The sequence below is a fragment of the Nyctereutes procyonoides genome, unplaced genomic scaffold, assembly GCF_905146905.1.
Source record: "Nyctereutes procyonoides isolate TBG_1078 unplaced genomic scaffold, NYPRO_anot_genome, whole genome shotgun sequence".
In the NCBI taxonomy this organism is placed as follows: domain Eukaryota; kingdom Metazoa; phylum Chordata; class Mammalia; order Carnivora; family Canidae; genus Nyctereutes; species Nyctereutes procyonoides.
Window position 1 is genome coordinate 22,000,509 of NW_026575043.1, and position 144,179 is coordinate 22,144,687.

At 40.6% G+C, this 144,179-nt stretch overlaps 5 protein-coding genes and 1 long non-coding RNA gene across 16 annotated transcripts; 4 read left to right on the top strand and 2 right to left on the bottom strand.

Moving 5' to 3' along the window:
* Nucleotides 1-5,164: 5,164 nt before the first annotated feature.
* On the top strand, nt 5,165-25,759 carry ECI2 (enoyl-CoA delta isomerase 2). Of its 2 annotated transcripts, none has more exons than XM_055322675.1 (10): nt 5,165-5,297; nt 8,477-8,630; nt 11,378-11,476; nt 11,710-11,895; nt 13,710-13,779; nt 18,765-18,867; nt 19,569-19,689; nt 23,717-23,806; nt 24,592-24,735; nt 25,425-25,759. In XM_055322675.1, exons 1-10 carry the CDS (start codon nt 5,248-5,250, stop codon nt 25,578-25,580), a joined length of 1,173 nt encoding a protein of 390 aa, XP_055178650.1. In that variant the 5' UTR covers nt 5,165-5,247; the 3' UTR covers nt 25,581-25,759. The 2 variants fall into 2 exon arrangements, with proteins under 2 accessions (XP_055178650.1, XP_055178651.1); XM_055322676.1 differs by lacking the exon at nt 5,165-5,297 and adding an exon at nt 6,684-6,751.
* On the top strand, nt 5,490-6,739 carry LOC129507896 (protein tfg-1-like). Its single transcript, XM_055322677.1, has 3 exons — nt 5,490-5,759; nt 6,032-6,090; nt 6,609-6,739. Exons 1-3 carry the CDS (start codon nt 5,505-5,507, stop codon nt 6,661-6,663), a joined length of 369 nt encoding a protein of 122 aa, XP_055178652.1. The 5' UTR covers nt 5,490-5,504; the 3' UTR covers nt 6,664-6,739.
* Nucleotides 25,749-42,675, bottom strand: LOC129508227 (testis expressed protein 56-like). The gene is made up of 3 exons (XM_055323241.1): nt 42,444-42,675; nt 33,592-33,790; nt 25,749-26,034 (listed from the first exon to the last, which is right to left on the bottom strand). Exons 1-3 carry the CDS (start codon nt 42,673-42,675, stop codon nt 25,749-25,751), a joined length of 717 nt encoding a protein of 238 aa, XP_055179216.1.
* An 8,701-nt stretch (nt 42,676-51,376) lies between these two features.
* On the top strand, nt 51,377-58,809 carry FAM217A (family with sequence similarity 217 member A). Its single transcript, XM_055323242.1, has 6 exons — nt 51,377-51,439; nt 53,599-53,683; nt 53,845-53,858; nt 54,486-54,560; nt 54,648-54,715; nt 57,594-58,809. Exons 1-6 carry the CDS (start codon nt 51,377-51,379, stop codon nt 58,807-58,809), a joined length of 1,521 nt encoding a protein of 506 aa, XP_055179217.1.
* A 3,986-nt stretch (nt 58,810-62,795) lies between these two features.
* On the bottom strand, nt 62,796-100,727 carry PRPF4B (pre-mRNA processing factor 4B). 8 transcript variants are annotated; one of them, XR_008664091.1, is made up of 18 exons: nt 100,530-100,727; nt 91,411-92,613; nt 88,684-88,860; nt 84,450-84,605; nt 82,980-83,061; nt 81,417-81,627; nt 78,027-78,100; nt 76,376-76,466; nt 75,575-75,722; nt 74,337-74,474; nt 73,600-73,753; nt 70,970-71,084; nt 70,231-70,382; nt 68,742-68,828; nt 66,698-67,440; nt 66,145-66,190; nt 64,705-65,622; nt 62,796-62,970 (listed from the first exon to the last, which is right to left on the bottom strand). XR_008664091.1 is itself a non-coding variant. In XM_055322619.1 (15 exons), exons 1-15 carry the CDS (start codon nt 100,664-100,666, stop codon nt 67,237-67,239), a joined length of 3,129 nt encoding a protein of 1,042 aa, XP_055178594.1. In that variant the 5' UTR covers nt 100,667-100,727; the 3' UTR covers nt 65,940-67,236. The 8 variants fall into 8 exon arrangements, 1 of the variants encoding a protein (XP_055178594.1); XR_008664089.1 differs by having other exon boundaries at nt 64,705-64,750; nt 65,537-65,622; nt 66,145-67,440; XR_008664087.1 differs by having other exon boundaries at nt 64,705-65,278; nt 65,537-65,622; nt 66,145-67,440.
* A 3,298-nt stretch (nt 100,728-104,025) lies between these two features.
* LOC129507991 (uncharacterized) lies at nt 104,026-116,854 on the top strand. 3 transcript variants are annotated; one of them, XR_008664113.1, is made up of 4 exons: nt 104,026-104,227; nt 106,876-106,963; nt 111,590-111,758; nt 114,974-116,854. It is a non-coding gene; the product is annotated as an uncharacterized LOC129507991 (long non-coding RNA). The 3 variants fall into 3 exon arrangements; XR_008664115.1 differs by lacking the exon at nt 104,026-104,227 and adding an exon at nt 104,807-106,407; XR_008664114.1 differs by lacking the exon at nt 104,026-104,227 and having other exon boundaries at nt 106,656-106,963.
* The last annotated feature ends 27,325 nt before the right edge of the window (nt 116,855-144,179 follow it).

Here is a 144,179-nt window from a genome sequence, read left to right on the forward strand (position 1 = left end):
TAACAACAAGGCGTGAAACAAAAACTGATGGGACAAGTTCACAAATACACTTTGTTGCATCAACATTCCTCTCTTAGTAATCTACAGAACAAGTAGACAAAAAATCAGTGTCATTTAAAGAATATCTGCCAGACAACAATAGAAGAAGACACGTGGAACATTCACCAAGATAGAGCATTGGCTGAGCCATAAAATAAACTTATTTAAAATGAATTTAAAAGAATTGAATTCATAATGGAATTTTAAACTCCACGGCACGTGTTCTTCATTGGTGCTCAGAGTTGCCCAAGTTGTATTTCAGTTGCCCTCAGAAGTAATTTGTTTGATTAACTCACCCTTTATTGGCTGCTTTTGCATTCCTGTCTCACTTCCCTAATCCCACACCAATGTTTCCTAGGATCATTTCCAAAGAAACTCCTTTCTTGAGGTCTGCTTCTGGAAGTCCAAGCTAACACAGCTGCTTATACTGTCAGTTCTCATTATTTGAGGAAGTGAGATTTTCTAAAGTCACTGCAACACTGAATTAGCGAATCCTAAACCACCTTGCTGCAAGGGAAAATACAGTTGGGTTCCCAGGATCCTCTGGTCATGACATTTTCATCAACTAATCAATACATAACCTTGTTTTATGCATGTTTCTGTTTAAAGACGACTTATTTAATATACATTGAAAACTTCATTAACATGGAACTCATGCCAACAGCACTGTAACTCACGTCTACGTGAAGCTTATCTAGCACACATATGTTCTCCATTAGACACATCAGAGCCTTCTTGCAGTTAGATTCACTAGACAGCACTTCACCACGATACTTGGGGGCCATTTGGAAGAGCAGATCAACACCACACACAAATCTGGAAAACATGATACTAAATAGACCACGAAAAGGACACTTGTTTACAGTATGAGAGCTGGAACAAGTCAGAATATTACCTTGTTTACCCTCAGCTGGGAACACACATGTAGGGAAATGCTAACCTTTGGATGCTCTGCACATGTCTGTGAGTAACTGTGAAAGACCCAGGTGTATTTATTTTTTTAAAAAAAGATTATTTATTTATTCGTGAGAGACACAGACCGAGAGAGGCAGAGACACAGGCAGAGGGAGAAGCAGGCTCCATGCAGGGCCTCTGCCTTTGGCTCAGGTTGTGATCCCAGGGGACGGAATCTCATATCAGGCTCCCCGCAGGGAGCCTACTTCTCCCTCTGCCTATGTCTCTGCCTCTGTGTGTCTCTCATGAATAAATAAATAAAATCTTTATTAAAAAAATAGTTCAAAGCACAAAAGCATTGATAATAACTCCTTAATAAAAATATAGAAATTACTCACAACTTACTACCAAATGTGGAAAAACATGGCCTAGACAGACACTTTCAATAGCTCATCCATCGTTCAATACACATGCAAAGACACATGTCCAGCAGTATGTCAGAAGATGGGACCTGGGGTTTACTGTATGTGGAATTCTCAGTGCAAGCTCTCAGGTGAGAAGTGAGATAAATTACTAACCAGACACGCACAGTAAAATGGGTGCTACGAGAAAGAGAAGTCGGGGGGTTACAGGAGCTCAGGAGAACATATACCCAATGGACGCTCAGAGGCAACTTCGTGGGTAAGACGGTAACATGAAGATTCAGAGAAACAGAGCATCCCAAGTTCACAAAGTTTCAAGTGTCGGGATGGTGAGAATAAACTCGACTGGTAGGCAAAGGCCAAATCTTGAGGGCCTTTAGGTCAGGCTAACAAGTCTGATTTTTTTCAGAAGACAAGGGGGACCCACCATAAGATATTCAATCATGGGGGGCGGGAAATTGGGGAGAATTGTGAGTATAACATCAGGTTTACAATTTAGGGAGACCAGTTAGGAAATAGATCAGTGATGGGCTGCAGAGTCTGCAAAACTGGTAAGTGGCTGTTCCGGTAAGCTTAGTAATGAGAATTCGAGTCACAGTAATCCAAACACCAAGAAGGCGTGAATTAAGACACTGATAGAGGGGAAAGGGAAAGAAGTGAAGACATATTTGTAAGTCAGAGTCACTAGGGCTTGGCAACTAATAGAAGTGAAGTGTCAGTGGGGCAGAGGGATCCCAGGATGCTTCCAGGTTCCTAGTGAGCCGTTAATCAGACAATGGTACCAAAAGAGTTCCTCATGACTGAAGGTGACACTTCTTGTATGCCATAGCACTATCTGATGGCTTAAAACTCAGAAATAAAAATAATCGTTATGACTGAGAAGATTCACAAATGGCAGATTTTAGTCTGTGATCTTAAAAAATAAACATGTTTAAGATTAAAAAGTGCCCCACCACCCACAACCGCCCGGCACGACACTGCAAAGTGGACATCCTGGCTCCTAAGATTCATTTTAGCAGGAGAGAGCTCCTCCTGGGCAGCTGGGGCCTCCAGGGGAGTTGGGGATCCTCTGTACACAGAACAGCATCAAATTCCCTTCCCAGCCAACCCCTCCCCTGCAGTCAATACTCTAAAATAGGATCTAATCAGAGAGGACATTCCCCTTCCAAGGCCTTCATAAGCAACAGGAGAACCTGATCGTATAACAGAGAGGAGATTCGACCTCCGGATGAGGTCTTCTGCATTTCTTGTTCTTATCGAGGAGCACTGCAGCCTGAGGATATAGTGGAAGGTATTACTGCACTAAGAGCTGGATGACCACACATACCACTTTCATCTTCAGCGGCTCTCCCCTGTTCTCAACACAAAATCCAAACAACTTGTGTGTATCCGGTGATCTTCATGCCATGGAAAGCATCCAACCAATGCTTCCCTTTAGCGGAGAACTGGTTTCTTTGATTATTGGCCACAGGGCCATCATAATCATGTTTAAGTGGCATGGCCTGAACTTCTGGCAACAATTTCATAGAACAAGGGTGGGCCCAAGATGAACTGTCAGGAGCTGTCCACCTTCTCAATCATCTCCCCTCACTCATTCACTGGCATTTAATGGTCTTTTTTTTTTTAAATAAATTTATTCTTTATTGGTGTTCAATTTACCAACATACAGAATAACACCCAGTGCTCATCCTGTCAAGTGCCCCCCTCAGTGCCCGTCACCCATTCACCCCCCCCACCCTCCTCCCCTTCCACCACCCCTAGTTCGTTTCCCAGAGTTAGGAGTCTTTCATGTTCTGTCTCCCTTTCTGATATTTCCCACACATTCTTCTCCCTTCCCTTATATTCCCTTTCACTATTATTTATATTCCCCAAATAAATGAGAACATATAATGTTTGTCCTTCTCTGATTGACTTACTTCACTCAGCATCATACCCTCCAGTTCCATCCACGTCGAAGCAAATGGTGGGTATTTGTTGTTTCTAATGGCTGAGGAATATTCCATTGTATACATAGACCACATCTTCTTTATCCATTCATCTTTCGATGGACACCGAGGCTCCTTCCACTGTTTGGCTATTGTCATTTAATGGTCTTTAGTGAAATACAACTAGCAGGGATGCAAATGATTTGTCCAACAGGAAAAAAAAAAATCACCCCAGAGTCTATGGTTTTATTACTCTGTAAGACATTTTTTTATACTAACTATATAAATGAGCATTTCAAATTGTTGTTTTGTTTTTTGTTTTTACCATCCTTTGATTCCCTAATTAACGAGTTAAGTAAAACCTTTGACAAATGCTCCTTCTAAATTTTTCAAATTCTACTTTGGCAAATATAGCTAATTTCCCACATCTCAGTTTTCTGTGTGAAATGTAGTAGGCACAAGCATGAGAAAAGTTCTCTTGTATTATGGAAGGTTTCACAATCCAAATATGCTCACCATTAAGGGACTTCTTAAAAATACTAACATGTCCTCAAGAGGTGTTCCATCTTCTGGAATACGGAGAATTTCCCAGTATTTCTGCCACTTAGGACTAGTATATTTCCGTTGCCTTTGAGGGTCACCTAACTCAGCGGACCAGAGGACTGGGCCTTGGAGAGACATCTCAGCTTCCCAACCACCACCTTGTACCATCTGAAGTTTTATTTTATTTTTTTTATTTTATTTTTTCCATCTGAAGTTTTAGAATAATTCCAAAATGCTGTAGCTGACCTTGGGTCTTGCCCCTACCTGCACCATTACCCAGATCTACTACCCAGAGGCATAAATACTAATGAGCCATTAGCATGAAATCATTAAAATTACTGGGGATTTCAACTGTGAGCTGTTGAGTTGAAACAGGATTCTGACCACCTCCAAGTCTCAGATCTTTGGGCAAGACACCTCATTAATCTTTCTTGATCTCCATTTCCACAGCGGCACAATGAGGCAACACCGTTCTTCCCACAGGATTACAAAACGCGAGCAGCCTGGGTCCCTGTGTATAGGGAATCCAGTGTCAGCCTCGAAATCCGGCTGGCCCCAGGCCTACTCAGAAGCTCCACCTTGAGCACAGTAAATCACACACACTTAGACACCTAAGTGACTTTATTACAGGACTCAGGAGCCCGGCAGCACGCCGCCCTCTAATACCTAGAAAGGAGTGGTGCTGAGCTGCAGGAAAGGAGAAGTTTTTAAAGGCCGAAGGGAGCAGAGAAAAGAAAATCTTTAGCAGAGAATGCATTGTGTTTGGCAAGGTCACCCTCCTAAAAAGAACCAGGAGGGTCAGTCTAGTAGGGATCAGCGGATCCCCTGTTGACCCTTAAAGGTCACAGGGGGGAGGGGGTGGCCAGGAAGCCGCAGGTGGGGTGGGGGCCGGGTCTCCCTTTGCTGCCCCAGGGCCCGACCAGAGGGGTCTGTATCTGGGGCCTGTGGTTTTCGTTTTGCCCCAGTTTAAAGCAGCGATCTTTGCGGCTCCCCTTCCCCTGGAACCCGGGGAGGCAATGGCCCGAGGCCCTTCCAAGGCTCAACAATTCTTTCCCGAAGAAAGCACGTGGTCAGATGCGTGGGCAGAGCCCCACGGAGCCCGAGGGTTACCGACCGCGGGAGGGGATGTCGAGACGCCGAGCGGCCGGGTCTGCCCCCAGGTGCGCTCCCAGGTGCGCTTCCGGGCCCGGAAACCCTCCGCCCTCGGGGCCCCTTAGGGCACAGCTCCCCCCCCAACCCCGAGGCTGCGGGCGGGGGCGGGGCGGGGGCGGGGCGGCCTCGGGCCGTTGCTCCTCCTCCTCCTCCTCCTCCTCTTCCTCCTCCTCCTCCCCTCCCCCCGCCCCTCCTCCGGGTCGCGCGTCACCCCGGGCGCTGTCCCGCCCCCGCCCCGCCCCCCGCTGTCCCGGCCTGCAGCGGCGTCAGTCATGGCCTTGGCGGGCGCAGTCCGGTGCTGGCGGCCGGGAGCAGGCCCGAGGTGAGCGCCGGGGCGGGGGCCGGGCCTGGGGGGCCGGGAGTGGGGAGCCGGGGGGCGGGGGCGGGGGCCGGGGCTCCGTCCGCGGGGAGCGGCCCCTCCCTTACCTCGTCCGGGCAGCGGCAGGGCCCCGGGCAGGGCGACGGCGGGCGTCCGGCTCCTCGGGGCGGAGGCGGCCCCCCGCGGCGGGTGCGAGGGCCCCGGGGACCCATGGGATCCCCCCGCGGCGGGTGCAAGGGCCCGGGGGCTCGTGGGGTCCCCCCGCGGCGCGTGCGAGGGCCCCAGGGCTCGTGGGGTCCCCCCGCGGCGGGTGCGAGGGCCCGGGGCTCGTGGGGTCCCTCCGCGGCGAGCCCAAGGGCCCGGGGGCTCGTGGGGTCCCCTCGCGGCGGGTGCGAGGGCCCCGGGGCTCGTGGGGTCCCCCCGCGGCGAGCCCAAGGGCCCGGGGGCTCGTGGGGTCCCCTCGCGGTGAGTCCAAGGGCCCGGGGGCTGGTGGGGTCCCCCCGCGGCGGGTGCGAGAGCCCCGGGGGTTCGTGGGGGTCCCCCCACGGCGGGTGCGAGGGCCCTCGGGGCTGGGGGGTCCCCCCGCAGCGGGTGCGAGAGCCCCAGGGCGGCGGGTGCGAGGCTTCGGGTGCTCGTGAGGTCCCCCCGCGGCGGGTGTGAGGCCCCGGGGGCTCGTGGGCCCGGACGCAAGTGGCCAAAGGAGCTCAGCCCCCCCCCCGCCCGGCTCTCCCACCCAGGGCAGAGGCCGCGCGGTCGAGGTGCCGCCCCCGGGGTGCCGCTCGGAGGACGCGCCCCTGTGAGTCGGGCCCCTGTGAGTCGACACGCCACCCCCACCCCCACCCCCCGTGTGAATGAGCCTCGGAAAGCGGCTCTGCGCGCGGAGCCAGAAAACCTGGGCGCGCGGTCGTTGGGACGCGGTGGGCTTAGGAATGACTTTCTTGATTTTATGAATTAGATGGTCGTGTTTTGTCATTTTTTTAACTCCCTCTAAAAGAAGCTGTATGTCGTGAGAACTTGCGCACTTGGGCTCTCTTATGGACATTTTGTTCTCCTTTCGTCTTGGGAACTTAACATGCATCATGTGGGATGCAGAGTTCTCCCGTTTTGGGGAAGAACCTGATCTAGTTATTTGATATAGAAATTATTGACGATTTTATCGAGTTGCTGGTATTTCAGAGTTTGATCCTAGGGTTCATTATACTCTGTGAAAAAGTTATATTATTGCAGAGGAAGCATCCATTAGGTGTGAGCGTTCCGGAGGACTGTATCATTTTAAACCTCATTGATCCCATTAACTCTAACTTTATATCCCAGGGTCATTGTGGGGAGCATCTGTTTTTTTGTTTGTGGCCTCAATACCATGCACTGAAATTTTCTCCTCTGCCAACTAAAAAACTGTACCAGGTTGTGCTTGCTGTTTCTGCTCTGCTCCTAGCTGGCTGGTTAAACTTCCCAGGGTGAGTATGTAGTTACGGGGGTTCAGGGCAGCGTCACACACTAGCATCCACAGCAGTTAGACTCCCCCCCTAGGTAGTTCCCCCACCTACCGAGAAGGGGCTCTTTGTCTGGAATGCCAAAAACAGCTCATCTGCTTTTTGAACATTTCTCGTATGTTAACCCATCCTCCCCTCCTTCCGATGTGGGAGAGAAGGCAAAAAAAAAATTAAATTTCCTCACTGCTCACAGCCCACTGACACGTCCTGGCAACGGGCAGATGCCCTTCCTGTAGGAGCCCCACTGCCTCCGGGCTCAGGCTTTGCTGAGGGCAGCAGGGATCTGAGCCCGAGCCCGACCCCAGGACCTGGGAGTCTCCTCTGACATAGAAAAGCCCTTTGGAAACATCCTCTAGCTCCACCCCCAAGATGCAGGTTGGCGACCCCCGCCCAAGCATGGGACCCGCCCATATCCACCTGAAGGGTCTCCTGCATCAGGGTTTATTAGGAATAAGTGACCTTTTCCCAGCAACAGCTGATCCCCTCAAGGTCCTGGAGACCTTGCTTCCAAAATTTCCTTAGAGACCTGCGCTCTCCCTCACCCCCTCCTAACTTGAAACTGTATAATGGGCCACTCCTCGTGACCCCAGGGCAGCTCTTTCTGCCCATGGGTCCTGTCCCTTCTAATAAAACCACATTTTTGCACCCAGGATGTCTCAAGAACTCTTTCTTGGCCTTTGGCTCTGAATTCCAAGTTCTCTCCTACATCGCTTCCATCTGTATGTTGGGACACACATTTTACTGGACAGAATTGACCTGATAATGGTTTATACTTTGTTCATCAGTGAGAGCAGACAGGGTTTCTGGTCCTTGGAACACAAAGGGCCAGTTTCTGTGCACTTAACCTCTTCAGGCCCAGCGTCCTGCTCACTTCCATCTTGCATGCCTTTCATTTAATCCTTCTTACCTGTGTCAAAATTTACATGGCCATTCAGGTTCTGGCTTCTTTGGTCAGTAATTTGAATTGCTACAAATACTATGCTGGCTTATAGCTTCCTTTATTTTAAGATTACTACAGTTAGCCTCTGTATTGATTTTGTCTTCTAGGGATCATTTTGGAAACCACTGTTGGGGAGGAAGAAGCTGATTCCCCCCTCACAGTCCTTCCAGCTGGATAACAATCAAATTGGCATGCGACAGATTAACAGGAGAAAATCAAATTTAGTTTCATACTATGGGGAATCCACATAGACGTGAAATTCCAAAGACCGGCAACCTGAGGCCGACAGGATTTCTATTTTAAAGCCTCTGTTCAGAGCTAAGGAGAAGAGTAGGGCCCTGAGGATACAAAGCAGAGGCGGGAGACCATTAGCAGAAAGGGGAGAGGAGGTCATGGGAAAACAAAGGTTCTTCCATTATGCAAAAAAAAAAGTTTATTAAATAAGAGGAATCTCTATTCATGGCCCTCTTCCAGGTACAAGCTCCTCTTTCCAACCTAAACGTAGGCAGTTGGTGGGGAGGCAGAGCTTTTCCTGAATCTTCTGGGCTTTGCTCACTTTTAGCTCAAACTACTCGTCATGCCTAAGTGTCCCATGTTGGGACTGCCTGCCCGTGGCTTCTGCACCACTAACCGTTGGCCGCCAGCTTGTAAAGGGGCGGGTATAGGGAAGGGAACGTGTTCCAGGAGAAATAGAACATTTGGGTATGCAAGGATTGGGAGCAATTAGAAATCAGTCTGCTTATTTGCAGTTCCCTGCAGATGCAAGCACTTTCACTGCACATGAGCAAAACAGCAATGGGAGCGAGTCAGAAGGATTTTGAGAGTGCGATGAATCAGGTGAAACTGTTGAAGAAGGACCCAGGAAATGAAGTGAAGCTAAAACTCTATGCACTGTATAAGCAGGTAAACATCTGAGTTCTGATGTGATTGAGAGACGTTTTGGGCAGATGGACCCTCAAATAGATCTGCTGCGTGTTTTACTGAAATGCAGTTCTCATAGTTTAGGGATTGTGCTGCTGCTTTTCCCCTGAACAGTGTATACGTGACAGTTTTCGTATATTGGGCTTTGCAGTATTGTTAAGGCAGGAAGTAACCCGTCAGGATCACTCCGGAGTCCAAGAGACTTAAAAGAGGTAACCACCAAATGTGTAGACCGATGAGGGAACAGAGGACTAGCTGAGGACAAAGCACATTGACAAGTCCTTGAAACAGGCAGAGGGACCTTCCTCTACGGACTCAACTGCCTCGAGGTTCATACTTCGCTAAGGACAGAAGGCAATCTTAGTCTGACCCCCAGGATCCTGTAAGTCTACTTTAACATATGGAAATGTTTCTAATTCCTTTAGAAAGTTCCTTTATCTCTACCCCCCAAGATACATGCTGGCGATCATCCCCCAAGCACATGGCCCACAGATACACATCTGAAGGGTCTCATGACTCAGGTTTTATTAGACGCTAATAAGTGACCTTTCCCAACAGTAGCAGCCCCCTCAGGGTCCTGGAAACCTTGCTTCCAAAATTCCTTAGAGAGGACGCTATCCTCACACCCCTCCCAACTCACAGGTATACAGTCAGCCCCGCTCACAGGCCCGGGGCAGCCGCTCTTCCTGCCCACGGGTCCTGTCCCCAAGCTTTAATAAAAATCACCATCTTGCACCAAAGATGTCTCAAGAATTCTTTCTTGGTCGTCAGCTCCAGACCTCACCTGTATTCCAAAACTTCATCACCTGGGAGTTATTATTAATGGCACCATGATCATATAAGAAAACGTTGACGTTCTTTAGGAATGCACACTACATACGTAGGGGTAAAATAGTATGGTGTTTGGGATTCACTAAAATGAGCAAAAAAGGAAAGAGAAGGATGGACAAAGGCCCAAAAGTAATAGTTACTGAGTTGGGCTGAGTATTGGGAATTCATTATAATATTCTACTTTTATGTACGTTTGAAAATGTTTGTAACAAAACAATTTTTTTTTTATATTTTATTTACTTACTCATGAGAGAGGCAATGACACAGGCAGAGGGAGAAGCAGGCTCCCCATGGGGAACCTAATGCAGGGCTCGATTCCAGGACCTTGGGATCACCCCCGGAGCGGGAGGCAGACGCTCAACCACTGGGCTACCCTGGTAGCCCTATAACAAAAATTTATAACTGAAGTTTTTAAGTTGTAACGTCTGTAAAGACCGCATTGGGACGTCAGCTGGTCTGGGCACCTGCGTGTGATGGGCACGAGCCTCCCTTCTTGTTCTCTGGGTGTGTGTTGTGAAGATTTTGACTTTGCTTAGGCCTGGCCTTTGGCCCTGACTTCTAGGAGGTAATCCCTAAGCTGTCAAAATATCATGCCTGATACGGAGTGTCTGTCTGCCCTGAGAGTCTAACAGCGTGAGTTAGAGCTGGGGGGGGGTGCGGGGGGGGTGCGGGGGGGGGGGGTCTGACTGTTTAGCAGGCCCTGCACATGTGATAGAGCTCCAGATGAGACCCTTGGACTCAGGCAAGACTCCAGCGAGCTTCCCTGGCAGGAGTACTCCCGGGGTGTTGACACCCATCCATTCTGGGAGGAGTATTGCCGACCCGACTCCATGGTGGGTGCGGGAAGGACAAGGCCAGGGGCACCATGTTGCCTCCACTTCTCCAGGGCCTGCCTCTTGCGGGGTGACTCTTGTCTCTTTGTCTTTGGAAAGTCTAAGCCACCTCTACTGCTCTTGTTTCTCAAAGCCTCTTTCTTCTTTCCCCCTTTAGCTAATTAGGGAATTCAGAGTCTTTAAATGTGCCTATTTGGGGCAGCCCGGGTGGCTCAGCGGTTTAGCACCTGCCTTCGGCCCAGGGCCTGACCCTGAAGACCGGGAATCGAGTCCCACGTCGGGCTCCCTGCATGGAGCCTGCTTCTCCCTCTGCCTGTGTCTCTGCCTCTCGCTCTCTCGCTCTCTCTGTCTTTCATTCATGAATAAATAAAAATAAAATTCTTAAAAAATAAATAAATGTGCCTTTTTAAATGGAAAGCAGTTAGATGGGATATTCATCTCAAAACCCTCATTCCACCTACTCTCAAACAAGTAAAATTTCATTGTTTTTACATCCTACTTGCATAGTCTTCAGTTACGTTTGCAGAGGGCCAGTGGCTCTGGCCCCTGCCCGTCCCTACTACCCCAGTACGCCTCTGTTCACTTAGCAGAAAGCCCACCGCTGAAACAGTGGTATTTTTCTGTACCTCTGAGTGGGCTTTCAGAATATACGGTAGGTTTCCACATGTTTGTTGGCTGGTTACTTTTGAAGATAGTTTGCTTGGATATTTTGATTGTGAAAAATGGGATCATCAATATAGCACTAATGAACTATTAGAACTTTTTATAAAATACTTTGCCCAAACCCTTGTCTTGCATTGTTTTCGTATGCAGGCATTTTAACTTACTTTAGGGACTGGTAGCTGATGGCGCATTTGGTCTCTCCAGTCTTTTTTCTGTTGTGGATTTTTAGCAGCAGCATCAAAGAGACGGGAAAGGGAAAGTTAAGTTGAATTCAAGTATTTTCTGAAAGTGTTTGCGAGGCGAAGGCGCATTCACACCAGTTGTGCACTTTATGGATCTTAAATATTTGACACTCTAATTTGCATGGATGTTTGACTGATAGTCACCCTCTCGTTTTCACAGACCACTGAGGGGCCTTGTAATACACCCAGACCAGGTGTGTTTGACTTGATCAATAAGGCCAAATGGGATGCATGGAATGCTCTTGGCAATCTGCCCAAGGTAAAAAATTTACTTGCTACTTTGCTTTTTATTTTACTTGCTCTACTCCTGAAGGAGGCTAGGTGCTTCTCACTATTAAACCATTGAAGATGGAACCTGTGAGGCCTGGACAGATTCTGTTGAATCAGACCTGTTCTTTCTTCATCACAAGGTGCTGTTTCTGAGCATTGTAAGTTGCTCAAAATGCTTATTTGTTGACCATGGGCTGGAGCTCCTTGTCCTCTTCTCTTCAGGAAACTGCCAGACAAAACTATGTGGATTTGGTGTCTGATCTGAGTTCGTCTGACTCCTCTAGCCAAGTGAAGCCTGAAACAGACAGGAAACAACCTGGATATGAAACCCTGGTGGTGACCTCTGAAGACAGCATCACAAAGATCATGATGAACCGGCCCGCCAAAAAGAATGCATTGACCATTCAGGTAACGTGACCTGCCCTGGGAGTTTGTCCTGCTTTTCCTGGTTCCTTCGGTCTATTTTACTCAAAAACTAGTTCCTTCGGTGTATTTTACTCAAAAACTCATTGCTTTTTTTTTCTGATCTCTTGTTTGATTTGTGCAGGAAGATTCGTAACAGTGGCTACTTCTTCATATAACAGAGTTGGGCATTTGTTATTTAGAATTTGTTGACTTCGGGTAGGTTCTATGTGTCCAAAAAGCACTGCAACTTTCCTAGTGACAGAAGCATAAATAAATTAATATAAATGAAACATATATCTACATAAGAGAATATGTGTAGAGGTTGATATAGACCGTCTCCGGACTTTGCTCATGTCACTTAGACTTGAGAGTGAGCACTGCTCAAGTTGCATGCACCTTTGTTTTGTACAAGGAGAGGGAGAAAGGAAAGAAGACCTTCATCTTAAATATAACATAACGCAGCTCTGCTTCAAATGAGCTGCTTCACAAGAGCACCTTTGGTCTCTGAATCTTTCATTGAACTAGAATGATAATAAAAATAACCACTTCCACCCCTTCCATTTGAAAAATTATAGGGAATTAATTGGACACTTGGTGCTCATCTACAAGTAAAATTTGAGAGGGCTATAACCCTTCTCGTTGGGTTTATCATCTACATTGTACCAGAAAGAGCATGCTCACTTAAAATAGTGTTAAATAAGAATTTCCTGAAGTTGGCTATGTGCCATTGACTTATAGAACATTCGATTCTCAAAACTTCATTTCCCTTGCCCTTGCCTCATTTCTGTGTAATCATGGTGTTGATGATGATGATGATGATGATGATAATGATAATGATAGTAATAGCCACTACTCTTTACAGAGTGCTCAGTATATGTCAGCACTTTCCACACAGAGGTTTCTTTAATTCCCACAAGGAGCCTACTTTTAATACTATTTAACAATAAAATATTTAGGCTAAGTAGTAACTTGCTCCAATTCACATAACTAATAAGCCAGGAAACCTAAATTGAAACCCTCATATATCATATATCCATCTCCTAATCCCCACTCTTGCCAATTACCCTGTCATGCTGCGTCATCATAACCATAATAATAATGGAGTTATTTTGTCTTTCCCTCCCTCAGTGAATACGATTTCATCTTTACTTGTATATTATGTCAAGTCCAAATTTTTTTTTCAGTGTCTGCATATCCATAAATATCAAGCCTCTTCATCATTCCCTCCACACTGATGTCTTATCTGAGGTAGAAACGCACCAGTGCATTAAAAGCTATAACAGTGACACATCCAAGATTTTCAGAGATGCTGCTGATTTAAAATATTGAGCCCCTTGTCTTTGGCTACCATTACAGTGTCTTGAAATCCCAGCCTTTAACACTTTCCGGACTGCCTGGGACACATGTTCTTTTTCTGAGGTCCCAGCTGAAAAACTGCTTCATGGAAATCTTTTTCTGGCCTCCTCCCATCCTACCCATGCTAGACGCATCAGTGCTTCCTCCAAGCGATCTGCATGTTAGAGCTCCCCCTCTCTATTAATTCCAAAAGCTCAAGGACTGTGTCTTGTTCACCTTGGGGAGAGGTGAATATATCCCCCAGTGTCCACGAGAGCAGATGGTACATAATACACAGCAAGTAACTGTAAAAGGAATGAAAAGCCTTTTGAGTGTATTGGGCCACCGTTTAGTTTATGTAAATACAACCAGTACAACAGTTGGCACTTGGCAGAGGCCAGGCTGACTGAGTGAGTGAATCCCATGTGATGATTGTCATTTTCAGAGTTCCTTTCTTTTTCTCGTCTCCCCCATTCACATAGATGTATCGGGAAATCATGCTTGCACTTGAAGCTGCAAGCAAGGATGACTCGACCATAATTGTTTTAACGGGTAAGACATTCTCTTGGATTTTTAAAAATAATTAAATTTCTATTTAGGGGGATTTCCTACCAGATAAGAAATGGAGTAAATAGCCCCAAGGTCTTTTCCAGTACTGAGATACCGTATTCTTTTTAAACTTTTCTTTTTATTTTTTAAAATTTTCCAAGCTTTCTTACAACAAATTCAATGAAGTTAGGCTCTATAATTACTCTTATTTTATAGGTGAGAACACTGAAAGTTTTGATAAATAGTGCTTTTACCATAGTTAACTTTTTATATATTCTTCACTTTTGGTTTCCATTTCCTCTTTCATCCAAGCTTTATGTAATAATGATAGTTCCTTAAATTTCCAGAAAGTTTTTGTTTGTTGGTTGGTTGGTTGGTTTTTGGTTTTCCATTTCTGTTATTGATTCTTGGCTTCACTGAATTATAATCAGAAATTATCAGTTCTATTAGATTTACTAATTAGATTTACTATTTATTTATTTTGGGTTGGGGATGGGGGTTGGGGAGGAAAGAGAGAGAGAGTCTTAAGCAGGCTCCATACCCAGTGCAGGGCTCAATGTGGGGCTCGATCTCACAATCCTGAGATCATTACCTGAGCTGGACATTTCAAGAGTCGGACGGATGCCTAACTGACTGAGCCACCCAGGCACCTCATTAGATTTATTTTTAAAAAATCTATTAAGTTTCCTGTAGTTTGCTCTAAATTGAACTCTCTACCGTGAAGATAAAGAACTGGAAAATGGCCAATTTTAAATATCATCCAGGAACTACTCCAAAATAAGTTCATTCTTTTAAAGTATATAATTAAAAATATACTGATTAGACTTACCTTTCTAATTTATGTTAGGTTCCCTCACTTCTGTTTTTTTCTTCTAATTAATCACTCTTAGACTGAAAAAAGTAAATTAAAGGCAATTATTGCTATTGTGTTTCTTTCAGTTTCTCCTTCATGTCAAAAAGTTATTTTTGCTTTAAAGCAAGTTTTTATTTTTTTTTGACACTAAAAGACTTGTGAATGGTTATCCATCATTATAAAATGATTATCTCTTGTCTCGTGTAATGCTTTTTGGCTTGAAGTCAACCTTGTCAAGTATTAATGCCATAACACCTGCCTCAGTACTCTTTGAACTTGACTGGCAAACCTTTACCCATCCTTTTGGCTTTTTATCTTTTTTAATTACTTTTTATAGTCTATGTCTCATAGAACACATTGTTAGATTTTCCCCCCTTTGATCCGATCTGATTGATTGATTGATTTAGTAAAGGACCATTTACCTGTTTAGATTTATGTGTATGACACATCTGTTACATTTCAGTTCTGGGATCTTACATGCTTACTACCTATAATGCTTCTTTTCACTGTTATTTTTTATTTCATTGTCTGTTTTTATCTTTGTATGTGTTTTATTTCTCATGGTTTGAAAGGTTTTTCTTTTGCTTCTGCTCATTGCTTTTATAGCTTTATATGGTACCCATCAATGTGTCTATCTTGTATTATTTCCCTTGGACAGTGTCTGTTGGTTGCTCCTATAGAAGGTGAGGAAGGTAGCATGCATTTCTCGACACCCCACAGACCTCACTTGCAAGTGTATAGGTCTGTAAAGTACTGTTCCTTTGTCTTCTAGCATAGAATGCTGCCCCAGAGAAGTTTGGGGCTATTATTTTGTTTTTAGCCCTTTTATAAGATCCCCACCACCCCCAGAAGACTAGGGGATACTTTCCCATTCTTTTTTTTTTTTTTTAGATTTATTTGTTTATTCATGATAGACATAGAGGGAGAGAGAGAGGCAGAGACACAGACAGAGGGAGAAGCAGGCTCCATGCAGGGAGCCCGACGTGGGACTCGATCCCGGGACTCCAGGATCGCGCCATGGGCCAAAGGCAGGCGCCAAACCGCTGAGCCACCCAGGGATCCCCAACTTTCCCATTCTTTATCACTTTTTCATAGGACACGTATCCTGCTAAAACTGATTATCAAGGGCTTGTTTTAAGTTTTCTTTGATAATATCTCTGAATTTTTTTGTTTTAAATGGTCTGTTCTTTTTGAAAGAAATCCTAGTTATAGAAAAGAATTGTCTGGTCTGCTGGACCTATTATCTTCTAGTTTCTCTGAATTCTTAACTCTTGTCTTCTGTTATTTTGCTCACTAGCCTTGATCCTGTACTCCAGTTCCCTGGTTGCATTTTTAGCTTCTAATGCTCCATTTTACAGCTTCTAATGGCATCACTTCTTTGTGGTTGTGGTTTTCTCTTTAGCTCTTTTCCTGAACACTTCCAGGCACTTTTCTTCTCTGTCCCTTGTCCATCACTCAACTTGTGTTGAGTCCATGGGAAAGCCCAGGTGTTAACTTTTTAAATGTACGTTAAGGACCAGCATCAAAGTGTCAAAATATTCATAAAATTATTAAAAATAGTATTTATGATAGTATTTGCTCCTGAAAGAAATGTAGGGAAAAAAATTAAAGAAAAATTTATATGTAAAAATACTGTGGATAGCAAATATAGCTGTTTCTCAGCTCCCCAGAAGGAACTGTCTAACGTCTGACTACAAAATAAATATGTCTTCTGAATTTTTCCTTTGAAACTTGCCCTTAAGCACATTTCAGTGTGGTCTCTACCTTTTGATTAGATTCCCCACTCTGACCTTTGTATCATTAAATCCAGGGACATTTTTCAGGCTTCATCTGACTTTCCCTCCTTCTTAAACTTGGTCTTCCCAAGGTTTCTTTGGCACAGCCTGCCCCTTGATATGTTGTCTCTGATTCCTTTGTAGGTTCATCCTCTGTGTGGCCATCAAAAGCCTGAAGGCTCAGTCCTTAGCATGGTTTTCTTCTCGCTTCTTGCCCTCCCTGGACCCTGCATCCGTGTCCACTCTCCCAACAAAAGTCTACATGCCGGTGCTTCCCCCCTTGGTATCTTTGGTCAGGATGGTCCCCAGGGCTCCCAACCTGTGTACCCACGTGACACTTTTTCACAGGTGTCACCTCCCACATCTTTCTCTCTGGAGCTTTTTCAGTGTTCCAGATCACACTGGGTGCCACATCTACCCTGTTCTTGTAGACCAGAATCCTAACATTCATTATTGACCTTGTCCCTCTCTCACTTCCCATGTCCAGTCTAATCCCATTTCACTTCATGAGTATCTCTGAAGTTAGCCCTTTTTTCCATCTCCTCCGCAGTAGTCCAAGCTACCATGGACTCTTGTATGAACTGAAATAAGCCCTAACATATTCCCCCCCCCCCATTTAAAACTTCTTTAGGGGCACCAAGACAATTCAGTGGAAAAAAGAAAAATCTTTTGATAAGTGTTGCCAGAGCAACTAAATATCCATATAGGGGAAAATGAACTTCATCCCCATCTTACACCCTCTACAAAAATTAATTAAAAGTTAATTTAAAAGTTATGTAAGCATAAAACCCAGAAATATAAAGCTTCTAGAAGAAAACAATGTGACCTCTGTGACCTTGAGGTGGGCAGAGATTTCTTGGACAGGACACAAAAAGCACTAACCATAAAAGTAACTTTACAACTTAGACTTCATCAGAATTTAAAACATCTGCTTATCAAAGACAATAGTAAGAAAATGAATATACAAGTACTACAGGCTAGGGCAGGGGGAATATTTGCTATATGTAAATCTGATTAAGGATTGATATACAGAATATATAAAGAACTCCTTAGAAAGCAACAAGAACAACAATCAGATGTAAAAGCTAGATAAAGGACTTAGACACTTCATAAAAGGAGACACACAGATTGCCAATAAACACATGAAAAGATGCTCACTATCATTGGCCATCAAAAAACAAATGCACAATGAGATATTTCACCCAGTAGAGTGACTAAAATCTAAAAGATAATACAAAATATTGGTAATGATGTGGAGCAACTGGAACCTCTACACGTATCTAATAGGAGATCACTTCTGAAAACTGTTGGCAACATTTTATGGAGTGAAACACAGTGGTGTATCAATCCGCCCCTGAGCAATTACTTCAGATAAATTAAGTGTGTATCCACAGAATGCTTTGTAACCCAATTCACAGTAGCTAAAAACAATTCAGATGTCCATAAAGAAAGTGTTGACTCGTCATACAGTGGAATACTACTCAGCAATATAAAAGAATGAAGAACTGATATGAGAATATAGGTGAATCTTTAAGACCTGGTTCAGCAAAGAGCACACAGACACAACAGCACATATTAGAGGATTCGGTTTATAGAATTTCTAAAATAGACAAAAGTATTCTGTGGTGACTGAAGTCAGAAGGTAGTTGCACTAGGGCAGGGTGGGGGTGGGATGGTTGGAAAGGAGCTGCAGGGAATTTTCTGGGATGGTAGAAATGGTCTACATCTTGTTTCAGTTGGTGATCACATAGGTATTTGCAGCCATCAAAAATCACTGAACCAAGCGTTTAAAACTGGTGTTCTTATATGTAAATTATGTTTTAACACAAAACACCTTCAGTGGCTCTTAGAATAAAAGTCAAAACTTCATGGATCAGCAAAACCCCACACAGTCCATCCTGCTTGTCCTCATCCTCCACCGGCTTCCCCTCTGGCTTTTTCTGCTGTGGCACACTGGCCAGAGTCCCCACTTTCACAGGACCTTTGCACATGCTGTTCCCTCTGCATGAATTCTTTCTAACCCTCTTCTTCTAGCTAACATTGCCCGTCCTTCAGCTCTCAGTTCAGTTGTTCCCTCCTTAGGAACGTCCCTCCCTAAACTGCCTGATGAGAACAAATCCCCTGTTACATACCCTCGTGCCATCATCAAATACTTCTCCTTTGTATCAGGGTTGCATTCTCCACATTTGCGTGTATGCTTTTAAATCAATGTCTAGCCTACTCACTAGTCTATAAGTTAGGGCAGGAGCCCTAGCTGGCTCACCAGTGTACTCCCAGTGCGTGCCATAGAGCCTGGCACATAGTACATACTCAGTCATTACAGAAGGAATGAATTGTGAATCTGTTGATTCTATTTACAGGAAATGGTGACTATTACTCTAGTGGGAATGATCTGATGAATTTCATGAATACTCCCCCTGGTGAAATGGAGAAGGAAGCTAAAAATGGTGCCATCCTACTGAGGTAAGAGTGACATTTGTCTGATGCCAGAGAGCTCATTCTTACTCATCAAAGTGTGATTTAGTCCAGAAGAAGTAAGATAAATGCTTCTGTGTATTAGTGTAATTAATGTGTCTTTGGACAAGCATATTTCTCCAGACTGCCCCTGTCAATATGTGGGCATTTATTCTATCGCTTTAACTTCTGTTACCCGTTCAGCCTGCTGCTCCACAGGAGATTCGATTGGAAAGCACAAAAGTAAACTACAGTTATTAAAAAAAAAAATTCTCTCATAATGAAGTAAGCAGAGCGATTTAGCAAATTCTCATTTGACCAGAGGAATGCATGATTTCCGTGACTGCTGGTAACGGGACAGGTGAAATAGTCTCAGCACGGAGGCCACGAAGGCCTCTCTCTTCCTAATTCATTTTGCCCTACCAGGTTTCTAATTCCCACTGAGCTATAATATTGTGGCATATGCTCAGCCAGCCATCCTAATCTTGAAGTCTGGGACTGACAGACAGCCCTGATCAGGCTGCCCAGAATGCGCGACTGAGCCACGGTCAAGCTTATAGGACCCACTGTGTAAGCTTCCATCAAATGCCATTCAGATGGGTGTCCAGCCTGGCCAGAGTTTATTTCAGACTCATGCTGTCTTGCTTATTGTGCTTCAGTCATACTGCTTTGGGACATTTAAATGCGGTTTTGTATTTCCATTTCTGTAGGGATTTTGTAGGCTGTTTTATAGATTTTCCTAAGCCTCTGGTTGCAGTGATAAACGGTCCAGCCGTGGGAATCTCTGTCACCATTCTCGGGCTATTTGATCTTGTGTATGCTTCCGACAGGGTAAGTCAGCCCCCAGAAACTTACTGAGTCACGAAGTAAAAATGAGGTCCTCTGAATTCTCTTTTGTTGTTGCTAGTAGTAAATGGATTATATAATTTATAGTAGAATGGACTAAATTTTGATTTTTCCCAAAGAATTACTCTAATTTAATTCAACTTGTCTTATTTGTCCTTCATTATTAACTTGGGTTTTCCTAAACACCAATATGGTTGTGAACATTGTCGCAACTATTTTGGTTCTATATTCTAATCAGATTATGTAACAGTAACTCAACTTTTGATTTTCCAATTAATCTGAAATGGGAGATCTGGAAAGCTTGTTATGGTGGGGAAACAGCATTTTTGCATGTTCTACAAGTGGATAATGTGATACTTTATTCCAAGTAAACAAATTGTGGACTTTAAAATTTTAGAGTATTTGAATTTTTTTAATAAAAAAATTTTTTAATTTTTTAAACTGGGAGAACCTCACTCCCTTCTATGCAAATAAGTAAACTGAAGTTCAAGTTACTTCCCTGAACCTTGGGCTCACCACTGAATTGCATTGATTTTAGTTTCTGTTCTTCTGATAGTATTAATGTATGTCATAGTAGAAAATAAAATGTTGAAAAATCTGGAAAAGCATACAGAAAAGGGTAAAGTTGAAAATCCCTTTTTATCTTACCACTCAGAGATAATCAGTCCCTTGACTCCTGGAACCCTAGGCTCTCTGCAGTTCTGTCGTTATGATCAAAGATGAGATGACCATTTGTCTTAGAATTTTTAGCCTACGTTTTTTACTATGGAACTAATAACCACTTGTAGGGTTATCAGATTCTTAGAGTACCTTTGCTTATGCAGTGGTAAAATTTCCTGCTCTACAACCTTATGGGAAACATTCGGTTTTTGCCACTGAAGAGATTCCTGGTTTCATTTGGAGATGTTTTCCCCACTGATAGACATAACCATATTTTAAGATTCTTATCTCTTGGGTTCGTTTTTTTGTTTGCTTGTTTGTTTTTGTTTTCTGTTCTTTTGCTGTTTTCAGTTTGATTGAATTGGGCATGTTGTCAGACCTAATTGTTTTTAATAATTGTCCCATGAAAACATCAACTAAGATTCTAGGTGCCAGGCTGCATAACCTTCATAGATGGAAGTTTCTGCTCATGTGAGAGGACTGATTGATCAACCAGTCTTGACCAGGGTGGGGGTGGGATTGGGAGTTCCAGACTTAAACGTGGGGGTCTCATTCTCCAGTACTTAGAGAGCAAACATAGCATCCTATCTGAATATTGTCCTGATTCTCCCTCAGAATTAAAAATGACTGTCACATGTGTCCTCTTTTTCAAGGTTCCTAGGACTTCTGTCCTATGATACAAATTGGAATTGAAATTGAAAGAGAACACACATAGATCATTTAAACGCTGAAAGATTTGGCCCAGAGTAAAATATTTGACAAACAGTGACCACTTATAAGAGTTCACCCAAATGAATTAAACCAAGGTTCAATTTAAAATCAGAAAAAGACACAGAAGAAAGAACCTGTGAAGAAGAATGCATTTGTTTTTTATCATTGACTTCATAGGATTTATCATTGACTTCATGAACAGATACCATATTGAATGTGGATTAACACTCATATAATTGAATCCTTCTTTATTATGGGCGGTAGTTAACAATGCCTATTAGTTTCCTTGTCGGCAAATTGTGCATTTTCCCTACGAGGTAATAAAAGGGTGGACATCTTAAAAATTATAAATATTTGAGAACTCACCACATACAGGGCACTCTGTTGATGCACATTATGCATATTCACTTAATATACCAGCAGCCCCATAAGATAGCTACTTTTGTCTCCATCTTATAGAGTTTGCTATGGCAGAAAGAAGTTAAAAAGCTCCCAGAGTCACCAAGCAGTCTGATGCCACAGCCTAACACTTAATTACATCTACTGTTTCTGAAAATAAAAGCTAAATGCTTACTTATAAGGATGATTATAAATAAGTTAAATGCAGTTTACTACCAGTTTTTCACATACCTGTTTGAGGCCCTTAGCCATGGCTGGTGTTTCCTTTCAATTTCCCACTTACAAGCCTTAGGCTGTGACTTCTCAGTATGTCCTGACTTCTCAGTATATCTTCTTGAATAAACTTTCTTTGAGGAGGGAATGATAGGTGACATTAGTAATTTTTTATTTTACATTTTGTTTTCATTTATATACTACATACATTATATATTTATGTCTTCTAACAATATTCATTAAGAAATAGCACCACATCTGATTATGGGAAGTGAAGTCTGAATGTTCTGTGTACATATTATCAATTACCAATCAATTTCCTCTCATAAGGACTTGTCATTCGTCAAGAAATACACAAAAATATTTGTTAAAAAAATTCGGGGGGACACTCCTGGGTGGCACAGTCAGTTGAGCTTCTAACTTGGCTTCCAGTTTAGGTCATGATCTAGGGGTCATGAGTCCGAGGCTCCATACTCAGCAGGGAGTCTGCTTAGAGTTTCTCTCTCCCTCTGCCCTTCCCCCTTCCCTTCCCTCCCTCTCTCTCAAATAAGTGAATAAATCTTTTTTAAAAAGCAAAACAAAACGAAGGACACCTGAGTAGCTCAGTTGGTTCAGCATCCAGCTCTTGATCTCAGCTCAAGTCTTGATCTCAGGGTTACGAGTTCAAGCCTAGTGGTGGGCTCCATTCTAGGCACTGAGTCTACTTAAAAACAAACCCAAAATCTAAAGATGGCTCTATAGTCTAAATAACCAATATTGAAATAGATTCTACTGTTTAAAGCCAATTTAACAACCTCTCTGAGGTAAAATCAAGACAGATGACAGACCGAGGAAACAATTTTCCAATTGGTATAATAAAGGCTAATCTCTCTAATATATTTTTTAAAATACAATTATAAAGCGATAGATCAACAACTTAGTGTAAAAATGGGCAATGGGAGGAATATATAGCCCACAGAAAATAAAGTATAAATGGCCCTTTACAACATAGGAGAAAGGCCCTATTAAGAAAATTGCTTGCAACCAGAATATGTAAAGAACCACAACTCAATAATAAAAAGACAACCAATCTAACTAAAATAGCGGGCAAAGTATTATAATGGTTACTTCACCAAAGAAGTTAAAAAAAAAAAAAGAGCTAAAAAAGCACATGAAAGGATGCTCAATGTCATTAGTCATTACGGAAATGTAAATTAAAACCACAGGATACTACTAACACCTCCTGGGATGGTTCAAGTTAAACAACTGACAGTAACAAGGTTCCGTGAGGATGTGGAGCAACCGGGACTCATCCGCTGCTGGGAGGAGTGGTCAAAGATGCATCACGTTGGAAATTGTTTTGGCTGCCTCTTCTAAAGTTTTAAACCACATTTTGCCACACAACCCAGCAATTCCACCCCTCAGTATTTACCCAAGAGAATTGAAAGCACAATCATGCAGAGACCTGTATACAGATTTTCATTAGCGGTCTTAGTCATCCTAGCCAACCTACTGGAAATAACACCAGTGGCTTCAACTGGTGAGTGGATACACGAATTGTGATGTCCGTGCGATGGAATTCTACTCAGAAATGACAAGGAACAAGCTACTAATACAACAGCATGGTGATTCTCAGAAAGTCTTATGCCAAAGACCAAAAGCTACAGAATGTATGATTCTGTTTATACTACATTCTAGAGAAGGCAAAAAGAGGGACAGAAAACAGATCAGTGGTGGTTTGGGGGTGACAGGAGTGGGTGGACTGCAGAGGGCACGAGGAGCCCTTTGGGGTGATCGAGATACTCTACATCTTGACGAGGTGCTGGTTACATAAGTAAGTGTGTACATTTGTTAAAACCCACCAAGCTGCGTATCTAAGAGTGAATGGTGTGTATATATCATACCACAACACTCCTACTTTTTTAAAAAAAAAAGTTCCAAAAAAAAAAAAAGCTCCTCACTTAAGCATTGTGAGGATATATACAAATAATGATTTTTAAAAATCACATACAGAAAGTAATTTTCTTTTCTTTCCTTTTTCTCCAAATAGGCAACATTTCACACTCCTTTTACTCACCTGGGCCAAAGTCCAGAAGGATGTTCCTCTTATACTTTTCCCAAGATAATGGGCCAAGCCAAGGTAGCTTTTGGAAACCTTAAGAATAAGTTGTAATAAGTAACTTCTGGGGGCGCCTGGGTGGCTCAGTCGGTTAAGCATCTGGGGATTCTTGATTTCGACTCGGGTCATGATCTCAGGGTCCTGGGATCCAGCCCCATGTCGCGCACCATGCTCAGTGGGAGTTTGCTTGAGGATTTTCTCTCCCTCTCCCCCTCCCCACTTGCACTCTTTCAAGTAAATAAATAAATCTTTTTTAAAAAATAAGTAACCTCTGTGCCAAAAGCAATTCTGTATTCTCTTCTTTTCCTTGACAATACAGACAGAAGAAGAGTGAGTTATTTGCTCCTCAACTCTAAAAATGTCAAGTATAGAAGAGCTAGGCTATGGGAAATATCTAATATGAGGAAAATTAGAAACTCTCCACAACTCCTCAAACAAAGATCTCTTGCAGCTGGGTGCCTGGTGCCTCATCCCCCACTGCTGTGTGGTATTAGTCATTAAAGGACCAGGGCTGGGGCACCTGGGTGGCTCAGTGTTTGGGCATCTGCCTTTGGCTCGGGTCGTCATCCCAGGGTCCTGGGATCAAGCCCCATGCCTGGCTCTGTGCTCAGCAGGGAGCCTGCTTCTCCCTCTCCCTCTGCTTCTCACCGTGCTTGTGTTCTCTTTCTTTATCAAATAAATAAAATCTTTAAAAAAAAAAAAAGGCCATGAGGAAACTTCCCTCTGTTTCCTAAAAGCCCCTAGTTCTGAGGTTAACTGACTTGTGTATCATTAAGTTAGTGTCTTAATCTTGCTTTTCTTTGCAGGCAGCAGAGATGCTCATGTTTGGAAAGAAGTTAACAGCTAGAGAAGCCTGTGCTCAAGGACTTGTTACTGAAGTTTTTCCCGATAGCACTTTTCAGAAAGAAGTTTGGACCAGGCTGAAAGCATATTCAAAACTCCCCCGAAATGTTAGTGTTGGTTTTTGGTTTTTGGTTTTGGTTTTGTTTTTTCCTAGTAGAAATGGAAATAATTTCTTTGCCTTAAGAAAATAAGCATTTTAAAAAACAAGGTATACCTTGGTGGGCTTTAAGCACATCTCAATTTGAGATTAAAAATAACTGTTACAGAAAAAAAAATAACTGTTACAATGTTAGAAGTACTGATTTTCATTAAAGTTCTCAAATAAGCAGTTCATTTTTCTGATATGTATGAAGGCAGAGGGGCGGTCCTTTCTGGAGGTAGCTTTGAGGAGAATGATAAGCCGTGTGTGCCGAGCACTTTCATTCTTGAATCCAGATGAGAAGCCAGATAGGTTGACTTTTAGGAGATTCTTACCATGTATCACTTTCATTTTTACATGTGATAAACTCGTGACTAACTGCTCTGGTATTATTTCTGCTCAAAATGTGGTCCAGGAACCAGCAGCTTTAGCATCTGTCTGGGGCTTTTTAGAAATGTCTTACCCCAGGCCCTATCCCGCATCTCCCGAGGAGGTCTGTATGCACATTAAAGTTTGAGAAGCACTGCCCAACGTTACACGTACATCTGAAGGCACAACAGAATTACATGATCAATGAGAAACAAAAATCAGAACTATCGAATAATCCCACTCCCGTTAGAATGCCTCTTGACCTCACTGTTGGTTTTGTGTTTTCAGGCCTTGCATATTTCAAAACAGAGCATCAGAAATCTTGAGAAAGAAAAGCTACATGCTGTTAACGCAGAAGAAAACAGCGTCCTCCAGGAAAGGTGGCTGTCAGACGAATGCATGAATGCAGTCATGAGCTTCTTTTCCCGGAAGGCCAAACTGTGAAGCCAATTCTAGAAGAGTTAAGCATTTCAAAGAATGGGATATGCTATCATTTCTGATTTCTAATTCTTGAACCGTGCCTTTCTTCAGTGCTAAAATACCACTTATGATTATCATATACCACTAGCACAAATTATGTACACCAAAAAAAATAAAAAATAAAAAATAAATTTAAAAAATTATGTCAACGAGCTTTAAGAATTTACATAGGATTTCAGTCATAGGGAGTCTTACATCTTTCGACATGAATCGCTGTTGCCAGGAACACTGAAACATTGTGCCAGGGGCCCTGCTTTGAAAAGCGTTCACAGCATTACAGGCTGAAATCATGTCTTCAAACACCACGATGGCACTTTGCCGTCCACAGAGGGTGACTGACTTAATTGGCCCAAACACGGACAGCCTCTGGATTACTGACTGAAGGTCTTCGGTGGGTTGCATGTTTTTTTTCAACCATCTAGCAAAGGACCAAATGGAGCAGTAGTAGTATTAGAAAACAAACACACACAAAAAAAGGATAAAGAATCTTTGTTTCATTTCCCCCGTAATTTAATAAAAGGGCTTGAAGGGAAAATTGGGTTATTTCCCTGGAAATAAAAGCAGTGTTCTGGATCAGTTATTATATACTTATTTATCACATAGTCTTTATTCCTTTTTAAAAAAAATAGACTTTATTTATTTATTTGAGAGAGAGCGCGAGCAGGAGGCAGGGGCAGAGGGAGAGGGAGAGGAAGAAGCAGGCTCCCCACTGAACGAGGAGCCTGACTCAAAACTTGATCCCAGGACTCTGAGATCATGACCTGAGCTGAAGGCAGACACTTAATTGAGCCACCCCGGCGCCCCTACACCTACATAATCATTCTTGTTTAATGTGGTATGTTCTAAAAGGCATGCCTGCAAGCTGCCTTAACTGTCTTCGCAATTTTCTGTTTTGATGAGTGCCATATATGTTAATTGACAAAGACAAGGGCGTAATTCCAGTGGCTACCAAACTGGCATGGAATAATTTGCTCTTCTAGATACCCTCCTTCCTTTTCAATCTTTTCCTTCAAGCATCAGCATCCAGGTAGCCAACCCACTGAACCTATTACTTTTTAGGACTTCATTTTTTCACTCCTAGTAACTGTAATCCAAATTTTTAGTCTTACAGAAAATATATGAATAGTAGTAGCCATGAATGTTTATTGAGCACTTACTGTTCATTACTAGCATTCAATGGCCATCATCCCATTTTATCCTCAAAAAGCAATGCCAGAAATTGAAAATGAGGTAGGTACTGTCGCTACTACCTTTGTACAAGTAGGGATGTAGGGGCACAGGGATTTAAGTAGCTTTGGCAGAGTCCAACTCCCAGCAAGTTTTGGCAGAGTTCCAGTTCCTGTATGTTACCCTGAGCCAGCCATTGCCTACCCTCCCATTCATTTCAGCTAAAAGCTCTGGGCACTACTTGCAAATGCCGAAATTGAAAGCAGATAGATTGTGCTAGGGCATCAAAACACAGAGAAGCAACTGCACAGGGAGTGTCTCAGATTGTGGGAAATGCAGAAACAGTTGCTGGGCTCTCCTGAAAGTGTGACTTCCACCTCAAAGGGAGACCCCCATTAAGCAGGGCTGTGGTGGCCACAGTGCAGAGGGCCAAATAAAACTTGAGATAAAAACATCTTTCTAACCAGGAAAAGGGGGATAGAGAATAAGGACAACCCCAGAGCAGAGAGAGAGAGAGATGTTCCCTAACCCTGAACGAACACACGCGGGTCTCGGGTTCATGAGACCAACATACCAACAGAGTAAAATCTTTGAAAACTGAACTGGTATTTTTTTAAAGATTTTATTTATTTATTCATGAGACACACACACAGAGGCAGAGACACAGGCAGAGGGAGAAGCAGGCTCCATGCAGGGAGCCCGACGTGGGACTCGATCCCAGATCTCCAGGATCACGACCTGGGCCGAAGGCAGCACCAAACCGCTGAGCCACCCGGGCTGCCCTGAACTGATATTTTAACCACCACCCAAACAAGCTCCAGATGGTGTCTGTAGTCTGAACCTTTAGCAGGTTGATTACTTGATAAAAACAGAAACAGCAACATTCTCCAGACAACTGTAACAGGGCCCACAAAAACAATATTCTCCAGATAATGTCAGCAGGACCCTGGATCCATGCAACCCAATGTTCACATTGTCCGTGGTACAATCTGAAATGACTTGACATGCAAAACCCGCGAAAATGTGAACACTGGGGTGAAATAAAAACACAGGCCAATCCTGAGATGATCTGGATGGGATTGTCATATGAGGACTTTAAAAGTATATTTTCATGAGTGTTCCACACAGTAAAGCACACTTGAAATGATTAAAATGATATGGTTCTTCACAGAAACACAAACTACAAAAGAAGTACCAAATACAAAATGTAGAACAGAAAATCTGAAATTAAAAATGATTCTCTGCAGGGTCTCAATAGCAGACTTGATGACAAAGGAAGGAGTCAATAAACTTGGAAGATAAATCTACAAAAATTAATGTGAAAAACAAGAAAATACTAGGCAAAGATGAATATACCATGACATCCACAAGATACTGAACTAGGAAGTCCTAGGGCCTCATTTCTCCACAGAAACATCAAATACACAACTACAGAAACTAAACAGCTATGGCAAACAAGTGAATGTCCAACAAAGAAAAATCACGTTGAAAATTAGAGGAAATCATGTGATGTTCTTACTTGCCCTTGTACCACTCACTACCCTACATGGTGTGGTTGGAAGAAATTTGCCTAATTCCTGGCTCCCTCCCATGGGATAGAAGGAGCAGAGTGGAACTTGCTTGCAGCCTTCTGGCCTGTCTGTGGGCTGCCTGAGGAACTGTTTGCTGTGTCGCCTGACTCACAGCTCAGAAGGGAAATGTTGATATAATTTGGATGTGAGACAAGAAACCATGAGAGGCAGTGGCACACAATGAAACACATGAAAAGTATGAGCTGACTGCAGACCTATGGATGCAGGGAAGGAGATCATCAAACAGGAATCCAGGGGCACCTGGGTGGCTCAGCCTGTTAAGAGGCTGACTTAGCTCAGGTTATGATACCAGAATCCCAGGATCAAACCCCACATCAGGCTTCCCACTAAGAGGGAAGTCTGCTGCTCCCTATGACCCAATCCCCCCTTATGCACTGTCTTTCTCACACTCTCAAATAAATATAAAACCTTTCAACAAACAAACAAACAAACACAGGAATCCAATAGAACACTTAAGGCACTGAGAAGAAGCCAGAGACTCTTCAGGAAATTAAGACATTTAAGAGGAGCCGAGGGAAAATTAAAAAAGAAAAACAAACAAACAAACACATAGACCTAGACAGAAAGCATGACCAGAAAAGACATGAGAGGGCCCAGGCTGATCTGAAGAGTCACAGGCCCACTCATTATCTTAGGGGCTTGTTTTTGCAAAAATGCTCAATTTTCAACAAAGGGTCATAAGGTATGCAAGGGAACAAAAACATGGCCCATTCAAAGGAGGAAAAAGTTAAGAAACAATTTTTTTAAAAAGGCATCTGATCTACTAGACAAGAACTTTAAAACAAATGTCAAATACCTCAAAAGAGCTAAAGATAAACATGAACAAAGAGCTAAAGGACATCAGGGAAACAGTATGTGAAGAAAATAAGAGTGTCAACAAAGAGATGCAATTTTTATTTTTCTTAAACCAAACAAATTTTGGAGCTGAAAATGACAACTAAATGGAGACATTTGCTAGAGCATTCAATAGCAGCTTCAAGCAAGTGGAAGAAAAATCAGCAAACTTAAAAAGAGGTCATTTGAAATGATCAAGTTTGAAGAGCAAAAAGAAGAAAAAATGAAGAAAAGTGAATAGAGCCTAAAAGACTTACGGGACAGACTCCATCAAGCCGACCAATGTAATCACAAGGGGAGTTCCCAGCAGAGAAAGAGTAGTGAGGTGGGAGGAGGAGAGAAAGGGACCGGGTGATTATTTGGAAAAAAAAAAAGAATGGCTAAAATTGAGGAAAGATGTGGATATACAAATCCAAGAAGTTCAATGAACCATCAGTAGGATAAACACAAAGAGACCTACAGTGAGACACATAAACAGATCTGGCAAAGACAAAAAGTGAATCTTGAAAGCAGCAAGAGAAAAGCAATTCATCACATAAAGTGATCTCCAGTACGATTATTAGCAGATTTCTCACCAAAAACCTTGCAGTCCAGAAGGCAGTTAGGATGATATATTAAAATACTGGAAAACCAAACCAAACCAACAATTATCAAATGATAGCTCTACATCTGGCAAAACTACCTGTCAAAGATGAGGGCAAAATTTAAGACATTCCTATATGAAAACTGGGGGTGTTCATTACCAGTATCTGCCCCCCAAAAGAAATACTAAATAGTGTCCAAGTTGAAATGAAAGGATACTAGTAACCCAAAGCCACTTGAAAATATAAAGTTCTCCAGTGAAGGTAAATACATACACATATATAAAAGCAGTATTTTTGTAATTTTGGTTTGCAGCTCCACTTTTTATTTTATCTAGGATTTAGAAGACAAATACCTGAGATGTAATTATAAATCTATGTTAATGGGTGTGTAATATATCAAAGTAATTTGTGACATCAATAACTAAGTGGAGGGTTGGAGCAGCCATTACAATTAAGTTGGTAATAATTTAAGATACTTGTTATAGATTATAGATACAGATATAATAAATATATAGGGGTGCCTGGGTGGCTCAGTCAGTTAAGTGTCTGCCTTTGGCTCAGGTATGATCCTGGGTCCTTGGATCGAGCCCCATGTTGGGCTCCCTGCTCAATGGGGAGTCTGCTTCTTCTCCTGCCTGCTCCTGCACACTCCCTCTCTCTCTCAAATAGATAAAATATTTTTTTGAAAATAATAACATATATAGTTAATAATCTGTGATATAATCTGTAATCTAGATTTTTATAACTATAGGATGTTATATGTAATCCCCATGGTAACCACACACACACACAACACACACACACACACACACACACACACAAACCAGTAGAAGATACACAAAAAGAAATGAAAAGAGAACCAAAATGTGTTGGTACAAGAATCAACTAAGCACAAAAACAAAAAACAAACAAAAAAACAAACAAACAAACAAAAAAAACCAAAAAGAAATCAACTAAGCACAAAGTGAAGCAGTAATGGAGGAAATGAGGGACAACAAAAATATGTAAAACATAAAACAACATGGCCAAATAAGTACTTCCCTACTAGTAATTACTTCAAATGTAAATGGATTAAACTCCAAAAACCATAGACTGAAAGAACGGATGATAAAACCAGTCAGGATTCAATTACATAATGCCCAGAAGAGTCTCACTTTAGATTTAGGGACATACGTGGCTTAGAAATGAAAGGATGAAAAAAATAATCCTTGCAAATAGCAAAAAAGAACAAGGGTGCCTATGCTAATATCAGACAAAGGAGACTAAAAAACTCCTACAAGAGATAAAGACATAATGGTAAAAGGGTCAATACAGCAAGAAGATAGAACAGTTATAAGCATTTATATGCCAAATATTAGGCCTCCAATAAATAGCAATGCCATATGATATATAATAATAATATTTATATGTATATATATCTACACGATGTGCCGTATGGCATAGGGCAGACCTATAAACAATGGAATAGAGAATTCAGAATAAAAGTTTGCGTACACGATCAAACGTTGTTGTTGCTAATGGTGAAATGATTTGACAAGGGTACCAAGACCATTCAATAGGGAAAGGATGATCTTTCCAGTAAATGGAGTTTTTTGTTTGGGTGAAACAAAATGTGTTATAGACACACAGGGAACAGCATGCAGCCTTTAGAAGGAAGGAACTTTTGTCACAGGCTACGATGTGGGTGAACCTTGAAAACACGCTCACTGAAATAAGCCAGACACGAAAGGACAAGTACCGTACGGTTTTACTCATTTTAGGTGTCTAGATTAGGCAAAGCCGTAGAGACAGAAAGTAAAATAGTGTTTGCCAGGGGCCAGAGGGATGAGGGAACAGGGGGTTAGTGTTCAATGGAGACAGAGTTTCAGTCTGGGAAGATGGAAAATTCTGGAGATGGATGGTGGTGATGGTTTACACAACAACGTGCGTGTACTTAACGCCACTGAACTGCACACTAAAAAACATGGGAAAAATAGAAAATTTTGTGTTAGGTACATTCTACCTAAATGTAGGTAGAATTGATATTGATAAAAATATTTTTAAAACAACAATATTTTAAAAATATTTTTAAAAACAACACAATTCACCATATTAGTGGAAAAAATAAATTTGATCAACTTGATGGATATAGAGAAATCATTTGACAAAACTCAGTGTCCATTATGAGAAAACTAAGCAAACCAGCAATGGTTATGGACTTCTTCAAACTGATAAAAGTAACCTGCAAAAGCCAATAGCCAACAGAATACTGAATTATTTTCCCCTGACAGTAAGAACAAGTAAAGGACGCCTGCTTTTACCAGTCTTAGCTCTAAAGGATACCAAATGAATGTTTGTGGAAGAAAATGTGAATAAATATGTCATGTTTTATGTTTTAACAATCTCTGGCTATCTTTTCGGAAGCCAAACAAAGTAGGTTGTAAATTAAAATATGTTAGTTCATGTCAAGACATTTATGGCCTGAAACTGAGGTGTATACACTTTCCATGATTGTGAAATTGCTTTTTCTTCTTTTGTTTTTTTATAGCCCTCCAAAGTGTGGTCAAATAATCTTAACTCAAGTAATCAGGAATCATCACTTAAAATAATTTATACCCGTAATCTGGGTACAAATGTCATGCCTTGCATTGTCCAAGAAGAAAATACCACAGTGCGAATTATTTTATAACGTATCTTTGGCTTCTTTGAATATGGATTTTAAGCCAAATTGCCAAGGTATGCCACTGAGGATACAGGGGGTGGGGGTGGGGGCAAGTAAACAAGGAAATTATTTCCATAGAACAATGACCCCAGTGGGAGTTTCCAGTACAGGCAAAGTCATGAGCTGGAAATCTCTCCCTGTGTCTGTTACCTCGTAAGTGCTAAGTAGAAATTCTTTATTAGATAAGGTACAGCAACACATGCAGGGATACTAAAGAAACAAATATGGAAACATCATCTGTCTGGCATAATTAGGGAAAGAAGCAGACCAGCAGAGATAATTTGCCAAGGAACTGAAGCTTGTAACTTGTTGGGGGTTTTGTTTGTTTAAGAGGGAGCATGTGCACATGAAGGGGGAGGGACAGAGAGAAAGAGAGAGAGAGAGAATCCTAAGCAGGTTCCACAGCCAGTGCAGTGCACAGCCCAATACGGGGCTTGATCTCAGGACCCCGAGATCATGACTCCAGTCAAAATCAGTAGCCAGATGCTTAACCAACTGAGCCACCCAGCTGCTCCCAAAGCTTATAATTTTTAGTGTCAGAACCCAAGCAATTCCATGATCCCACTGTTACCACCTGGTCTGAGGCCCACCATTCCTCTTCTGCTTCCACTCTTGCTCCCCTACGGGCCAGGGAGGTTTCAGATCTGATTGCATCACCCCTCTTTCCAAGACCATGAAACGGCTCCCATTTCTATCAGTCGACTACACATAAAGCCAAGTTTCTATTATTTATGCTACTCTGTCCTAGGCCCCAGGTCGTGCTGGGGTGAGCTGGTGCTTCCTGACTCATGCAGCATGAAAGTGCCACAGCTCCATGAGTGGGTCCCTCCAAGAATCCCATTCCAGCCTTGTTAGATCTCTGCTCACACCTGCCCCTGTCTCCCTGAGTTTTCTCTCACTGAGGGCTCCTCCTGACACCTGGGTGTGTGAAGATGGGGCTTATGTGCTCTTATATATAGCAAGACTTGTCTTCATGCTTACCATATACCTCAAAAAGGACACGAAGTCATTTTTTTAGCTAAGGCGTAAAAAGAGGGTGTCTGGACACCCTGTATATTTCTCAATATGTTGGTGGCAGACAAAAATTAGACACATACCTGACAACTATGGTTGACATTGGAGGCTCCTCCATTTTTTTTTTCCATAAATGGCATTTCTTCCACCCACGATTTGCATTGTTGATGGATTTTCTTCTCCACAGGGGTATGCTACTTGGCTTTGGGGTCGCATTAATCTCTTTTGGAAGTTGATGTCTTGCTAAGAGCCTTTCTAAGCCAGAGAATTCAGGATTCTGACCTGGTAAGGGAATAAACATTCGTGCGATTTGGTGTGCCTTTCCATCTTTGCATAGCAAGAGTCACATGGCCCTGATTTGAGAAAGAATATCTATGCTGCCTCGTAATTGCTATTGAGCTCTATGATTCCTTCACCACAAAAATATTGCCGAGCAACACTTAGGCCCTAGCCTGGTCCTGGACACCTAACAGACGCACAGCAAATGAATGAGTGAATGAACAAACAACCAATGTGCTGCCGCCGCCATAAATACTGAAAGCTATTTAAGCAATTTGTGCCTGATTCTCAAATTAATGGCGATTTGCTCTACAATTACTTTTATCTTCAGAGATATTAACCAGACTCTGCATTGACATCACATCCACTGCTTCACATGGGCCTCATTTGGCCTCTGACCAAATCGCTCATCTCAACGGCACAGAGAGCTTGTGCCAGAATGTAATTCAATAGACTGCTTCCTCCATCAAAATAGTCCTGGTACCAGACGGAAGGAAGAGAGGGAAGGAGGGAGGGAAAGAAAGGGAGTCAGTAGAACTACATGGTGGATTTGGTGACGTAGCTGATTTACACTGAAGTGTAAGCTTCTCTCTCTGCCAGCTGGTAACGGTTTGAGAACCAAAAGCCAGTGTGCAGGCTACACTACGCATGGCTCTGAAATCCATCTGGGAGCAGTAGAAACTAAGAGCACGGTCATTGACCTAATACAGGATGAGGGCTGAGCCCCAGTGATTCAGGGGGACCCTGCGTAGAACTTAGATCAGAACCCATCCAGCCTCCCTTGTTTCTCAGACTGAAACACTGATGGTCCCTCCCACGCAGGCTAATTGGCACGGACCACAAAGAACCAAAAAGTGACCCAAGAGGCCATAGCTCGGCTATCTCACTAGATGATGTAATGACTAATAGATTGATCCTTAGAGGCCTGAAAATCCTTCCAAGTGACCAGGGCTGGAATCTGGGGCTGCTGCCCAGGGGTCTCAGGCCTGGCGCAGCCAGCTTCCTCGTACTGCTCTTAGAAGCAGTGTATTAGCTCAGGATCCCACAGCTGGGCCCCCAGAAGCTCTCACAGGCACTGGCATGATAGGGGTAGCATATGGTTTGCTTTGATTGTCAGAATTGCAAAGTCAATATTAAACTGAATTAATTAACCCAATTCAGTATTTGATGACATCCAGCTAAAAATATTTTTTTTCATCTTGAATGAATTGTTCTTTATTGTCTTGTATACACATATTTTGGTATTGTAAACTGCCTCAAATCCTTTCTGTAAGCAAACAGGGATAAACCAGAAAGAGAGAAGAACATTTTAAAAATACCACAAATTCTCATATTCTCCAGGATTTAGTACTGGGCACCAAAATGAGATAAAAACTCAGAATTCACTTTGAATATTTAACTAGGTCTTACTGATGGCTTCCTTTGAAAATAAAAGCAAGTTCCCAGTTTCGAAAGAAAGCACAAAAACTACAGGGATCCCTCAATAAATTATTAGAAGTAGGGGCTCCTGGGTGACTCAGTCAGAAGAAGAGCATGTGACTCTTGATCTCAGGGTTGTAAGTCTGAGCCCCATGTTGGGTGTAGCGATTAGATGACTTAAATAAAACTTTTTTAAAAAAGAAATTATTGGAAGTATAATAATATTGATTATAAATTCATAAGTGAAATTTTACCTAAAATTACCTAAAATTTACCTAAATTTTGGACTGTGGGCTGCTTGGATGGTTTTTGTATTTCTTATTTTTATTTTTTTTAAGATTTTATTTATTAGAGAGAGAGAGAATAAGTGAAAGAGAGAGAGCATGAGTCTGCAGAGGGAGAGGCAGGCTCTCTACTGAGCCAGATGTAGGATTCGATCCTGGGACCCTGGGATCATGACCTGAGCCAAAGGTCAACGCTTAACCAACTGAGCCACCCAGGTGATCCTGTATTTCATATTTTAATGTATAGAATGCAATACATGTTAGATGGGTGGATGGATGGACAGAAGAATTGGCGGATGAATTAGTAATCACGTTACAAATCAGCATAGATCAAGTACACAAGTACCTGAGCCAAGTTCACAAGCCAGTGTGTGTGTGTGTGTGTGTGTGTGTGTTTGTGTGTGTGTGTGTGTGTTTACCAGAGGCAGTAAAAATAGGTAACTGACAACTTCAAATTTTAAAATGATTTGTTGCTTTTGCACCATCTAATGGTCTTCTTTAATGTGCACATGGGAAGTCATGGATTTGGTGGCCATCAGTGGCCGGCCGGCGTGTGAACCGTACACACACACTGCTTCTAGAGTTGCCCCCACTGGTCTCTCCCCTGAGTCCCCTTACTCCGTGGAAATCACTCTTCCTGTCTGCCCTGCTTCTCTCTGCATCCAATTAAGCAACCTCCCAAATGTACCTGGGGAACAGGGGCAGGGAAGCCATGAATTAACCAAGAGAGGTATCTTCTTAAGCATGAAAAACAACATACCAAAGCTTTAAACTTCCTCCCATTTTCTACTTTTTTGGTTTGGTGCCAGTCATTGAAAGAACTGGTTTGGAGAATGTATTAAACGTCACAAAACCAATACTAAAGCCATCTCAGGATAGCTCCTTACACCACTGTGCTGGGACCGGGGCTGGGAGGAGGAAGGTGGCCTCTCCCAGAGGCTTGCGATGTTTGGGGGGCAGTTATCTGAGTACGGTAGATCTAAATGCATATGGTATAATGGATCCTCATTTCTCATTTTATGTTGTTCGCATGATTTAACATCCTATTATTTAAAATTCAAGAAAAAAAAACCACCCTGTGGTTTCTAACTCTAAATCTTCAGCTCTTTTTTTCTTTCTTTTTCTGATGGCCCTGGGTAACAAATATAGTCTACTGCAGGCCAAGCTTCCCTGCAGGTGCAGATGGGGGGCACGAGGAGAAATAAAACTTATTTTTAAGGTCAGGTGAAATTTCTACCAGATAGAAGGCTTTAGACATATAGCAGTGAGACCCTGGAATCCATTATTGAATCCGTAATCTGACGGATGATCGGGTGAGAAACAGGGTCACCTCTTCCAGATGCACCTTCAGGGCCATCACTGAAAATGGCGTTCTGGAAACGAAACAGCCTTTTAGTGAAGAATTCAGGGTCGCAGAAGCTAATGTCCCCTCAGTGACCCCTCAGTGACCGGATTCTGCTCTAGGCCCAGGTCTTCCAAGGCGCACACATGGGACTCTGAGGAAACATTTCTTCCTCCCAATGCCATTCACCTCGTCTAGATCATGCACTTTCAACGGCCTTCCAACCACGGCCAAGAATCCCTACGGCCCAGCACCTCTGAGACAAAGGGACCTCAGTGATCTCGAGCAGCGCTTTTCCCTGGCAGGAACACCACCAGTGGCTGAAGGTGCATCGATACCTATTAGTGTCTACATTGGATGCTAAGGCAACAAGACTGACATCAATATATCATCGGAATACCACCGGTTGATGGTAAATCAACCCGCTTCTCCAACCTCACATGAACACTGGATGCATTTTCAGTGGTAAAACTGTGTTTTAATTACAAAGATACATGAGAAGATTTCCATTGGAATAAATAAAACCAGACAATGGAAAAGTAGTGCCCATAGTCAAAGGGAAAGTCTTCATTCCTCTTTCTCCAGAGGTAGCTGCCGGCCTGAATGCGACGTGTCTCCTTCCAGAACTCTTCCCTCTGCAGGTACATACATGTTTGTATGTACAGGTGTATAGGTTTGGGGGCTTTTGGGGTATAAATTGAATCAGTGTTTCTTATTTTGTTTAGAATTTTGTTTCTTATTTTGCTTATTTATTAATATTCTAAAGTGCGTTTTGTAAATATTTGAACATCACCTTCCTTTTTTATAGTATTTCGCAATATGGGTGTATCTGTTTATTTAGTCATTCTGCTGTTGAATGGCAAGAGGCTCTTTACAGTTTGTCACCGTCATAAACAATGGTTCAGTGCACACACTCCTTTCTGCATCTGAGTGCACAGGTGTGAGAATTTCTCGAGGACACTAACTAGAAGTGGGATTGCTAAACTGAAAGTCATGCGTAGATAATGGGAACGTCAAAATGTGAGTTATTCCTGTTGTTTCGGTTTTGTCCTAAGGCCATACAGTCTGAGAAAAATCCAGTAGGTGATAGTTAACCATCTACATGCAACATACCTATCTATTTAAGAAAAAGCTAAAGGTTCTTTAAGGCATGGTGAGATTTCTTCAGACTGAGTTATAATCCTGTGTAATGTAGAATCTCTCCTCCCGCTGGCGACTGAAGGTACTTTAATAGAACTACCCGGGACCCATGACTTTATGGTCAACTAACCTTCAACAAAACAGGAAAGAATATCCAATAGAAAAAGTCTCTTCAACAAATGGTGTTGGGAAACTGGACAGCAACATGCAAAAGAATGAACTGGACCACTTTCTTACACCAGACACAAAAATAAATTCAGAATGGTAAAAGACCTAAATGTGAGATAGGAACCCAGCGAAATCCTAGAGGAGAACACAGGCAGTAACCTCTTTGACCTTGGCCGCAGCAACTTCTTTAGACACGTCTCCAAAGGCAAGGAAAACAAAGGCAAAAATAAACTACTGGGACTTCATCAAGATGGAGAGCTTTTACACAGTGAAGGAAACAATCAATAAAACTAAAAGGCAGTTACAGAATGGGAGGAGATATTTGCAAATGACATAGCAGATCAAGGCTAGTAATCAGAATCTACAATGAATGTATCAAAACCAACAACCCCCAAAAACCCCAAAAAATCCAGCCAAGAAATGGGCAGAAGACACAAACAGACATTTCTCCAAAGAAGACCTACACATGGCCAACATGGCCAAGAAGACCTACACGGGAAAAATGCTCCACATCACTTGTCACCAGGGAAATACAAATCAAAACCACATTGAGATACCATCTCACACCAGTCAGAATGGCTTAAATTAACAACTCAGGAAACACCAGATATTGGTGGGGATGTTTGGAAAGGGGAACCCTCTAACACTGTTGTTGGGGATGCAAACTGGTGCAGCCACTGTGGAAAACAGTACAAGGGTTCCTCAAGAGGTTAAAAATAGAGCTACCCTAAGACCCAGCAATTGTAACTTGCCCAAAGGATACAAAAATGCTGATTTGAAGGAGCACATGCACCCTAATGTTTACAGCAGCACTATCAACACTGATAAAGAAGCTGTGGTGTGGGTATATATATATATGGAAAAAGAATGAAGTCTTGCCATTTGCAACAACGTGGATGGCTAGAGGGCATTATGCTAAGCAAAATAAGTGGGTCAGAGAAAGACAGACACCACATGATTTCACTTATATGTGGAATTTAAGAAACAAAACAGATGAACACAGGGGAAGGGAAGGAAAAATAAGATAAAAACAGAGTGGGAGGGGCGCCTGGGTGGCTCAGTCAGTTGAGTGCCTGACTTGATTTCAGCTCAGGTCATGATCTCAGGGTCCTGGAATCCAGCCTTGTGACGGGCTCCCTGCTCAGTGCAGAGTCTACTTGTCCTTGTCCCTCCCCTTCTACCCCCTGCTCACTTGTTCACTCTCAATCTCTATAAAATAAATAAATAAAATCTTTTAAAAAATAGGGAGGTAAAGCATAAGAGATTCTATACTTAAGAGAACAAACTGAGGGTTGTTGGATGGGAGGAGAGTGGGGGGATGGGGTAATTGGGTGATGGGCATTAAGAGGGCACTTGTTGGGATGAGCACTGGGTGTTATATGTAAGTGACGAATCACTAAATTCTGCTCCTGAAACCCATACAACCCTGTATGTCAACTAATTTGAATTTATTATTTTTTAAAGATTTTATTTATTCATCAGAGACACAGAGATTGAGAGAGAGAGAGAGAGACGGAGGCAGAGACACAGGCAGAGGGAGAAGCAGGCTCCATGCAGGGAGCCCGATGTGGGACTCGATCTAGGGTCTCCAGGATCACGCCATGGGCCAAATGCGGCGCTAAACCACTGAGCCACCCAGGCTGCCCTAACTTGAATTTAAATTTTTAAAAAATGATAAACGAACAAACAAATAAATAAAAGAACTACCCGGGGGAGCTGGGCTGTGTCCCCTAACACCCGATGTATTTATTCCTTTCCTCGACTGCCATACCAAAGTGTCACAATCTGGGTGGCTTATAATAAAAACAACAACAACAACAACAACAACAAACGTATTCTCTCCCAGTTCTAGAGGCTGGAACTCCAAAGCCAAGGTGTCATCAGGCCCATGTTCCCTTTGAAACCTCCAGGAGAGAATTCTTCATCGCCTCTTCCTAGGTTTTAGTACCTGCCGGCAATCCCTGGTGTTATCCTGACTTAGAGCTGCATCAGTGCAATCGTTCCCTCTGCTGGCATGTGGCCACCGTCCCCCTCTTACAAGGACCAGTCATGTCGGATTAGGAAGGCACCGCGCTCCAGTCTGACCTTACCTTAATCACATCCGCATGTCTCTCAAGACCCTATTTCCAAAGAAATCCACATCCTGGGATACTGGGAGGTTAAGACTTCAACATATCATTTTTGGGGACACAGCTCAGGAAGCACAAGATAAGTGGCTAGGACCACAGCTGCCTGTGGCCACAGAGGCAAAGGTCAGTGCTGAGAGCCAGTTGTGCTTTTGCCAAGTGGGTGAAGGTATGAAGGACAGGGGGCCAGGTTTTCTATAAGCTCTGTGCTGATCCCCTGGAAAGGGGTTAGCCTTGAGTCATCTTGAGTAGGATGTCAGGAGGGCTTCCGTCCACCGGTGAAGCAATCTTCACTGAAATACATCGGGGGCGCAGCCGACAGAAGCTGGGGTAGGGGTGGGGGTGGAGGAGGAGACATATCAGCAGGGGGTGAGTGACTGAGACACCTCCAGCAGGGGAACCCACCAATTCCCCGGGAAAGAAGAGGCCAGCTTTGGAAAGCTGCCACCCCTAGAGGCAGGCACGGATGACAGGTGACAACCTGATATTTCACTGTCAAGGAAATCGTTTCAGTTCTTCCTACCCTCACGCTTGTCAAGCCAACAGCAGCCCATGAGCGGGGATGGAGGGATGCCAGGAAACCTCCCGCGCCACCAGGCATCCTCCCGGTCCGAGTCTCCGTCAGGCCGGAGCGGTGGGGAGCACAGAGGTTTTACTCTGGATGAGCGTTTGGGATTTGGACATTAGGGTGGGCTTTTTGTTATCTGAGTAAGACCAGGAGAGCTATGAGATCTGCTCATGATTTTACTCAAAGGTGATGAGCCAAGAACCACAGAATGGGCCAAAGGGGAATGCTGTGAGGAAAACAGAATACTATTTTCTACTTCCTCTTTGCCAAGCTCAACTCATTTATTAAGCCAGTAACGTACATTTTAAATTTTTACAAAGACTTTCATATCGTCTTCGAAAAAGCCTGCATCAATGGCATGCTAACAATGATCGTGAGGGCACTAATTTCCCCCACATGTCCATCATTATTGATCTTTCAAAATGTGACCAGTATGATGCCCTAAAAAATATCGCCTTGATTTACCTTTTACTTCCTTGATTACCAGAGTGTTGGAACATCTTTCCCGCCTATTGATAATTTGTATTTCATCTTGTGAATTGCCTGTCTATGACATTTATCTCTTCTAGTAGTTCGTTCCTTATGTTTTCCTTGATTATTTTTACATAACCGTTAGTATGACCTGGATGATGGGGTCAATTCATAACACTGTGCATTCAGGCGCCGGGGACTACCCGCAATCCAAATGGACAAATCTGCCATCCAGCCTTCTTCCCTCGGACTTGTGTCTTAATCACTGTGGCAGCTGCTACTTTGCTTTTAAGTTCACGGGCACAATAGGTTACCAGCCACCTTTGTCCTTCACTGAAGCTCGAACACTTTAGGACGCAGGCTCCTCCCAGTTCGGCGAATCAGTGTAGTTATCACCAGCCCTGAGGAATTCCGGGAGTGGCAGGCCTCTCCAAACCCCAGAAAAGGGAGGTCATTTATAATCTTCAGGGGATGTATCTGGCTTCTCTCCAGGGCGTTACAAAGGGAGGCAGAAGCAGCAGGAAATAGAGCAAAGGAAGAAACTTCAGAGCCTGACCTTCCGCTTGGAAGTTCCCTCACTCGTGTCAAAATCAAATCTCCGCCTGTAAATCTAGTGGTCACATCGCACTTAGTCCACTTCCCATCCTTCCACAGGTGAGCTTTGCCAAAAGAAGAGTGACACATCTATGGGTTCATCAAAGACCAGTGAGAGAAAAGCAATGTGAAGGGGTGATGGTAGGGTGCAATCGGAGAGCCCGGGGCCCGTGTGGCATATTCTGCATGCAGGGGGGCCCTGGGTCTCAAGGATGGAGCACGCCTGCCGTGGAGAGAGTCAGTTCTTGGGGCGCCTCGGTGGCTCGGTGGGTTGAGTGTCCCACCCTTGGTTTCAGCTCAGGTCATGATCTCAAGGTTGTGAGATCAAGGCTTTGCGCACAGCGGGGAGTCTGCTTGAGATTCTCTCCCTCTCGCCCTGCCCTTCCCCACCTGCTTGGGCATGCCCTCTCGCCCCCCCTCCCTCTGTCTCTCAAAGAAAGGAGTGGGTTCCTGCTGTTGGCTAAAACAAGAGGCAGCTTGCACCAAGATCAAGTGCACCCTTACCAAGAAGCCTCCCCCGCCCCACCCAGCTGCACCCACGTACAGTCTTGCTTGTCCTCCTCGGTCTTGTAGGAATGGAGGGTGTCCACGAGCCGACTGGGCAGCAGCCTGTGGAGGCTGGACAAGGTCTCAAAGGTGTGACGGAGAACCTCAGGCTGCGCGTAGCTCTTCGGGGTCCCGGGTTTGCCCAGGAGGGGAAGTTCCAGCGTGGAAGGGGGGCGGGCGGCTGGCCCCGGGGGGACCCGCCTTGGCAGCGGGGAGGGCGCACCGGGCATCGGAGGCGGAGCCGGGCGCAGGGGCCCCGCGGACCGCGCGTGCAGGGGGGGCCTGGAACGCGCCCCTGGCGAGGGTCACAATGGCCCGAGCTAGAACCCCGCGCTCGCCCGCTCTTCAGCCCAGAGGAAGCCAGCCCGTCGGAAATAGCCGGCCCAGCCTTCCGGGGACCGCGGGCAGAAACGGGGGGCCCTGCTCCCCTCGAGGGCAGGGGGGGCCCGGGGCGCTCCCAGCCGGGAGCAGGGCCGCGCAGGCCTGTGGCCCGGGGACCCCCCGACGTGGGCACAGCGCCCGGGCAATGCCGTCGGGGGCGCGGGACATGGCCAGGCTGACCCAGGTGAGGGGCGCACCTGCTGCTGGTCTTTCTCCGTCTCACAAAGCGGGATTCCGCCCTATCCGCAGGAGCCCTTCTTGGCGGTGGACCTGGTGACATCACTGTAAGCCACCCCCGTGCTAGTGCAGGCCTGAGCAAGATAGAAGGTGTGAGAACAGCCCCCAGACTGGGGGCAAAAGCACAGATAATAAGAAGCCAGGCCCCCCCTCCCGGCTCTACCCCCAGGACTGGTGCTCCTCACTCCGCCAAGCCCTGGGAGGCAGGAGGAGCAGGGGTAGGGAGGTGTGGGACCAGCTGTCTGCCAGCCTTAACACCCTGGGCCAAGGGGGTCCCCTGGGGGTGGGGTGGGGGGGTGGCTCAGTGGATTAGGGCTGGTCCTTGGCCCAGGGCGTGACCCCGGAGTCCCTGGATCGAGTCCCACATCCAGCTCCCTGCGTGGAGCCTGCTTCTCCCTCTGCCTGGGTCTCTGCCTCTCTGTGTGTCTCATGAATAAATAAATATTAAAAAAAGAACCCCACCCTTGGCCAAGACTATATGCACATGCTGGTGACCTCATTCGACACGTCGGCATCCAGAGCAGAAGATACAAACTTTTGCTTCTTAATTTGCAAACTAATTTTTCAATGTGCACACTTAAAAAGTGAGCCTTTTAAAAATAAACAAAAAAGGTATAGTTTAAATACAAATGTATGTAAAAAGACGTTCTAGAATCAGAGCCACTCAAGTATAATGGGATTCTTATCCTTTCATGGGTGTTTTTGGAAAGGGAAGGGAACTGGTGGAGTGAGGGGAGTAGAATAGGGAGTGAGGGGGAGACTTCTTTCTTCCAGGGGAACTTGAGTGTATTACTCTAAATATTTACACAATCCAAAAAGAACAAACCATGTTTTAAGCCATTGCACGGTCCAAGGAAGCGATATATTAAAATGGATCCTTTTTTTTTTTAAGATTTTATGTATTTATTAATGAGAGACACAGAGAGAGAGGCAGAGACACAGGCAGAGGGAGAAGCAGGCTCCACGCAGGGAGCCCGATGCGGGACTCGATCCCAGGACCCCGGGGTCATGCCCTGAGCCAAAGGCAGACACTCAACCGCTGAGCCACACAGTATCCCAAAACTGATCCTTTATACTGCATGTAAATGGATATATGTAATATTTATATATATCACATACACAATCAACTATATATATCAATATATATCAATTTACATGCAGTATAAAGGATCAATTATAATAGCATTATATATATATATATGTATGACGCTATTGTAATACCATTGACTATGTTCCTTATACTGTACCCTTCATCCCCGCCATATGTGCATAATCATTGCTCTAAATAGCAACTGATAGAGTGTTTCTACTTATCTGGCTTATTGACCTTGGCTGAAATCAGAAGTAGGTCACAATTATGATATTTTATTGTCAAATACACTGATGGATAAATGTCCTTTGCAATGGATAAGAGTCCTTCGAGGAATCCATCTCCTACCTTGTCTCTAATTGTGCTGTAGTGGGAAGAACACGGTTCAGGACCAGTTGGCAGTAGGCTGGCGACCCCCTGGGGCTAACTAGTCGTTAACTAGTCCTGTGATCTTGCTCTCAGCCCCCCAGGTCTCAGCCTACAAAACTAAGGTTCTCTGACAAAACGGATCCTTCTCTTGTGTATCTTGCTTGGAATTCAGCTTACTTCCAATTCTGTTCTCCCACAATCAATACATTTACGTTTCCACAATCACATTACTAATATATTATTATTTTTCAAAGAAAAGATGAGACAATTCTCCTAAGCCAGCGGAGGCTCCCTTTCTTAGGGTGACAGTGAGTTGCTACGAAGAGCCAGGCGCGCCCCTTAGGTAGCAGCACTGCGTTATTAGCTAAATTGATCCCACAGCACAGCACCTGCAGGACACCGGGTTGTTTTTCTAGCTCGGCTGATGTCTTATTCATGGCTTTTAGGTAAACAGCAATTCCTTTTTTTGTCCCAAAGAGGGCTGTTGTGTCTCCAGAACACTTTCCCCTTCCCCTGGGCCACGGTGGATGTGATAAGATCAGCTGGCTTCCAGAAGAGAAAGTATTCAGTAATGTTCAAAGGGAAAAGATCATCTCCAAGTTTCTTAAAGAAAGCGTTCTAAAGAGAGTGTTCCGATCAAAGCAGATGAGGTGGGACAGTTCCGACCGCCAGAAAGAAGGCCCAGGCTACAGCTTTCCTGGCACCAGAAAGTAAGTCCCAATCCTGAAACTTAAAAATCCCAAGTACACTGGTGATGTAAGGCTAAGAAAACAAAACTGCAGGGCATAGGCATCTAGGAGGAAGCCACGGGGCTCTTCAAACTGCAGAAATCAAGTTCTACAGAAAAAATCTAAATATAGGTAGATATTTACGATTGAGAATTTATTCAAAAGTACTGGCACTTGATGGGATAAGCACTGGGTGTTATGCTATATGTTGGCAAATCGACCTTCAATACAAAAAATAAAACAAACAAAAGTACTGGCTGCAACTTACGCAGGTGTAGAGTTTCCCGATGTGTGTGTTTCTCTTCTGGAAATCTATTCCTATGCATCACCACCACATTCATTCTAGGAATAAACAGATTTTCAACAAGATTTGGTACATTGTTTTGCATCTAAATGGTGGTCTCGCAAATGAGGGAGCAAAGTGTTCAAGGTTAATTTTTAAAAGAGAAACACAATTTCTAACTTTAAAAAATATTTGTATATGTATTTCCTAAAAAAGAATTATACAAACCCAAGAAAGTTGGGACATTTAAGGTAAATGCGTACAGAAATGGAGTCCTACGTCAGAGATAGATATAACTGGCTGTTGAGAGCAAAGTAGAAGAAGTAGATAGAAGCTGGAAAAAAGGGAAGCACAGGACTAGTTACCTAACCTTACGCGAAATACAAATCACCCATAATTGAACTGAAATGTTTCCCACTGAATAGACTCTTAATCACTTGAGAACAAAAAGGCATGCTATTAATTAGAAAATATGCCCCTGACTTTCTGAAAATATTTACATAATTACACCGAACAAGATTCCATCACAGTAGATAGCCAGCTGCGACGTTGACAGTACAGCAGGGACAAATAGAGGGAGGTGGAGGCAAATGCACGGGTAATATAAAAATATGAAAGTTTTTGAAAGAGGTGGAGCGGAATAGAAGGATTTCCCCGCAGAATAATTAGAAGCTAAGGAGTGTCGTCACTGACATTTCTTTGCATCACCCTGGACCACAAAAAGGAATGGGTAATCAAAGTGCTTTCCAAAAGAGTTTTCTGTTGGTCCAAGTTGTCACCTGTCTCCAAGTGGGAGAAATGAGGTGAGCGGCAAGGCCGGCTTACCTGCCCAGTGATTGGCTCAAGGCTTTCCTTCTTTCCACCAATTCAGACCACCTCCCTCGTAATGAATGTAAGAGCCTGTTAAATGCCACGAGACAGAGGACTCGACCTCTCCTTCCTTCACTGGGTTAGCTAACGAGGCAGAGGTTTAAAATATGGCAAGTCTGATGCTACCACTAAAAGCTGAATTCCAAAATAAATAAATAAATAAAAAATAAAAGCTGAATTCCCGGAGTGGCCCTGGGATGGCCTGTATGGTACGTGCATTCTGTTGGGCCAAGGGTTGACGGTAGAGCTGCACCGAGCCACTGTGGGAAACAGGCCTCTATCCAATGACCCTCCTCATGGCTGCGTGAGAGCCAGCTCAGACTCAAGGGTTTGGAGTGAGTAGGATTCTCTTAGTTGCTCACCTTATATTTCCCACGACCACCACATCTCACGCTTGCCTTTCCTCTCTCTCAGCCTTGTCTCCTTACCGCCCGGGCTGGGTGCTCTCCCGTAGAAAGTGTAAGGGGCCAAAGCTGTCACTAGAGCTTTCACCTGCAATACTAACAACTTTATCAATTCAACAAGTGATTGGGGGTGGGGGGCATGATTTTTATGCTGACATCAAAGCATTCAAAAAGTCTCCAGAAAAAGGAGGATGAGCCAAATTGATAAAGTTTTTAGGAATATGTCCTGTCAAGAAAAAAAAAGAGAGAGAGAGAGATTCTTAGAGGATGTATTTATGGATGACAAATCTCAGAGAGACTTTAAGAGATGAAGGATCAGCTCATGTTCTGAAACAAAAGGAAAACATGGAAACCAACATAAAGCAAGGAAGACGGGAGGTACGGAAGCTAAATAAATGTCATGCATGCATGCACACACATATGCACACCTCTTTTTTTGTCTCCTATCTAGAGAACATAAAAGGACAAAATATTTCCCAGCTAGATATACTTGTAGAAAGTGTTAGCTGGGAGTACACGGACCCCAATACTTACCCAATTCACTGCTTTTCAAGTATCTGTAAGCTGGGAAAACAATATATTGAAGGCTCAGGTTGCTCATTTATGAAACAGGAATAGCTAGTAGGAACCCCTTTCATTGGGTTAAAAATATAATATTAGTTGATCCAAATAAAACGTTCAGCATTATGCCTGCCACATGGTAATCGTATCATAGCAAATGTTGTTCCTAGCAAATGTTATTTTTTTAGAATAATTAAATGAATTCAAATACTTCTTGAGTACCTACTATATGCCAGGTAGCAGGCTAGATAAAATAAGGCCAGGTCTTGCCTTTAAGATACTGGAAAAGATAGAGAGTGAGATACGCTAAGTGAATAATCATAATGTAACAGTGAGAAGGGAATCATAAACAAATGACTCATAATAACCTGATTGAGGAATCTTGGAAGAGGTTGTGATCTATTCTTCCCTGACCCATCGGGGAAGATGATTTGTGAGGTAGATTTATAAGGATAGGACTTAGCTGGTAAAAGGAGGGAGGAGGGAAAATAAAAAAGGGGAGCTATTATAGGAAAAGAAAAATGATGTATGTGCTGGAGGAGAGAGAGTGTTTAGAAACGTTGCAAAATGTCTGAGGTGTTGGACAGGAAAGCACTGGAACTGATAAGCGGACCCTTAAAGCCTGGCTACAGAATTCGGGCCTCCTTCTTTGGCATTGGGAGGGGGTTAGAGCCGGTCTGCGTGTTTTATCAGCAGAAGGGAAAACAGTCTGAAGGAGGAGAGGGCCTAGGAGGAGGCCTCCCGGGAGGCTGATGCTAATCTTATATTCATCCTCCTATATTTACTGTGCACCTACATGTGCCTAGAACAGCTTGAAGGGGGCAGCGTGTACCAGTGAATGAGACCGCCAAGGCCACTGCCCTCACAGAGTTTTATACACTACTGGGAAGAAATGGGCGATAGAAAAGCAAACACGGTTAACAAGACTGTGAGGAGGCCGGAGAACACGTTGAAGCAGGGTGTTATGAAATGGAGTCAAGTAGGCAGGAAGGCTGCTTGGAAGTTGAGTCAGAGAAGGCCTCGCTGGGAGGCAAACAGAAATGCAGAGGAAGGAGACAGATACCTCTGGGCAGGGGATGGGGGTGGGAGATCCGAGCGCTGACCAACCCTTTAAACTGTATGGGACCTGTGGGACCTATGGTTTAACGTGGGCATTTTTCTGGGAAGACTCTCAGAGGAATGTTGCATCTCTTCCCCCCATTTGTTAAGAACCAGCACGTTGAGAGGCTTAATGAAACATTTTGGGGCTCGAATCTACAGTTGGGTGTTCAACCCAACAGAACGCAATAGCATCATCCCCAAAGGACTGCAGCCGTGTCTTCCTCAGATGTCTGTGCTTTATTATAAAGGGCGTCTCTGAAACTTTTAGTATTTGTTTACTTACACACACGTACCAGACATGTTCACTTACATATTTACGTGTTATATATGTATGTACGTAATAATGCCTATATAATAGTATATCCATGCAGATGTGTGGCTATATATGTGTGGATATATATGGAGATATGCCAACGCACACACATATTTTGGGGAACTGAACTAAGACATAGGCATTTGAGGGGCAAAACTGGCCTCCTCTGTCAGCTAAGTATATCCCAGATAGAAAAAAGTAATAATACTAAAAAAAAAAGTAATAATACTGAGCTTTTGTTTTTCCCACTGTAAGACCAATAACTGATGTGGCCCAACCAGGGGTGGGCTTGCCCTCGGCTGGGGAGCCTTCCGTCTTCTATTCTGGCTGTTTCACTATTCTATACCCCAAGCGCAGCCAACTGTCTGCGGCTCTGCAGGTGATAGCCCCGCTGGTTAGGTCCCCTGCGGACCGGGCCCCCGCCTCGCTGCCACAGGTGCTTGCAGGGCTCTCATCCCAGGGTCAGCGTCGGGGACAGGGTTCGGCCACAGTCAAGGGAAGGCCGCGGATGGAAGGCCGTGGAAGCAGGACCCCAGCCCTGACCCCAGCCCCCTGCCTCACTGCTGCGGGTGCTCCCAGTGCTCTCAGCCCGGGATCAGGGTCGGGGTCAGGGTTAGGCCGTGGTCAAGGGAAGGCCGCGGAGGGAAGGCCGCGGAAGAAGGGCCGCGGAAAGAGAACTGCAGCCCTGACCCCAGCCCCCGCCTCACTGCCGCAGGTGCTCCCAGTGCTCTCAGCCCGGGGTCAGGGTCGGGCGCAGGGTTAGGCCGTGGTCAAGGGAAGGCCGCGGAGGGAAGGCCGCGGAAGAAGGGCCGCGGAAAGAGAACTGCAGCCCTGACCCCAGCCCCCGCCTCGCTGCCGCAGGTGCTCCCAGTGCTCTCAGCCCGGGGTCAGGGTTGGGGTCAGGGTCAGGCCGCGGCCCGAGGGAAGGCCGCGGAGGGAAGGCCGCGGAAGAAGGGCCGCGGAAAGAGAACTGCAGCCCCGACCCCAGCCCCCCGCCTCACTGCCGCAGGTGCTCCCAGTGCTCTCAGCCCCGGGTCAGGGTCGGGCGCAGGGTTAGGCCGCGGCCCGAGGGAAGGCCGCGGAAGGAGGGCCGCAGCCCTGACCCCTGCCCGCTGAGCCCCCGGACGCCCCCCACCCCCCGCGATGGCCGAGCGCGCCGGGCCGCCCCCGGGGAGGCTCGAAGGGGGGGCGCGGGGGCTCCCGGCCCGGCTCCGCGCCCTGCCCCCGAGGCGCCGGCCGAGCCCGGACGACCTGTGGCCGCGGTGGAACCGGGGGGCGTCCTTGGGGTCGCTGCCCCCGCCCCGGCCGGCCCCCGTGGTGCGCAGGCCGCCCGCCGCCCTGGGGCCCGTGCTCCCGGCCGCCCGCCGCCCGCTGCCCTCCCTGTCCTCCCGCCGCAGGAAGCCCGAGGCCGCGGGGGCGCCCGCCCAGCCGTTCGCGCCGCCTGCGGAGGGGCCCGGGGCTCGGGGCGGCGGCCGCGGAGACGACGGCGAGGACCACACGTGGGCCTGCGGCGCCCTGGGGTAAGAGGGGGCCCCTGCACCTGCGCTCCCGGCGGGGGGGGGGGCGGCCGAGCTACAGATTCCGGGGTCCCCCGGCGCAGCGGGGCTCCCCTCCCGCCCCGGCCGCGGCCTCCCCGGGGGGCGCCCAGCCCTGCCCCTTGGCCCCGCGGCCTCCCAGCAGCCCGCGCCCCTCCTCCCTTCCCGCCCCAGGGCCTGGCATCCACAGGTGACCAGTACCCCCCCTTTTTATTGCTATTCTATTTATTTATCCACGAGACACAGACACAGAGAGGCAGAGACACAGAGGAGGGAGAAGCAAGCCCCATGCAGGGACCCCGAGGCGGGACGCGATCCCGGGACTCCGGGGTCACGCCCTGGGCCCAAGGCAGCCCTGGATCAGTACCTCTTGATCCAAAACTTCCCTGAACCGTATTTTCTACAGATTTCTTCAGGGCACACCTCTCCCCCCAGGAGCCCATACACTGTAAAGGAGTCACGGATACTCTGGCTCCGCGGGGCTGTCCTGCGTGACTCTTTCCAGAGAGTCCTGCGTTGACCCGCAGCCCATCCTACCTGTTAGCCGGGGACTCCCTGATGCTCCGGCCTCACACAGGTGCCCGGAGAGTTAGTGTTTGGGCCTCTGGGCCGTCGGTGTCCCCAGCCCGCGCCCCAGGTGCTGTTCTGCCCCCAGGTCAGGCCCGTTTTCACACCCCGGGAGCTGGTGTGAATGATGAAAAGCAGACATCATGGGCCTGGTTTCTAAGTTCCAGAGAATTGGTCATGTTGGTTCTAATCTGCATTTCACTTCTTTGATAGTGTCTCCGTCCCCCCCCCCCCCACACACGGCCTTAGTATCCTAAGCTTCTGTGGGTCAGGCCCTCCAGTTTGCCTTTGTGGGAGCTTTGGGGCGCCTTGGGCCTTGTGGGGCCCATCTCCACCGTGCGGGCCTGGCCCTCGCAGCCCCCCTGCCCCAAGCACCTTGGGACCTCTGGGTGCAGAGCCAGGCTCCGGCTTTTCAGCGGCCCCTGAGACACCTTACCCGCCGTGTGCCTGTCCCACCACCTGTGTAGGATTCTAAGGAAACAGAGGAGCAAAATGGGGAGAAGAAGCAGTGAGAGCGGCGGCAGCAGCCCTGGCGCCCCCGACACCCCTCCCCAGGTAGGGCGGTGCTACCCTGGGCGGCTGGGCGCCCTCACCCCAGCTGAGCTCCCCCCACCCTGCCCCAATCCCTGCACCCAGTGTCCTCGTGGCGCATTGGGAAGAGCCAGTGGGCCGTCTTTCTGCTTCTTTTAACAAAGGGAAAAGTCAGCCAGCAGCTCCCCAAAGCTCCAACGCGGTTCTTGCAGCAGCTGGATTTGGGGAGAGGCCGTGCCTGGCTCCTCGGGCCGCGCCCACCTTTCCTCATTCCCTCACACGCACCCTGGGAAGACAGGGTAAGGGGGTGGGCTGTGGGCAGCAGCAGTTCCCAGGACCTCCAGGGGGGCCACAGCACGCCTTCCCAGTTGACCCAGTTCTTGCTGTGTGACCTCAGCTGCGGTTTCCCTTCACTGTGTCCCCCCAAGAATCTTCCCGCCACAAGCTGTTTTGCCCATTAGGGGACTAGGATCCCAGAGCTGAAAGAAGCCTAATCCTCTGTCAGGGAGGTTTTTAAAAATCCAAATAACTGAGACTCACCTTCATCCCCATGGAGTCAGAACTTGTCATTCCTCCCCCCTCCCAAGAATCATTATTTTTAAAAGATGTATTTAATTTAGGGAGAGAGCTCATGCACCTGTGTGCAGGGGAGGGGCAGGCGGAGAGAGTCTCAAGCAGACTCCTCACCTGGGACTTGATCCCATGACCTTAAGATCATGACCTGAGCCAAAATCAAGAGTCAGATGCTTAACCGACTGAGCCACCCAGGCGCCCCTCCAGTGTTTTATGTATGTATGTATGTATGTATGTATGGGATTTAAAAAAAAGATTTTATTTATTCATTCATTCATGAGAGACACAGAGAGAAGCAGAGACACAGGCAGAGGGAGCAGCAGGCTCCTTGTGGGACTCGATCCTGGGACCCCGGGGTCACACCCTGAGCGGAAGGCAGATGCTCAACCCCTGAGCCACCCAAGGCGTCCCTCAAGTATTATTTTTAAAACACTCCCTAGGTGAGGCTCATGCAGAGACTGGCCATAAGTCCATGTTGTCTGGGGGAGCAGGGAATTCACCTCCAGAGAAGATGACCTGCAGCCGCCCTTCCGATGTTCAACTACCCTTCCCACCAGGGGATAGTTTTCTCATGGGCCGGTTATGTCCTCATACTATCCTCAAGCTTAACCTGCTTAATCTCCCTGTTCCTCCTTTCGTTTGGGGTGATACCTAACATTTTAGTTGTGTATTGCTTAGAGTTTAATTTACAAAGGATTTTCTCTTTTGAGATAGAAAACAAACTGAGTTCACTCCTTAAAAATTACTTTAAAAAAAATGAACTCCTCACCTCTTCACGTTCCCTATTACAGGGTAGATTGCTACAGTCCTCTCCTGTACACGCCCCACATTTCCTTCCCACAGCACCCAGCACGTGCCTGGAACATAAATAGTACATATTAGGGCCTTTCCCTATTCATTTTTTGGCTTGCTTTTGAACATTTCCAAAGTGGTTTTCAACATCCGGAGTCTAGAATGAGTAGCGGACTGGTCAGTGTTGAGTACAATGTGCAGATTAGAGAATTTTCATTGGCGGATGGAAAGATTTCATAGGCTATCAGATGTGGTGCTCAGATACAGAAAACTTGGTGAATGTGCCATTGTGCGCCAGGCACACACTGAACTGGATATTTTTATTATAGTATTTTTTTAAGATTTTTTTTTTTAATTCATGAGAGACAGAGAGAGAGAGAGAGAGGCAGAGACACAGGCAGAGGGAGCAGGCTCCATGCAGGGAGCTCGATGTGGGACTCGATCCCGGGTCTCCAGGATCCCACACTGGGCTGAAGGCGGCACTAACCGCTGAGCCACCCGGGCTGCCCTATTTTATTATAGTTTTAAAATCAATTTTGAAAACCTGTGTGTCTTTACCTTTAATAAAATAAGAACGAAACCATAAGTTAATGTAAAAGCCTTTCTATCTCCTACTAGGTGTTACCAAGCTGGTAATAGTTTGAAAAGAGAACAGTGCATGCTTCTCAAAAATGCTGTTAGTGTCCTTATAAGAGGGAGAATGGGTCATGAAACTTTATGCCTTTCTCACACTTTAGCCACAGACATGAAAAATTATGTACTTGAGCTTTTAAAGTGTTCTTAATGTTAAGTTTATCCTAAAACAAATATTGTTTTAGAACTTGTCTCACTGGAATTTGGATTCGGAAGTACCTGCTCCTGAAAATAAAAATCTCCCACCTGGAAAGGATAGTGCAGCAGGTGGTAAGAAATCCTAGACGTGTGTATTTATATTTATACATGTTGCAAATCTATATTCATATTTATGATATCAATGGCCACTCATATTGAAGGGGGTTTGTTTTTAATACAACCAGTTTTGTGTAACTATTAATTGTCGTTTTTTTCCATACACATTCTTTCAGGCAAAATTAACAAGGTAAGGATAAATGTTTGGTTTTAAATCGTTCACAAAACATTATTTTAAAACTATACGTTCATTAAAAAATTTTTTCTTTCTTTAAAAATTTCAATTTCATTTCTGTAGAGTTCTTCAAACAAGTCAAAGCTTTTTCTGTTCTGCAGGGCTGCAAACTGGTCATTAAGTTAATATATATTTTATCATATATTTTGCTCAGTGTGCCAGTACCAGAAGTGGAAACTAACGTTGCGTGACTATAGTGTTTTGTAGTCACTACCAAAGGAGAAGTAGTCTCAGCTCTTAAGATATACTGAAGCCGTTAAAATAGTTACTATTTTGTTTTGAAGTAGTGAGGAAATTAATCTTTCATCTACTTTTTTTGGATCGAAATATAAAACACTTAACTGTTGGTAAAATAAAGTTAATCTTAATGATATTCGAAGCTCATTAGTTAACACTCCTGGTATTTGTAAGAGATTATGCTAAGTTGCTGCTGAAGTCAGTAAAAACAAATGATATCTGTATGTATAAAAGGGAGTATTTTATGACTTTATATTTCTTGGTTAGTACAAGAACTGTATATTCTTAGAACAATAACAGGAAATAGGGATGAATTGTGTTTAAAAGTCTTCTGCTGCTTTATAGAACCATTTGGAAATTCCAATAGATCAACTGATGCTAGAACTTAATTCGTCAGAGCATGCTCACAAAAGAACGCAGGTGAGATTTTATTCATCATACCCAAAGCATTTTTCTTGAAAATGCATGCAGTTACTAAGATGTTGTCCGTGGTTTTTCTGTTATCAGAATAGTAAACAAGGGATGTTTCAGTTATGGAGTTATCCTCTTAACGAAGGAAGTACCATGGAGAACAGGTGAGAGAATATTGATTTTCATAAACCCCTAAATTAATGAAATACACTTAAATACATGAGTTAAAAAAATACTACAAAAAGATACACGCGAGTTTACTCATCTGAAATACCAGGAGAGGGATCCCTGGGTGGCGCAGTGGTTTGGCGCCTGCCTTTGGCCCAGGGCGCGATCCTGGAGACCCGGGATCGAATCCCACATCGGGCTCCCGGTGCATGGAGCCTGCTTCTCCCTCTGCCTATGTCACTGCCTCTCTCTCTCTCTCTCTCTCTCTCTCTCTCTGTGACTATCCTAAGTAAATAAAAATTAAAAAAAAAAAAAAGAAATACCAGGAGAAAAAAACAACCGGAAGAAAAAGTATTGTGTGCCACTTGTGGCAAATTATGGAAGCTCACCCTAAAACAGGAAGTGGCTGGCATACACTGAGGGCATCACTGGAATGTGAAGAATTCAGAGTTTCCTGTGCCCTTACAAGGAGAGTTTACGTGGGTAGAGTTGGAGCTTCCTGCTGAAGGGAAAAAGAAGTGTAACAGAAAAATCATTGTGCGTCGGGTAGGGATGATTTCTGTCCCTTGCATATGTGAATTCATTTAACCACCACAACGATCCTATAAGGCACTGTTGTCAGCATCCCTCTTTTACAGATGAGGACACGGAGTCAGGGTGACAAGGTATGTGACTTGCCCAAAGTCATGCAATGAGTGGATGGAAGAACCAGGCTCATGCAGTATATTGCTTCTCAGACCTTGTGTGGGTTTGATTTCTTAGTTTTTGGTTCTTAAACTTTGGTGCGTGTTAGAACCAGCTCGAACGCTTCTTACAAACAACCACAGGTTACTGCTACGTGGGGATGACATTTATTCAACACCGCGTCACTTTTACACACAGGATGTTGTTTGATGGAGCTCCTGAATCTGAACTAGAGAATTAGTTCCTCAGTTTCGTGCCCACTTTTGACAGTAGGGTGGCTCGCTGGATAGTAGCCGACTCCCCGGCTTCCCGGCTCCCCATCAGAGGGCCTTACGTCTGTGAGGCTCCCAGTAAAACTCACCTGATGCTGAAGTTTGAGGCGTGAATCCAAGAAGTGCTATGGGGACCATAAGGACTAGTGTCCTAAAGGAACGTCAGTGTGAGGGGCATAGGAAAGCCACCTTCATTAGAAAGATCTCCCCTGGGAACAAGGATTTCAAGGTAAGAGGTCAAACGAAATGAATGGAGTTTTATCACACTAACAGGGAGCAAACATAAACTGAGTCAGGAGCGGTGCAGTGGCTAGGATTACGAACCACGGTCCCACCACTCAGCTCCACCACTTAGTAGATGTGCGACCTTAACCACTCTGTGCCTCAGTTTCCTTACTCATAAAAGGTAGAAAGTAAAAGTGCCTATCTACGGGGTTGTTGTGAGGACTGAACAGTATGATGTGTTTGATAGGCATTAGTCACTACTACCGGGGAAGCCTACGTATGTTGCAGAGTTAGAAGTCATGTCAATGAAATATCCTAGGACTGAGATTTTTCTCCTCAGTAGCCATCAAGAAGCCCAGAGCATAAAATCAGTATCTTTCATCTAATGTTTTACATTTTGCGAAGTACGCTCATGTAATTGTCCTGCTTCTCAGCCCACCCCAAGGTCGGTACGATCATTACCATTCTGCTCACTGGTGGCAAAGGGGTTCAAACCTAGGTCCTCACGACCAGATTTCATGGTCTTTTCAATAAACAACATGGACTGTGTCTATTATCAATTGTAGGTTTAAAGTGACTTCCTTGTGGTTTTACAAAGTTTACAAGTTAGTTTAATATTTAGCTAAATCAATACATTTTTACTATTTTCTACAGAAATGAAAGTATTTTTCAATATCCTTTACTTTGTTGTGTTTAAACTGGCATGAGGGGCAGGCCGGGTGGGTCAGCGGTTTAGCACCACCTTCAGCCCAGAGCCTGATCCTGGAGACCCGGGATCGAGTCCCATGTCGGGCTCCCTGCATGGAGCCTGCTTCTCCCTCTGCCTGTATCTCAGCTTCTCTCTCTCCTTGTGTCTCTCTCTCATTAATATTTAAAAAAAAAACCTGGAATGAAAGGAAGCAAGAAGATAATGAGACTGTATATGTCAATTAATGCTTCAACTCTTCCAATGTCAATACTTCAAAAAGCTTGAAAAAAAATAAAATAAAAACCAGACTATAAACTCAGTATTCTATGGCATGGCTCTTTTGCAGTTTTCATTCTAATACACTACCTAGGAGCATTACTCATGAAATAAAAGAACACCATCGGATGAAAATTACTATGGGATAATTTTTTTTAATTGTATAGTTTTTTGTTTTTTTTTTTTACTATGAAATAATTTTTGGTAATCATTGTTTCTGCTTCTTTTTATGTTAGCATGACTTTTTAAAACCACAACAGCTAAAGTAGAAGGACTTCTTGAGAAACCTAATTATATCCTTAGAGTTTCCTTTTATCCAATACTGGGTGCATAAACATTTCACTATAATTTCACTTTGAGTTGGAGAGCCCGCTTCTCAGATGTCATCACTGCACGTACGATATTAATAACAGGCAAACATATAATTAGCCATTGTTAACCGGTGGCCACTCATAGATGCAGCCGGCCATTTGTGGGTATGATGACCTGGTCACCTGGGCATGCACGAAGGGATGTCCAGATAATATTCTAATCTATATTTTTTTAAAAATGTATATAGTTGTATATAATCGAGCATATTTAGAAATGAACATACATCTGTTACAGATACACAGAGGCCGTTGGAAACTAAATGTTAACCAGACTGATAATTTTGCTTACTGATTACCATTTTAACAGCATTTTAAGTCTAGTCAACAAACCATTCATTAATTAAATCATTTTTTAAAGGGATTTCAAAAAGTCTGCAGTGGAAACTGGCTTTAATGTAACCAATAATCCCCTGAGGCTCTTCACTCTGAACCACTCACTGACAAGTGCTTCAGTCGATAAGCAAGTTGATCCTTACCCAGGACTACAGATGCCGTCAGGTCTCTGCTGGCCCTATGCCGATGGAGACTTCTTTAAGGACAGAAATGAGCCTTATATTAATTTATGTTCAACTGCAGAAAACAATAGTGGTGAATCTTTATGTGCCCCAAACTGGAACTTGAAATATGGAAACAGCAGTGTGGAAGAAAACTTAACAGACGAAAGTGATTTATCTGAAAATGAAAAAGCAAACAATAGTTTGCTCAGCTATTTTAAAAAGATGGACCTGAACTTAAAGCCAGAAACAATAGTAAATGTTGAGGAATCTTTCACAGAGGAACCAAGTGAAGTATTTCCATATCCCGATTTTCTCCCTTCTCCTTTCAATACCCTGGACTTGCACAAATTAGCCCTCTCAAAATCTGAAACTTGGAAAGCGACAGTGGAACCTCCAGAAAGCTCTGTTGAACATTTGATCACTCGTTTACTGGAAATGGAAAGATTACAACATCTGACTATACAAAAAGAGAGGCCCAGACTACAAACTACCTTCTGTGCTCCTGCAGCTACTGAACGACCTTTCTCCTCCAAAGCTATCCCCAAAATGAGACAGCTCAAACTTTCGGACTCTCTGAGTCTTCAGACGACTTGTGTCAATAAAAGTCGTGAAAAAAGAAAAAGCACTTGTGGATCTTGCAAGCTTGAACAAAATGCTTCAAAATGGAATGGGAGTAATGCCGGCAAATGCAAATGGACTTCCAAACCACCATCTCTCAAAAGTTCATCCACCACCAAACAATTGGTTGCAACTTGTGATGACATTAGGAACCTCAAAAGCTCCATTTTAAATCCATGCCAAGAACTCTCAACCAAGGCCACTACTTCCCAGACAGCCCAATCATTGGTTAAAATGGTCGCAACCAGATGTCTGCCACCAAGGTCTCCGATCCCAGTTTCAGCTATACCTCTGTCTTTTCCCGAAAATCAGAGAGAAGAAATTAAGGCACCAAGGACCAAAAAGAAACCTTATCAAAAAAACATTGAATTAAACAAACCACTCTATATTCAGAAGTTAAACTGTTTATCACCTTCCTTTACAGCTAAGGATAAGTGTTCACCCATTGACCAAAAATAACTTTTCTCCTCCTCTTCTCAACGTGAGCAAGTCTTATTTCCAAGAAGCTTGGCTAAAACATAGCTCATCATTCTGAGATGCAGGTATTACAGCATGAAGAACTTGATGTGATGTGGAGTGGAACTCGTGAAAAGCACTGCTGAGATGTCTAATGTATAAATCCAAGGGCTTCCATACTGACATACTTGGCAATCTTTTGCATGTTGTGTTCCAAAGGATTGTTTCACTTAGTAAATCAGTCAAAAGAGTATTCTTTTGTTGTGATTGTTTCCCAGAATTCCATCATCAATAAATGCTGTAATCGACTTACTGCTGGTATATTTTTGTGTTCTGTGACAGTCTTAAGAGTGCAGTTACCTCTAGTAGGGACTTGCTCTTTGGGTTTTCCTGTTCTGGTGGTATCTCTTTTTCTTTACTATTTCTAAAACCCCCTTAGTCTATCACTTTGACCTATTTAGTTGACCATTAACAGCTAAAATACTTGATTTTGTTGAATTAACATGCAAGATCCTCTAGATCCTCCCATGAATCTTTAAATTTTTTTCCTTTCCCAGGTCCTTTGTCACATACATGAAAGCTAGATCAGTTCTCCCGGGACCTAAAGAGAGCTGTAGGCATGAAACAACCCTCTTCCACTCAGACCTAACAGTTTTCAGAATGTCAAAGGAAAAATAAGAAAAGGTTGCTGTCCACATAGCAGCCAGAGTCTATTGTTAATGGCACTTTCCCCCTGAAGTTCTTTGTTGCTGGAAGTCTTAGCCCTGGTTACTTCATATGCAAACAGTTAAGGCCTCTTTTTCTCTTTCTTTTTTGTATATTTTTTTTTATTGAAGTTCGATTTGCACCAAGGCTTCTTAACTCATTAAAAAGAAGTGTGTGTGTGTGTGTGTGTGTGTGTGTGTGTGTGTGTGTGTGTGGAAGGGAGAGGGTGTGAAACAAACCAGTTGAGTCGGGGCTCTGGTGCAGGCCCGCGCGCACAGAATCTGAGAGTGGGGCTCAGGGATCCGCATGATAAACCTCCTGCGTGATTTTTAATGCAGGGGGTTCTTGGATCACATTTTGAAAGATATTGTAAAGGACAAACTTGATGTAAAATGCACAGCTCAGTTTGGATGTTTGGAGGCGAGAGGATAGTATGCTTTGGTTTTTAGTGGATGATTGGCGAATTCAAATGAGTTTTCCTTAAACATTAAAAAAAAAAAAAAGACGAAAACTTCAAGCACTGCCCAAAGGAAAATGAGAAGTAAAAGGCTATCCCCACTCCCAGCCACCTGCCAAGGCATGGTCAGTATTAAATTTCGTGGATCATCCCCCCCTTCCCTCCCCCCCCCCCATCCCAGCAAGATGAAATATTCCAGATAGGGACGGAGCAGATGAATTAAAGGATGATTCAAGTCCCTGTTGAAGAGAGCAACTGCGGCTTCAGTTTCTTCTATTTTTAGTAAAAGAATAAGGCTCAAAGAGTTCTTAGAAGCAGAGGATAGAGAGAATGCTTAGTTTTTAGGTTAATTTCAAAGAATTTTCTGGAACCATACCAACACAATAGAAAATAAATGTAACTGTTCGGGACCTTATCATAGGACAGGATTTTACCTCCACCCCACAGCTGGTGTCACCATCCACAGAAACAGAGAATAGGTCACAGAACAGAATGGGCTTCTGGCTCACCACTGGTCTCCACCACCAGCCACCCTTACTCCCCTCAAAGTTCTCATGGAATCTTGAGCCTCATTCGGCAACCCTCATCCCTTCTCGTTTCTACCTTCTTTACCTGCTTGGATTTTACCCACTCACCGTCAGGGTTGTAATGATGTAATTTCCACCTGTGAAAACATCAGGAAAGGGGACATGCCTGTTCCACTGTACCCCGAACAACCATCGGCCGGCATTGGAGGCGCCCTTCAAAGTATTTGATTAAGGAAGGGGCTTGGCCCGGCCTGGAGGACAGTTAGGGGACACGGCAGCTATGAGCACTGGCCGCACAGCCAGACGGAGTTTGAACCCAGGCTCTGTCACTTGACAGCTCCGCACTAAGGCAGGCCCCTTAAGCTCAGTTCTTCACTTTCCTAATGGGTAAGGTGAGTAGAGCATCTTTTATCTCACAGAATCATGTGAGGATCAAGTGGCTGGCAAGTTAAAAAACTGATGAGGGAAACTAGGAGTGACACAGAAGGGCCACACTGAATGGAAGGAGCTGCCTCGGCACTGGAGTTAACAACTCAGATGATGAAGGTCCTGCTTCTCGCGAGGCCAGTACCAGGCATCCGGTACATGGTAGGGGGTAGTGAAGACACAATCCCGTTTTCAAGAAGACCCAGAGTGGGAGTGGACATGGGAGACGGCAAACAGGAGCTGGGGAGTATTTTAGAGGTAGAGGTAATAAAGGACCAGCAATTATGAGAAACGGATCCTTGGTACTCAAGGACTGAGGGGTGGGAGGAGATGGATTCTAGGCTTTGAGGTCTGAGAGGTAGGTAGGCCAAATTCTAACTGGAAGGATAACCAGGCTACTTTATTTAGGATGCCATTAGACCCAAGAAAAAGGAGCTACTGAAAAAAACCTATCAGAGTTTTCAATTAGTCCCAATTGTTTTAAATGTAACTATGTAAAATATGCATTAGCAGCAATGCTGACTTCAATGAGGCAAAGGTACTCATTTTAACATGATCATTAGGAAAAATAGTTGAATTTTTTTGTCTGAGCCCCTAAAATGAGGACAGAAGAGGCACATACATCGCAAGTAGACATAGCCATCTTAAGTTCATCTTGTGAAATGATGGGAGTAAAATAGGCAATATTTGGCTAAGAGAAAAACTGACCATTGGGCAAGCGGGAGCAAACTCGAAAGACTTGGCTATTTTTCAAACCCGTTCCAAGCCAACTTCCACCACTATCCTTGAAGAAACACTTGGTAGCTTCTAGCAGACACACACAAGCTGAAGTAATTCTATTTAGGCAATTCGAGTTGAATTTGGCTTCCTGGCTTGCTCATAAATTCCCCATGTTTTGGCTCTCCGGTATGGGCGCTTTTTCTTAGCTTTTTTTTGGATCTTAACCGTGGCAGATTCTTACTCATCAGTGAAAAAACATGTAAGAAAGTTCTCTTGAAAGCGTGCCATACCCCCTCCCAAACCCAATGCACCCAGCATACTACTTTCCCTAATAAAACACAAGAGCTCATGACCCTCGTCAGTTGCTTTAGACAGAGGAATACATAGTTCTCAAACCTCCGCTGGCCCACGTAGAAAACTGCAGCCAGGGCCTTGGCAAGGCGGCTGGCCAGAGCCACTGCCATTATGGCCCATTTCTTACAAAAACCAGGGCTCAACCACGAGGTGGAGAAGGTAGCATCTGCTAGGTCAGGTGTGCCCCACATAGCCAGACACTCTGGCCCTGCATCCTCCAGTCCCACTTTGTGTGTTAAGATTCATTCAATCTCCTGGCCCTTCTTAATGCTTTACATTTTAAGCTGAGGACATTTCCTTAAAAGGAAATGAGGAGTGGAGAGACGAAGGATACAGTCCAGTATTTGTCAGGCTTCCCCATCTGCAATGGACCAACTGGTTTACATCATTACAGCAAAGGGAGTCATCTCATTATTTATGTTTCTATTAGCATAATCAAATCAGAAATATATGTAACAAGAACACAAATACCATACCCTTTGGTGTGTTCTGCATGGAGTTGCTGGGAAGTATTTTAGGGTCTGTAAGGAAGATCATACCAAGTCGGCCGTTTCCTCTACACCTTTCCCCTTCACGGGTACTCACAATGCACATCAGGTATCTTCTGAGGAACTTTTAACACAAATACCTAAACTTTAACCTGGCAGCTGGCAGTCCTATTTGGGCACAGAATACCTTTCAAAGGACATCTATGAACACCAGTGAAATAGCATCTAAGAAACTTTAGGTAGGAAATGATGTTTTTAACTTAAAACTAAACATATACCAAACTACAACAAAGGAAGAATCAGGAGACAGTATGGTAACAAGAGGAATATTTTATTAGTTTTCCCAATTGGAAAACATTGGTGCTAAAATTCAAGTTACAATTCAAATGATACCATGATTAACTGGGATACATATTGAGTATTTTCAGAGACCAGCTTCCATATCTTGATCACTAAATGGAAAGATTCTTCAGAACAGTCCCTTACCCTACATACAGAAGGAGAAAAAAAAATTAAAGATGCCATGATGATATCTATCAAACTGGAAAACATTTTAAAAGTCAATTTAGCATACATTATTGACATGTAAAAAAAAAACACAAATGAATTTGTACCGAACATTTCCATAAGGAAGAAATGCCATCTAAAAAGATGATAAAACTCATGTTGAATACAGACTTGAACTAGGATACTACTACAAGAAACACTTTATGAAGCCCAGTTTCTAATCAGGTCATCATAACTAATGAAAGGAAATTATTCGAGTTTCTACTTTTTTCCTATCTCCAACATTTAAAAGGGCATTCTTTAACTACTTCTGTGATTCTGGTTTCATTTCAGAGATTCTATTTCTACCTAGCCAGCTAGCGTTACAAAATGATAAAGAACACAGAAGGAATGCAAATATGAAACAGATCTGAGAACATTACATTTCTCTGCCTCTATCACATACCATGAAACATATACATTTTTTGTATTGTAGAAATGTCCTGAGTATTTGTTTTGGAGGAAAAGGTAATTATTATAATGGAAAAAAAATTACAATACCTTAAAAAACAGTTATTTTGAAAGTAGTAGAGTGGAATGAGTTATACATTGGGGAATAAACAGGATGCTATTAATAAGGACTTAAGGGTGAATATAAATACTGGGAAGGTCTTTAAAATTTAAGACAAGATGCTTCCCTTCCTTCAAAACTTTGATACCTCATTCAACCTGATTTCTGATACCTTCAAGTATAAGGTCCATCTAAAGAATGGGGTCTACAGTGTATCTGCTTTCCGGATCTCATCCCCCAGCTACAGAAAGAACTATGTTTTTGAGGATTATGTCCTAAGATTTAGGAACCCTGACGTCTGACAATCACATGGTATTTTTGCTCAGATGTGTATTAAACAAATGCTTTATCAGAGATTAACTTGTTTGAAAACTATACAGCTACTCTGAAATATGAATGCAGGATAAAGATAATTCACTAAATTAGGACCATCATCTAACAGAGGTCTTACAAAGTTCCAAATTTCTGCCTCAGAAAATTACTAATTCTAATAAAATCACGTATATGTATGTAAAGAATGTTTACAGGGTTCCCTTCCAGTAGACAAATCTAGGAATGCTAAATTCGGGAACAAAGATCTACTCTCACTTATGAAGAAAAACTGACAGAGGTTCTATATATTTTGTCTATCTTAAGACCATGACTGGACCACTTGTAAAAAAGTTATTAAAAGGGAAAGTTGGGAAATAGAGTATTAAAGGAGTTTGGTAACACTGTTCTTAAAATTCCACTTTCTATTCTTTTGCATCTGCAAAGGAGGTAAGATACCTAAAGCTAAAGACTACTTTTTGATGTATGTGATCTTGGTGGTTTTTCTCACAACCCCTAGGAACCAATTTTGATGGCCATGTGTTCTGTGGAATCTCACCATTCAAGAGTCTTTCATAGTATCACTAAATCTGACCACAGTGTTTATTTGGGGGGGGTGTGTGGGTACGGAGGGGAGAGAGTGGGAAGCAGGGAGAGGAAGGAAGCATGATAAAACAAGCACTTTACAGATGAACACAACAGCACTACTACTCTAAGTGCCAAACATTAACAAAACCCAAATCATAATGCTGAAAACTAAAAAAATTAGACAAAAATTAAATGGGAGGATTCTTTTTTTTTTCTTTCTTTCTTTTTTTTTTTTTTTAAATTTTAAATCTTTTATAGGACAGAAACCTTAGCTCATGTCTTCTGGCTGTCATCATCTTCCACTGAACTGCACCTAAAACACAAAGAACAAGTAACAAGCAACTTTGTTTTTTAAAGAATAGGTTAATAGTTTTGAAGGCATAAGATGAACTGTTTCTAGTGGAAGTTAACTTATTAAATAATTACATAAAATGAAGCCATGAAAATCACCAGAAGCATCAAAATGTTAACTATTTTGAGTGCAAATAACTACAAAAGACTCGAATATGCAGCATATTATCACCAAAATAAAGTAAGTCATGGTGGGAAAATCACTACCCATTTTATTTTGTTAAGGTAGACAAGCTGCACCTGTGATGCCTTATTTAAAAGGCATCACTCTACCTGAAGATGGAAACCACCTTTAATTTATTTTAGTAAGTCTAAACCATGAAGAGACGGGGTGTAGATTCAAAGTTGGCTTATTATATCATCTATCACCTTCCTGGCTGTAGTTCATTTCATGTCTTTAAATGGAGCAAAACCCACCAGAAGAATGCTGCTATTCTGATTTTCCATTCTTGAATGCACCAAAATGTGCATGCTTGTTGTAATTAGGTGCCTGGGTGAATAAAAAAATCCCATTTACAATTTAAAAATATTATTTAAACCCCCAAAATCTGGTTATTTTCCACAATGCTCAGGAAGACAAGCATTATATTTTACCACCCAAACAGAAAAGATGTACATACATTTCTGAAAAGTCTCTCCTACCATGTTAAAAATACGAATTCCTTTGTGTTGCAAACCCCAGCTGATTTACATGATTTTGTTTTAAATTGTTGCTAAATGTTTATCTACACATGCTGTCAGAAATAACCTTGTTAAGAAGGTGAAGCTGGTGTCTCAGCAAATCAGACCCCTTGGAGAAGGCGGTGAGTGGCCTGTGCCCCGTTTTCCTTTTCTCTTTCCGCACCATCAAAAGGAAAAGTGAGAAAATAGCAGAAACATTAGTTAAATCCTGAATTACACCCCGTAACCTACAGGAATTATCTCACTACACTGAAAACTGACAATACTTGTAGGATTTTTTTTTTTTTTTGACGAAATAAGTTAGGATCCTGATTATTACTAAAATGATTAACTTGTGGCTAGGCTTAATCTTTAACAAATAATTCTTTTAAAGACTTAAAGGAAGAAACGAAAGGTTGCTTTTTAACTATTTATGGTTTACCTGACTTACCAGCACTGAAGACAAAAACTTTTAAAAATGGCTACAAATGCCTTGTTCACAAAAGACTTTATTATCTAGTGATGCATACTGAGAACATACAGAAATCTGCATGGTCCACTTCACATGCAGGAGAACAATCTTCACTTTACAATAAGTGAGTGTCAACTGTTTTATGCAATAGACAACACTTTAAAGTCACATTCTTAAAGAAAAGCTTCATTTACAAAAGAAATAAAAGGTAAAGAAGCAATTACCGCTTTTAAAAAGCAGCTGCTTTGTTCAAGAGTGGAAGGTTTATGCCTGTATTGAAAGACAACATGATCACAAATAATGAAAACAATGAACAAATGAAAAACACTTTTACCATAAAGCAGTACACTTTCAAAATGACATACAAATAGTTAAAAATTTCATTATGTTGTCTTAACTTTTAAATATGAGGACTTTCAGAATTAGGCCTCAACATGTGTAATTAGTAAAGGAAAACTATGCCTTGTTTCTACGTCACTACGAACTGTATTTAACAAAATGTATATAAAGTCTATAGCAAGTTGATTTAAAAAATTAAAGTTAATAAGAAACAGTACACTGAAGGCGCTCTATCCATCAAGCGCATACTCTTCCAATTTTAAATGTGATGAACAGAACAGAAACTGTAACTATGCCACAGTTGCAATGCCAAAAAATAAAAAAGATCAGTTATCACACATGCAGGGAATTCCGCCACAAAGCTAATATCCCTCATTTGTCAACTGTTCCAATAAAATAACATCTTAAAACACCAGTGATGTTGATGGTTTAGCTTACCTTCAGTGTACTGAATGTTGTACACAACCTGCTTTAAAAGAGGAGACCATCCCTGCAGGCAGGCTCAAGAAGGAACAGACCCCTTTCGGCACTGACTACACCAAGGGCATGCTGCTGTGGCCTGCACACACACACCTAGGAAAACGTGAATATAAACAGCATTTATGCTGGCCATTTTATCTGAAGACCAATATGAAGCCAAGTTTGCTAAAAATAAATCAACCACCCAGTATTACTACTCATTTTATAACAGATGCTTTTTGTCTTTTATGTGAACTGCAACCATATACATTAGCACTGTAATTTTGTGCAGTCTTGGCAATTAAAACAGTTCTACAGTGAAATTTCACATAAGACACAAAACAGATTAACTAACATTTCTAAAAGAAATATCACCCTTGGTGTTAATTCAAATATATCATGCTTCCTCAAATTTGCTGGAGAAATATTTATAAGTTTATATACATTAATAAACTGCTGTGAAATTTCTTCAGTCTTTGTATTTAATTACTCAAACCCTTGGAGCTTCTTCATCTCGTTTAAATTTTTTCCTGGATGAAGGCATGCTGTAGGGCCTGGTTGATGCTAATTCGTTTAGCTGGGTCCAACATTAGGATCTGGTCCAACAAGTCCTTTAGCTGGTGTACTTTTTTACGCTGGTCTTCAGGAAGTCGCTGGCACCCAATCAAGTCAGCCAATAGGTCCTTGGTTGGATTAATGGTGCTCATGACAGTAACTTTCTCCTAAAAATAATTTTTAAAAATGTGTATGTCTACATGAGTTACTAAGTATATGTACCTTAAACCAGACTGCTTGGTCTATCAGAACTTTTAATACATTGGTATATATAAATATATCATCATCTACTCATTTAAAACTTCCCCATGGCTTCCTCTGTTCTCTACATCTTTTTAAGAAGCAACCAAAAAACCTGAATGGAAAAAAAAAAAAAAAAAACAAAAACCAACCCCAAGGTAGCTATGATAGTTTCAAAAAAAAAAAAACACACTGTTAATTTGGTAAAAAGATCAAAATGCTAACAGAAAGGAAGTCTATGAAAATCAACACACAGTTAAGTAATTAATAATAATTAACAGCAAACACTTGCTATTTGAACTGTCCTTTCCCTACCTTAAAGTGGTAACAGGAGGACATGGAAATGTTACGTGCTCTGACAAAGTTAGGAATAGACAATATAATTGGGACAAAAACAGAAAAGTCCTTACTTCAACCTGGAGGTTTTGCAAAGCCTCTTACAGAATGTGTATTTCCCCTGAGGCTTGAAGCTAGATCAACTTTTTTTAGGGGATGAGGAAGTAGAGGTGGCAAATAAGGTCAGGATGGTCTGTAAGCAGAGAGGTCTGACACAGCATGCCCTTCAGCTAACTGCCAGATGTGGAATGGTAGGGTTTACAGAGTACCTACCATGAGGGGTTGCAAACTGCTGAAGATGGCAGAGTTCCATCAGAGAGGAACCCAATGAAGAGATTTTTTTAATTTTTTATTTATTTATGGTAGACACACACACACACACACACACACAGAGAGAGAAAGAGAGAGAGACACATAGGCAGAGGGAGAAGCAGGCTCCATGCAGCGGGAGCCCAACGTGGGATTCGATCCCGGGTCTCCAGGATTGCGCCCTGGGCCAAAGGCAGGCGCCAAACCGCTGCGCCACCCAGGGATCCCTCAATGAAGAGATTTTAAGCAGGGAGAATAACATGATCAGATTTGTTTTTAAAAAGTTCACTCTGGCAAGCAGTACAGAAGCTGGATGGGAGGCCAGAGAAAGAATGATCCAAAGAACAGAGGAAGAGAGTCTAAATAGGACCTATAATAAAAATAGACTCATTATCCTAGACAAACATTTTTAAATCCTTTCCTCTTTCTCATAGCCTGATTGTGTTTGATTCAGGAATTGGCCAACAGCAAAAGGAATTATTTTTAGTGTTTTAAATGTTCACAGCTCCTAGTACCACCCAGTATTTAGTTCATTCACAAATAAGACAATCATTTCACGTAAGGACAGTTAAAAGAGACTTACCCTCTCTGTTACTTTATCAACTTCTATATACATGAAGTTGAGATTTTGATCAAAATGTTGGTCTTTGAATACGCCTTTCCGAATCATCTGGCAATAAAGCAAAACAAAACTTGGGTCTTGAACTATTATGAAATAGTCTGGCCTACCAACAACTTAACACATAACGAGTCACAATTAAGACTTATTTTGTCTCTCTGGGTTTGTCTTCTCATTTAGGAATCTTTTAGATTCCTTGCTCTAGAGAGTTTAACATCTTTGAAAAGGCTAATATAAATGCTGTGCCTAAAACTACTTAATAACTTGAAATTGTATTTTCCAAGGCAGTGACTTAAATCAACTATACCATCACACTGTGCTTTCACTATTCAAAACTGAGGCTTAAAAAAAAACAAAAACAAAACAAAACAAAAAACTGAGGCTTAAACAAAGACAAAATCATTTGTTCTCAGATAGGAAAAATATAACACATTAGGGGCCTTTTCTCCTGGCAGTTTAAGAAACCCAGTGACGCTTTAAAAATTAAGTTCCAACAGCCCTGAAAAGATACAGGTCAGACCTCATTAAAACAAATACCAACGTTAACTAATTTCTGTGTAAATTATTCTAAACAAGTGCAACATGATTGAATTTGGACAGTACCTAAAAAACATAATGGCTTCTGACCTACTTTGGGAAAAATCTGTAAACTCCCAGAAGCTCAGCAAATTAAGCTGAAGTCATCGGAAATCTAACATACAGCCCTCAGACAAGTTAATAAGTGCCTAAAATTTCTGCTTCAATTCTGAAACTAATTATTGCAGCTGAAGCATTAAGGGCAAGTTTTATGTTAGAAGGACGTCAATTTCAAGTGAGTTTTTCTTGGTACCTTCCTTTCCCAAATAACTTCCAATCTTTAATAAGCTGATTGCCATCAAGTTCCTTTTCCAATATTCACCCGTCATTCTCTGGCAACTGAGCCCTTCTTCACATCTGAACTAACCTGACCTGCATCTTTTTTCATTCCACCTCTCAAGCATGTTTGGTGCTGTTACCAATAACGGTGTGCTCCCAAGGCTGCTTCTCTGCCCATCATTAAAGGATAATAAATGGAACAAGGGAAGAACAAAGATATGAAACAGTCATATATACATGTATGGTTGCTTAACAAATTTATGCTCATCAATCTCTCTTCCTCAATTCCAATTCTATTCTGTAGGCCCCTACTCTTCTGCTTAAAAGAGTAAAGAAAAGCAAAGAGAGACATTAGAGGGGAACAGGAAAATGGAGCTCTCTTATTCACTTCTGATAGCTCTTTGCTGACTAGAACCACTACCTTTAGTAGCAGAAATGAAAAAGAGCTAAGGAATCACAGTAGCCATATAGCTGCCTTTCTGAAATGGTTTTATAGCTACTAGTGAGTGTGATGAGTGCCAGTAATGCATTGGTCTACAGTAAACTATTGCTAAGACGTTAAAAAAAATAATAATAAAAACTCACATTAATGCCCTACCTTATTTGGCATCTTTCCTTTGAGATCCATGGCGAGCTTCAACATATGGTTATTGGTTTTGCCAGGAAATAAAATTTTTCCAGTGTAGAGCTCATATAAGGTACAACCTACAGACCACATATCTATACCATAATCATAGCTTTTACCTATAACTGAAAACAAAATGGAAGTTTTAATACATGATGATAGTAACAATCCACTATTTACTTTCATTAATAGGGGATTAATTTAGCTTGGCTTACATAACTGCAATCTTAATACCTCACTTTGGCATTAGCTTCATGTTTTTTTTTCCCCACTAATTCTTAACTTAAAATCTTAGAAAATGAGGGAATGCAGAAGGAATTGAAAGGGGGGCAGGGGGCAGAGGGAAGTGTGTATTTCTTTTATTTCACCTTTGGTGGAGGTGCTAACCAGCCTCAACCAAGGCACAGGAAGAGCAAAAACAAAGGTCCCATACAATCCATAAATTTGATAATCAGACCTTGAGTAATCAAGAGCAGTCTTCTAAAGCCGAAGATTTTCCACAACTGTTTTGCTACTCTTGCCAGACATGATCAAGACTCCTGTCACAACTACCACCATTCCACCTGAGGAGGATGAACTTGCTACGGTTCCCTTCCTCATCAATGACCTCGTGCAGCTGCTGAAGTGCGATGGAAAACAGTACTTAGACATTAAATATGCTGTTTCCACTGCATATGATGGCCCAGGTCAAAGAACATTTGAAGAAACTTACTGATTTCAGGAGCACGATAAAATCTACTGACAAGATAAGGTGTTATGTCATTATCCGCAACATGTGAAGCCGACCCAAAATCGCAGAGCTTTAAAATAGTTTTTGATTCATTAACCTGCAAAACAGTTTATCATGGAAGTTTAATTCATGTCCAAAATAATTATGACAAGTAATCAGATAAAAATAACTGGCTTTGAGAAGTTACTTCCAATACTGAAAACAAAGTTACTCATTTTAAAATTCCTTTTCTAATTATGTAATAAGTCAATTTCCTAATTATAAAAAAATTAAAAGCTATTAAATATTTGATTACAATGAGTAAAAAAAAAAAACTTTTTTCATTGAAGAAATATGGGCTAATACCAAGGACATTTAATTTTAACCAATGCTACTTAGAAAAGGGAGAGGTATAGTAAGAGAAAAATCTCACTGAAGCAAAGCATCTTCTAAAAATCCCCAGAATACCTGAATCAAGTCGAGTTACTATTTAAAGGAACATGAAGACAATTCATTAATAAGGATCAGATTTAGGTTAACTTTCAAGTGACTGTAGTTAACTTTCAGTTGCCAGAAAATTATGACAGCAATGAAAGCAGAGGATGATTCAGATTAAATCTGGACAAAAACAGAATAAGAACATTCTTCATCCGAAGCGGCTAGACCATCCCATATTTAGCAATCACTTCAAGTCTAAAAAGTATCAAATCCCCTAAATATAAAGAAGGTATTAGTCAAGAAAATGTTAAATATATTTGGCACAACTGATAAACACGAACTCTATATTAGTTATTTGTTTCTTTTTTCCTTTGTAAATACTTCAACATACACAGTAACAGTGACATCTGCTGAGAAAGGCTGGAGTTGCTCCCATGGCTGCTGCCACTCATGAGTCAGAAGCATGTTCAGGTCTAACAAGTGAAGATAATTCATATTCCAGAGTCCCTTCCCCCCTTCAAAAGAGACACACACAAATTCCGAGTTGGGACTTGAACTTGGCCTACAGTTCCCACCCCAAAGAAACATAACACTTTAAATAAACTAGGCACTTTCTATTGGGACACCAGAAAGTGGTGTCAGTGTTACAGATTGGCCCATTAAAGAGGATATCCACAGAATTAAGCTAATAACGGAAATGATTATTTTTCACTGACAATTTTTAAATGAGAAATTATCAGTTGAACTCCTGGACTGGCTAAGACGCCTTAAATAATCACAGGATACCCACACTTATCTGCACTCTCCAGTTTGGCTATACAACCTCCATGAGAAACATGGAACTCCTACCACACTGATGGCTGAAATGCTGGGCTAAAAGGTTTGGATTTTCATTCATAAACAACTCCCTCTGGTTTCTGATGTCTACCTCATCGTTCTCAGGAAGGAGAGAAAACCTGAAATGTCTGAAGTCCATGTGTAAACTACCAGAGTAGCATTAACTCAAAGAAAATGAAGTTTTAAAAACAAGAGCTCCTAAGATACTGGCAAATGTCTTAACTTCTATGGTGGTTACACAGACGTTCACTGCATAATTACCTTTAAATTTTACATATTTTATACAGTCTTCGGTACAGATGGTGTATTTCACAATTTAAAAGAAACAAATGGAGATAAACATTAACTTTGAAGTTGACTAGACAGGTCTATAATTCATTTATTTCACTGTAATTACTTAGCTTCTCTAATCCCAGGTTATATTAGATGTGCAATACATTGTAAAGTCAAACAAAATCTATTATGATGAAGGTCTCATTATTAATGTGGTAGTCTGGAAAGAAATATTTTAAGATACTAAAAAAGAAGAAAGCTCTGAACTAACAGCAAAGTTATTGATGAGGAGTCCTTAACAAACTTTAATGGGATCATAATCTTTTAAAAGCATAGAATGTTATCAGCAGACAAGCTAGGAATTCACCAAGTTGTGAACACATCCCCAACGTTGAATACTTCAGTATGGGGTGAAGAAATGGGGCCAGGGAAGGAAGTAGTACGTGTACACTCACCGCTTCCTAATGAGGATGTATTACTTCTAAATTAAAAAAACCAAAAACAAAAAACCAAACAAAAAAAACACACAAACCATGTGAAAGCTGTGTATTACCACACCAGAAGTCTCTACTAGGGAGGTAAGATTATGAAAAGGGATGCCTTTCAACCTTAATCACAACCGAGCTCTGCTGTGTTTGGGCTCCTCCTGGGCACCTATAAAACACTACTCCATGTATCTACTTAAGAAATAATTCATTTAAATGTCTCTAACCCTGTTAGACCACAAACTAGAGAACAAACAGCCATGAACAGTCCTATTTCAAAATGCATTTTTTCTGCTTAGATACCAGAGGAAGCCCATCATTACTACACTAAGGCACTCTTGGGATTTGTGTGTACTCTAAATCTATCAATTCAAAGGAAAAATTGGGACAACAGCCTATTTCCTCTTTCTTTATACTTAACTATTTAACATTTCATGGACCAATTTCCGAAAAAGTAAACACTGGTTAAGTCCTTTCTAATGGGTAACTAATATGCTGAGTTGTTCTTTTAAGACATCATTTCTACAATAAGACAGTGGTAATCACGTTACTGGTAAGAAACTAAATGGATGCACAAGGCAGCCTGATCGTTTGACTTACCAGGATATTGTCTGGCTTGATATCTGCATGTAGGATATTGCATCTTTTAAGGAGCTTTAATGCCAAGAACAACTGCTGACTGTAGGATCTTACAGCTTTAATATGAAGACCAACATCCTTACCATATTTTTTTAACACCTCTCGTAAATTCATACTTTTAGGAGAGAAAAAGAAAAATCACAAAATTAGGGGTGAAAATGGAAATAAAAAAGGCAAAAACATGTTTAAGTATAAAGTAAAATCAAATCCAAAATATAAACTAAAATGAAAGTTCTCTGTTCAAGAGCCCTCCCAGAAATTTAATAAATTACGCTGAAATGAGAGCACATGAACCTGTGTGTATATAAGACAATTTTCCAATAAAACTCAATTTTCAAAATAAATAGAAGGGAAGACATACAATGCCAAAATTCCTATTGATTTTAGAATGGGTTTATATTTGAAAGCCTAAAACCAAAGCTACACTTTTGAAGATCAAAACTGTTATTTCTACTCCACTACTTCCATTTCTTTTTATTACATTGTGAGAAATCTCTGTTGAGCTGAAGGCTACATGAGGTTAGTGCCTGACATATAGTACGTGGTCGATGAATGTTTATACATTAATGATTGCCAAAAAGCTAGCTCTTAACCAAAAGTAAGTAAGAGAACCAGAGCTAACTGGAAAAAATAAACACACAGAAATCTGTCATGGCGTTTATCTAAATTTTTAGCAATGTACAGGTTTGACAGTGTACCTTAGAGGCTCAAATACGAGACAGAGATGCTGTTTGTGATAAAAGTGTCTGAAGAGTCGCAAACAATGAAACTTGTCATCAGGATCAGCATCATTAAGTTTTTTCAGGAATTCTAGTTCTTTTAAGCCAGTTTTTTGCCTGAAAAGAAAAATAAGATTACTTCAAAACTGAATGCAGCATTTAAGAAAACTAAACAATATTTTCTAGTATCCAGTCTCATCTATCACAAGTGATACCTTGTATTTCTAAAGTACCAATAGTAAATCTGTTGAGGAATGACAAGTATCTATGTCATTCACACAGTACTTTACACTTCCAAATATTGTTTTCATGGAACTTATTTCCACAATAATCAACAGAAAGAAACACTGGAGGAACAAACTCACCTTGCTTTAAGGAAATTCAATGTTGCATATTTTATTTTCAGGGAGGGGGGGATGAAGAGGGAAAGAGAGAATCCCAAGCAGGTTCCACGCCCAGCATGGAGCCAGATACGGGGCTCAATCTCACAACCCTGAGATCATGACTTGAGCTGAAATCAAAAGTTGGATGCTCGACGGACTGAGCCACCCAGATGCCCCCAATCTTTATATTTTTATTTTAAAAATGTCTTGATGTAAATGCTTTAACAAAAATGGAACCTCACTATCTAAGAGTCAAAGAATGGATGTCTTATCAAATATTAACATTTGATTTTCCTCTAAAATTCTAGTTCTAGGGATCCCTGGGTGGCTCAGCGGTTTAGTGCCTGCCTTTGGCCCAGGGCGTGATTCTGGAGTCCCGGGATCGAGTCCCCCGTCGAGCTCCCTGCATGGAGCCTGCTTCTCCCTCTCTCTGTGTCTATCATGAATAAATAAATAAAATCTTAAAAAAATAAATAAAATAAAATTCTAGTTATAATTTGTCAATAAGCCATATTTTTTAAATGACTTTAAAATATTTTCTAAGCCTAGGGCAGCTGAAGATGTTGATATACATTATAACTGTTCCTTCCAGTGTTGTAAAGCCAATGGCACGTTGACTTTAACATCAGCTCAGTGTGTGGTACAGACTGTACTTATTAAAACTTATGGGTATGACAATTACTTCTATTTTACAAAAGACCAGGGGCAACAGATTCAATACCAGACTTGTCATTTTATAACTGCAATACTTACAGACTGTGTTAACTTTTAAAAAATGTTCACTTGTGAATATCTGTGTTTTTAGGTTTTATTATATAGGTCTTCTGAACTTACATGAGCTCATTGTTTCTGATGATTTTTACAGCCACTTCTTGGTTGGCTCTTGCATTATCTCTGGCTCGTACAACATTACTGAAGACACCCTGGCCAGTGTAGCCATACACATTGTAACGTTTATCTAGGACTTCACCTATGTTCACACCTAAAAAAGTAAATTAAGAAATGGAATTTTGACTATATTAAGTAATTACTTAACAAAACCATGAGATACACATAATAAATCAAAAAGAAACAGTGCAGTCACTTTAAAAAAATGTGTCAAAGTTCTACTGTGTGCCTGATTTCCTGGACACCACGGAGAATCAAAGACGAGCCTCCATCAGTCACTCGGTCATAATGTGGTTCAAGCCGCATGCCCACTCCCTATCAACTGCTGAAGATCTTAACATTGAGTAGGGAAGAAACGTGCTCACTGAAGTGTTTCCAACTGTAGTCCTGAATGACAAATACTGCATGACTGGTATCCCAAGTTCCTTGTATGTTATATTTCTTGGTTTCAGATCAAGACGAAGCAAGTGACATTCCCCTTTCCTCTTGGAGGATTATCTCATAGCTGAAAACAACTTTGAATAGATTTAAGTTGCACATCAAGTCTTTACCTCACTTCTATTCATGAAGCTCCTACGCTGCTTACTAGAATACAACATGGGTTCATGCAGCTATTAGATGTGCCACACATTTTAAGTGATGGCACTGTAATGTGACTTTCAGAGCTCTCCAATGTGTGACTGCATCAAGCAATATATTTCCACAAAATGTAATTAACTCTAAAATTAATCAGAACTGTGAACTTACGGTAATAGCCTTCTGCATCTGTCCAGTTATCCCTGAGGTTGGGATTCTCTTTGAAATCTTTTCCAATGCCAGCAGCCCGAAGACGAGCACTCTGAAATGGAGCAGGTGACAAGAGCACGATTTACCTACTAATCAGGCACTTCCTTCAAAAAGCAAAATGGACCAAACCAGCTATAATTCAATATAAACATTTTAGCCAATTAAGTCAACTCTTACCATCACCTGTGTAAATGCAATATAGCTAAAAACATTATTACCCAAATCTCACATCACAATAATGATCAGAAAAAAAATTAACCAAGTATCTTCAAAAACTCTTAGGAATAGGACTAGGGCATTATAAATGAAAATAAGAACTTGGAACTTGATCTGGTTTTCCTTTTTTTTTTCTTTTTTAAAGACTTTATTTATTTATTCATGAGACACAGACACAGAGGCAGAGACACAGGCAGAAGGAGAAATAGGCTCTGTGCAGGCAGCCCGACACGGGACTCGATCCCGGGTCTCCAGAATCACACCCTGGGCTGAAGGCAGCGCTAAACCACTGAGCCACCCAGGCTGCCCTAGATCTGGTTTTCTATAGCTCTTAATAGACAAAGGAGGACAAAAATTACAGAGGGGCACTCAGTTAACCAGTGTTCAACTCTCTCCCCTACCAATTTCCGTATTTCTTTCACTGCTTTGTCCACGAAACACCCCTTGGCTTCTCTTCCCATATACCCATGAAATGTCACTGGCTGCACTATGGTTTGTGTGGGAAATTAACAGTACTTAGCACTTCTGAAGAGTTATTACATCACTTTCCATGATACCAAGAAGACCCTGAACCATACATAGTCTAAGCAAGTGATTGGTGCTGATACTTTCAGTGGCTTAAACATCCTGTCATCCTGTCTTAACTTTGTTTTGGTGTTCCTGTAGCAAAACATACATACATTACTTAAGCCAATGACCAATGTTTTCAGGGTCCTGGACAGATTGCTTAACCCTACTCCATTTTTAATTTTTCTATTTTATGTTTATCCCTCCACTCTCTCTTGCCAAAGCCTCCTTATTTTTTGGTGTTCTCTTGATTTTATAATGAAGACGGTCTCATACTTTTGAATATGTTCTTAAGCCTTTTCCAAGAAAGAGTACTGATAAAATAGCTTAAAAAAAAAATTTCTTAACCCCCTTCCTTGTATTAACATTCCCAACTCTTCAGTGAGTGTATTAATATCCAAATCCTAAGTTCTCAATCACCTACAATATCAAAGCCCAAAGTGGACTCTCTTCTAACACAGGCCTAGAAATTATTGACATCTTATCTCAGCTAACTAAGCACCCCCACCCCCATTTGTAAATCCAAGAAAAATTTTCAAAAAAATACCTACAAAAAAAAAAAAAAAAACAAAAAACCCCAAAAAACTACATGTTTAAATCATTTGGTGTTTTTCTGAAGCTCTCAAATTATTCTGCTATACTCGTTTTTAAAATCTTGACCTAATTTTACACTTAAAAAATGTTGCGACACTAGTACAGTTTTCAGATACACCTCAGACTGTCCAAATGTTAACAGTTATTAATTTGCTTTATCCTTCTCTATATACAACACACATACTTAGTATATATTTTTAATAGTTCTGTTTTTATGACTTTAAAAGTTACTTACATCAAAATAGGCAGCAAACATATCATCAGATTCTGTAAACATATCAGGTGCCAAGAGCTTCTTTTGAGATGAACCTTAATGGAAATTAACAGTAATATTTGAAAAATGAAGGGATACAAATTAAAACACAAATAAGTCATCAATGTAAATCATTAGCAATTCATACTTCCCCCCTTTTGTACATCAGTTTTTCATTAACCATCTTAAAAGTCACTTTGTAACACTTTATATAAAGCTATCTATTCTTTACTAAAATAATGCATTTTAGAAAGTTGAAAGACCTAATGGCAGTATTTTCTCCACTGTTAAATATGCTAATAGCTACATGATTATGTATTAAAATCAAAGTTCCTCTTTAAAATATTTAATTTCCAAACTGCAACTCAATCTCAAAAAGTTAATACTCCCATTATAGATCTAGATCTGCATATATTTCTCCCCTAAAAAGTCCAATAACCCCAGAAAAACTGGGCAAAATAAAAGGAGTTAGAAAAAAAAAAAACCCAAGCAATGGTTTTAAGCATATGAACCTATACCCAATCTCATGTATAGTAAGGGAAACACAAGTTAAAATTACTATGAAATACCATTTCTCTTTTGAGACAGGCTAAAAAAACCTGAAAGCATGATAACATTCTGGTAACAAGGCCCTGATAAACAAGTATTCAGACATTACTTGGGAGGCAACTGTACAAGCCTTACAGAGTAAAATTTGTAAATATAGTCAGATTATATTCATCGGACAGACACAGCAACCCCAATACTAGGAAATCATCTCAAAGACACCATGGTGAACATTAAAAAAATGACTTAATGTGCAATGCCACTGTAATTAATGCTCCAATGAATAATCAACAAGTGGATACAACACAAACATCCACTCTTAGAAGACAGAGTGAATAAACCTTGGTATACTGATTACACTGGAATATCACAGAGCTGTAAATAGGAATGAAGATCTTTTCATACTGATGAGTTTGTCTATTTTTGTGTGTGCTTGTGTAGGCAGCATACAACACACAGATGTGAAAGACATTTTAATAATCAAACAGAAAATTCCTAGAAATCAAAAGCAAACAAAATAAACCTAAATCTATCTGGTGTGTAGTATAACCATACAGAAGTATTTCACATGAATTTATACCTTGGAATGTATCCCAAAGATAAAAAGAATCATTACATTTTCAATTTGCATTCACTACATTCAATATTGGTGATTATACTGAAAATTACTTACATGAAAGCCTCAAAATAATCTAAATAATGTTATTAGGAATCATGTTTTTCACTATAAAAGAAATAGGAAATCAAAGAAGTTAATAAGAACCCTATAATCTTAAGTTCGAATTGGCAATTTTTCAGTATGAACCTCCTCTTTCCAAAAATATATGTATATCCTAGCTTTGAACTGAAAAGTCCCATGAATGATGAACACACCCTAAGTGCCTTGTGAAGTCTAAATGGCATTTCTTATTAAATGGAACCAGGGTTTCATGGAGCAATAGCTGCTTCTGTTCTGGGATAAGATATGCACAAGGTGACTTGTGGTATCCTACAACATGGTAGAACAGGGAGTTTGCAAACTACAGAGTGGGGGCAAATCTGGTCCCTTGCTTGTTTTTATATGGTCTATTTTTACATTTTTAAAGGTTATGGGGAAAAACAAGAATATTTTGTGACATGTGAAAACTATATGAAATTTAAATTATGGTGCCCACATAGTTCTGGGAATGCAGCTGCTTCTGCATTACGACAGCAGTTCAGTAGTTGGAACAGAGAAAAAAAACAAATTACGAAAGCCTAAAATATTGACTATCTGACTTTTCACAGACAGTTGCCAACCTGTCCTAAAAAGAAACATATTAATACCAATAAATCCCATAGGATGTGGATCAAAAACATATTAGAAACCAACTTAAAGGGGCTCCCTCCTAATCTCAATTGGAGAAAGAATTTAAGTACATAATGATACCAAATAATAAAAACCTGACAAAAGCCACCTAAATCTCACTGGTTATCTCTGGAGGTTGTTAATGTACCAATACTATTAGTCAATAAAAGCGAAATAATCAAGCATTTATCCCAACTTTCCCATACAAACCATCTCTCTTGGGTAATCAAAGAACAGAAACCTCTTCTTTTATGGAATTACAGCTAACCATTCAAAAGGAATAATGGACATTTAAGAATTACCACTTCAGAGTGTGCCCACCTACCCCCAACCCCTGAGAAATAATGATCTAAGTAATGATCACCAATGGCTGCTGAAACTGCCAGGTCAACAGCTGAAGGGAAACTTCATGTGAGATAGATGTGATGATCTTATCTAAACACAAAGTCTCAACATCAATAAAAATAAAAATAGGACAAGCACACACCACAAACCACCTGATGTGATGCAAGCACACACCACCATTTATGCAGTATTCTTGCCAAAAAAATTAACTTAAATCTACTCAAGTCTCTAACACTTTTATTCGATTCAAGAAACACTGAGATAGAGGAAATAAGATAAATGATGCAAGAATGTGGCAAAATCAGAATGGAAAGAAAAGTTTATGGGACACATGGCCCCAGTTATCTCCACAAGTATATGGAAAGAGGGGGAAGAGAAGGATGAGAATAACTCATTAAGACAGAGATTAAGAGATAAGTGCATCTTATTTGGATTTTGATTCAAACCAATTGTAATTAGAAAGACATTAAAAAATGATCAATTTTTAGATATAAGTAGTATTTTTTTATTTTTTAAAGATTTTATTTATTTAGAGAAAGTGTCAGCAGAGGGAAGGGAGAGAAGTGAAGGAGGATCTTCAAGCAGACACCCTGCTGAGTGTAGAGCCCAATATGGGGCTTAGTTCCACGACCTTGAGATCAAGACCTGAGCAGAAATCATGGTTGAACACTTAACTGGACTGAGCCACCCAGGCACCCAAGAACTGTTTCTGTTGTTGTTGTTAAAGTCCTTATCTAGCAGAGATACAAAATGAAGCATTTATAGATGAAATGAAATCATGGCTAGGATTTGCTTAAAATACTCTATCAAACAAAACAGAAGGCAATGACTTTTTTTTTTTTTTTTAAAGAAGCTCTGTGCCCAAAGCTGGCCTTGAACTCAAACTCAAGATTAAGAGTCACATGCTATGACTAAACCGGCCAGGCAGCCCTGACGGAAGGTAATGAATACATGCGATTCAGTATAATACTGTTTAGGTTACGTCAACTAGTCAAAAACATTTATAGGGAACATTTAATATTGTTATTACCATAAGACTTAGCAGGGGCAATGTTTCTAATCCTTTCCATATTTTCCCATCCTAAAACAATCTTTCATTATTTACAGAACTAAAAATTCAGAGAAAGGATGGTCCAAATAGAAATCTAACTTACCATTATTCTGTTCAACGGTCATTAGATTATGCTTGGCTTTTACTGAGGCCTCAAATGTATCAACATTTTCCCGTTCATACTCTTTAACATCAGCAGCTACCCTTTCCAGAATGTCATCCGGAGAGGGTGACCGTGTACAGGTACTGCTCTGGGGGCTGCTTGGTTCAGATGGCACAGACATATTGCTATCTTCAGCAAGATATTTATATTTCTGTAACAATAATACAACATATTATTTTCATAAAATCTGACGCATATTTGTTAAGAGGTATTGCACTGAAAAGAGTGTAAATGTTAAAAATTTTAAAAAGGTACTGATGCCTTGATTGAATCAGATCCACAATCCCTTACATATAACTCCAAAACTCACAAAACTCTGAAAAAGTTTTTCTATGTTTGGTGCACACTCATTAGGAGACAAAGCCTCACCTAACAGATGTGAAACTATTTATAGTCTTTTTTTAAATCTCCCCCATTGTGAACATAATATGCCTCACTGCGGAAACACTAATGTGTTTGATAATGGGGTACTGTTCCTGTTCTAGACCCCACTAGTGGGGCTAAATAATATACATAGATGCACCATATTACCTTTCTAAAATTCAAATAGTTCTGAGTTCTGAAGCACATCTGGCCCCAAGGGCTGGAGATAAGGGATTGTGGACCTGGGCAAGAACAAAAAAAGATTCAACCAAGTCTCTAGGGATATCAGTCTAATAACAACAATTTCATCAGCGCCCCAGAAAAGTGTTTATCTGAAACTCCAGTTTTGGCCCATATCCTCTGGTGATTCAAGTTCTTTCCTTTCCTCTGACCCACCAGTGCCTGATTTATGATTTACTATGTATAGGTAGGGGAGCTGGCACATCTCTTCTTTCCTTCTGCCTGCTGTCTTCCTTATAGGATCTAAACATTTTTTCACTTCTTCCAGAATGTGTTCTCAACTCCAACACTCACCCTGCCATTATTAGGAGAAAATTTTACACTTTACAGGGACTGCCATCCACAAAGGATCTAATGGCCATGGCTCTATCTCAGGATGGCCAAGGTATAACTGATAATCCATGAAGGCAGGTAACCTGATCATTAAATGACAATACAAAGATCTATGTACAATACCCTTTTCTCCACCCCATTTTCTTAATTACCTACCTCTAAACTACTTTTTAAATTACTGAGATGTTCTATTTAAGCAATCACATCTACACAAGGAAATGTACTTTTTTTAATCATTAAAATGCCCCCCCCATAGAAAAAGGCCTAATTTTTTGTGAAACAAAATTCCTCCAATTTATTCTATACTTATTTATGAGGGCTTTCTTAAAAAAAAAAAAAAAAAAAAAAAAAAAGGAAGCTTCAAATGTTGTTAGAGTCCTATATGTAAAAAGGGGCAACTATTTCAACTTTATTAGGAAATTATCTTTTCAAGTCTCATATAATTTCACATATATGATTTTTTTAAGACTTACTCGATTGTTACTAACATCACTTCTTTATTAAAGTAAAAAACCTTTTACTAAGAATAATTGTTTAAGGATTGCTCAAAACTTTAATATCACATACCTGAACAATTGCCTGCCTCTGTATTCTTCTCTGTTCTATTAGAGCTTCTTCATCTTCTTCCTCTACATCAAAGTCTTCAAGGCTTAAAAAAAAAAAATATATATATATATATATATACACACACACACACACACACACACAATTTCAAACATCCTTAGGGAGCCATAAACCAGAAATATTACATAATTTAAAAATAAAAACTGAAAACACAGGTCATCCACAAGCTCCAGCCTAAGTCTTAAGCCATCTTACTCTTTTTCTCCCGTTTCTAAACTCTCAGTTGCCTGGTTTGGAATCCTGGCAAGTAATTCAACCTTCCTCTGTCTCATTATTTTCATCATTTGTTTCATGGCACCAAACTAGGGAACAGAAGAAAGATCCTTAAGTTCGAAAGAGTCATCCCTGGCTCTACCATGACTGTGGTATTACTCAAGTCATTTCACTCAGCTAGCCTCAGTTTTAACCCCTACAGATTAAGAGTGAGACACACAAGCAACCAGTACCTTCTCTGGGTCACTGGGAAAGCTATGGATCCTTTCCCCATCAAAAACACACATGTAAATTTTCACATGCACTCTGAAGGGATATGACTCTACCTCCCAGACCTGCCTGATTCGTCCCAATTTCTTCCCAAAGAACTCCGTAATCTTTACCATCCCTTCTCGCATCTTTTCTATGATCTGCTATTTTGCTGCAGATGAGTAAGCAAAGTGTATTCTCAAGGTACTAGGATCTATGTTTAACATTCCTCACTTAATTTGCATATCACTAGCTCTGACTGGGCTTTCTTGACCTTAGCACTATTGACATTTTGACAATTCTTCGTTATGGAAGAGGGCGCTGTCCAGGATATTAGCAGATGCCGAACAGTATCTCCGATCTCTAACCACAAGATGACAGCCAAAAATACCTTTAGATATTGCCAAAATGTCCTCAGAGAGGCAAATTACCCCAGCCGAGGGCCACTGCTCTAAATTATCTTAGTTCTTGAGATGTTCCATCTAGACAACTAAATTAGCACTAAAAAACATTTTTCCATTAGACAATGAAATGTGTCTGTAGCTTCTACACTGTAACAGACATACCCATTACCAAATAGCCTCAACTGCAAAGTATGTAATCTTTTTACACAAACTGAGAAGTTTAAAAACTTGTATACCACCCCCTGCTCCTCCAACCACTACGAACCTGCTAGTCAAGATTGCTAGGGCTATTTAACAGATCTGTTGTCCCTAACAAAAATGAAGAGAAGGCTCCTGATATTCACTCCAGTCCAACTGAAACCTCTAAATTCAGAAAATCATGACCTCTGTCACATAACCTATAAGATATGCACAAAAAATTAACTTTCAAATTCAAGACCTAATTAATAGATTCACTTACAACATCCAGGTGGAAATCAAAGAATCTCAGGTCAAATAGTACTTGTCTAAATTGGAAAAAGGAAATTATGGGATATTCCATTCTTACTTATCATCAGATGAAGATTCTTGTTCAACTTTCATTCCTTCTGATAGACTTCCTTTAAATTTATCTTCCTTTACTTTGCTTCTGCTCCTACGTCTACGACCACCCCGTGATCGAGACCGCCTTCTCAAGCGTGACCGGCTCCTCCGACCTCTGTCCCTATTTTGTGGAAAAAAACTTATATATATACACACATTTAAAGTACAAGGTGGGGAAGCTGTGCGTGTGCTGGGGGCAGGAGTATACAGCAACTTTCCGTATTTTTCCAAAGCTCAATTTTGCTGCGAACCTAAAACTATTTTAAAGATGAAATCTTTGGGACACCTGGGTGGCTCAGTGTTTGAGCATCTGCCTTGGGTTCGGCGTGATCCGAGGGTCCTGGGAGGGAGTCCCATTTCAGGCTCCCCGCAGGAAGCCAGTTTCTCCTTCTGTGCATGTCTCTGTGTCTCTCATGAATGAATAAAAATAAAATCTTTAAAAAATAAATAAATAAAAATGAAATTTTTTTTAAAAGTTAATTAAAAATTTAAAGTAAAATAACATATCAGAGAGACTGGAGTAATCAACTTAATTGAAGGTAACTAAAACACAGTTATTGTTCTTACTGGACTGTGAAAGGGGCACAAAAGAACTTTGTGGGCAATGGAAATGTTCTTGATTATGATTATGGGACTATGTGTTCATCAAAACTCATGTAACTACACCAAAAAAGGGTGAATTTAGTTTATGTGAATGTTTCAATAAACCAAAAAAAAAAAAAAAAAAAAAAAAGATCACCAATAATAAGGTATAGAAAAGAAACGTGACAAAAAGTCTAATTATTTTGGTCTTCAGACATTTTTGTAAGTACATAAAGGTCTTGCCTCATGTTAAACAAAAACTATTATAGCTCAAGAATTAAAGGCAAAGTTTATGTTAGTAAGATGCTGTGGAACCTCCAAACAGAAAAGGCTGCTAAGTCTAGAAGGAACTGGCAAACTCTGTTAACGTCACATCTGACTACCTTGCTTATGTCACATTTCTCAAGAACCCTTACTAAAATGACATGAAAAGAACAACTGAAAAGAAAATCCTCAGGCAAAGAGAATGGGAAAAACTATGACAGCAGAAATGTCAAGAATATTAACAAATCAAATCTAAATATTAGTTCAACAAAATCAGACAAAGTAAATAAGAAACAAGTAAATGCATGCCACAAAACCCAGGAAATCCTCAAGAATTGGAGACATCATATTCTGCTGGATATGTGAGGTAAAAGCTAAAAAGAACCGGTTGAAAGTCTTTAGAAATAGGCTCTGTACACTCCCTTTTCTAACTCAGTAGAAAATGCTAACCATCTCCCTTCACATTCTGGCAGAGTACTTAAAATTTATTTTATTGAGAGGTGTCGGTTGTTATAAAAACTGACCCAGGTAGCAGGGAGGCACAGTCCTGAACATTAAAGGATTAAGCGAAAGTCTACTTTATGAAGAACCATAACTCTCCTGGCAGCCATGTCAATGTTCTCTAGCAGATGAGAGGATTCTAGAAAACCGCTAGCCCAAAAGAAAAGAGCTTCAGTCATTGATATGCTAAAGAGATTTAATCACACTGAAGTGATACCCACTAATCCACAAATTCTACATTCTCAGAATGAAGAAAGCTTCCATTCAGCTTTCTCAGCAGCTAAGTTTTAACTGAGAATAGGCAACAAGAAGGACCCAGCTGTTTGAATGAAGTCCTCAAAAAGGTAAAGGAACAGCAAAAGGGATCTGGGAAGAAACAAAGTACAGGTAAAAAGAACTATCAAGAATAAAAACTCCCAAAAATAAACATTACCATCTTTGAGATGTTATACCTATAAAAAATGAGTAAAAAGGCATATAAAAAATTAAACAGCCAGTAAGTCTTAGAAATAAAAATACAGAAGCACAGGAGAAAAAAAATCAATAGAAAGGAAAAATTTAGACAAAAAGTAGAAAAGGACAAACATAAAAGATGACTGTGATGGGGGGGAAACCAGTGGAATATAGAAGGCCCAATGGAGGGAGGGGACGGGGGAGAAAATAATGGGCAGGAAAGCAAACAAAAACAAAAACAAAAACAAAAGAGAAAATTTACCAGAATAGCTAGCCATCATCTTCCTGCTTTAAAAGGGCCTATATAGTGCCCAGCAAAATCAATGCAAAGAAAAGAACCATGCACCAAGGCACATTATAACATAATTCCAGAATGTAGAACATTCATTATAAAAGGAGAGGAAAAGAGAAAAAGTAAGTCCTATAAGAAATGCCCAAGCATCAGAATAGGACACTGGGCACCTTCCACTCAGGTCATCACCTCAGGGCCCTGAGATGGAGTCCTGCCTTGTGCCTGCTTCTCCATCTCTCACTCTTACTTATGTACCTGTCAAATAAATAAATAGATAGGACTTCTCAATAGCAATATTGGAAACTAAAAATCAGTGAAATAACAATTTCAAAATTCTTAAGAAGAAATGATTTCAACCTGCAATTTTATTCTTTGACAAATCAAATCAGCAATGAGGATTAAAAAAATAAAATAAAAAGGCTTTTAAGAAACAAAGGTCCTCCAAAATGTCCTTTCCATAGGAAGCTATCAGAGATTCATTAACAAAGCAAGGAAGTAAAACATGAAGATGCTGCATACAGGGAAGGGAACCACAAAATAAGACAGAAACAATGGAATACTCAGAGGACAGAAAAGGGAAAACAAATTCTACAATGATGGTAATGAGCAGGCCTATCAGTCAGTCTGGAGACAGAAGGCTAGAAGCATTAGCTTGTCCCCTTCCTGTGACTATCTGCTCAGCAATGAGCAATATTGTACAAGATCATAATAATTGGGGATCCCTGGGTGGCGCAGCGGTTTGGCGCCTGCCTTTGGCCCAGGACGCGATCCTGGAGACCTGGGATCGAATCCCACATCGGGCTCCCGGTGCATGGAGCCTGCTTCTCCCTCTGCCTGTGTCTCTGCCTCTCTCTCTCTCTCTGTGACTATCATAAATAAATGAAAAATCAAAAAAAATTAAAAAAAAAAGATCATAATAATTGTAACTGGAAGCAGAGAGAAATGTGATACAATTAGGTAGAAAAGAAAGTGTGAGGGGGTGGGATTAAAAAAAGTAATTGTTGGGGCACCAGGGTGGCTCAGTTGGTTAAGCATCCAACTCTTGATGTCAGCTCAGGTTTTAATCTCCCGGTTTTGATTTCAAGCCCCACACTGTGTAGCTTACTAAAAAAGAAAGAAAAAGAAGAAAGAAAAGAAAGAAACATAATTTTCCAAAGTAAGAAATAGATAATATGGCAATAACTTCAAAAATTTAAACATATACCACCTGAGACAAAGCCCTTCAAGAAATCTAGTATATGAAAATACTCAGATGATGTCAAGATGTACTCACTGGTTGGAATATAAGTCTTTGGAGTGCTGTCTTTTTAAACTACATTCATGTATTAGTTCAATTAAAAAACATTAAAAAATTGGCATATGAAGTCCATTTATATTTGAGTGAAAATATTTAACACACGGGGCACCTGAAAGGCTTGAGTTGATTAAGTGGGGAGTCTTTTGAGGTCTTCTCCCTCTTCCTCTGTCCCTCACCCAACTTGTGTATACACTCTCTCTAAAATAAATAAGCCTTAAGAAAAAATATTTAATGCATATATTTTTAAATGATTCCTGCTTCACAAATCAAAAAACACTTTGATTAACCAACTCCCTACATGGGCTTCACGTAAAGTGGTTTCTATTCTGACTTAAACAAGTGTTTTGCCCAGTCTTTCACAACTACTGAGGATATCATCTTGAGTTAGGTTTGTTCTAATGGAACCAAATATAAATTAATAGAAAAACAGACACAGTATTTGCAATTACATAATGCCAGGAAACTGGGCTACTTATTTATTACCTTCTGATCTACCCTGTTTAAAAAAAACAAACCAGTAAGCATCATTCACCTATTTAGCTTAAGAAAGGGAAAAAAGCATTCCCCCTTTAAAAGACTGAGTTTTCAATTAATGCCGATTTATTTAAATTTGAAAGAAACATCTATTAAAGAAAAACCAGTGTGTGCGTGTGAAATATCACACTAGTAAAAAGGAAATTACATAGGATCACAGCTACAACTTTTCAGAGAAAAATGATCTTTAAGAAAACCTACCAACTGAGCTAATACAAAGCTTCAAAGCACACAGTTTAATGAATTATAAGGTCAACATATGTAACATATCTCTACCTCCTCCGTGGAGACCTGCTTCTTCTCCTCGGTGACCTACTACGTCTGAGTGGGGAACGAGACCGTCTTCTAATAGGAGATCTACTTGTCCTTCTTCGGGTAGGAGACCACCTATTGAGTGGGCTGGCATCTTTTGATCTTTCACGTCTACTGAGGAGATCATCTCGAGGTCGTGTTCTTAAGGGGACCAAATACAAGTTAATAAAAAAAATACATCGAATTAATGAATTTGTTTTGCATATAAAGGACATCTTAAGAAAGGGTACACTAACCTGAAGACAGTATGCACACATTAACATGTTTTTTAACAAAACTTGAATTCAGAAAATCACAATGACATTTTGGCATTATGGTACACACATAGTAAAAGGTCTACTTCCTCCTTCTCACAATTTGAATAATTACAAAGGTTATTCATGTTGTTAAAGCCACGGATTCTAATTCCAGATAAAACTTGCCTAAGGGACAGTACTCCATTTCCTCAGTTTGAAGACTGTCCTCTCCCTAAATTTTGACATTTTTGCAATATAGTGTCTCATTTTTAATATATTACATAAAACAGCATCTTACAATCAATGTTAACCTTAAAACAGCAAATGCATGTAAGGGATTAGAGAAAGGGATAGTCCATCTAGTCAAGGATATACATATTGGTATATCCTTCCTAGAAAGACATTTGACAATACTTTATAAAATGTAAATGCACATTACCTTAGACTTTGCAATTTCACTTCTATGCATTCACTTTCTATTCTATAAAGAAACTTCACATACAACCAACAGACATCTTTGCATACAATTGTGAAAAACTGGAATCAACCAAAATTTTCATGTTTCCGCAAGGGAATGATCAGAGGTGACCCCTGAACATGTAGTTTTGAACAGCGTAGGTCTACTTACAGGCAGATTGTTTTGTTTTTAACACAATACAGCACTGTAAATGTATTTACTCTTCCTTATGATTTTCTTACCTCTAACTTACTTTCTTGAAGAATACAGTATACGATACTACAGCATACAAAATATATGTTTTCTAAGGATTCCAGTTAGGAACAGGCTATTAGAATTATGTTTTGGGAGAGTCAAAAGTTATAGGTCCACTTTTGGCTGTGTGGCAGACTGGCACCCATAACCCCTGTGTTGTTCAAAACTCAAATGCATTACTGTATATCTGTACTGTGAAATACGGTGCTGCTATATAAAGAGGTAAAAAAGATGTTTATGGTCATAGAAATGTTTCATAAAATAAAGCAAATCACATGTTAACATGTAGGACTCCACTTCTATAAGAACATTCATATAAACTGTATGTATGTCCATAAAAAAAAAAGCTAGGAGGACACAATAGTATGACTGGTAGTGGAGGGCTCAAAAGGGAGAGATTTTACAGGCTTTTGCCTATCTGAATTTTCCTTTAATTAGTATCTTTTCTGTAAGTAAAAAAAACAACTTTGTTTCATATATTCAACTCTAGTCCTTAATAAACTGCTCAGAATTTCCTTTTCAAATGGAAAGCAAATTGAAACAAAGATCATTTAGAAACACTTTAGAGAACATAATCAGCAACACTAACAACTCAATTTAGAAAGCTAAAGGAAACGAAGAAGAGGGCCATTTAATTACAGTGTCATAAAAAGCAAGAGTATTTCTTAAGATACAGCACTTTGAAAACAGCATTCTTGAAATTTTTCAGAAAATAATTTAAACTTCAGGGTCATCTTGCATTTATACTTACACACAATACGTGGTTACGAATCTGTATCTTTACATAGTATAAGCCAACATTCTTTTAAGCTAAACTTGGCTAATTTCACATGTCCAATTATTCAACAGAGATACTAAAAAAAATCAGTTCTAAAGCAGTTTAAACAATTCCTACCCACTCTGCTAAAATCCTTCATGTGCCTTAATCACCTATTAGTTATATGATGCTCAGTAAGCTAAATAATCTCTCAATCTATTTTCTCATTTATAAATTGAATAGGAGAATCACTTACTTTATGAGAGAAAATCACGAGAATTTGAGAAAAAAAACCCAATGGGGCAAAAGTATTATGCAAATGTGAATTATTACTATTATTGGTAAAAAAATAAATAAAAATCATTTCTTAACACACTATTCTTCTTCCTAAACTTAAGACTTAAACAATGAGATTTATGTAACATAATTAGTAATAGAAAAAGATGTCCACATTTGCTTTAAATTTATTTTGGGTGCAAAAAAGATTTGGTAGTCCCAATTTATATTAGAATTCAAAATCATGCCAACTCAAAAGAATGGACACATCATAATCCTTAAATTGATACCTCCTTTTTTTTAAAGTTAAAAATTTCAGCTTATACTGTAATAATCCTTGCTCTAGAAATTCCCCTCACTTCCCATAAATGGGTATACATAGATTCATCAGCCAAATCACTTGGATTTAAAGGAGTGTTTCTGTATATCTGATACTAATAACCTGAAAAAAAAAAAACAAAAAAAAAACAACATACTGATTCTGTTACCAAGTCCAATATTTGTAAATCCCTTGGTCAAGTTTCTCATTGAAAAAAGTACAAATATTAATATAGTTAGTGGATAGGATCTACCTAAAACCATAAAACTCTACTTAACACCGTTAAGATTGATTATACTACCTCATTTCTTCTTGTCCACAAGTTCTAGTTTCTTCTTTTTAAAATATGGTGCATTGGTAAAAAATCACTAACATTCTAAAAACAAGTTACCTTGGAGAAGAAAGTCGTCTCCTTTCTGGTTCTCTTCGTTTTCTTTCCAAGGATCGGCTCTTGGCTCTTCTCCCAGGAGACAGAGTTCGGGAAGGTGATTTGCTCTGCTTAGACCTTCTATCATTTACAAGTGGAGATCTACTTCTTCTTGATTTATCCCGTTGTTTTGGAGACAAACTTCTTCTTTTAGGACTTCGACCAGGTCTTCTACTGGGTGACCGATTTTCTTTCCCAGAAGAAGCGTCTTTAGAGGGAGATTTAATTGGCTTCTTTTCTTTATCTGTGTCAGATCGTTTTGATTTTCTCTCTTTGGATCGTGATCTTCTGTCTTTGGATTTACCTCTTAAGTCAACTGGGGATCTGGATTTTTTGCCTCGATCACGACTTCTACTTTCATTTATAATTGGGGATTTTTTTCTATCTTTTGATCTACTTTTATCTTCAATTTTAACTTTGTCATCAGGAGGAGACCTGGCCTTCCCAATTTTCTCTTGAGATCGCCTTCTAAGGGTAGGAGATTTTGATTTTCTTGCTTGATCTTGAGACTTACTTCTCTTGGATGGACTTTTAGACTTTTTCCTCTCCTTTGACTTGCTCCTAGTTGTCTTCTCTTTAACTATTTCAACACCACCCTTACTTTTCTTTTTATCAGACCTATGTCTAGTCCGTTCTTTGGATCTGCTTTTACTTCGCTTTTTTGTACTATTTTTATTGTCCATAAGTTCAAGTTTACCCCCCTTTGTACTTGAAGATCTAGTACTAGACCTATTTCCATTTCTTGCTTTTTCATGAATTTCCCCCTCTTCTTCAGAGCCAGACTCATAACCTTGCAATATGAGTCCCATCCCAGACTGGACCTTTCCTTCCATTAACTCATTATCAAGTTCAGCTTTAATCAAGGCTCTCTGTTTTTCCAAGTCTTCCAGCAAAGCTAAATCATCAAGTTTAGTTCTTTTAGCTGGAGACATACCTTCTTTGTCAGAAGCATCAATAACTTCTTTTCTTTTGTGTTTCTTATGTTTATGCTTATGTTTATGTTTTTTATCCTTGTCTTCTTCTGAGGAATGTTTATGTTTCTTATGTTTACTTCTGTGTTTATGTTTCTTTTTTTTGTGACGACTGTGCTTATTTTGAGACTGGTCTTCTGATACTTCTCCATTTTCTTCATTTACACTCTTTTCGGAATTATCAGCATCTTCCATCCTATAAATGTATCAAACACATTTCAAAATTATATCATTTATCAAGTGTTTAGTCGCAACAAAATAATAAAATACATCTCAGTGTAATACATGAAGTTTGTCATTGAAATATCTTCAGAGCAGCTTCAGACATTTTATTAAAAAGACATATGGCAAAAAAAGACTTAATGATTTAACTTTGTTTCTAATAGTTGAACTCAAATACATAGATTACATACATAGAGAGATTAAAATAATCTTTAATAGAAAAAATAAAAAAATCAGTACAGTGAAATGTTAATATTGATTTTAATAGTCATTCAGTTATTTGTTTTTAAATCATAATTCCCCACACATATTTAACACCAAAGACACCCCTCCCCATTTTCTTTTTCCGTAAAACATACTGCAATATGTTGGGAGACTACTCTCTTTCTTCACTTTAGGTTGAGAAGTATACTTTTTCTTTCTAAAATCTTTACAGCCAATATTCAGCTATACGCAAAACAAGCACTCTTATCAGTGTGCACTAGTGGCTGGTTGTTGAGCGTAACATACCCCCAAGGGTTAAAACTTCAAAGTGAGCTGGCCAAGGAGTTAAGACACTCAGCCTGTGGTGGCCACTGAGCAATCATGTGGTACCAGATTCAATCACATCAAAGGGTCTCCTGCAAGTCAACAACAGTCCAATGTCAGCAAAAGCCTGTGGTTCAACTAGTATTTGTTCACTGTGCTAATCTCTTTAAATTTCAAATGAAAGATTAGTTTCCCAAAATATGCTCATATTGATAGGTACCATGCAAATAATAATAATAAAAGTAATTACATCAGAGGGGTAGCTTTTGCTTAAATGTTTGGGCTATGCTGAAATAGTTTATGATTCTAAATTATTTTGCTAAATCCTTACTGTTTATTAATCCCAGGTTAAAGGCTACAACAGCATTATTTAACCCTCTCCTTTAAAATCACTCCATACTAAATCATCACATTCCAGAATATGGGACTAACTCCAGATTTTAAATCATCTGGATGCAGACCATCACACTATTATTGGAGGAGGATATGGATTATTTTGTCAATGTCCTTCAAATTATGTACTCCTGTACTTTTAGTAAATTTATTATTTGTTCTTATTTTAAGAACTAAGGAATTCATTTTTTCCCCCCGAGAGTAAGCAGGGTAGAGGTGGGTGAGGAGGAGCAGAAGGAGAGGGAGAGAGAAAAATCTTAAGTAGGTTCCACACTCAGCATGGAGCCGGATGCAGGGCTCAATCTCTTGATCCTGAGATCATAACCTGAGCTGAAATCAAGGGTCAGATGCTTAACTGACAAGAGCCACACAAGGGCCCCAGAATCAATTTCTTCTAATATGTATATACATATACGTGTGTGTGTGTGTGTGTGTGTGTGTGTGTGTATAAAATCACTATAACACTTAAGGCATTAAGAAAGGAAGCAGGAAAACAAAGATGTACAAGACCAGTATCTACCACCTTCAAGGAAACTACAGTCCAGTGGAAAAGAAAGTCACATGAAACACTGGAAGAATGCAATGATAAAGACCCAAATAAGGGCATTACGGAACACTGAAGATCACCTAGAATCATTCAGAAAATGGTCAAGGAGATCAAAGAAAAACCCAAGCTATTTGTTAGGAAGGGACTCTGAGAGGAGAGAAGGAATGTTTATTGAGAAGGTATGTAGATTATAAAGACTAATACTGTCCTAGAGAATGAGTAAGAAATTAACCCGAAGGGAAAAGAATACTTTACCTAGGAAATAAAGGTGACAAAAGGCACAGTTATAAATAGCACACTATAAGCAGATCAGTGTTGCCAGGGATTAAACTTCTGAAGAAACTGGTCTAATGGTTACGATCTCAAATAGACCTAATCCAGGAGATAAAAAGATATTAAACAAGATTCTGGAAGTCAGTAGTTGAGACAGACTTTGAGGTTCACTGGGATCAGAGGCCCAGGATTAGGTTGCTGAATAGGTGGTCTGTAAGGATACTGCCATTAGGCAGGAACAGGAAGAGAGTCTGGTCCTCCAGCCAGGTTTGTCTTCAGTAAACCTGGAAGGGTTGGAGGGGGGGGGGGGGGACACCAGAGGTACTTGCAAAGTTGTTAGTTGACAACAATGAGGGGTGTGGAGAACATGAAGAACACACAACTACTACCACAAGGCAAGAACTTTGGTACTGTGGACTGTGAGAAAGAAGTACTCAAGAAAGCTGCAGAGAAGGCTGTATCTTCTGGTTCAGAGATTTTGGCTTGGACTGACTTCTCTCTAATGGGGTACAAAGAAGACAATAAATATAGCAGGGTTCTCTGGATCATCAAACCTTCTCAAAGAGCTAGAAAAAGTGTGGTATCTTTATGTGGGAAAAAAAAACTCAATATGGTTCTATTATTGAGGGGAGAAGGGGAAATCACAGATTTAAGAAGATACAAAGACCTTTTTAAAAAAAAATTTTATTTGAGAGAGAGGGAGAACATGAGCAGGGGAAAGGGCAGAAGGGGGGAGAGAGAGGATCCTTAAGCGGTTGTGCGTAACACGGAGACTGAAATGGGGCTCATTCCAGGACCCTGAGATCCCGACCTGAGCTAAAACTAAGAGTCAGACGTTTAACTGAATGAACCACCCAGGGGTCCTGATACAAAGACATTTTCAACTTTGTTCTTTATACAGTTATATCGTCATATAGGTAACCACATCCCTTCCCCTTGGCATCTCCCATCGCACGACCTAAAAAAGTGGTGGTATGTATCTTTTTTCCTGAAACTTAATTTACAGGGGAAAAAGTATGAGAAAAACTAAATGAAGCTAATTCAATATATGGAGAACCTGTTTAAAGGCTGAGATTGATTTTCAGGTATATAAAACCTCAGTGGCCAAAGTACACAATTCTAGTCAATAAGCTAAAGGTCAAACTACCTAAAGATCCTCTAATGTGTCTTCAGGAACCAGTCTCCAGAGCCAGACTGCATGGATTCAAATCCTGGGTCCAATACCTACTACTTATGTGGCCTTAGGCAAATTTTAAGATCTGTCTGGTCTGCAGGCACTTCATCTACAAAATGGAGAAAACAGCACCTACTTCAAAGCAAGCTGTGAGGACTGCATGGGTTAACGCGTCATTAAGGCTCATAACAGTGCCAAGCACAAACTAAGCGCCCCCAAAGTAAGAGATTATTCTTCCTCAGAGACTGGATAAGTAAATTTACTTGCCATGACACTATGGAGCCGTCAGGGCTGATACTAGAATGTTACTTTAAGCAATATGGTCAAAGAGCAAGGATTAAGTCAAGCTACATTGTTCAAATGCTGTTTCCAACATAACACACCTAGCGTCAGTTTAGGCAAGTTACTCCTCCGGGCCTCAGTTTTCTCAACTGTACATATTAGGGAAATAATAGCATTGATAAATCAGAGGCTTGTTGTAGCAGTAAGTTCATGTATAAAATGCTACCAAAGTATTAAAAAAACACCGTATTCAGGACAGAGAAGACGAAGTTTCAAGGAAGTTTAAGGGTCTTCTTGCCTTTGGTCAAACACACATCAAGATACTGAGAAGGCTAGTATTTCATTACTTGGAAGATGCTTTTAAATGTCTGACCATCTCACTACTCTGTGTGAAACTTGATTATTACTTCCTATCATATTCAGAGTAAAAACCAAATTGTTCACAAGGCCCCAAACTATCTGCCCAACCTCCCCTACTACTTTCCTCCCACACTCACTGTGCTTCAGCCACACCACTTTCCCTAACAATAGGTAAATTCCTACCGCAGGGCCTTGATAACTCATACTTGCTGTTTCTCCACCTGCAATGCTTTCCCCACACATACGCATTGCTGTTCCTTTGCCTAGCCTCAGGTCTGTGCTCAAATTACTTTCTCAATTTTTTCCCCACCGATTCCTTTTAATAATAATCCTCACCCTACCACACACGTATCCCCTTTCTCTGCTTATTTTTTCCTCTGAAGTAACTGCCACCACCTAATTCTTGTCTCTCCCTGTAACATACGCCCTACGAGAGATGAATCTTAATCTATTTAGTTCACTGCTCAATCCCTACGGTAGTAAACTATCTAACCTAGAGTAAGCAGGTACTCAGTAAGCAATCTGTTATGTCAAAGAAATGATTTGTACTGGCTAACACATAAAAATTGTATTCATTAGACTATACGGCTGGGGATCCCTGGGTGGCGCAGCGGTTTGGCGCCTGCCTTTGGCCCAGGGCGCGATCCTGGAGACCCGGGATCGAATCCCAGGTCGGGCTCCTGGTGCATGGAGCCTGCTTCTCCCTCTGCCTGTGTCTCTGCATCTCTCTCTCTCTGTGACTATCATAAAGAAATAAAAAAAAAAAATTAAAAAAAAATATAGACTATACGGCTGGGCTTATACTGGCTATACTACACTCATCTCTTGTCAGGAAATATTTTGCTTTTGCTCAGTTATATCTCCAATGCCTCACAGTGAATATACATATCTGGTGAATGCAACATCCCCAAATGATTTAACTATCTCCCTCCCCAAGAAAAGTCTATTCTTTGAATCCTTTCTAATGCTTCCTACAATTTACAAGTCTTTAAGGCGCTGCAAATCAAAATCCTTAAGAGTTTACCAACAGAAGTAATTTTCTTCAAAAGCAAATCTAGCTTCTAAAACTTCTGAGAATCCAAAGCTACATCATGGTGCCCAGTGCCACTCAAGAGTTATTTCCATGAGTGTCTCTAGTTTCTAATGTAACTTAATCTAAGAAATAAGGACTACATTACTGATGTAGACACTGTAAGGACTTAGGGCCTATTAGTTTAATCTTAATAATTTTAGACTTCTTTTACACTAGGGTTAGCTCACCCTCCTCAATGCAAATTCCATAGGAAATACCAATTGAAGTCAGCAATCAGGAAAACCTGAACTCAATGAGTCAAAGGCATAGAACAAGCTTGTGCTAAGGCAGCTAATTTAGGTTCATCAACAACTTTCCTCTAAAATTTTAGGAAGAGGTACCCTTATTAAGAAACTTGATAGTCTTCTTGCATAGTTCATATTTATAATAAATACAGGTATTTAAGTTCCATATACGTAAACTTACATTTTAGCAGTTACATTTTGCAATTTAACACTTGCAATTTACACATTCAGCAGGTCTACGTTTAAACTAACGTGGTCTACAACAGGTTTGTTATAAAACAGGACTTACTGAGAATTGAGCAGTATCCTTCAAATCACATTATTTGGAAACGAAGCTGATCTGAAGTGCAGACTATATGTAAGTGTTAACAGTATTTCTATCACTTATTTTGTTAAATGTAACAGTTTCATCCTTCAATGGTCTCTGGGCATCTGGCACAATGAAACAACTTTAAAGACTAATTACCAACCACTAATGTTATTTTAACTTCTCTTTGAAATTTTTAAAAAAGGATACTCTTAATGACATCTTATTTGGGAGGCATTCAATGTATGCTTTGGAAACAGAGAATGGTGAGCAAAGTGAATGCCATTACTTCTTTACAAAGAAAGTAATTAAGCCCGTTTCTCTGACAACTTCAACTACTTTAATGCAGAATTAACGTAGATGTAAAAATAAGAATGGATCTGAAGGATCCAGTCTTAAAATGAACTCCTCCACCCCTCCTTTTCCAAATCGGGTGTGGAAAATTAAGCTTCAAAGAATTAGAACTGTCACATCAAAAAGATGGACCTTTCTAGAACACTGTAAGTCAATAAGAAGGATTTCAAACCATAAAGGCTATGTTTAAAAGGAGCCACAATGGGGGATCCCTGGGTGGCGCAGTGGTTTGGCGCCTGCCTTTGGCCCAGGGCGCCATCCTGGAGACCCGGGATCGAGTCCCACGTCGGGCTCCCGGTGCATGGAGCCAGCTTGTGTCTCTGCCTCTGTCTCTCTCTTTGTGTGACTATCATAAATAAATTAAAAAAAAAAAAAAAAAAGGAGCCACAATGTACAGTGGGTGACTTACACAGTACAATAGTTAGGAGCAAGGCTCCTGTATTAAGACTACCTGGGTTTAAATCCTGGGCCTGCCACTTAGCGTGACCTTGGGCAAGTTAACTTAATTTCTCTATGCTTCAGTTTAATCATTTGAAAAATACAGGAAATAACAGTATCTACCTCCAGAGGATCGTTATAAGGATAAGATATTTGCTCAGTGCTCTGAACAGTATCTGATACTTACTTGGTAAGTGCAAATAAGCAAATGCAGATAAAAATTTAAATGTTTAAAACCATCAAGAGGCTGAGTTAAGAGGATGGACAAAAGTAAAAGCCATTAAAAAAGCCTTCGGGAACTTAAGAAACTTTTTGTTTCTCTCCAAATGTTCCACTCCGAATACAGTTCGTTCGGCTGTAACCTACTCCCGTGGCCTCCAAAGAACGGTTTAGACGCTATATTCCAGCATTCACTTAGGAGCAGCACACACACAGCACTTGCTTTCATACCAAATTCATTTTCTTTGTCAAACATTTTCAAATAGGTGAGAAAATACTCCATTTATACCAAGAGTTCTGTGGGGGAGGGGAGGTGGAGTTAAGGACTATTTCAGGGGCATCCACACTGCACGAGTATAAATAAGTGTTCATTATGAAGTCTCGTATTTGATTATGCATGTAAAGCGACAAAAGCGCTCCTGAAAAATGAATCTGAACTGTACCTGAAATCAAATAAACGGACACGGGGCTACAGAACTTTGAAGCGACTGCTAGAAATAACAGCTGCACGACATTTGTACCGCACTGGCAGAGGCACAGAAGCCGCGCCACTCTGTCAACTCGATGAGAAACAAAAAGAGGTGAAGTCTAGTAGAAACTTCACAATCCGCCTGCTCTCTTCTAAGTCAAGTTGGGAAGAAACGGGGCCGCCTCCAAAAACCATTAATGAAAAGACTCAGCGTGATTCTCTGAGTAAAGCAAATGATTAAGGAGTCCAGAACTGAATGCACAGCAGTGCAATGCCGGGGAGCCCGTGGCAACAATTTCTCCTCTCCGTCCCCTAGTTGCTGGGAGACCACAGCCACCTCTTATCCTAAAACGAATTTAAAAGACAAACAGGTAATGCTAATTAATGCACAAAAACAGTCGCGGCGTGAATGGTCTTGGAATCCACTCTCTCTTCCGGGGGTGGGGGTTGGGGGGGTTCTTGCGTGAGCCTTCCCAACACGAACCGGAACGTAGAATAACTGCTCTCGAGCAAAGAATCGAGACTCTGCGGCATTATGCAAGTGACGGGCCCAACTTGGCCCGCAAAGATTCTCGCGTTAGCTTTGATCACAGACCTAGAGCGCTGGCGGTTTGGAAGCAGCTGGGACCTGTTCCCCTCGGGCTCCCAAAGAAGCGCTGCAACCCGAGGCCAGAAAACGTCAGGCCTCAAAAACCAAGAACTTGATCCCGGTCCGCCTCAAGTTTGCAAGTTGGCCCGTCGGCTGCCAACGGGCGGAGGGGGGAACGGAAGCCCCACGGGGCAAGGCTGGCCCCGGCTCCCCGGCTGCCCTTCTCCTCCCTGCAGCGTGGACGACCACAGGGCCCCGCGCGCACAGCCTCGGGGCTCGCTCTCTGCAGCCGCCGCCGCCGCCGCCTGCAGCCCGGGAGCTCCGCTCGGCCCCCGGGGGGGGGGGGGGGCACGAAGGCGCGACCGCACAGAGGCGGCAGCCGCCTGGCGCCCGGGACCTGTAGAGGCCGCTCGCGCGTACGCCTCCCGGGGCAACGACGCGCGGCAGGCCGCGGCCGCCTCCGAGCCAACAGCCGCGGCCTCCGGGGCCCGCCCGCCCCACCGCGTACCGCGCGGGGAAACGCAAACTTTGCTTCTCGCCGCGAGGCCTCAACTTTCCCGCCCGCCCGCCCGCGCAGGTCCGCGCCGCTTCCCGCTCGGCGGCCCCGGCCTGCCGCCCCGCGCGCCCGCAGACTACTTACTCTGGCTGTTCCCGCAGCGACAGGGTCTCCGCGGCGGCCATCTTGAACTTCCTGACTCCTCGGCGGCGGCGGCGGCGGCTTCCCGGGCGGCGGAGGCTGGCGGAGGTGGAGGAAGAGGGAGCGGCGCCGTCGCGCATGTGCTAACCGCGGAGGGGACCGTGGAGCTCGGAGTCCGCTCTAAGAATCCGGATAGAGAAGTGCATCCGGGGACAGGGCGCACGAGCGCCGTGACGCAACTTCCGGGGCGGGCCCTGGGGCGAGGGGGCGGGGCGAGGGGCGTGGCTGCGCGCGGAGGGCCCCGCGGCACCTGCTAAGGGTTTAGGGGCGCGTGCCCCAGGTCTCCCCCCGCGGCCCGGTGTCGGCGCCGGGAGGGGCGGCGGGCTCGGGGCTCCGAGAACGGCTTCCATCGCGCGGCCAAGTTGAGCGAATTCTCAATCCAGGGCAAACGGGGTGATCTCGCTCCTGGCACGCAGGAGCGTGGGACGCACCGTAAATGCCTTTTTACCGGCTGGTGGCAGGAAAGAGGAGAAAGAAAAGTCCTTTTTAATGAAGGGGCATCAAGGAAAAGCCTGCGGCGAGACGTTCTGAGAATACTGGGAAGTTAGGACTGAGTCTACGACGCAAATGTTTTTTTAGACTGTGGGATTATGATGGATACATTTATTTGAAACTTTTGTACTTCCTTTCAGCCTTTGCTTAATTTAAATGGAACCGATTCAGGAGTCGTTAGGGTTTGCTGGTTCGGTGATATGTTTGGTCCCAAACACTATGCGATTTTCTTTTTCTATAATAATGAATTCTACGGTAATGGGGCCAAATATTTTTCTGAGAAAAGTTATTGACTTTTACCACCACGCAGGTTTCTTTATTCGTTTTCTTTCTCTCAAAAATGCCTTTCTTTATTCTGTGGAACCCGAAATCAGGGTGACGATCGTTTTCCTTCTAGAAATCAGTTGAGTTTGGTTTAACCATAGAAATCTGACATCAACTGAGGGGGGCACTTGATGGGATGAGCACTGGGTGTTATGCTATATGTTGGCAAACTGAACTCCAATAAAGAAAGAAAAAGAAAGAGAAAGAAAGAAAGAAAGAAAAAAAGAAAGAAAGAGAAAGAAAGAAGAAAGAGAAAGAAGAAAGAGAAAAGAAAGAAAGAAAGAAAGAAAGAAAGAAAGAAAGAAAGAAAGAAAGAAAGAAAGAAAGAACAGCAGGGGGAAAAAAAATCTGACCTCAGAATATCTGGGCTTGTTAATACATGCATCTTGGCTTTCCGAGGCAAAGATTTGCAAATATTCTTACAGAATGAGTCCGCCATGGGCTTTATCCTAAACTTTTACATTGTGAAGCGCTTTTCCTTCGTGGACTCTGTTAATACAATACACTAATCCTTGGATAATTACGGATTTTTGTAGATTCCCTCTCCTTCCCGACTCCGCTGTAGCACTTCTTCATGCGGTCCTTAATTATATTGTTTTCTTGGTGAAGTCTTTTTCTTCTTAACAATGAGATTCAGATATAATAAACTGGAAGACTTTTCTCATGGGATAAAGTTTTCAGAAATATGTTAAGGATGTCTTATTTCTTCAACCATGTCTCTGTTTAAGAACTAATGGTGTGGGACACCTGGGTGGCTCGGCAGTTGGGTGCCTGCCTTTGGCTCAGGGCCTGATCCTGGAGACACGGGATTGAGTCCTGCGTCGGGCTCCCTGCATGGAGCCTACTTCTCCCTCTGCCTGGGTCTCTGCCTCTCTGTGGGACTCTCATGAATAAATAAGATCTTAAAAAAAAAAAAAAAGAACTAATGGTGTATAGGTTGGAACTTCAGAGTTCTGATTGTTTTCTGCCTTGGGATTTTCATCCCTATGTATCTTTTCAAAAATAGTATGAATTGAGTCATATTTATGGTTTATTATATTCTCTGCCCCACCCACCATGAAGGCAAGGCCATGTGTCATTATATCCAGACTGGCTGAAGTGTCATTAAAATAACAAATTATTTAGGGGGATCCCTGGGTGGCTCAGCGGTTGACCACCTGCCTTCGGCCCAGGGTGTGACCCCGGGGTCCCAGGATCGAGTACCGAATCAGGCTCCCCTGCTTCTCTCTCTGCCTCTCTCTCTCTCTCTTTGTGTCTCTCATGAGTAAATAAAATAAAAAAAAAATAAAATGGACAAACACAGACATAGTGTAGGTATGTGCAAACCCGTAACATTTATTCTTGGAAATAAGAGCAAACCTGCAAGAGATCTCCTCTTGGATATAAAGTCTTGGAAAAATAAGAGCAAACCTGCAAGAGATCTCCTCTTGGATATAAAGTAGAATATCCGTTAAGGCGAAGGAAGTCCGGCACACCTGGCAACAGCAGGTAAAAGGTAACGTACTTACGAGGACTCAGTTCCGACGTGCCAAGCCCGGGTACAGGAGGAAACCTAACCCCCACGCCTGCGCGCGTTCCCACCCTGCTGCTTCCCCCAGGATCGTCGTTTGTCTAGACTCTACTTACGGAGCCGCCCCCCCCCCCCCCCCCCCCCGCACAGCTCGTGGATGCCCAAAAGGGTTTTGGGTCCAAGATCCTGGAAAGAGCGCCGGATGGGCATCCACACGCATCTTGGTTTCCCGGGTCCAAAGGCTGTAGTCTCTTCCGTACCGCTGAGGACTGCAGAGCTTACAGGCAAGTCTCAGCTTCCTCTACCATAGTGTTACCTCCTTTGTCCTCTCTGCTCTATGATCCTAAAAAAAAAAAAAAAAAAAAAATATTTTTGTTTATTCATCAGCGACACAGAGAGACAGACACAGGCAGAGGGAGAAGCAGGCTCCGTGCAGGGAGGCCCAAGAGGGACCGGATCCCAGGACCCCGGGGTCACGCCCTGGGCCCAAGGCTGGCGCTAACCACTGAGCCACCCGGTGGAGGGAGGGGGCGGGGCCTGATTCTGAACAATTTAGCTGAATCCTTTACGCGTTTCCGACCAGTTGGCTCTCCCTTGCACGGTTCCCGCCCCACCGGCCGCGCCAGGCGGACCTGTCGGGGATTCACCCAAAACTGTCGTAGTATGTATGTATGCATGTATGCATGTATGTATGTATTTATTTTGCAAGAGCGGGGTTTGGTTTGGGCGGCGTTGCACGAGGGCAAGCATCGCGGACCGCCGGATAGTCCGGCGAACGTTCACTCCGGGACCAACGGAAGCCCCAGTTCGGCCTCGTCGCTCTCCGCACCCGAGCCCGGGCCCGCCAGGCGCCGCCCGCACTCGCCGCGGGAAGGCCCCGGAGGCTCGGCCCCCGCGCGCATGCGCGTCCCGGCCCACCGCCGTCCGCCCGCGCGCCCAGGGCGGCGTGTGCCTGCGTGCGTGCGTGCGTGCGTGCGTGCGTGGAAGGGGTGGGCGTGCCCCAGGCTCCCCGCTGCCCCCGCCCTGTGGCCGCGCCGCCCGGCCGGGAGCCGCTCGTCTCCGGCCGCTGCCGCCCCGCCGCGCCTCCGCCCCCGCCCCCGCCAGCCTCGCGGCTCCTGCCGCCTTCCGAGCCCAGCGGTTCTCCGGGCGCGGCGCCGGCCCCCGCGAGCGAGTAGGGCCGCGGCCGGGGCCGGGGGGGGGGCGGCGGCTGGCCCTCGTGGCCGCCCGAGGCCGGAGCCAGAAGACGCGCACGCGCCCGCGGCGGAGAACCTGGGACCGCGGCGCCTGCAGCCCCGCCGCCGGGACACCGCGGCCGGTCCGGGCCCGAAGGCGGCGGCGGCGGGGGCGGCGGGCGTCTTCGACCTCCTCTCCTCTCCTCTTCCTCTGCTCTCCCTCTTCCTTCCTCATCTCTTCTTCCTCCTCCTCCTCTCTTCTTCCTTTCCTCTTCCTCTGCTCTTCCTCATCTCTTCCTTCTCCTCTCCTCTCCCTCTTCCTTTCTTCTGCTCTTCCTCTCCTCTTATCATCCTCTCCACTTCCTTTCTCCTCTTCCTCTCCTTTTATCTTCCTCTTCCTCTCTACTTCTGTCCTCTTCCTCTCCTCTCCCTCTTCCACTCCTCTTCCTCATCTCTTCTTCCTCCTTCTCCTCTCTCTTCTTCTTCCTTTCCTCTTCCTCTGCTCTTCCTCTCTTCCTTCTCCTCTCCTCTTCCTTTCCTCTTCCTCTGCTCTTCCTCTCCCTTTCCTCTTCCTCTGCTCTTCCTCTCTTCCTCTTCCTTTCCTCTCCTCTTCCTTTCTTCTTCCTCTTCCTCTCCTCTCCCTCATCTCTTCCACTCTTCGTTTTCCTCTCCTCTCCTCTCCTCTCTTCCTTTCCTCTCCTCTTCCTTTCCTCTTCCTCTGCTCTTCCTCTCTTCTTTTATCTTCCTCTTCTCTTCCTCTTCTCTTCTCTTCCTCTTCCCTTCCTCTTCCTCTGCTCTTCCTCTGCTCTTCCTCTCCTTTTCTTTTATCTTTCTCTTCCTCTCCACTTCTGTGCTCTTCCTCTCCTCTTCCTCATCTCTTCCCCTCTTCGTCTTCCTCTTCCTTCCTCTTCCTCTTCTCTTCCTCTGCTCTTCCTTTCTTCTTCCTTTCCTCTTCCTCTTCCTCTTCTTTTATCTTCCTCTTTCTCTCCACTTCTGTCCTCTTCCTCCTCTTCCTCTTCCTTTCCTCTTCCTCTGCTCTTCCTTTCCTCTTCCTCTGCTCTTCCTCTCTTCTTCCTTTCCTCTTCTCTTCCTCCTCTTTATTCTCTCCTTTCTCTCTTCTTTCTTTCCTTTCTCTTTTTCTCTCCTTTCTTTCCACTCTTCTCTTCTTTTCTCTCCTTCCTTCTCTTTCTCTTCTTTCCTCTCTTTTTCTTTCCTTCTTTTTTCTTTCCTCTTTCTTTCTTTCTCTCTTTCCTTCTTTCTTTTCTTTCTTTCATCTTTACTTCCTTTTAAGTGTTACTATTTCCGTGCAAGATCCACACTCCAGGGACAGTTGGAAAGTGCTTTTGAATTACGTTCCTCCCGTGGAAAAGACGGTTACATCTGGGCCATGGAAGCTACCGGGTCTCAATCCAATAAGCTCTTAATTGGCTCATTTTAACAAAGTTTGCAGACAAGAGTATCGTGAAATCCATGGAGAGTTCTCAGGGGTCAGAAGAATGTAGATCGCCTTTTAGATGAAACTCAGGTTCTTTATGCAGTTTAGATCTAGACCCCGAATCCGTAGCTGGGGAAGACCCTGGAGGCTAAATTTTCTATTACGGGACAAAAGGTTTTTACTTTAGTTCCACAAGATTTAGGGGTTTTTTTGTTGTTTCGGAAACAGAGTTCTGATGCATTCATGAAAATCTGCAACATATAAAAAGCAAAACAAAACCACCCAGAATTCTATTGTCCAAACTGAACCAGCATTAACATATTGGCTTTTGACCTATTTTCATATGAAATACTCAGTTTTCTTATGCTTATGAGTAGAACGGGATGGTTGGCTTTTTCACATAACACACGCATCTACTTTACATGATTCTAGTTTCAAGAAACACTTAGAACTACTTGATGTACATTTTCCTGTCGTTAGTGGATATCTATGTCTTTTCCACCATTGCATAGGACTGTCACGAAGCGATGTTTAGTGTTCAGAACATGACCGTTCAAGGGGGTAGACCTGGGCTTCACCAGTTGGCCACTTCAAGCAACTTAATCTCTCCGAACCTCATTTTAACTTCAGTATCACTTCACTTCAGAGTAATAGTTGCATCACAAAGGGTTGTGATAAGAATTAATTGAAATCGTGGATCACATATTAGTGAATACTAGCTATTTCTACATGTAAAGTTTTTTTTTTTAATATTTATTCATGAGAGATGGAGAGAGGCAGGATCCCTGCAGGGAGCCCAGTGCGGGACTCGATTCCAGGACCCCGGGATCACACCCTGAGCCAAAGGCAGATGCTCAACCTCTAAGCCATCCAGGCATCCCTCTACATGTAAAGTTTTTTTCGTTTTTTTAAATTTCTTTTGTTCTGATTTTTTTTTTTTTTTTTTGTAACATGCTTGGTTTATTTCCAGATTTTGTATATGGCTAAATGCTATCACCATGCTGGGTGTAAGGGGTTTTATACACAGCTTTTTATACATTTCACTACATAAGTTAACCATAAAAACATAAAAGTAGAAATACTTTTTTTGCAATGAAAAATTGTATTTGTCTATAATTTACCTATAAATAATTACCATTCACATGTTATATTAGGGCCTATTCTTTCTCACTTTTTGTACATCATATGTTATTTTTAGGAATTGCATTATAAACAAAGGGCTCAGTGTGGAGAGAGAGCAGTGGTTAAGGAATAGGAAAAAAGCTGGAAAGGGAGGTAGTAGAATTTAGATTTCATTTCAAATTTACAGAATAAGTTCAGCGTTGAGGAATGACCTGATTTAATTTGTTTTGGAAGGTCCACTTGGCTGCTGTATGGAGACAGACAGCAGGGCACCAGAAAAGGAAAGATGGAATCCAGTCAGGAGTGTAATTCCGTAATCCTGGTGAGTGATGGTGGTAGTTTCAACCAGGGGGGAAATGGAAAAACTGGCTGGATTCTGGATATATTTTTGAAAGGACCGGTTATAGAATTGATTGATTCATTGCATGGAGGGTGCAATTGATTCATTGAGGGTGCAAGAGCCCACGACTTAAAGGTTTGTGGCCCAAGCAGTTGGATGGATGCAGTTGCTGTTTACAGAGATAGAGACCAAAGGAGGAGCAGATCTTGGAGGTGGGGGTGGAGAGGGAATGAAGAACTCTGTTTTAGTCAGATACGGCTTTGGAGTCTGTTGCTGTCTAATTGAAAGTGGGATCTTTTTTTCAAGATTTTATTTATTCATGAGAGACAGAGAGAGGAGCAGGCTCCCTGCAAGGAGCCTAATGAGGGACTAGATCCTGGATTCCAGGGATCAAACCCCCAGCTGGAGTGGTGGAGATGCTTAACCACTGAGCCAGCCACTCAGGAGTCCTAAAAGTCCTGAAAGCAGGGTCTTAAAGACTTCAGTTATAGTTGTTTCTCCTTTCACTTCTGCATGAGATACATTCCTGTTTACAGACCTTTTCCATTTTGATTGACACTTTTATAAAATGTCCCTCTAGTAACTTTTAAGAAAGTGTATACTTTGTTTTATACAGTAATTTCAGCCGACTAGTGGTTGCTGCTTGTGTGACATCATTGCTGTAGTGTCTCCTGTAGACAGCACTCAGTTGGATCTTGTTTTTTTAGTCTAGTCTAATGATCTCTGCCTTTCGATTAGAATGCTTAATTCATTTGCATTCAATGGTATTGGTACAGTTGGATTATGTCTCCATGTTACTTTGTTCCTTTTATATCTAATGTGTTTTTTATTCCTCTCTCCCTCTTTTACTGCTTTATTTTGCAGCAGGTGAATATTTCCTAATGAAGCAGTTTATTTAATGATTTTTGCTTACCTTTTCTCCTTTTTTAAAAAAAATTGAAGTATAATTAACATACAATATTATATTTGTTTCAGATGTATTATATAATTATTCAGCAATTCTCTACTCAGTGTTCATCATGATAAGTGTACTCTTAATTCCCTTGGTCTATTTTACCTATCCATCCACTTCCCTTCTGACAAACACCAGTTTTTCTCTGTATTTAAGTGTCTTATTTTTTTACGTCTCTTTTTTCTTTTTGTTTCTTTAATTTCTCATATGAATGAAATCATATATTTGTCTTTGTCTGCCTGACTTACTTCACTTAGCATTATACCCTCTATATCAATTCCTATTGTTGCAAATGGCAAGATCTCATCCTTTTATGTGGCTGAATAATATTCCATTGTATATATGTACTACATTGTCTTTATCTATTCATCTATGGAGGGACACTTGTGTTGCTTCCATATCTTGGCTATTGTAAATGATGCTGCAATAAACATAGGGGTGCATATATGTTTTTTTTTTAGATGTATTTATTTTAGATAGAGAAAGAGAAGGAGAGAATCTTCAGGCAGACTCTCCATTGAGCATGGAGCCCAGTGCCACGCTTGATCTCACCACCCATGAGATTATGACCTGAGCTGAAACCAGGAGTTAGACACTTAACCAACTGAGCCACCTAGGCCCTCCTGCATATATCTTTCTTAATTAGTGTTTCAGTTTTCTTTGGATAAATACTCAGTAGTGGAATTACTGGACCATTCTATTTGTGATTTTTAATCTTTTTTTAACTCTGTTTTTGTAATTTTTAATCTTAAGAGGAACTTCTATAATATTTTCTACAGTGGCTTCAATAATATACATTCTCACCAGCAGGGTACAAAGGTTTCTTTTTCTCCACATCCTTGTCAACACTTGTTACTTCTTATCTCTTCAATTCTAATAGGTGTAAGAAGGTATCTCATTGTGGTTTTAATTTGCTTTTCCCAGGTGATTAGTAATGTTGAGTATCTTTTTATATGTTTATTGGACATTTGTGTGTCTTTTGGGGGAAAAATATCTATTCAGGTGCTCTGCCCATTTTTAATCAGATTATTTGTGGGTTTTGTGTGTGTGTGTGTGTGTGTGTGTGTGTTGAGTTGTATGAGTTCTTTATCTATTTTGGACATTAACTCCTTATCAGACATACCACTTGCAGTATCTTCTCTATTCATAAGGATGCCTTGTCATTGTTGATGGTTTTCTTTGCTGTGCAAAAGCTGCTGCTTTTTTTTTTTTATAAAGATTTTATTTATTTATTCATGAGAGATGGGGGGGGGTGGGGAGAAGCAGAGACACAGGCAGAGGGAGAAGCAGGCTCCACACAGGGAACCCGACATGGGACTCAATCCCAGGTCCCCAGGATCACGCCCTGGGCTGACGGCAGTGCTAAACCACTGAGCCACCCGGCTGCCCAAAAGCTGCTTCTTTTGGTATAGTCTCAATAGTTTAATTTTTCTTTTATTTCTGTTGTCTAAGACATATTTAGCAAAATTTTGTGATGGCTGATGTCAAAGAAATTACTCCTTTGTTTTCTTCTGGGAGTTTTATGGCTTTATGGCTTCATATATCACATTTAGGTATTTAATCCATTTTGAGTTTATTTTTGTGTATGGTATAAGATAGTGGTCCAGTTTCATTCTTTTGCATGTCCAGTTTTTCCAGCACCATTTGTTAAAGAGACTGTCTTTTCTCCATTGCTTATTTTTGTCTCCTTTGTCATAGATTAATTACCATATAGGCATGAGTTTATTTCTGGGCTATTTTGTTTTATTGATCTATGTGTATCTATTTTTGTGGCGGTACCATACTGTAGTGATTCCTATAACTTGAAATCTGGAATTATGATCCCTCCGGCTTTGTTCTTCTTTCTCAAGGTTGCTCTGGCTATTTGGGATCATTTGTGTTTCCGCACAAGTGTTAATATTATTTGTTATAGTTCTGTGAAAAATGCTGTTGGTATTTGATGGGGATTGCATTGAATCTATAGATTGCTTTGGGTAGTATAGACATTTTAACAATATTGCTTCTTACAATCCATGAGCATGGAATACATTTCTTTTGTGTCATTTTTAATTTCTTTTTTAAAAGATTTTATTTACTTATTCATGAGAGATACAGAGAGAGAGACAGGCAGAGAGAGAAGCAGGTTCCATACAGGGAGCCTGATGTGGGACTTGATCCCGGGTCTCCAGGATCAGGCTCTGGGCTGACACTAAACTGCTGAACCACCCGGGCTGCCCACATTTTTTATTTCTTTCATCAATGTTTTTTGGTTTTCAGAGTACAAGTCTTTTATCTCCTTGGTTAAATTTATTCATAGGTATTCATCATTTTTTTTTAAAGTGGTTTTTTTTTTTTCGTTGTGTTTTTTTTTTTCTTTTAGTGGTTGCTCTAGGGCTTACCATAAACATCTTAATTTATACTGACTTAATTCCGATGAAATTAAAAACCTCACTACAATGTAGTTTTAATCTATTTCTCTGTTTTTTATGGTATAATTGTTATCATATATACAGATGTTACAAACCCTATAGTACATTGTTAAAATGATTATATCTCTTAAAGAAGCTGAAAGAGAGCATATACATATTTATAGCTTTTCTTATAATGACCATGACTTCTTTTTTTAAAGATTTTATTTTTAAGTAATCTTAACGCTCAACATGGGACTCGAACTTAGAGCCCCAAGAATGAGAGTCACATGCTCTACCAACCGAGCTAGCCAGACACCCCTGACCTTGACCTTTTTATTTATGACTTTTGGTTCTTTTCATATGGGTTCATGTTACCATTTGGAGTAATTTCTTTAGCCTAGTACAGCTTTGCACCTACTCACCTTGTTTAGCAAATATGTTATGTTTCCATGTGTCATAGGCTCAATAGTACATAATGATTTAATTTTTCATTAAATTTATTTCATTTGTTCATTAAACTTCATTTCATTAAAATCTTTTAAATTTAATGAATCTGCTTGGAATTTAAAGCACTTTCTATTAAAAAATCTTTTTTTTTAATTGCAGCAATTTGTGAAATAGACATCTGCATGCACTGTATGGTATGTGGTTCAATAGGCCATGTTCTTTGGCTATGCTTTTAAGTAGGTAAATGGATAAACACACGGTGATACATCTATCCAATGGAATACTATTCAGTGATAGAAAGAAATGAGGTATCAAGCCATGGAAAGACATGGAGGAATCTTAAGTGTACATTGCTAAGTGAAAGAAATCTTAGGGGCATCAGGGTGGCTCAGTGGTTGAGCATCTGCCTTTGCCTTAGGTCATGATCCTGGGCTCGTGGGATCAAGTCCCACATCAGCACCCCCCCCCGCCCTGCCCCCGGGGGAACCTGCTTCTTCCTCTGCCTATGTCTCTGACTCTCATGAATAAATAAATAAAACCTTTAAAACAAGAAAGAAATCTTAGTATCTGAAAGAAGTCATAGCATAGTATGGTATTATAATGATGGATACAGGTCATTAAACGTTTGTCTATATCTATAGATGTACAACACTGAGAGTGAAGCCTAATGTAAACTGTGGACTTTAGTTCGTAATAATTCATCACGATTGGCTCATTAATTGTAAAGAAGACTGTATCACACTAATGCAAGATGTTAATAACAGGAAACAGGGGGGGACAGTACAGTAGTCCCCCCCTTCGTGGTTTCACTTTCTACAGTTTCAGTTACCCATGGTCAGCCGTGGTTCAGAAACAGATGATCCTCCTTCTGACGTACCTTCAGAAGGTTAGTAGTAGCCTAGCACTATGTCACAATGCCTACATCATTCACCTCACTTCATCTCATCACATGGATATTTTATCATTGAACATCATCACAGCAAGAAGGGTGAGTATAGTACATTAAGACGTTTTGAGAGAGACCACATTCATATAAGTTTTATTGCAGTGTATTATACTTGTTCTATTTATTAATTATTGTTAATTTCTTGTCTAATTTATGAATTAAGTTTTATCACAAGTATGTATGTATAGGGAAAAACATAGAAAGTATGTATAGGGTTCAGTTTACTATCTGAGGTTACAGGCATCCACTGTTGGTCTTGGAACCTATTCTTTGCAGGTAAGGAAGGACTACTGTATATGGTGATACTGTTTTTCTGTAATCTTTAAATGCTACAGAAATCTATAAAAAAGAACTCTTAGTAAATTTGTGAGGTAGAACTCTGTAGGTTATAAGTGTATCATTGTGTTAGTACCTGTGTGGAGTTACAGGTAACTAAATGTCATTTCAGCAACATTATTCCCTCCACATTCATAATAGATATTTTTAAATGATTTTATTTATTTATTTGAGAGAGAAAGAGTACAAGAGAGAGCCTGTGAGCAGGGCAGGGGCAGAGGGAGAAGGAGAGAATCTAAGGCTGAGTGCAGAACACAGTGGACGAGGGGCTCAATCTCATGACCCTGAGATCATGACCTGAGCTAAAATCAAGAGTTAGACACTTAAGCGACTGGACCACCCAAGCACCTCACACAATAGATTATTTTTAAAATTTTATGCCTGTAGTAAAGATTTAATATCAGCCCTTTTGTATTTTGATTATATCTCAATAAAACTGTGAGGAAAAAAAGATTTGACACCAGTCTTTTTTTATAATAAATTTATTTTTTATTGGTGTTCAGTTTACCAACATACAGAATAACACCCAGTGCTCATCCCGTCGAGTGCCCCCCTCAGTGCCCGTCACCCATTCACCCCCACCCCCCGCCCTCCTCCCCTTCCACCATCCCTAGTTCGTTTCCCAGAGTTAGGAGTCTTCATGTTCTGTCTCCCTTTCTGATATTTCCCACACATTTCTTCTCCCTTCCCTTATATTCCCTTTCACTATTACTTATATTCCCTAAATGAATGAGAACATACAATGTTTGTCCTTCTCTGATTGACTTACTTCACTCAACATAATACCCTCCAGTTCCATCCACGTTGAAGCAAATGACACCAGTCTTTTAAAATGCCTTTTCTTTTTTTTTAAATTTTTTTATTTATTTATGATAGTCACACACAGAGAGAGAGAGAGGCAGAGACACAGGCAGAGGGAGAAGCAGGCTCCATGCACCGGGAGCCCGATGTGGGATTCGATCCCGGGTCTCCAGGATCGCGCCCTGGGCCAAAGGCAGGCGCCAAACCGCTGCGCCACCCAGGGATCTTTAAAATGCCTGGCGTTCATTTCTCTAGGGTTTTTTTTTTTCTATTTGTAGGTCTGTGTTGTTAAATTAATGAATTCAAATGTAAAATTTAGTAAATTTCATGTGATTCTGATGTTATCAGAGGAAAGCATAATGCCCAATCCTTTTGCTTCCCTAGGGGAAGACTTTGAATCTCATGTTGCAACTGGTAGAAATGCTTTCATTAGTTATATAAAGTACAAGCTTTGCCAGTGTATCAGCAGCACAAAGAAAAGCCTCAAGAACCAACCACACATTGATTTTCTTTTAAAGGATAGGTGGCATTACAGTTTTCAACTAGAAATAAATTTTGAAACTGATGAAATATCAACAATTTTAGAGTATAGATTAGTCAGAAAACAAAGAAAATTAAAAAAAGATGCCTTTTCTGTTACCAACATAGAGTACACCCATACCCAAATTCTGTGTGTGGTCAAAACAACAGTCCTTGTGTACCCCCCACACACATAAAGCAAGCACACTGTTTGAAGAATTCGACAATTTCTGCTAATGGGCTTTTCTTTCTTGTGACTAATATCCTCTGAGCTAAAACCAGGTAGAAAAGATAGTGGGGGGCAGCCCCTGGTGGCTCAGTGGTTTAGCGCTGCCTTCAGCTCGGGGTGTGATCCCGGAGACCTGGGATCGAGTCCCATGTCAGGCTCCCTGCATGGAGCCTGCTTCTCCCTCTGCCTGCTTCTCTCTCTCTCTCTCTCTCTAATAAATTAATAAAAAATCTTTTAAAAAAAGAAAAGAAAGAGAAAAGATAGGGGGATCCCTGGGTGGCTCAGCAGTTGAGTGCCTGCCTTTGGCCCAGGGTGTGATCCTGGAGACCCAGGATTGAGTCCCACATTGGGCTCCCTGCATGAAGCCTGCTTTTCCCTCTGCCTGTGTCTGTCTGCCTGTCTCTCATGAATAAATAAATAAGTAAATAATCTTAAAAACAAGGATAAAAGACCCAGTCTGAGTGCTTTACAACTGTCGGTTTATGATGAATTTCTAGTGTACAATCTCAGAACCTTGATTTAATTAAATGTCCAAAGTAGTTTCAAAACAACTGATAAAAGGCAGAAAAGAAGGAAGAAATGACAAGAGTTCACCTGTTAAAATGTTACGGTGAAAGAAGCCTTCTAAGTAGCCTGATATCTTAGACTGAAGTCATACTTACCCTGGAAATGTCAAAAGAGACATTTTGGATTTGCATGTTTCTACTGCTGTTGAGAAATGACTGAATAGAACTCAAAGGGAAGACACTTAAAATTTCACAGGCTAGTAAGAGTGCTTGTATGGAAAAAGTTTTCTTCGCTCAAAATGATTGGGGAAGGGGTGCATAGGAATTAGTCACCAAGAAAAGGGATCAGTCATTGTATTTTTTTAATGTGTAGAATGTTTAGCTTTCTGTGAAGCTTAACATGTAACCTCAGGAGACTTGTCATTATGGTAACTTGTTTAAGTCTGCACAGTAACTTTACTGGTAAGTTTAGAACCTTTTTTGTTGCTGTTGCTGTTCTTATTCATTCATCTTCTATGATGTTCAGCAAATTGTATTTTAGACACGAACAGACAGGGCACCTGTATTTCTTAGTGCAACTTGCAATTTCCATCATTTCAGGGAGTTTGATACAATTAGGTATGATCAAAGTACGTGAGAGTAGATAATGACTTTCTAGTGTATTTATTACATTGTCTTAAACTGTGCTTGAACGTATATATCCCTAATTTTATAGAGTTAAAGACATATCTTAATAGAGTTACAGTGTGTTTGCTGTGAGTAAATACCGGTGAAGAATACAAGAATTGCTTGTATGGTTTGGTGCTACTGCTTTGATTTGTACTAAGGTGCTAGCAGTCTTACCACTTTTAATTTTGTACCATTAGTACAATGTCAGCACAGCCAGAAGTCCAGCAGCATCTTGGTGTTACAAGTATCCTCAGATCTTTGAAAGTTTGCATTACGCCACCTGGCATTTATGAAAGACCTACATTATACTCTCTCCTCACTAATTGAAAGAAAGCCATAGAGGATTTCCACTTTTACCTAAAGCAAAAATAGTGTTTAGCATTTGTTTTACAGCAAGCAGTTATAGAGGCTGTGCACCCCAAGTAGAGAGGATGGCGCTGCCGAGCTCTTTCCCTAGAAACTATACTCAGCATCTCGGTGTGGAGCCACTACAGCTTTGAATTGTGTCTGTTTGCATCCGTGATTTATCTCAATTTATTTTGTGCATCCATTAGCAAGACGTGTTGTAAGGTATCAGAAAAGCCTAAGAGGATTTTATTGGGTCTGGGAACACTTAAAACATTTTTTGTATAAATTAATGGTAATTCCTTCTTCGCTTCACCCCCTTTTGCCTAATGGACGGTTTCATAGGAATGCTTTGCTTTTAGGAAATGAGGGAAGCTTGTATTATAAAAGTAGTTTTGACATTGTAGGCCACGGAAAAGTTTTGGAATCCCCTCATGATTCATGGACCATACCTTGAGAATGACAATTGTAATTACAAAGGTTAATCAAATAGACAAAATAGGGAGGAATTACTTTTGCCATTATCATTAAGCAGAACACTGTGCACCAGTGTTAACAATGCCAGAAGACTCCCAACTATATGGAGGACAGCAAAGCTCATCATTACACCAGCCACCAGGAATAGTGCATTTTGTCTACTGCACTTAGTACCAGAGTCGCCAAGGAAAACACAACACAGTTACGCACTGGATGGAACACTGCTTTTACTCATATCTAGAAGAGCAGAACAAGATCAGCTCTAATAGTGTGCTTTGGTCCTCCGTGGCAGCCCATGCAAGACAAAAAGCCTGCATCAACCCCTAGTGTGCTGCAGGGGAAGCACCTGACACCTCCCCCGTGGAGCCTGAAATACAGAAAGCTACGGGCACGTCTCAGGGCCTTCCATGCAGCCACTTAAGTGGAATAAAGAAGTACACACTGAGCCTGAAACAGAGATATATATTCCTATACAAGGTGATAAGATCAACACAGGTCGTGTATGCTCTTTGCCTTGGTAAGGAAGTGTTCCCACCCAAGGCCTGTCATGTGTATGAGACAAGTGGAAGGACTGTGGGCATGAGCCACTTGCCTCGGCCAACAGGTGTGTCTTCCCTTCTGCTTCTCTTTTAGCCTGACTAGGCTATGTGCTTTACTTTTCTGTTAAATCATTTTGCTTTAATGTATTATGAAATGTTTTCATGTTGAAATTATTATAAAATGCAATTGTACAGATGTTTGCTTTTAAACTTATAAAATTAGTAGGGGAGGGAACTAGACATAATTTAAAATTTATAACCAATAGCAGTGAATCCAAAGTGAATAAATGCTAGATAGCTACATGCAACAAATGTCAAGACCAAAGAAAACATAAAGTCAGAACTTCCTGGACATAGGGCATTTTTATACACCAGGAAAGCATGTTGTTAGTTTCTGTCACTGGTTCCTCAAGGTTTTTTTTTTTTTTTAATTTTTTTCTATTTATAGCCTTCTGCCATTTCAGCAAACTATTTGGAATAGATACTGCCTCCTTTTAGTGCTTATTAAACTGATGACAGACTTCCTGTTGTAGGTATGATTATTAGTAAAGAATCAGCAGATTTATCAGTGAAGAGATCTACAGAATTGGATGATTTCTACAAGGAACTATTCCTGTACTTTTCTTGTATCTTGAAAGAGATACTGGCTACTTGACTCTCCATTTTCAGTTGAAAACTCTTTCCTTTTTTTTTTTTTTTAAAGATTTTATTTATTCAGGAGAGACACACACACACAGAGGCAGAGACCCAGGCAGAGGGAGAAGCAGGCTCTTGATGTGGGACTCCATCCTGGGACTCCAGGATCACGCCCTGGGCTAAAGGCAGGTGCTAAACTGCTGAGCCACTCAGGGATCCCCACTCTTTCCTTTTTTGGTAGCAACTTTGGTGTTCTTTGTGAAAGGAAGTCTACTCTTTCCTCTGTTTGGTTGGCAGTATGCCAAGTTTTAAGTCCTACAAAGTATTTTGGAGAAATTGGAATTGCTTTGTATTAAATGTCCTAATGTGTACAAAAATTAACTATTAGGACTACACCAAAATAAAAAGCTTTTGCACAGCAAAGGAAACCATCAACAAAATGAAAAATCATCCTGTTTGCAAATAATATATTCAATAAGGGGTTATTCAATATTCAATAATATTCAAAATATATAAATATTGAATATTCAATATTGAATTCAATATTGAATTCAAATATTCAATATATATATTGAATATTCAATAATATTCAAAATATATAAATAACTCTTATAACTCAACCTCAGATAATCCCATTAAAAGTATTCAGAGGACATGGATAGAAATTTTTCTGAAGAAGACATACAGATATGTGAAAAGATTGCTCAACCTCACTAATAATCAAAGAAATGTAAATCAAAACCGCAATGGGATTTCACGTTGCATCAGTCAAAATAGGTATTATCAAAAAGACAAGAAATAAATGTTGGCAAGAATGTGGAAAAAAAAGGAACCCTTGTTCACTCTCTGTGGGAGTGTAAATTAGTGCAGCCCCTGTGGAAAACAGTATGAAGGCTCCTTAAAAAATTAAAAATAGAAACATCATATGATCTAATAATTCTACTACTGGGTATTTATGCAAAGAAAACAAAAACACTAATTCAGAAAGATACATGCACCTTATGTTCACTGCAGCATTATTTGCAGTAGCCAAGATATGAAAGCAACAGCCCAAGTGTCCACCAATAGATGAATGGCTAAAGATGGTATGGTGTATATATAAACAATGTAATATGACTCAACCATAGAAAATGAGATCTTGCCATTTGTGACAAAATAGGTAAACCTAGAGGGTATTATGCAAGTGAAATAAGAGAAAAACAAATACCTTATGATTTCCTTTTTATGTAGAATCTAGAAAATAAATAAACAAACAAATATTTGAAATAGACTCCTAAGTATGGAGAACAAACTGGTGTTTGAGAGAGGGGAGAGGGCTGGAAGGAAGGGTTAGGTAAAGGGGATTAAGAGGTACAAATTTCCAGTTATAAATAAGTCACAGAGTACAGCATAGGGAATATAGTCTATATTATTGTAATAACCTTGTATGATGACAGATGGTAACTGCACTTACTGTGGAAAACATCCCGTGATGTATAGAATTGTTGAATCACTATGTTGTGCACCTGAAACTACCATTGTATGTCAACTATACTTCAATACTGAAAACTTCTTAAAAAGTATATAGTGTATAAGAATGGCTTGTAAATTCTAAAATGGTATAAACTGGAGGGTGCCAGTGAGATGACTTCTAATTATTAGATACATGTAAGTTCATTCATTTTTCCAGGAACAAAATTTATAAATGTCAAGTTATAATATTACTGATACAAGGAATTGTATATATACAATCTGCAATACTTGAGACCTTTCTACTGCATTACCAGTCTTATTTGGATATTCCTAGTGGTTCCCCTTAATTACACAATGTATGTAAAAAGTACATTGTAATCTATAAGGGTATATACAAATACTAGTTACTGAAAGTTACCAAAGTAAAAGAGAAAGAGATGAGAGCAAGGATAGGAAGCAAGGATTGAAGGAAGAGGAGGCTACCTTAAACAGAAATATGAGTTCTGTTGAATATGAATATGCAAAGATGATTTTTATATTTGAGGCAGTATTTCAATCCTTTGGTATTGTACCCTTCCATAAATTATAACTTTGTTCTTGTGCTTTTTTCATCTATATAGGACTTAGTTTGATATATTGATCATATGATCGTTGTGTGTATTGATCTATAAACATATAGATACAGATTTAAATGATATCTATAGTAACTAAAATTCATAGAATTAAAATAATATTTCAGATTGGTCTTCACAATCATTTTTGAATATTATAGATAATATGTATATTCCTGTGCTTTTTTAGGCAGATAAAATTTTGCCTGAGATTCCTAAGCATGCCTACAAGTGCTCATGCCTACAATTTCTATTCACATTTGCACACTGAATGTGAAGGAAACAAAATGACAACAGCAGCAAAGCTGCATCAGCATGTGAGTGGCTTCCTCTGACGAGATAAGCTAGGAAATATGAAACACTATAAAGTAAAAAATAGGTTATTTATGTTTCTCCCACCAAGAAATCATCCTAGTAACATTTTGGTACACTTCTTTCTAGTTCCCTTTGTGTGTGTGTGTGTGTGTGTGTGTGTGTGTGTGTGTGTGTTTTCCTTAATTTTTTTTGTTTGTTTGTTTAGATCTAACATGACACTTCTGTAGGTTATTTTTACTCACTTAAAATTTAGACAGTACTTGGGGAACCTGGGTGGCTCAGTCAGTTGAGTGTCTGGCTCTTGATTTGAGCACAGGTCATGATCTCAGGGTCATGAGATCAAGCCCCATATCCCCCTCTGTGCTCAGCTGGGAATCTGCTGGAGATTTTCTCTCCTTCCTCTGCCCCTCCCCCCACTCACATATGTGCACCTGCACACAGTCTCTCTATAAAATAAATAAATCTTTATGACCCTGAGATCATGGTCTGACCTGTAACCAAGTGTTGGATATCCAACCAACTGAGCTACACAGGAGCCCCTAAAATAAATCTTTAAAGAAAAACAAAATAAAACTTAGGTAGAATCAGTGAAGGAGGACAAAACTTGATGAAATCAAAACAAAAAGAATTTTTTAAGATTTTACTTATTTATTCATGAGCTACACAGAGAGAGGCAGGCTCCTTGCAGGGAGCCTGATGTAGTACTTGATCCCCGGACCCAGAATCACACACCTTGAGCCGCAGGCAGAGACGCTCAACCACTGAGCCACCCAGGCATCCCAAAACAAAAAGCTTTTTATTTTTTTTAAGATTTTATTTATTCATGAGAGACACAGAGAGAGAGGCAGAGACACAGACAGAGAGAGAGAGAGAGAGGCAGAGATGCAGACAGAGGGAGAAGCAGGCTCCATGCAGGGAGCCCGACGTGGGACTCAATCCTGGGTCTCCAGGATCAGGGCCTGGGCTGAAGGTGGCGCTAAACCCCTGAGCCACCCGGGCTGCCCAACAAAAAGCTTTTTAATTAAAATATTCTACCTCACTGTTTTAAAAATGGAACTTGAATTTGGAAATAGTATAGAGCCCCTCCACAATTACATTACTCTCTTGCCTTTTAATCAGTACACTTTATGAATAATTTGATAATCCTGAGACTATGAAAATTAAGAGAACTCAGGGTCTACGGTTTTTCACTTTATTGATACTAACATTTTAGAAGGCTTTGAAATTCTTACTACTTTCTTACGACTTATAAGTTATAACTTAGTAACTTATTACTAAGTTACTTTTTAGATACTCATAAATGCATTTAACACTAATATGTATCTCTCAGAATCTTTTAGTTGACTGTATGCCTTTTATAACATTCTTCAAAGCTTCTTATATAATTTGATTTTTGTTGGGATTAGTTCCTCTCTCTTTGGAAAACCTTCATAGAAGGAGGATAGGCCCCACCCAGAATTTGTTTCTGATGTTGAAATTGATGACCCCACAAATACAACAAGGAGGTATGGAAAAATTTATGCACACAGTGGGAGCTTTCTGGGAAGAACATGGCTGGCTCCTAACCTGGTTTGAAAATGGTTTGAGAGAGGAGGGAAAGAAGATAGGGTTGGGTCAGGGGTGGAGTTCCTGTGCCTTGGTCCAGGCTTGTGTGGTCTGAATTTACACCAAAGAAGACAACATTTGGACTATATCACCTTGATCAGATGTGGGGCAATGAGGATAAGGAGGAATGTTGGGCTTGAAAGCTATTAATAGTCAAACATCAAAACTGACATCAAACTCTGTAAGCCAAATCAGTCTTCCTAACTACTGTTTGTAAATAATTTCGAAAAACTTGTTTTTCGTAGCATTTTCCAGAATAATAATAATGTAGTAATGATGATAGCAAACACTTATGCTTACTATATAAAGCACTGTAATGAGTGCTTTATACATAGTAGCTAATTTAACCATGATAAATCTATGCAGTAGGAAATACTATCTTCATTCTACAGATTAAAAATCTGAAGAATAGAGCAGTTAGGTCATTTTTCCAAGTACACATTGCCAGCAAGTTGGCAGAGACAGGATTTTAAAAGACGATTTTAATTCTTTAGTTCTCTTTTCTTTCTGCTCCTTTGCAGTGGCTTGTTGCACGCGCTGCAGCAACACGATCAGGGTCCTGAGGATAAGGGGATGAGGAGAATAAAAGAGAAGTAAAGAGATGGGGACAGGAGGGACACAGTGGATGATGTCCAAGCAGTGCCAGCTTTATTCAAGGTTTTACAACATTTTATAGCGTGAGCAAAACAAAGCCAAGAAGGTGTTTATTTTTAGCAGGTTTGTGAAACTCTCCAAAGTTCCCTTTTCTCAGCATGCAAGACAGACTCACAGGTGCCAGAAGACCTTGGTAAATAGTTAAGCTTGTTGCTCCAGATGTGCATACTTCAAAGGAATATTAGGTATGGTAAACAGACCAGCAAGGACAGACAGACCGTTATTTACATTTATGCCCAGGTCAGAATAAGTTGTATCTATTGTGTTATGTGGGCGATCACCTACAAGCGAGCCCTGAGAACCATTGCTCAAGCCCTTTCTCAAGCATCTACCAACTATTCACCCTTTAGGCACTCGAGCCTTTTGAGTGAATGAGGGACGCAAGTCTGGGCCTGGTTTGGTTCAGTTACTCCAGCTAGTTCGTGGTCGCCCACATTTCCCCTTTTTTTGTTTTAAGATTGAGGAAATGCAATTGAGCATCCATGTTGAATCTGTGCTGTCTTGCTTTGGCCTGAACCACACACCATGCAAAGAATGAAATAATACCAACAGTAAATATGATCATAAACATCCAGAATGAATATCTTAATAAATTGCCTGGATTAAATCTGTGCAGGCCATCCAAGATAGGAGCCACCATTTCAGCCGGGTTTGTCATACCGGAGAATGACTGATAATGGAAATTTCCTTTTGCAACTTTAACAAATCAAGACTTATATTACTATGAAACCATATTCCTTGTAGATGTTTTCTAACTTGTCCCCGTGTTACATTAGTGGCTTTTATAGAGGTGACACATATATGCTGAAACCTGCCATGGCAAACCAAGGACATCTGGGTTTTTTTTTTTTTTTTTTTTTTTTTTTTTTTTTTTTTAAATTTTTTTTGTTTTATTTATTTATGATAGGCACACAGTGAGAGAGGGAGAGGCAGAGACACAGGCAGAGGGAGAAGCAGGCTCCATACACCGGGAGCCCGACATGGGATTCGATCCCGGGTCTCCAGGATCGCGCCCTGGGCCAAAGGCAGGCGCTAAACCGCTGCGCCACCCAGGGATCCCCGACATCTGGGTTTTTAACAGGGATAGTTGATTCCCTAGAAATTCTACTGCCTCTTCAAGCCCATCAAGACGACTGACAACCTTTTGATCTACACGCTCCTGAGTAGACAGCGCATAAGAGATGTTTTTTTTGCTAAATGGTTAACGTATTGTGCTGTTTGTATACCCTGGGATAAGGCCACGGAGGCCGCAGCTGCAGTAGCTGTAAGAGTAACCAAGGCAGTAATACCGGCCATCAACAGCCCAAGGAAGTGTTTCAATCTTTTCAATTGTAGCTGCATTTCCACAGCAAACTGATAACCATAATTAGCATACCAAGGGCCTTCAATCTCAACAGGTAATAGTAAATAAGGAGGTTGCATAGATGAAAACACAGTGACAGGACCTGTTTGAGGTGAGGGCAAGTGCACTGGCAAACAATTGGTTAATACACAATTTTTACATTCTAGCTCAAATAACATATCAGCTCCATTATTTTGTATAAAGGAAAAATTTGTCATTCCATATCCCACCACCAATAGGAACGGCCTAGGCACACAAGCCCGTATAAGATTAGAGTCCTTTGTGTTTGTGTAGCCGTTCTTAGCCATCTGCATCTTGGCCGGTCCCATCGTGGCGACCAATTTCCAGGGTTCTGCGTGGTACATTTCTCCGATGGTGGAAAAAACTCCTTCGGGTATAGTCACATTATGGTCGACCAGGTGGATATGTAATGTAGCGCAGGGGCTTCTTTCTTGTCATTCTCGACCAGTCCGTGATAGAAAATTCAGGGATGCCATGAGGAGAGATGACCAAAGGTGTCTTAACAGGGGGCAGCCTGGGTGGCCTAGCAGTTTAGCGCTGCCTTCGGCCCAGGGAGTGATCCTGGAGACCTGGGATCGAGTCCACGTTGGGCTCCCTGTATGGAGCCTGCTTCTCCCTCTGCCTGTGTTTCTGCCTTTCACTCTCTGTGTCTTTCATGAATGAATAAAATCTTTAAAAAAAAAAATCTAACAGGGACTTTTAAAATAATAATTTAACTTCTACAAACTTGTTATATAATAAATCTAATTATGAAGTGCTTTGAGAGTTTAAAAAGCATTACTGAAAACAGTTTGCTTTTAGGGGAGTATTTTACTTTAGCTTTTTGGGCTGCCTTGAAAGAGCTTTTGTTTCAATGCCCTTCTAAAGTCATATTAACTATATGTGACCAATTCCATTTTTTCTTGAAATCTGTTACAACACATATAGTTTACACAAGAAATGTATTTTCAGTGAAGGAAACTTTTCTTTGATGTTTTGTTTTAGGCATTGTGTAATTTTAGCTTATCCAGGTGACTTCTTTGTTACAGTGTTAGATAAGAATCAAGATTCTTTTTATTTTTTTCTATCTTATGACTATCCAGTTGTCCCAACACCATTAAATTACCTTAGTCCTTATGCTAAGAAGTCAAATGCATAGGTATGTTTTTGGACTCTCCATTCTGTTCCAGTACTCAGTGTGCACAGACCAGTATTGCATGGTCTTAATTACTTTAGCTTTATAGCAAGTTTTTTTTTAAAGATATATTTTTATTTATTTTAGAGATGGAGGCAGAGTGGGACAGAGGGTGAGGGAGAGATATCACAACCTGAGCTGAAACCAAGAGTCAGATACTCAACCACCTGTGCCATCCAGGCCCCCTGCTTCATAGCAAGTTTTGAAGTCAGGTAGTATAAGTCTTCCAACTTTGTATTTTTTCCAAACTGCTTGGCTATTCTGGGTCCTTTCCATTTCCATATGAGTTTTAGAATTTGTCAATTTTTAGTTTTCTGAGTAACTATCTCTTACTCATTTTTTAACAGTTTTTAAAATTGTAAAATATACATACATGATATTTTATCATCTTAGCTATTTGTAAACGTACAACTCAGAGACATTAATTATGTCCACAGTGCTCCGTACTCATCACAACTATTTACACACAAAAGCTTTTCATAATCTCTAGCCTTTTATTGTCAATGTAAACTGTATTCCCATTAAACAATAACTCCTCCTTTTCTCCTTCCCCATGTTCTAGTATAACCTTTATTCTGCTGTTTGTCTCTATGATTTGCTTACTCTCACTACCTAATGTAAGTAAAACCATACAATGTTTGACTTTCTGTGTCTTATTTATTTTAGTTAGCATAATGTCTTTGAGGTCCATCCATGTTTTCATTCAGTTTTATGGCTAAAGCATATTCCATTGTGTGTATATACACCACACCTTATTTGTCCATTTATTCATTGATGGACGCTTGGGCTGCTTCCATAATCTTACTACTATAAATAATGCTGCAGTACACATAGGGGTGCCTATATCCTTTCAAATTTGTGTTTTACTGGATCATGTGGTAGCTCTATTTTTAATTTTTTTTTTAATTTTTTTAATTTTTATTTATTTATGATAGTCACATAGAATGAGAGAGAGAGAGGCAGAGACACAGGCAGAGGGAGAAGCAGGCTCCATGCACCGGGAGCCCGACGTGGGATTCGATCCCGGGTCTCCAGGATCACGCCCTGGGCCAAAGGCAGGCGCCAAACCGCTGCGCCACCCAGGGATCCCTCTATTTTTAATTTTTTGAGGAACCTCCATAATATCTTCCACAGTGGCTGCACCACTTTTGCATTCCCACCAACAGTGCAAAAGGGTTCGTTTTTCCCTACATCCTCACCAACACTTATTTTTTTGTGTTTTTGATTTTAGTCATTCTGACGTGTAAAGTGATAGCTCATTTTAGCTTTCATTTGCAGTTCCCTGATGATTAGTGATGTTGACCATCATTTCATGTGTTAGCCATCTGGACATCTTTGGAGAAATGTCTGTTCATGTCTTCTGCCCATTTTTAAAATGGATTTTTTTCTTTTGGTGTTATTTAAGTTCTTTGTATATTTTGGACACTCTTTCTTGGATATGTCATTTGCAAATATTTTCTCCCATTCAGTAGGTTGTCTTTTTGTTTAGTTGATGATTTCCTTTGCTGTGCACGAGCTTTTTTATTTCGATGTAGTCCCAATGGTTTATTTTTGCTTTTGTTTCCCTTGCCTCAGGATACATATCTAGAAAGATGTTACAGCCAATGTCAGAGAAATTACTGCCTGTGCTCTTCTCTAGGATTTTTATGACTTCAGGTCTCACATTTAGGTCTTTAATCCATTTTGAGTTTATTCTTGTGTATGGTATCAGAAAGTAGTCCATTTTCTTTCTTTTGCATGTTACTGTCCAGTTTTCCTAACACCATTTGTTGAAGAGACTGTCTTCTTCCCACTATATATTTTTTCCTTCTTTGTCAAAGATTAATTGACCATATAATTGTGGACTTGTTTCTGGGCTTTTTACTCTGTTACTTTGAACTATGTGTCTTTTTGGGTCAGTTCAATATTGTTTTGATTATTACAGTTTTGTAAATATAACTTGAAACTTGGAATGGTGATGCCTCTAGCTTTGTTTTTCTTTTTCAAGATTGCTTTGGCTATGAGGGATCTTCTATAGTTCCATACAAATTTTAGGATTATTCTTGTTCTGTGAAACATACTGTTAGTATTTAGAGAGAAATTGCATTAAATGTGTAGATTGCTTTGGGTAGTAGACAATATTTGTAGACAATCAGGATCTGTAGACAGTCATATTTGTTCTTCCAATCCATGAGTTTGGAATATCTTTCCATTTGTGCTGTCTTCAGTTTCTTTCATTAATGTTTTATAGCCTTCAGGACACGGGTCTTTCACCTCTTTGGTTAAGTTTATTCCTAGACATTTGATTATTTTTGGTGCAATTGTAAATGGGATTGTTTTCTTAATTTCTCTTTCTTCATATTAGTGTATAGAAATGCAACAGCTTTCTTCACATTGATTTTGTATTGAGCCACCTTACTGAATTCATTTATCAGTTCTAGTAGTTTTTTGGTGGAGTCTTTTAGGTTTTCTATCTATGGAATCATCTCATCTGTAGTTTCACTTCTTCCTTACCAATTTGAATGGCTTTTTGTTCCTTTTTCCTTTCTGATTACTGTGGCTAGGACTTCCAGCACTTACTGAATAAAAGATGAGAGTGGACATCCTTGTCTCATTCCTGACCTTAGGGTAAAAGCTCTCTGGTTTTTACCATTGATCATGATGTTACCTGTTCAGTTGAACATTTTCAGTCTCATTGTGATCCCTAAATTCATTGGCCCTTCCATATTCTCTTTTCTTTTTGTTCTTCTCCCTGCCTAGTTTAGATTCCATGTTACATTATTTCACTTATTCTTTCTTGATCATATGCTTGACTCCCTTGTCTCTCTGCCTTCCATAGCCTCTCCCTCCTAAAATCCTCACCCTGAGTAAACTCTGTTACCTACCTTCCCTCTTTGGACATAGAAGGATAGGCTTTCTCACTTTTGTTTGTTTGTTTTTTAATGTTTTTAAAATTAGGTTTATTTATTTAGGTGATCTCTACACCCAACATGGGACTTGAACTCATAACCCCAAGATCAAGAGTAACGTGCTCTTCCAACTAAGTCAGCCAGACACCACAAGCCTTCTTACTTTCGAAGGATAATTTCATGTGACATGGAATTCTTGGTTAGTGTTTTTGTTTCTCCCAACATTTAAAATACGTCACTCTGCTCTCTTCATGCTTGCATAGTTTTCAGTGAAAAATCTGATATAATTAATATCTTTGTTTTGCTGTAAGTAAGGTATTCTTTTTCCTGGCTTCTTTCAAAATATTCTCTTTATCCTTGATTTTCTGCAGTTTGAATATGATATACCTAGTATTTATCCTGCTTCTAGTTCTCTGCATTTCCTGCTCCTGTTATTAATTTAGGAAAATTCTTACCTATTATTATTTCAAATATTTCTTTTTTTCCCATATCATTATTTTTAATGTCCAATGTTTATAATATGAGGGCCGGGGCTTTCTCCTCAACTCAAGTTTATAAATTTTCAATTGGCTTGTGAGGCCAATAGGGATACTTCTTCTTATCTAATTTGGTTTCTGGGAAGACTTCATTCAGGTCCTCAATGGTCATCTGATCAAATGGAATTATGTTCTTCATGTTCTCCAGCTCTTTTTCATATTCTTCAATCCTGGCCTTTGAGAGGGACAAAAACTCAGTACAGCTTTTCACATCTTCTTTTCCCTCAGCATCCACCTGGACAGTGTATTCATCCTCTGGCACAGGAACCTTCAGGGCATTAAACTTCTTCTCAAAGTCATCTACCAAGCCAGCCTTTGCCACATTGGCCTTGTAGTAAGTCCAGTCGATAGCAGGTGGTTTCTCAGGAAGAGTAGCCAACCTGGAGGTAAGCATCTCATTCCAGGATTTCAGGGAGTTGGCAATGGCCTTCTGGTTTCGGGGTATGATCTCCCCAAAAGCTACCCAGTCAATGGTTTTTAGAGCAAGTTTTCGCCCAGCCATCTTGAGATCCTTTACCAACCCTGGCAGCCCACAGTCCACAGCCTACTTCAAATATTTCTTCTTTTTTCTCTTCTTAGCAGTTCCAATATATATATGTTATACCTTCAGCAATTGTCTCATAGTTTTTGGATATTCTGTTTCATTTTTTCTTTTTTTTTTTTTAAAGATTTTACTTATTTATTCATGAGAGACACACACACACACACAGAGAGAGAGAGAGAGAGAGAGAGAGAGAAAGAGAGATAGAGATAGAGAGAGAGACAGGCAGAGGGAGAAGCAGGCTCCATGCAGGGAGCCTGACATGGGACTCTATCCTGGGTCTCCAGGATCAGGCCCTGGGCTGAAGGCGGCGCTAAACTGCTGAGCCACCTGGACTGCCCCTGTTTCATTTTTTTTTCAATCCTTTTTTCCTCTTGGCATTTTAGTTAATAAGTTTCTGTTGTCTTTTCGAGCTCCTGATTCTTTCCTTGGCCTTGTCTGTTTTACTGACAAGCCCATTCATTCATCATTTCTTTCACAGTGTTTTTGATTTCTAGAATTTTTAAAAATTCTTTTTTAGCATTTCCATCTGCCTATTTACATTATCCTTGCATGTTATCTACTTTTTCCTTTATGGCTCTTAGTATATTAATTATAGCTATTTGAAATCTCTGGTCTAATTATCCCCAAGTCCCTGGCATATCTGACTCCGGTTCTGATACTGGCTTTTCTCTTCAGACTGTGCTTTTTGCCTTTAGCATGATTTGAAATTTTTTGTTGAAATTCATTGGTTTTCAAATGAGATAGATAAGCCTTTATTATGAGGTTTTATGTCTATCTGGCTGAGAGTTAGGCTGTATGTTGTAGCAGTGGTATCAGAAGTTAAAAATCTCCTTTAGTGTTTTTGGTTTAGTGTTCCCTCTTGTCTTTGGGTATCCTTAGATATTCCCTAAATAAGTCCTGAGACTTGCAGTTATTTTAGCTATAATATCCTGTGATTTATAGAGGATCTCTACTGATATGGTGGTGGTAGGAAAGCATTCTATAGTCCTATGATTAGATCTCAGTCTTTTAGTGATCCTGATTTGGGCATTTTCCTTCCCCCACGTTGAAGGCTATAGGAGGATGGAGTTATTTCCCTCCCCTTAGGTATTTAAGCTAAGGTAAACATCCCCCACCCTCCATGCCCCCTCCAAGTTAGTTAAGCGCTGATGAAATAGTTTACCTCCTGGGCAGAACTTGTTAAAAAGAACAGAATGCTCTGGGCACATTTTTTTATATGGTTCCTTTTCCAGTACCACTCCTGTAAACACAGGGGAATTTTTTTCTGACCTTCACAGTGGTAGGACTCATGGAGGTAAATCTTCTGTAATGTGGAATTGGCCCTCTAAGGTATTTTAACCTTCAAGTTTCTCCACACTAAAAGTCTCCAGTGATTTATCACAGTTTAATGTGATTCTTACAAGGTTGACTCTAGCTGCCAGCTGCTCCTGGGCCTTTATTCCTAGTAAACTGTGATTCTTTGGATCTATTTGTCTGCTTCTCCAGTTTTGGGGGAGCAGTTTACCCCTGTGATTTTAATTTTCTGTTGTATCAAAGAAGAGTTCTTGATTTTTTGGTGTACTATTTTTCTTGTGAGAGTGGGTAACAACTTAAAAGCACTTTATATGTCTGACTAGAAACTACAGAAGTGTACTTGTTGATTTTTCAAAAGATCTTGCTATGATTTTGATTGGAATTGTTCTGAATCTATAGTTCAATTTGGAAAGAACTGACCTGTTAACAATATTGAGTCTTTTGGTCCATAAACATTGTATAGATTTCCATTTATTAATATCTTTTACATTTTCTTTGATCAGTATTTTCTAGTTTCTAGCATACAAGTCTTACATACACTTTATTGAGTTTATCCTTACCTGTTTCACATTTATTGGTGCCATGATATTTGTTAAATGTCAATTTTTAATTGTTTACTGTTGTATATAAAATATAAAGGATTTTTGTATATTGATTGTGTGTCTTGTAACTTTGTTAAATTAGTAGTTTTACTTTAGATCTATTAGTATTTTCTATATATAAACATCTTATTTTCCAAATAAAAACTTTTACTTCTTCCTTTCTAAGTCATATGATTTTTTAAATTAATAGATGTTATTCCTTAGAACATTTTTAAATTTACAGAAAAATTGAGCAGAGAACAAAGAGTTCCCATATTGTTTCTCCACCTACACAACTTCTGCTACTAACATTTTGCAGTAATGTACACTTATTACAAACAGTGAATCAGTATTGATATATTATTATCAATCAATATTGACACATTATTAATGTTGGTAAATTATTATTTACTTTAAAGTTCACTATTTGCATCTTATACTTCTAAGGGTTTTAACAAATGTTTAATGTCATGTATCCATTATTACAGTATCACACAGAGTAGTTTCACTGCCCTAAAAATCTCCTGTGCTTCCCTTATTTATCCCTTTTTTCCTTTCACTAAACCCCTGGCAGCCATTGATCTTTTTACTGTCTGCATAGTTTTGTTTTTGTGTTTTCTAGAATTATATACTTAGAATCATACAGTCTATTCCCTTTGCAGATTCGCTGCTTTTATTTAGCAATATGTATTTAAGTTTTTTACATGTCTTTTAGTATGTGTGCAGAGGGCTTGATAATTCGTTCTTTTTACTGCCAAATAATATTTTTTGGCATGTACCACCGTTTATCCATGCACTATGGCGTTTTCAGTTTTTAGCAGTTCTGAATAAAGCTGCTATGAAATATCCATGTGCAGGTTTTTATATGGTCATAACTTTTCAACTCACCTGGGTAAATATGTAGGAAAACAATGATTGGATCATACAATATCTTAATCTACTCAGCTGGCATAGCAAGATACTATAGACTGGGTGACTTAAACAATGGAAATGTATCTTCTCAGAGTTCAGGGAGCTCAAAGTCCAAGATCAAAGTGTGGGAAAATATAATTTTTGGTGAAGCCTCTTCTCCTGGTTTGGCTTTGTTGATGTGTTCTCACGTGTTCTAGAGAGAGATCTCTGGTTCTCTTCCTCTTCTTATAAAGACAGTCCTATCAGATTAGGGCCCCTCCCTTCTGACCTCAATTAACTTGAATTACCCTTCCCTAAGGCCCTATCTCCAAATATAGTCATATTAGGGGATAAGGCTTCAGCATTTGAATTTTTGGAGGACACAGTTAAGTCTATAATATACAGTAAAATTTTGTAGGGGCAGGGGTTGGAGGTGGATTCTTCTTTTTTTTTGGAGGTAGATTCTTAAAATTTATTGCATAGATCCTGAAAATATGGTATGGATTTGTGTAGTTGAAGAATATCTTTGTTTTACTTTCTTATGTGTATCACAACTAAATTAACAACTTCATATGCCAGACAGTTGAATGCAGTATTAAGCATCATTTAATAACGTCACCATCATTGTCCTTCTAGGAATATAACATTTATTAATAACTAATTCATTAGCATCTGTGTTAGGTGCTTCTTAAGGTTTATTGCATATAAAAATGATCTAGAGAATCTTATTAAAATGTAGATTCTGATTTAGTTGGTATGGGCTGAGGCCGGACTTTCTGCACTTTCTCCACTCCGAAAAGCAGAGTTTATTTTTCCAGTATTATAGAAAAAGCATGTTTGAAGTATGTCAAAACAAAGATACCAGTTTAGAGGGTGAACAGAAGATTATATCTGATACTTTAAAAAGATCATTGAAATTGGAAAGTGTTTTAGTCATTTTACTAAATAAGTCAATTATTTTGGGATTCTTACGAAATCAAGCTCCCAGTATATATATCAGATGTTCTGTGGATAAACTTTCAGTTCAATTCTACAAACATTCATTGAGTCCCTTTTGTGTACTTGGTTGCTTTGTTCTGGAAGCTGAATGATATCACTTAAAGCTAGGTATACCTGAAATAGTTGTGACAAAATGAGACTGTAGTTACTGGCTGGGGACTTTTGTGTATCTGTGTACCTCTCCCATAAGGGGGCAGCAAAGCACCAGCATGATGTTATCATGTAGTCTTGCAAGAGGTTGGCTCACAGAGAAAACTTAAGTAATGGAAAGCTTCCAAGTGTAAGGGGAAACGGAGGGCGTGATTACAGTTTTACTTGGTTTCTAGGTTATCTTTTCTATGGTGTAATATGGTTTTTGCACAACACAGTAGATTATCTCACAGGGACTGTGATATCAGTGGTAGTCTAGTGACTGAATGTTGGTCATGGGGTCAGTTGTGGTTTGAATGCTAGCTGTGTGACTTATCAGCTGTGCAACCTGGAAAGACCATTTCACTTTTCTAAGCTTCAACTTCATCTATTAAAAACAAAGGGGGGAAGGGTTAGGGAATAGCAGTGTCTACTTCACGTGGTTTTAATCGATACAGTGGAATTTCTGTATCCTGGAGAGGCTAAAAGATGGAGCTAGAAAAAACTAACCAGTAATTTCCTAGTCTCTGATGTATGCTATCGCTTAAAATCTTGTTCGGGGTCCAGTGAAAGAAAGTATAGGCCATTACTGCAGTAGTAACTTCTATATCTTTAAATTAACATATATTTATATACCAATTATCATTTGTTCATATAATTTCTAAAGCCAATTAAATACATTTAATTTTTTTTGCAAACTGCCAGTTATAAAATAAATCATGAGGATGAAAAGGAAAGCATAGGGGGCATAGTCAATAATGCTGTAATAAGTTGTATGGTGGCAGATATGTAAACTATATTTATTGTAGAAAGCACTGCATAGCGTTGGTAATTGTCAAATTACTGTGTTGTACACCTGAAACTAATACAGCATTGTATGTCCACCTATACCTCTATTAAAAATAAAAAATAAATAAAAAGTGAGCTTGTTTCATTTTCAATTCTCACAAATTTATCGTGATCATGCTGAGAATTTTTGAATATCTAACTTCTAACTTTCAAATCAGATAGACCGATTTCTTTTTTTATATCTCCCCTGTGACATGCCTTGCCTATATTTTGAGAAATAATCTAGAATTTTAGCCTGAGATGATTGTTAGTTTTTGTTTTTTGTGTCTTTCTAAAATGGAGGTCAAGTGGTACGTAGAAATAGATCAATAATATCTGGTTCTTGATACATTCTCACCCATGCAAGGACCTCATTTATTTTTTTTACTTATTTTTAACGCTGATTAAGCATCCATGAAGTTGCCATCAAATTCAACAGCCTGGATCTGGATATTAACCCACAACTAGTTACATGGTATAGTCCCCTCTTCTTCCTTGCCTACCTGAATTTGGGGCCTCTATCATTCCTTTGTTTTTTGCCCATTTTCCCTTTGCTTTACATGGCTTTATTTTATCTCCGTGCTTCCTAAAATATTATTTTATATACTTGTTTCTGATTTTATTTTTTAAAAAAGATTATGTTGTAGGTAATCTTCCAGGACTATATGGAATCTTCTGATAACTGTTCCACTGTATGGATATAACATAGTTTATTTTCCATTTTTCTGTTTGTAGTCATTTAGGTGATTTCAAGGTTTTTCCTACTTTTTGTTGTACTTAAGCAGTAATTTCTTTGGGGCTTAAACCAAGGAGTAATACTGCTGTGAATGTTCAACTCTACGAATAGCACTGCATATTTTCCAAAGTGGTTGTATGCAATGAACTGAATGTTTATGTTCTTTTAAAATTCTTGTGTTGAAATCCTAACCCCACAATATGATGGTCATGAGAGTGTAGCCCTCACGTATGGAATTAGTGCCCTAATAAAAGAGATTCTAGAGACCTCTTTCTTCCTCCCTCTGCTATGTGAGGATACAAGAAACAAACCTTCTCCATTCTGGAGCTTAAACCTGACCATGCTGGACCCTGATCTTAGACTTCCAGCTTCTAAAACTAAAGAAATAAATTTCTGTTGTTAATGAGCCACCCAGTCCATTTTATGAATGGCTAAGACATTGTACCATTTATAGTCCCGTAAGGATAAGAGATTCTGTAATCAACATCTTTAACACTTGATATTCTCATACTTGACATTCTCAGGCGGAATAAAGATAGGAAGTTACGTATTGTAATCTTGAGTAGTATTTTGTTTATCATTAACAAGGTTTAGCATTTCTCCATGTTTACTAGTTAAATGTGTTTTCTCATCTTGAAGTTCCTGTTTATGTCTTTTGCCTATTTTCCTTTTTTTTTGTTATTAGAGTTCTTAATTCTTGATACTATTGATCAGTTGTGTGAATTATAGATGTTCTCATTTGTAACTGTTTTATTTCTTGGTCTTGAAAATTCTTTTGGTGAACAAAAAAAAAAACCTCCTAATTTTAATAGTCAAATTTATCATTCCTTTATAGTTAGTACATTTTTGGTATTTTTTTAATTTTAAAAATTCTTCCCTCCCTCTAGGTCTAAAATATTTTCATCCATACTTTCTACTAAGTTTTACAACTTTGCTTGTGACATTTAAGCTTTTACTATATCTGGATTTGGATTTTATACTTCGTTATAATATGGAACCTTAATTTTACCTTTTACCACATAATCATTTTTTTCTAACTTCATTTACTGAGTCCCTAATTTTTCCCATCAGTATAGCATGTTTGCTCTGATAAAGCCAAAGTTTCATAGATGTGCAGATCAATTGTATATCTCTACTGAGTTCTGTTAATTTGTTCAACTTTTTTCATACTGTCTTAACTGCCATATAGCTTCATAGTAAGTCTTGATTTCTGCTAGTCATCTTTAGAAACTTTCTGGCTTTTTTGCAACCTTATTCTTTATGCTCTATTTTAGAGTTGCTTTAACATGATCTATTAAAAAAATTGGAATTTTTATGGAATAGCATTGAATCTATAGATCAATTGGTTCTAATACTGAATCTTCCTACACATGAACATAGTGTATCTCTCCATTTATTCAGGTCTTTATTTAATGTCTCTTAGTGTCTTTTTATAATTTTAACCTAGAGCTATTATATATCTTTTATTAAATTTATTTCTAGGTCCTTGTTATTCTCTAAAACTGTTGAAAATGCTGTCTTCCTTTTAATTATATTATCCAGATACTTGTCATTAGTATAAAGAAATACAATTGACTTTTGTATAACAGTCTTATATCCATTCACTTTGTTAAATTCTTTCATTTCTAGTAAACTGTAGATTTTTTTCCTACAGAAATGATCATATCATCTGCCAATAAACATAGTTTTATGTACTTCTTTGCAAATATTTTGGCTTTAATTAATTTTAATATTTTATGTACTATTCAGGGCTTCAGTTTAGTGTTATTTTTTGATTTGTTAAAGGAATGCTTTTAATGGCTCTTCATTTAGGATGATGTTTGCAGTAGATTATTTAGAGATACTCTCTGTGGAGATTCCTTCTACTTTTTTTCTTTTAAGGCCTTTTATTATTAATTTAATATTGAATTTTGTCAAATGCTTTTTCTGAATCTATTGGAATAATCATTTTTTCTTTCCATCTATTACAATGAATCACATTTATAGATTTTTCGAGTATTAAACCATTTTTGTATTCATTGGATAAATCCAACTTAGCCATTTTTTTTAAAATTTCTCTTAACTGTTAAGTAGATATCAAATTTTATTTCAAGGTGAAGTTTGACAGTTATTAAAACTAGTGATATTAAGTCATAGAAAATAGACTTCATTTTATAAAAAGAATATAACTTTCAAAAGTAAGAAAAGTGGAATTTGAATCACTGACTTCACTTCCATTACTTGTTCTTTTCTAGGCAAATAAAGTTATGTTACATGTCAGAAGCAGTTTTCATCTTTTTATGGGAAGATTTTTTTGATAACAGCTTTATTGGGATATAGTTCATATACTCTATAATCCACTCATTTAAAATATACAGCTTATTAGGTTTTAGCCTACTCAGAGTTGTGCAAGCACCTTCACAATCTGTTTGAGCACATTTTTATCATCCCCAAAAGAAATCTTGGACTCATTAGCAATCACCCTCCTCATTTGTCCCTAGCCCTCTTGTCCCTCCCATGCAGCCACAAATCACCTTCCTGTCTCTGTATGTGTCTATTGTAGATATTTCATATAAACGGAATCATGATATATGTGATCCTTTGTGATTGGCTTCTTTCACTTAGTGTAATGTGTTCAAGGTTCATCCATTTTGTAGCGGATGTCAGTGCCTCATTCCTTTTCATTGCATCATACTATTTCATTGTATAGACATACCACTTTGTTCACCAGCCAAAGAACATTTAAGTTGTTTACAGTTTTTGGCTATTTTGAATAATGTTTCCATGAACATCGATGTATACGTTTTTTGATGGGCATATGTTTTCATTGCTCTTGGGTACCTAGGAGTAGAATTACTGGATCATATAGCAACAAATACTAAACATATAGCTATGTTTAGTATTTTGAGGAACTGCCAGACTGTTTTCCAAAGTGGCTGCACTATTTTATATTCCCACCAGCAGTATATGAGGGTTCCACTTTCTCCACATTCTTTCATAGTGGTAAGGTACACATAATACAGAATTTACCATTTTTAGTGTGTAATTCAATGGCATTTTGTACATTCACAATGTTGTTGTACAACCATCACCTCTATTCATTTCCACAACTTTTTTTCACCCGCAAACCGAAACTCCATACTCATTAAACAAGGGCTCCATATTTCTCCTTCCCCCTGAGCTCCTGGTAACCTCTATTCTACTTTCTGTCTTTATGAATTAGCCTTTGTGAATTGTTAATTGATGTGAGTGGAATCCTACAATAATTGTGCTTATTTCACTTAGCATATGTCTTCAAGGTTGTAACATGGATAAGAATTTCCTTACTTTTTAAGGCCAAATAATATTCCATCATGTGTATATATCACAATTTGTTCATATGTTCATCCATCAGTGGACACTTGGGTTGTTCCCACCTTTTGGCTATTGTGAATAATGATTGCTATGAGCATTGGCTTACAACTATTTGCTTGAGTCCCTGCTTTCAATGCTTTGGGTATTGTGATAATATTGTTGACCCTAGAACAATATGGGTTTGTACTGTACCAGTCCACTTATACATGGATTTTTTTAATATAAAAAAGTATCATAAATGTATTCTCTCTTCTTTTTTTAAGATTTTATTTATTCATGAGATAGAGAGAGACAGAGATAAAAGCAGAGGGAGAATCAGGCTCCCTGCAGGGAGCCTGATGTGGGATTCAATCCCAGGACCCTGGGATCATGACCTGAGCCAAAGGCAGACACTCAACCACTGAACCATGCAGGCATCCTCTGTATTTTCCCTTATTTATGATTTTCTTAATATTTTTTTCTACCTATTTTATTGTAAGAATATAGTACATAAAAAGTATAACAAAAATGTGTTGACTATGCTATGGGTAAGGTTTCTTTTTTTTTAATAAATTAATTTTTATTGGTGTTCAATTTACCAACATACAGAATAACACCCAGTGCTCATCCCGTCAAGTGTCCCCCTCAGTGCCCGTCACCCATTATGGGTAAGGTTTCTAATCAACAATAGGTAATCACTATTTAAGTTTTGGAGGAGTCAAAAATTATTTGTGGATTTTCACTTGAGAGGTGGAGGGTTGGCATCTGTAAACCTCCACTTTGTTGAAGGGTAGTTGTATTAAAAAGTAAATACTTGGTTTTTCCCCTCAGTTTCTGGCATATGGATCCTAAAACTCTTGAAATCCCCTGAGTGATAAGTGTCTTTGTATGCTAATAAGGTGACTGGTGGCTGAGACCCCCTAGAGAGCTGCAGGAGTTGGACTGGTCACTAGAAAGAACTAGCCATAGACATTTTCAGTCCCCTTCCATATCCTTCAGGCAGGGGTAGGAGGTGGAAATTGGAGTCAATTACCGGTGATTTAATCAGTCATGTTTACATGATGAAACCTCCATAAAACCTCCTAGATGACAGGGTTCAAGAGAGCTTCCCAGGTGGTGGATGCGTCCATGTGCTGGGAGGGTGATACACTCAGAAAGGGCTTGGAAACTCTGCTTCTCTCCTGCCATACCTTGCCTATGTATCCCTTCGTGATGAACTTGTAATAGTAAATAAAATGCTTTCCTGAGTTTTGTGAGTTATCCTAGGAAATGATAGAACCTGAGGAAGAGGTTGTGAGAACCTCCCTGAATTTATAACTAGTCAGAAATACTGGTGACAACCTGGGATTTGTGACTGTCATCTAAAGTGGGGACAGTCTTGTGGGCCTGAGCCTTTCACTTGTGGAGTCTGACAACTCCAGGTAGATAGTGCCAGAATTGAATTGAATTGTAGGACACCCTGCTGGTGCCTTAGAGTTAGAGAAGTGGTATTGGGAAAGACACTAAACGTTTGATGTCAGAAGTGTTGTGAGTGAAAACAGTTCAGGTATGTACCTGGAAATGGGACTGCTGTATCATCTTGCAATTCTATGCTTAATTTTTTGAGACACCACCAAACTTTTTCTTATAGTTGAACCATTTACATTCCAAATGACAATAGAAGGTTCCGGTTTGTCTATATTCTCACCAACACTTGTTATTTTTCCTTGTATTGGTAAGAGCCATCCTATCAGGTATGAGGTGGCATCTCATTGTGGTTTTGATTTATATTTCCCTAATGGGTAGTTGATGTTGAGTATCTTTTCATCTGCTTATTTATCTATCTTCTTTGGAGAAAAATCTATTCAGGTCCTTTGCCCAGTTTTAAATTGTTTGGGTATTTGTTATTGTTGTTGTGTGAGTCGTAGGAGTTCTTTATATATTTTGGATATTAACCCCTTATCAGATATGTGCTTTGCAAATATTTTCTCGCATTTTATGGATTGTCATTTTACTCTCTTGATAGTGTCCTATGATGCACAAAAGTTTTTAATTTTAATATAGTCCAATTTAATCATTTTTCTTTAGGTTGCTTGTGCTTTCAGTATCATATCTAAGAAACCATTACCTAATTTGAAGTCATAAAGATTTATTCCTACATTTTTTAGGAGTTACAAAATTCATAAAATACAAAGTTATGAAATATATAAATTTTAGCTACTACATTTAAGTCTGATTCACTTTGAATTAATTTTTATATATAGTATGATGTAAGCATCCAACTGTACTTGTTTATATGTGAATATCCAGTTTGCCAAGGACCATTTATTAAAAAGATTATTTTTCTCCCATTTATGAGTTTATATCTGGACTATTAATTCTATATCATTGATCTATATGTCTATCCTTTTGCTAGCATCACACAGTCTTGATTACTGTAGCTTTGTAGTAATTTTGAAACCAGGAAGTGTGAGTCCTCCAACTTTATTCTTTTTCAACACTGTTTTGGCTATTCTAGGTTAATTACATTTTGTTTTAAAGATTTTATGTATTTATTCACGAGAGACACACAGAGAGAGGCAGAGACACAGTCAGAGGGAGAAGCAGGCCCCCCACAGGGAGCTCGATGTGGGACTTGATCCCTAGACCTGGATCAGGTCCTGAGCCAAAGGCAGACGCTTAACTGCTGAGCCCCCTTAGGTGCCCTGGTTCTTTACATTTCTATATGAATTCTAAGATCAGTTTGTCAGTTTCTATAAGGAAGCCAGATGGAATTTTGTTTGCATTGAATCTATAGATCGATTTGGGAGTTTACCATCCTAACAATATTAAGTTGTCCTAAGCCATGAAACAGAATGTCTTTTCAGTTATTTATGTCTCTTCTTGTACGGTCATACCTCATTTTATTGCATTTCACAAATACTGCATGTTTTACAAATTGAAGGTTTGTGACAATCCAGCATTGAGCAAGGCTATTGGTACCATTTTTTTCTCTTCTCTTTCCTTTCCTTCCCTTCCCTTCCTTTCCCTTCCTTTCCCTTGCCTTGCCTTCCCTTGCCTTCTGTTCCCTTCCCTTTCTCCTCCAGAGTGGCAGGGAATACTTGGTCATTTTTAGCAGTGTACTTGGATCCACCAAAGCATTTGGCACAGGGTCAGAGCTCAGAGCATAGTTGCTGAATGATATTGGCACCATTTTTCCAACAGTATTTGCTCACTTTGTGTCTCTATGTCACATTTTGATAATTCTCACAATATTTCAAATATGTTCATTATTATTATATTGAATTGCTGCAGTCTCATAATGAAACTTTAATGGATGAAGGATTGTTGTTATGGCTGTTATGGATAGTCAGTGAAAGAAGTTTCTTGAGATAGAATCTATTCCTGGTGAGGATGCTGCGAAGATAGTTGAAATGACAGCAAAGGATTTAGAATGTTACCCAAACTTAGTTTATAAAGCAGCAGCAGGATTTGAGAGGATTGACTACAGTTCTGGAGGAAGCTCTGCTGTGGGTAAAGTGCTCTCAAACATCATTGCATGCTACAGAGAAATTATTTGTGAAAGGAAGAGTCAATCGATGTGGCAACCTTCATCATTGTCTTATTTTCAGAAATTGCCACAGCCACAAAACTTTCAGCAACCACCACCCTGATGGGTCAGCAGCCATCAGCATGGAGGCAGAACCTTCTACCAGCAAAAAGATTACAACTTGCTGAAAGCTCACATGATGGTTAGCATTTCTTATCAATAAAATATTTTTAAATTTATGTATATTGTTTTTTTAGACATCACGTTGCACACTTAATACACTACAGAATAGTATAAATATAATTTTGTATGCATTGGGAAACTGACACATTCATTTGCTTTGCTTTATTGTGTTATTCACTTTTTTGGTGATTCTCTAGGACTGAAGCTCCAGTGGTTCTCTCTGAGGTATGCTTTTTTTTTTTTTTAAGATTTTATTTATGAGAGACACACACACAGGCAGAAATACAGTTAATTTTTGTATATTGATCATGTATCCTGCAATCTTGCTGAAGTTGCTTATTAACTCTAATAATTCTCTGTGGGTTCATCAGAATTTTCTACATACCAGATCATATTATCTACAAATACAGTTTCACTTCTTTCTCTCCAACCTGGATGCCTTTTATTTTGTTTCTTGCTTAATTGCTCTGGCTGTAACCTCCAGTAGGATCTTGAATGAAAGTGGTGACAGCAGATGTCTTTGTCTTGCTCTTGATCTTTGAGGCAAAGCTCTTAGTCTTATACCATTAACTATTTTTGCTTGATTTGTTAATGCTGTGTTTTCCATATGTAAACTTGGTTAGGTGGAGAAAATTCCTTCTATTCCTAGTTTGTTAGGTGTCCTTATCATGAAAGTTTGTAAAATATTTTATTCTTGGGACTTATAGCTCTATTTAGCAAGAATTTAAGCAAGTTGTATCCTTAATAAGAAGTATTATCAGAGACTCAGGACTTCTGTAGTTTCCAAGCCATATTCAGGATAGAAAGGCCATTTCTCAATCAAAGGAAGAAAGGAGAATCAGTGCTCAGGTGTTGCCAAACAGTACCTCTGTCTCCAGTTTGTCAGTACCCTGGAAAGCAAACATTTTTTTAGCTCGTCTGCCTGCTTGTATCTATCCTGCCCTTCATGGGCGGGAGGGATTTATCTTTTTTGATTATTTGTTTATGTATTTACAGGGCCTTCAAGAGTACCTGGCACATAGTAGATACTTAGTAAATGTTTGTGACATGAATAAGTTGTGAATTACATAGTTATAAAAAATTTTTAAATTCAGAAATGCATAATAATAAATACTTGATGTTTATTATAGGACAGGCACATTTTTGGAAAGCAACAGGATATAAATAACTATAGGCAATGTATTTGCAGATAAGCTTCAAATTTGTTTCAGAACTTCCTTGCAGTATGGTGATGATGAGGTGGTGTGGTAGCTTGAGATTCACAGTACACACAGATAAAAACAAAGAAGTTACTCAGGGAAAGTGCTGAAAATGGAGAGTTTATTTATTCCTCCCTCCTTTTCTTTCCTCCTTCCTTTCTTGCCCAGCTTGTGTCAGGGGCCTTCTGGATCCTGCTCTAGACTGTGGCCAGCCTGCTTTCTGAGTGGTCAGGACCCATACCAGTGGTTTTTGAAGTCATCCCTGAATTGAGCATAATTTACCATGTTTTTGGTGAAATTTCATCTGTTTATTGGGAAATATTTTTCCGTTAAATATATATATATTTAAAAGTCTCTTCTTATTTCTCTGAAATTATATCATATCTTGATGAATATGTATGTTTTCATTGGAAATTGGTCTCTGAAAATATCACCACCATTAGTATAATATAACTTTTTGGAGCAGTGGTTTGGACATATAAAATCCAATTTATACCAGAACATATAATTTATTTCCTTCTCTGTAGAGCAGAAACTATAGCAGTTGGCTTGAAATTCCAACTATGACAGTTGGAATTCACTGTTTTTGTGTCACTTTATATTTCAGTCATTCAGTGAATTTCTCTTTAAATATGATGATTTTTTTCTATAATAGTATATTGCACATCGCCATCCTCCAGTACAGCTTGATCTTACACTTCTTTATTTTCTTTCCTCACTTACCTCTTCCTAATACACCCATTTGTATTTTTATGATATGTCTTTCATATTTTTGCAGTCTCAACTATAATTTCATATTATATGGCTAATTTCATATAATCTAACCTTCTACCTTTGTCTTCATTGTAGCTATCAGCTCTCACCTGTTTTAAATAAGCAGCCTAGCTAGCTTAAGGCTTATTAAGGAAAGAAAGAAAGAAACCTACAAATTTTTATTTACCCAAGTCTTCAGAATGTGTTCTTAGTTGTTTTGTTTGGTTGCTTTTAAAATATTTGTGAAATGGCTGTGAACTTTTTTTTTTTCCTAGTAGGTTCCATACCCAGTGTGGAGCCCAACACGGGGCTTGAACTCACAACCCTGAGATCAAGACCTGAGCTGAAATAAGAGTTGGACACTTAACTGACTGAGCCACCCAGGCGCCCCTGGCTGTGAAGTTTTTATTGCAGATTTCCAAGTTGTGTGTTTTTGGCCCCAGGAGAATAATTTTTCTTTAATTCTTACACAGTGAGATGTGTTGCCACCACAGTTTAAAATAATTGTAAGGTCTAGGTCAGCCCGCTCTTGGTCCTGCAGTGATGTCCTTTCCCTCTGCTAATTGACTTAGGTGAGAGGAAGGCAAATGCCTGCCTATTGACTTTACCATAAAATATGTATATACTGCATAATTTCCTCCTATCTGTGTCTCCATTTCTACCACTCTTATTTAAGCCACCAAAATGTTTTTCCTAGTCTCTGCCTCTATTCCTTTTCTCCCAAAGCAGCAGAGTGATATTTTAGAACATTAACTAAGCAAAAATCTGTCAGTCTGGTCGACAAAGGGCTACACTATCTGTAGTGTAGTGCCCTCCCTAAATTCTCTCTTACGCTCTTTAAGCTCCAGGAACACCCTTTTTTGTGATAATACTCCAAGCTTATTCCTGTCTCAAAACCATTCTGTGTGCTGTTCGTCTGCTGACATTTCTCTTTTCTACATTTGTGCATGGTCAGTTTTCCTGGCTTTCAACTCTTAGCTCAAAGGTTACATCTTCTAAGACTTCTCAGTCTCCCATCCCTAAACCAGAATCCTCTTCATCATTTTGCCCTATTTTAGTTTCTTCTCACTGTTTAAGATTATATTTACTTTATTTAGTAACGGGTCACTAAATTAGGTGTAAGATCTATAAAATTAGAGATACTGTCTATTTTTGTTGGCAGGTGTTTGCCTAGCACTTGACCATGTTTACTATACAATAGATGTATAATACGTATTTGTTAAATCAATGAATTAATCCCTGTGTTGTTAGTTTATACTCCAGCCACTTTGACAGGCAAATGTTAATCATCTTTATAAAAATTTGCACAAATTTTAGTTGTTTCCAATTAGATGTAGACCAAGAAGGATCCATGTCCCCTAAAAGACTACTCTCCCATTTCAAGCAGGATGTGAGGAATATCCTGCTTTGCTGTAGGATTAAGATGCTGCACCACAATTATCTCAGGAAAGTGGCTGGGTCTAGCTACTGAATAATAGTTCTTCTTAGGAAAATTTTAGACACGTATTTTATTTCTGCAGTTGCTGACAAGTGTTTTGTTTTACAGAATAAAAGCCATCTTGCCTAGAGTAAAAGCAAAAGGCCTTGTCTTTGTAGCGTTTTCTTTCTGTTTTGGAAAGCACTTCTTTTTAGCTACTCTGTGTCATGGTAATGTTGAATTCTCTGTTGAAAGTCTAGGGCTCTTGGTTTCCTTGATGTTCCTAGGCTTTGGGGTTTTTGTTTCAGATTTGTGTTTTTAGAAGGAACATTTCCATGGTTACACTCGTTCCTTCTACCATTCTTGAAAAAAAAATGATGACAAGTAGAGGAATCTGATTCCTGGATTACTACACAGATGTCTTTTGTATCTGCC

Coding starts and splice junctions, on each gene's coding strand:
- ECI2 (XM_055322675.1), top strand. CDS start 5,248: ATGGCCTTGGCGGGCGCAGTCCGGTGCTGGCGGCCGGGAGCAGGCCCG. Junction 13,780..18,764: donor GACCATAATTGTTTTAACGG/GTAAGACATTCT, acceptor TTCTATTTACAG/GAAATGGTGACTATTACTCT. Junction 18,868..19,568: donor AATGGTGCCATCCTACTGAG/GTAAGAGTGACA, acceptor CCATTTCTGTAG/GGATTTTGTAGGCTGTTTTA.
- LOC129507896 (XM_055322677.1), top strand. CDS start 5,505: ATGGGATCCCCCCGCGGCGGGTGCAAGGGCCCGGGGGCTCGTGGGGTC. Junction 5,760..6,031: donor GCTCGTGGGGTCCCCTCGCG/GTGAGTCCAAGG, acceptor TCTCCCACCCAG/GGCAGAGGCCGCGCGGTCGA. Junction 6,091..6,608: donor CGCTCGGAGGACGCGCCCCT/GTGAGTCGGGCC, acceptor TTTATATCCCAG/GGTCATTGTGGGGAGCATCT.
- LOC129508227 (XM_055323241.1), bottom strand. CDS start 42,675: ATGCCCGGTGCGCCCTCCCCGCTGCCAAGGCGGGTCCCCCCGGGGCCA. Junction 33,791..42,443: donor CGAGGAGGACAAGCAAGACT/GTACGTGGGTGC, acceptor TTCCCTTACCAG/GTCAGAATCCTGAATTCTCT. Junction 26,035..33,591: donor ATGTCAACCATAGTTGTCAG/GTATGTGTCTAA, acceptor GTCCTTTGCTAG/ATGGTTGAAAAAAAACATGC.
- FAM217A (XM_055323242.1), top strand. CDS start 51,377: ATGGGGAGAAGAAGCAGTGAGAGCGGCGGCAGCAGCCCTGGCGCCCCC. Junction 51,440..53,598: donor CCCCCGACACCCCTCCCCAG/GTAGGGCGGTGC, acceptor ATATTGTTTTAG/AACTTGTCTCACTGGAATTT. Junction 54,716..57,593: donor GGAAGTACCATGGAGAACAG/GTGAGAGAATAT, acceptor CATTTTTTAAAG/GGATTTCAAAAAGTCTGCAG.
- PRPF4B (XM_055322619.1), bottom strand. CDS start 100,666: ATGCGCGACGGCGCCGCTCCCTCTTCCTCCACCTCCGCCAGCCTCCGC. Junction 88,861..91,410: donor AGACGACTTTCTTCTCCAAG/GTAACTTGTTTT, acceptor GGTCCCCTTAAG/AACACGACCTCGAGATGATC. Junction 68,829..70,230: donor AAGGAAAGATGCCAAATAAG/GTAGGGCATTAA, acceptor CTTTATTGCCAG/ATGATTCGGAAAGGCGTATT.